The 144179-nt window shown below is 43.4% G+C and overlaps 3 protein-coding genes and 1 long non-coding RNA gene across 6 annotated transcripts; all 4 read right to left on the bottom strand.

The window, feature by feature from the left end:
* Positions 1-10124: 10124 nt before the first annotated feature.
* LOC142790164 (uncharacterized) lies at positions 10125-34389 on the bottom strand. Its single transcript, XM_075885164.1, has 7 exons — positions 34276-34389; positions 30345-30433; positions 26140-26172; positions 24992-25075; positions 23153-23239; positions 19788-19874; positions 10125-10424 (listed from the first exon to the last, which is right to left on the bottom strand). Exons 2-7 carry the CDS (start codon positions 30406-30408, stop codon positions 10327-10329), a joined length of 453 nt encoding a protein of 150 aa, XP_075741279.1. The 5' UTR covers positions 30409-30433; positions 34276-34389; the 3' UTR covers positions 10125-10326.
* A 16133-nt stretch (positions 34390-50522) lies between these two features.
* Positions 50523-79111, bottom strand: LOC142790178 (uncharacterized). Its single transcript, XM_075885177.1, has 7 exons — positions 79015-79111; positions 77715-77798; positions 69068-69115; positions 63509-63544; positions 59714-59800; positions 57403-57492; positions 50523-50811 (listed from the first exon to the last, which is right to left on the bottom strand). The coding sequence occupies exons 1-7, from the start codon at positions 79076-79078 to the stop codon at positions 50570-50572; spliced, it is 651 nt and encodes a 216-aa protein (XP_075741292.1). The 5' UTR covers positions 79079-79111; the 3' UTR covers positions 50523-50569.
* Positions 79112-91067: 11956 nt separating this feature from the next.
* Positions 91068-117129, bottom strand: LOC142790183 (uncharacterized). Of its 3 annotated transcripts, none has more exons than XM_075885183.1 (6): positions 116986-117129; positions 116144-116213; positions 95379-95447; positions 92805-92921; positions 91846-91941; positions 91068-91291 (listed from the first exon to the last, which is right to left on the bottom strand). In XM_075885183.1, the coding sequence occupies exons 1-6, from the start codon at positions 117019-117021 to the stop codon at positions 91242-91244; spliced, it is 438 nt and encodes a 145-aa protein (XP_075741298.1). In that variant the 5' UTR covers positions 117022-117129; the 3' UTR covers positions 91068-91241. The 3 variants fall into 3 exon arrangements, with proteins under 3 accessions (XP_075741298.1, XP_075741297.1, XP_075741299.1); XM_075885182.1 differs by having other exon boundaries at positions 91846-91947; XM_075885184.1 differs by having other exon boundaries at positions 91846-91947; positions 116982-117127.
* A 17191-nt stretch (positions 117130-134320) lies between these two features.
* LOC142790177 (uncharacterized) lies at positions 134321-138619 on the bottom strand. The gene is made up of 3 exons (XR_012889393.1): positions 138497-138619; positions 137762-137883; positions 134321-134406 (listed from the first exon to the last, which is right to left on the bottom strand). It is a non-coding gene; the product is annotated as an uncharacterized LOC142790177 (long non-coding RNA).
* Positions 138620-144179: the final 5560 nt, after the last annotated feature.

Below are 144179 nucleotides of genomic sequence, written 5' to 3' on the forward strand. Positions count from 1 at the left end.
AGGCAGTTGGTTTTATTAAAAAAAAAAAAACCTTATAATCGAGTGGAGGTGCTGGGTATTCTTCGAAGCTGGAACTACGAAGTCGCACCCTACCTGCAGTGCCAGCAATGCCGGAAGAACCCTCCACCCAAGGTACCTCGCACGTTCCCGCCTCTACAATTCCCGGCATGTGGCCACTGCGTCACCCACCGATCTTCAGCGGCACTGACGGCCAAGACGTTGAGGAGTGGCTGGCTACTTACCACAAGGTGAGCGCAGCGAACAAGTGGGACGATGCGGCTAAGCTGACCTATGTAAGCTTTTACTTGTCTGGCGTCGCTAGTCTCTGGTTGCGCAATCACGAAGCCGACGTTGCCAGCTGGGATTCATTCAAGGCCTCCTTTTCGCAAGTCTTCGCCCGCCCTGCTGTGCGAAAACTCCGCGCAGAACAACGACTTCGTGAGCGCGCTAAACAGCCAAGAGAGACCTTTACCAGCTATATTAAAGACGTTGTTGACTTGTGCAAGCGGGTAAACCCAGCGATGCTCGAAACCGACAGAATGAAACAAATCCTCAAAGGCATATGCGATGACGCATTTGAAATGTTGTTAGCCAAGGACCCACAAACCATTGCCGAACTCGTCAGCTTGTGCCAGAGTTTTGACGAATTGCGCAAGCAACGCGCCCAAACACGGCGCTCTTTGGAACAACGTGATTCGATCGCGGCCTTGACTCTCGGAGACTAGAACGACATGTTTGCTCGCATAAAGCAGTTCGTGCGTGAGGAGGTCGCTCGGCAGCTCTCCATTTTAACGAGCGTGCCTGAGCCAGCACAAACGCATCCTTTGGCCCCAGATCGTCTGGCCCCGGCCATAAGGCACGTCATACAAGATGAAGTAGCGGATGCTTTGCCTTTCGCTCGTTCACCACCTCTGGAGGCCGCACCCTTGACGTATGCGCAAGTCATTGCAACCAGAGCACCTCGACATCCCACTTATGCTACCTCACCAATCCCTGTTCGGCCATCACCAGTTCCGTTTGCAGCGGCCGATTGAAGCGTTTCCGAATCCGTGGCGCACCGTAAACAACCACCCGATTTGCTATTCTTGCGGTTACGCAGGACATGACGCTCGCTTGTGCCGCCGCCGCCCTCTCGTTCAGAGCGACAACATGCAAAGATCGTCGCACGACTCTTGACGCTTTAACAGCACGGCACGTCAACAAGGATCCTCTTCACCCGACCACCCTCCCTCAGTCAGTCACCGATCTCCATCTCCCCGACGTCGCTCCCTGTCGCCAATGCGCCGTCGACCCTACCCTTCAGACGCGGAAAACTAGATGCCGCAGTTCCGGAGCCACGAACTGCGTCGTCGTCGAAAGAATCAAGTCCTCGCATTTCTCCAACAAATCTCATCGACGTTTTTGTGGAGGGTTACCGTACCCTTGCGCTTGTGGACACTGGTGCTGCCGTTCCAGTAATTGATTTAGAACTTTGCCGCCTGCTTCGGAAGGTTACCACGACGCCAAAGGGTTTGTCCCTCCGTACTGCCAGTGCTCACCATGTTCGACCATCAGCTGCCTGTACCGCCCACGTTCTCATCCAAGATGTTTTGTATACCATTGAATTTCTTGTGCTACAGGCGTGTTCTCATGATGTGATCCTCGGCTGGGATTGTCTGTCTCGTAATCATGCGGATATCGACTGTGCTCGTGCTGAAGTGGCCTTCTCTGCGTTGTGTACCTCGTCTCCGGAATTTCCGTTGAACAAGCTGTTTGTCGCCGACGACATCGACATTGCACCGACTAGCGCAGCCTTTGTTCCCGTATCTTGTGCCAATGTGTCTAAGCCTGCAGTGTTGTTTACGCCTTCCCAAACATTCCAAAGTCGCAAGAGCCTCGCGTTGCCGTTTGCAATTCTAGATATTTGGGCGGGCACTACCAATTTGTTTGTCACAAACCCCTTGCCGTCTCCCACAACCTTGCGTCGCGGAGAATGTATTGGAACATTCCAAGACTTAGATGTTTCCTCCATCTTCGACCTTGACGGTGAAAGTGATTTGCAGCTTAATGCATTGACGCCATCTGCCCATTAAATTGTCCACGAAAATAATAATTCATTTGGCCCCTCAATTGATGGCAACTTGAAGAACCACACCGCGAAAAGCTTCTAGAACTTCTTCACCAGTTTCGCGGCTCGTTCGATTGCCAGCAGACGTCCTTAGGCCGAACGCACACCGTTGTGCATCAGATTAACACCGGCTCCCAAGCGCCTCTGCGACAGCGTCCCTACCGTGTATCTCCTGTGGAGCGTCGCGCAATCACCGAGCAAGTGGCCGACATGCTTCAACGTGGCGTCATTCGGCCGTCCAGCAGTCCCTGGTCTTGACCTGTGGTACTTGTGAGGATAAAAGGCGGCTCGATTCGCTTTTGCGTCGATTACCGCCGTTTAAACAAAGTCACGATTAAAGACGTATACCCTTTGCCGCGCATAGATGATGCCCTGAACTGCTTGCAAGGCGCTGAATTCTTCTCATCACTAGACTTACTACAGTGCGGTTATTGGCAGATCCCCATGGCACTATCAGGTCGTCCAAAAACTGCTTTTGTGACGTCCGATGGACTATACGAATTTAATGTAATGCCCTTTGGCTTTTGTAATGCGCCAGCCACATTCGAAAGGATCATGGATAGCGTCTTGCATAGGCTAAAATGGAAGACATGCCTATGCTACTTGGATGATGTAGTTGTTTTCTCCCCTGATTTCGACAGCCATCTCCAACGTCTCAGCGAAGTCTTGAGCTGCCTCACGAGCGCAGGCCTTCAACTAAACATCAAGAAGTGCCACTTTGGAGCTCGGAAGCTCATAATAATTGGTCACGTTGTCTCAAAACAGGGCGTCCTCCCAGACCCAGAGACGCTTCGTGCTGTCGCTGAGTTCCCGAAGCCTACAACTGTGAAAGCGCTTCGCAGCTTTGTCGGACTATGCTCTTACTTTCGCCTCTTTGTGAAGAACTCTGCTTCGATAATCGCACCACTGACATAGCTGATCTCTGGCGATGGACACCTCTCTGATTGGTCGCCAGCATGCGATGATGCTTTTGCAACATTACGCCATCTCCTTACTTCACCACCTATTTTACGCCACTTCGACCCTACTGCTCCAACCGAGGTGCACACGGATGCCAGTGGCATAGGACTTGGCGCTGTCCTTGCTCAACGCAAACCTGGCTTCTCGGAGTATGTAGTTGCGTATGTCAGTCACACCCTAACTAAGGCAGAGCACAAATATTCGGTTTCCGAAAAGAATTGTTTGGATATTCTTTGGGCATTACAAAAACGTCCTTACTTATATGGATGCCCATTCGATGTAGTTACAGATCACCATTCCCTGTGTGGGCTCGCTTCATTGCAGGATCCTTCGGGCCGGCTTGGACTTTGGGCGCTACGTTTACAGGAATTTGATATTCACGTCATTTACCGCTTAGGCCGCAAGCACACCGACGCAGATGCTCTTTCTCGTTCGCCCCCTCCTTCAGCCGCTGCACCTGTTTCCTTCGCCGAAGCTACCATCGACAGCATCGATATCGCTGACATGCCTTCGCAACAACGCAAGGACCCTTGGATAGCCTCGCTCATCGACGTTCTCTCCTCGTCTTCGGTGACACCACGCCAGCGTCTACCTCGTGCACTACGTCGCCAAATTCCCCATTATGCAATACGGGATGCCATGTTGTACCGTCGCAACTATCAGCTGGATGGTAGGAAATGGTTTCTTGTTACACCTCGCCATTTGCGCTCCAACAAGTTCGCATACTTCCACGCAGACCCTCAAAACGCACACGCTGGCGTTTTGAAAACATACAACCGGCTTCGTCAGCGATTTTTCTGGCGTGGAATGTACTCGTACGTTCGCAAGTACATACGCTCCTGCACTGAGTGTCAGTGACGGAAAACAACTTGTCTTGCGTCTGGCGAAACACAATCATTGCCGTGTCCAGCTCGGCCGTTTGATAGAATCGGCATAGACCTCTACGGCCCACTACCTTGTACTACTGCGGGAAATCGCTGGATTATTGTGGCCGTTGACCACCTTACCCGTTACGCTGAAACCACCACTTTGCCAGCCGCTGCTGCTCGTGATGTCGCCTTGTTCATCTTGCGTAGCTTTGTCCTTCGCCATGGCGCGCCACGTCAGCTGCTTAGCGACCATGGACGTGCGTTTCTATCGCAAGTCATCCAGGAGCTTCTCAGTGAGTGCAATATTATTCATCGCACCACTACAAGCTATCGCCCTTTCTGCCTTTCTGTAAATAAACTTACCTCCTCCTCCACAAACAAACGGTTTGACAGAGCGCTTTAACCGCACGCTCGGTGATATGCTTTTTATGTACATATCCTCCGACCATTATATTTGGGACTTGGTGCTCCCTTTCGTGACTTTTCCGTATAATACGGCCACGCAAGCAACTACTGGGTTTTCACCTTTTTTTTCTGCTGTACGGACGTGAGCCCTCTTCTACGCTTGACACGATACTTACTTACCGCCCAGATGCTTCAGAATACCGCCCAGCCTCCGAACTTGTTCAGTGAGCCGAAGTGTGCCACCAATTAGCGCGTTCGTTTACGTCCGTCGCACAATGTCTCCAAAAAGAACGACTCAACCAAAACAAGCCTGCTCACAGCTTCCCCGTAGGCTCATTTCTAAGGCTTTCGGTTCCATTCCAGTCCCCCGGCCTCTCCCGAAAGTTTGCACCCAAGCACAATGGTCCGTACCGCATCGTTCAATGCACGTCACCGGTCAACTACTTCGTCGAACCAGTGATGCCGTGGTCGTGAGACAGTCCACATCAGCCGCTTAAAACCTTACTATAATCCCCTTGTGCTTGCTTCGCCGTGAGTCGCCAGGATGGCTCCTCTTCACCACCGGGGCAAATGTAGTGGGGAAGAGGGAGAGAGACAGTATCTAGTTGGAGCACCTGGTTTTATTCAATTAGGCAGTTGGTTTTATTCAATAAACCCCCTTATACTAGTTAAAGCGCATGGGAAGACAGCGGAGAGATCAACGAAGACAAGTGTTGGCTTTGAACTTGAGTTTTCTTGTAAAGAACAAGTGACAATATGATAAAGCACAGCGGGCTTTGGCCCGTCCAAAACATGAAGTCACATTTTCAAACGACTCTAAAATAACAAAGCATGAACAGCCCAGCGAGAAGTGGCCTAGTTTTTATGAATTACATGTTTTTAAAAATATCGGTTTGGTTGGAAAACAATGATCCTCTCCATGGGTCTCTTCGTTCTGTGTCTTCTCTCGTAGTAACCTTGAAATTGGTGACTCGATCAACTGAAGGTTGCAGCCATGAGGAGGCGTAGGCACGAGTAGGCGACAAAAGCGGGGCTAAGAACATCAGTGGGCGTGGTTGTGCTGCTGCATCGTCGTGCGTGAATGGCGCTGTGACTCGTGGTGCTAGCTTGGATGGACAAACCTCGGACATTTGGTTTGGTGTAACGTGTCGTAGTGCAGAAATGAGCGGCTTACTAAGCTTTTGCAGGCTAGGGATCAGCGAGAGCTGATGAGGTGCTTCTTCGCGTACACAAGCTTTCATCTGCGTGAATTGGCTCTTCCCAGGGAGTTAAGCAGGACAACTAATGACTACGAGGACTTACTTTTGCTAACCCTTTTCGGTCCTGGTGTCGTCAATCGATGACACCACACAAAATGTCTCCTAGAACCTTGAAAACAATGAAACCCACTCATTCTTAGAGAAGTATTTCTTGAACTATTCCCGCTGCCATCGACACCACAGCTGTTTCAGTTTAGCGGAGCATAGAGCCGTAAAAAATAATCTGAACCAAGGTCGTTGGGGACGATGAATGGGGAAGAAGAAGCGGGAAGGCGGCACTTTCGGGTTAAAGTTCTGAACTCTTTTTAGGAGCTGCAACACTTAGAAATACTACGTTTGTTCGGATTTTGCGCACATTGGAACATAGCAGCAATAAATTTGCCATTTCATCGTTTTATAACTATAGGGCCAAGATGATCTAATTTAAGGTCATGGCTGTAAATTAACAAATACTTACACTACTGCCAATTTTTTTGGTCTTCTGAGAAACTAACTATTAGTAAAATACGTACCATAAACCTTTCTGACAAAAATAAAAAAAATCCAGGGCTAAAAGGATTAAAGAGAGATCATCTAATCACACAGTTTGCCACCCTGTCACAGGCTCTTTCTTTGTTCATTCTGATTATCCCACATAGTCTTGAATACTGTATTATAGGAAGGGGCCAAAAGAGAAGTGAGGTTAAGATGAAACATAGAGGATAATATGCATATTCATTAGTGTTGTGATGAAGGCATTACCATGTGCAGCATAGCAATATATATCAAAGTATAGAATAAGAATGCATTGTAAATAAAAATGAGGGTGAGAATAAGAAAAAAGAAGGATAGGAAGGTCATAATATAGCAATGCCATGCATAGTATAGCAAACAAGGGGGTGGAATAGAGAAGTGATAAGGGGGTGTGAATTCTTAGTAAGGAAAAAGCCGAAGAGAGCAAGTAGCAGGGCTTGACTTGTGATCACTACATCACAAGTCAAGCTAGCCTTTTTCGTCTTGCCTAACGAGCAGGCTACACCTTTGAAGCACCAATAGTAGTTGCAACCTTTCACGTTGAGTACTCGAACACATAATTTTATTGTCAGTACAGAGCCAGCCAAATATATCTTAAACGCTTGATCCATAGGTGAATAGTTATTCGAATAAAGTTTCTCACTACGCGACAAAGCTCAAAACGTAATGCCCCAAGTGTTTTTTTTTTCTTCCTGCAACTAGCAATATTTTGCACTGCCTCAGTTAACGCAATTCAAAGACCTTTAAAACAGGCACTCGCACAGACAGTGTGGTAAACCGGTCTATAATTGAGCGCCACTTGTTTTAGGGGCGAAGCTCCTTAAGCCGTGTGTCGTGCGTCCGCGATGTATGTAGTAGTATTAGTAGTAGTAGGTAGCCACCTCCACGGCCCAACTAGAGGAGTGGCGCGCGCGCACTTTTTTTAATTGATGAAGAAACCCAAGCACGTTAATCATGAACAAAACGACAGTTTTTTTTCTAAATAAACAACCTAAAAAGGCGAGTATTGATGACTCAATCTGCATTAAAGTTTGCCTTCAATTTGATGCTTACTATAGAAAAACAAAAACTTGCATCAGAAAGACGCACTTTGAGCACTATCTAACCAGAAAAGGTTACCACGTTAAACTCGCAGGGTGTAACCTCCTTGGTTATAGCAAGGTTTGGCGAGGGTTCAGCCGCAGTGCCATGAACTAGCGATGGTGAAAGGTGGGAACTAGACACTAAGCAATGGCTGTAAAAGATTGCGCGCATGCCACTCCTCTAGTCTGGCTATGCCACCTCTCGCTTAGTCCTTGGAATGCCCGCTGAATGGCGTACTTCTGTGAGATGAATATGTGATGAAAAGATCACAGATGGCAGTACCTGGAGTTCACTAGATGGACGGGCCAATGGACAGACGCACGGACGGACAGTAAGACAGATGCACGAACGGGTGAATGTACATATTGATGAATCGACGCATGGATAGACGGATGCATGGACGGGTGCATGAATGAACGCACAGATGAATGCACGGACGGACGCATGAATGGATGTACGAATGGACAGACGGACGGATGCACAGTTGACGCATGCACGGGTGGACGAATGAACGCACGAATGGATGCAAGGGTGGACGGATGGACGCACAGCCAGTCACACCAACGGACACATGGACGCACGTGTGGTCCCACAGACAGACGAGCAGGCAGACGGAAGCAAGAACGAACGGGTGGACGGAAGCGCGGACGGACTGATGAATGCTTCGCCTCACACATCATCGTGGACTGCGTGGATATTCTGTGATTTTTTTTTCATTGACCTAGCATTGTTTTGCACTGCCGCTGGTATCAGCACAACTTTTGGCAAGCGATGGAGTTTAGGGGCGAAGCTGCGTTCGCTAAGTATGCAGTAGTAGTAGCGTAGTAGTCATAATCGTGGTAGTAGTAGGTAGCCATTTCCCCGGATGGACTAGAGGAGCAGCACATACGCACTCTTTTGAATTGAGGAGGAAAACCACGCACGCTAACTATACATAAAGAGATAGTTCTTCTTGATGAAATAGCCTACAGAGACGAGTATCGGTGACTTAATTTCGAATGAAATTTGCCTCGAATTTGATGCTTACTAATAAAACTACTAACACAAGGATGCATTTTGAGCACTATCTGACCAGAAATGGTTTCCATGTTAAACTCGCTGGGCGTAACCTCCTTGGTATTAGCAAACAGCGATGCCAGCTCCAGATGATTTTGAATCAACTTGACTCCAGACCATTTTGTGTGCAGAAGATACTAGGACCTTGGGCATCTGCCTCAGTTGCGCAGCAAGCGACTAAAGCACTGCTACTTCACTCAAAGTCGGCAAACCTGAGCGACCGCCTGTAGACTGTGTGTGCTCCTCGACTAAAGCACTGCTACTTCACTTAAAGTCGGCAAACCTGAGCGACCGCCTGTAGGCTGTGTGTGCTCCCCGAGTGTGCTCTTGTTTGTGTGTACCTTCTCATCTTTCTGCAACCTCATTTCTCCCCTTCATCTCTTCCCCAGTGCAGGGTACTAAACCGGGTGTGCACCTGGTTAACCTCCCTGCCTTTCCTTGCAACTTTATCTCTCTCTCTCTCTCTCTCTAGTGCGGGTTAGGCTGCAGTGCCGAGAACTAGCGGCAGTGAAAGTGGGGAACTAAACACGAAGCGCACGCCGTTAAGAGAGTTTGCGCGTGCCGCTAGCTCCTTTATTGCGGCTGTGCCACCTCTCGCTTTGCCCTTGGAATTTCCGCTGGTTGGTGTTACTTCTATATGATGAATATATGATGAGACGATGCGATATTGCAGTACTTGGAGTTTTCACTTATTGGACGGTCAGGCATACAGATGCACGGACGGAGGGATTGATGAACGCATGGACGGATGGGCGTGTAGGTGGACGAACGCATGGACGGTTGCATGGACGAACTCAGGGACGGACAAACGGACAGACGAACAAATGAAGGGATGGACACACAGATGAACGGACGTATGGATGGATGGATGGACGCACAGGCGGACGTACGTACGGACGGAGGGATGAACAGATGGATGCATGAACGTATATATGCAAGGACAGACAGACGGACGCGTGGATGGACGGGCGCACGGATGAACAAATGTACAGACAGACGCACGGGCAGGCAGAAGCAAGAACGAACGGACGGACGGAACCGAAAACAGACTGATGGATGTTTTGCCCCACTCATCATCATGCACTCCGTGGATATGCTGTGATCTTTTTGTGATGTCGTCATAGTAGGATACGGCACGACGATGCCATATGGTCTGCAACGAATTATTATCGGTGAAGCTATTAGGACGTCATACGATACGTTATTGTACCGCAATATTCAGTGATGTGACTTTATTTATCGCTCGTGTCTAAACCACTGGCGCCGAACAAGACACTTCTCTTTTCAAGCAGCATTAAAGACTTTCAACGTTATGTAAAGGTTAGCTTGAACCACAGCCATTGATTTATGGTCAGTATGCTCAATGGAATATCAGAAACCGCGTAAGAGAGGGGCTTTATTCAGTGCGGCACCGCCACGTGCTATAATTACACCATAGCAGCCTACAGCGCTTCAGTTTACTCACTCTTTCACTTTCATTATTTGTCCGAAAAGTTCATTGGCCCTTATCGTAAACTTTCTCATGCTCCCAACATCATATACATCCAAAGCAATTCATCAGTTGATACACATTCATTGAAAGGCTATTTAGGAATATACCGTAAACTGCAAGTGTACATGCTCGACAGATAAAATTACACGCGAGAATAGTGGGCACTTGTGCCCTCAAGAGAATGGGTAGCACATGGTTAGTAACAAGTAGTAAAAATTGTTCCAGTAACTGATAAGTAGACATGCATTAGTTACCGTGATAGTATTTAGTCCCTTAGTTTTAACACCAGCAGTCATTCAAACACGAAAGAATGATATCCAAGTCACACACCGAGTGAATGCTGCAACAAAAACAAGCAATATGGTAAACGTTGGCAAATATTTGCTGAGGCTTCCTTGGTGGCATACTTTATTTGAAACGTGGCCTTGTGTATATGTTCTTTCCAGGTGAACCAGCCCATAGCTTAACAAGTTGTAAACTCCAGCGTGAAGTTCCAATACTTATATTTAGCACAAGAATAGTTTTCTTTGAAGCTTTCACAAGTGGCTGAGCTCCTTCCTGTATTTCCTTCTTCCGCTTCTCTTAATACCTCTTTATTTGAGGGGGCGGAAGACAGCCAAACTCGCGCTGAAGAGTAGAGTTCCTGTAAGTGTTGCGTTGATGCGGCTGAAATTGGCCGACTGAAATTGAAGAGACCAGAGAGTAATCACAATCACAGCAAATTACTCCAACAATACGATATGAAAAACATAGTTTCACTGCCTTTAGTTGGCCTCCGATTTCTTATAACTTACTTCTCATAAAACATTCGTCATAAAATTTAAATTGCACGTTACAGATGTTACGACAGTGTGTTAAATAATTGGAGTTTATTTTTGTATATACTCGTTGGCTGAAGATTTATTGGTGACCAAAGGGAATTTCCGGTACATATCGGGCAGTAGACGCGCTATCTTGCCTAATAATGTCGAGCATTGGCTTAATAACGGGAAGTTGCTGCACGCGAAATATTGACACGAGCTCGAAACACAAGTTGTAGCAACATAAAACTGGATGATAATAAAGATATGGAGGGTTTTACGTCCCAAAACCACCGTATGAATATGAGACGCCGAACTCGACGACTCCAAAAATTTTTACCCTCTGGTGTTCTTTAACGTGCAATTACATCGTACAGTACACGGGTCTCTAATATCTTGCCTACATCAAAATGCAACTGCCGTAGCCGGGGCCAACCCCCAACCTTCGGATCAGCAGCCGAGCACCCTACCCACTGATGCAACGAGACGGACTCAACATAAAACTAAACTGCCACCTGTCGATACCTAACATTAACATTGGAACGCAACCCATATCACGAAGGTAACAAGCTAGAAATTTACTTTTTGCTTTCTACTCTTCGGTAGAATTTTCGTTTTGTTTTGAGGCGTTTGGTTTGGTGTAACAGTCAGTAAATAAATAGGAAAAGGAACAATTCAGGAGGAAGGAACTAAGCAGCAGACAAGCTCTTATTTGTAAGTGGCCAACAGATAAGAACCTTATAAAATCACTGATGTTTACTTTCACTCGATTAATGCTTGTGTATGTACATGCCACTTATTCAACGGTCACTGCCCATAAGAACTGCAGACAAACTTCTCAAGGCTTCCATGAATCTCGCTTCCAGTTTGCGGCCTTCTTTTGTCAAAACAGTGCATGATTTATAAAAATGTCTTTTTTGCAATGTTTTCTGAGTAAGTTGATGTGAGGCTTTTGATTAGATGAAAGCACATAGCACATTTCTTTAACTCAAATCCGTGTGGCTGCTGATCTTGATCGAGCGTATAATTTGTTCATCAGTTGAACTCACTAAGGAGATTGAATACTCAGGTATGCATGACATGAATACTCAGATAGGCGTGCTTTGAGCCAACAGAGCAATAAGCAATAAGTTTAGTTGTGATGACAAGTATGCTGGTAGAATTTATTGGTAATGATGTGACGGCCTCTAGCATAGGCTTCTATATGAAAGTGCTTTCATGCAAGAGAAGAAAACGGCAGCGAGTTTCACCACACAAGAAGTGAAATTGAGCGCAGACATGCTATTGTATTTGCGCACACAAGTAAAAACAGTCGTAGTCAAGAGTGAGTCAAGCGAACTCAATCAAATTATTAAATTTATCTTTATTTGATTCCCGTAACATATATTCACGGAAAGTATTCTACTGTGAGCATTCTAAGAAAAGAAAGAAAAGATTATGTGGGATCATTGGTCAGGAAAACTTATGGAGCCCTCACAGATTCACTCATCAAATTTATTTTGATCTTTGGACACACTCATACTCAAGAAAATATTCCTGAGCCGTGTCTTTCGTGTCCTTCTTGTCTCTGTGTCGGCGTTTTGTTCTCGCGCTATAACTATCGTCATACTCACACTCGCGAAAATTTTCTTTAATTGAACTGTCTAAGGCTTCGGCTGCTGACCCGCAGGTCGCCGGATTGAATCCCGGCTGCGGCGGCGGCATTTCCGAAGGAGGCGGAAACGCTGTAGGCCCGTGTGCTCATATTTGAGTGCAGGTTAAAGAACTACAGGTTGTCGAAATTGCCGGAGCCCTCCACTACAGCGTCTCTCATAATCATATGGTGGTTTTCGGACGATAAACCTACAATATCAATCAAATCAATAAACTGTCTCAGGCTGAGACTCACAGCTCGATGTGAGTCTCAGTAGGTCCTAGTGAGTCGACGCATGACTCTGTTAGCCTAGCATCAGCTTCTTTGACCAAAGTGTCAATGCTCTTTACACCAATGGCTCAGGTAATAGGTGCTCTTGTTGGCGCAGTTTTACATAACATTTTCGGCAACATAACATTTTTACATAACATTATTTTTGAAAGAGATCACAGCATAAAGTACATTTATCAAGAACTTCCCTAGAAAAGCTTCTGAGTGGTGGAGGTCAAGACACCCTCGTACGTAATTCATGCATTTGATAAATAAACATTGAAATGATGTATAAACGAGACTGCTTTCAAATATCTGTGAATAGGGGTGAGTATAAACGTACATCCAGTTAAGGCTGACAGTAAGGTTGAAGGTGACAAGGCAGGACCTTACGTCAGCAAAAGAAAGTGGAACTCACTTAGACACACTTAAAAATATATCTTGCGTTTTGTACTTACTTGAGCTCCAACTCACTAAACCTTTCCTGGGCTGAACTCCCACGGACTGACACTCAGGAAAACTTCCCTCAGCCGCACTCAGACTCACGAAATTATTACTCACGCGGACTGAGTCAGACTCATATGTGGCTCACTTTGAGTTTGAGTAAATTCAAGTTAGCCGACTCGTGAGTGAGTTTGCTGGGCCACGTGTGTCACTCCTCATTGTGATTGCTGCCTTGTCACGTATATCGCTATTTTTAATAGACTTGATGGCTTCCTTCAGGGTCACATGACTCTGCGATAAGATTATAATGACCTCCAAAGAGTGTTCACGTTTATCTTTAAGGTAGTGATATAGGTGGAAAGACAGAACTTGCAAGGGTGAAACAAATCTTTTTTTTTATTCGAAAAGGAGGAATGTGGCACCTGACTGTAAACCAGTTGGCCCCATTAACGGTGTTTTCTGTGTCTATAACTAACACCCTACAATAAAGCTGTTTTGACAAACCGTAACACCCACGCCATGGCTGTTTTAGTTTGCGAAAACAGCTTTATTAAGTGTGAATACACTTTATAAGCGACCCCAAACCATCCACCGCCGTCGGCGGCGTCCGCAGTCTTCTCTCTATCTTTAAAAGAAAGAGGACTTGGCGGGCCGCAGCGCGACGTTCTACTGAATAAGCCACGGACGCGACGCTGATATAGGTGTCAGTGACGCGCCTTATACCCAAGATGGAGTGGAAGCGCCTGCCCTCTGGTGACGCCGACGGCCGCCATGTTGCTCCAGGCAAAAAACGTGCCGTCGGTCGTTTGGGCCCCCGCCGTTCGCGCCACTGAACAACAGTTGTCGCGTTTGTCCCTCGTTCGTTTGTTCTGTGCGGATTTTGTGCTGTTCTAAAGGAAGTTGACACGATTCCGGACGTTATGATGAGCTCGTGTGTCGCCTTCGGCTGCACTAATCGTGCGAAGCAGAAGCCAGGAATCATTTTTCACGTGTAAGTACGCGGGAAAAAGCGCTTTCAATCGCTTGTCTCCTTCGGCGCGCTACCTCATTCGAGAAGCGCGGTTTCAGCTGAAAACTTACTTTCATTAGCATTTTTGAGCTGGCGAGTAGAAGCTGAATAACCTATTTTGTGCGTGTGGTACCGCAGGTTTCCGAAAGACAAGACGCTGCGTGACGCATGGCAGCGTGCTGTTCGGAGGGATGGCTGGGAGCCTAAGAATGTGGACGTTCTCTGCTCGGAGCACTTTGAAGCCAACTGCTTTGACAGGACGAGCCAAACGACCAGACTGCGACCAGGGAGCATTCCTACCATTTTTCCTGCGTTCCCTGCGCATCTCCAGAAGTCAGTGAGTACCATCACGAATGTACATTTTCGTTACGGTAAATAGGCTATAGATTTCCGAATGTGTAGGCACAGTTTCTCGTTTCCTACGTGCTGTTCAAAATCACACCACTCTCTGACAAAGTGCACGTCACGTACACTTACTTGTCCAACTTTTTTTTTTCACTGTGCGTGCATAAATACGGGCACGCTGGCACGCTAAACTTCCGCACCGAAACTACAAAAAGATCCCCGAGGTAGTAATCCCGTTTCTAGTCAGTCTAAGCAGTGGGTGGGACCATTATACCCGGCTTCTGAACTTTGGAGCATAACTGATTTTTTTTCTTGCAGGCGAAAAGAGAGCGAGAGGCCCCTAAGTGTCGGACTGCGCTGTCACCTGTCGTCAGTGCTGAGGCAGCGGTTGAAATGCCTTCTGAGCCTTCTTCACCGGCGAAGGATTGGTACCGTTCCAAGGCAGAGGAGTCTGCACAAGAGGTTCTCCAACTAAAGAAGAAAGTTAAGACACTGCAGAAATTCAAAACAAGGCTAAGCAAGCGGTGTGATGCGTCAGAAAATTTGATCAAGGAGCTGAAAGAGAGGAAACTTTTGTCAGAAAAAGGCCTTGAGGTCTTTGAAGCAACTTTCTCGCCTGAAATTCAACAGCTTCTTGTCCGAGCCCATGAAAAAACAAACAAGATGTACCCCCCAGAGCTACGTGCATTCGCACTCACTCTGCACTACTACTCTGCGGCAGCGTATGAGTATGTGTGGTCGAAATGTAACAACGCTTTGCCTTCGCAACGTACGTTGCGTGAGTGGTACAAATCTGTAAATGGCGATCCGGGTTTTACCTCTGAGGCTTTCGATTTTATTAAAAATTTAGCCAAAAGCCAGGACAAGCCCCTGATCGCAGCACTCATGATGGATGACATGGCAATCAAAAAACATGTTCAGCTTGTTGGGAAGAAAGTGGTAGGCTACATCGATCTTGGAACAGGTATCTCCGATGATAGCCTGCCCGAAGCGACAAATGTCTGCGTTTTTATGCTGGTCGGCATGAATATGCGACTAAAAATACCTCTGGGGTATTTCTTCATCGAGTCTCTTTCTGGATCTGAAAGAGCTGCACTAACACAAGAATGTCTGTCGAGACTCTCGTCAATAGATGTTGAAGTAGCATCAATAACATTTGATGGTGTCACCTCGAACTTGACTATGGCTCGGTGCCTAGGGGCTGATCTCAAGTACAGCTCCCCTAAATTTCACACAAGCTTTAACAGTTCAACAGAACAAACAGATTCTCCAAACAAGGTGTCTGTAATTCTAGATGCATGTCACATGCTAAAGCTTATCTGAAACTGCCTAGGGTCTGTAGACCACCTTGTTGACCTGAATGGATCAGAAGTCAGGTGGTCCTTTATTGAAGAACTCGAGAAGTTGCAACGGGATGAGGGACTACACTTAGGGAACAGGCTGACAAGAGCTCATATTGAGTGGGAAAAACAAAAGATGAAAGTTCGCCTTGCCGTGCAAACGCTCAGTTTATCTGTGCAGACGCACTCGACTTTTGCGAGTCTACGTTAAAGCTTCCGCAATTCAAAGGCGCACATGCTACGGCTGAATTCATAGGAATGTTTGACCGTCTTTTTGATGTCCTCAACTCAAGAAACCCGTTTGGCAGGTCGTACAAGGCAGCTATGCAAAAGGCAAATGAGGCGTCCATGAGGACCTTTTTTGAGAAGGCTGAATTGTACATAACAAAACTCAAGGACGCAAAAGAAAAACCAGTGATCGAGAGCCTCAAGAAAACCGGATTTGTGGGACTCCTGATCTGTATGCGCAGTGTCACAGCACTCTTCGATAGGCTTGTGGCAACAGGGAAGCTGCAGTACTTGCTCACCCACAAAATGTCTCAAGACCAACTAGAAACATTTTTTGGTTGCGTAAGAGGAAAGGGCGGCTATAACAACAACCCCACTGCCTGCCAGTTTACAGCTGCCTACAAGCGTCTTCTTATTAGAACAGAGGTCGCATCATCAGAGGCTGGAAACTGTTCTCGGGATATTGTGACTGTTCTCTGTCCCTCAAGCGACGTAAGCCTTGTTGAGTCACGAACGTCTCTGGCGTCATTAAGACGATCATCACTGTTGCAGCCACCCGACGATGTAAACGATTGCACCCAGCGAGGGGACTTCCCCACAAGCCTTTCGCCTGTTGTCGGCGCAGTAGTGCCATATATAGCAGGATTTGTGGCACGGAAAGTCTATGGTGGCACATCTTGCGATGAATGCTGCTCTGCACTGCTCTCTAGTGAGCTGCCACCACTAACAGCTGTGAAAACAAACGGTGGTCTGGTGGCGCCATCGAAAGACGTCTTGAAGATCTGCCACACTGTGGAGAAAGGGCTGCGTGCCCTACAGGTTCAATGTAAGGACCTAAAATCGTTGCATGCAAACAGTGATCGCCTCATGGTAGAGGTGTTAACAGAGGTGTTTGAACAAGCATTATTTTCTAAGTTAGAGCCTCATCTGTTGGACTGCGATCCACTCGACAATCACATCTACGTTTTGGCGAAAAAGATTGCCAACCTGTATACAACAATCAGGCTTCACCACATTTCCAAAGAAATCAACCGCAAGAACTCGCGCAGTGGGGTACGAACCCAGCTGACAAGGACTATTATATTTAAAAATCTGTAAGGTACAGATGAGAACCAGCGTTGAACAAAGCGAAGCAGCTGGTATATTCTATATTTTTTGCAATTTTAGTGTGTTGTTATAGAGTTGCCTGATATAACCTGCGTTTTGGGAATCAGGCCGTTTTCGTGTGAATTGTTACTGTTTTATTGTATGTGCTTTTGGAAATTGTATAAAGCCTTGAATGAATAAAAACTCATATACCCCTGTGTTGCTTCCACCGTGAGCCTCATTTCGAGAATTGCAAGCGAATCCGCACTTACAGCAGCTAACCGTTGTAATGCATATTCGCTAATACGTAATCGCGTACGGCACACGTGTAATATCGTAACTGACGGCTTTGCACAGATCTTGTTTTTCTAACATGAAGAAAAAAATGCGAGTGAAATTAATTACACTAAGTGCCCCGTTTCATTCGAAAAAGCCGCCACGGAAGCGCGCTGGATACGTTGTCTGCGCTCTCTCTTGCCTGGAGCAAGATGGCCGCCAACCGGTTTCCCCGGCTTCACCCGCTTGCGTAGGCGTGAATAGGGGACCTCCACTCCAGTTTTTCTTAAACCTCCTTGCTTATACCCCCTCCCCCTTCGCTCGCTCCTCCGCTCTCCTCGCTCGCTGCAGCTGCGCGCGCACCCCTCTCTCCCGCGCGCCCGCCTTCTCTCTCAGCCTCCCGTCGAGAGCGGGTCGTGAGGGGGAGTAAATTTAAAATCCGTTGGCATTCGCCAGTGAGTTAACGTAAACTCCCCCGTGTGATCAAATTGCGATTCCCAGCAACCATTACACCATTAAGGCACCATAGTGTGATTAATAAATATAATAGTGCGAAATAATAAATACCCCTCATAGCATCACCCCGTGTATTCGCACTTAACCAAGTTCACCCTCGGGAAATGCTTGGGATTTTTTGTATGGTGGTAGTTATAGACGCGGAAACCGCCGTTAATGGGGCAAACTGGTTTCAATGGTTCACACTGTTGTCACTACTAATCTATACATATATAGGCAAGATCACGCTATCTCGCACCCACGGCGCCAATACTCCTAGCGAGATGCCCTCGCATCCTAACCCCATTTTCTTCTGTAGATCGAAGGCGTGTATTTATTGCGCCAAGTTAGCAATTCAAGTACGTAAATAATAGGAGATAATACGACTAACGAGTAGATACATACACTATGCACTTTTTAAGACAACAGCATTGGGGTACCATCACGAAGAAAAAAAAAACATAAGCGGCTCACAGCGTGGCTTTCGATTCAGTCGAACTGCAACATGCTATGACTTCCGGTAGGCGAATCTGTGCTGTCACCCAGCGTCAATGTAGCGCTACGGAATCTTACTCTGATTGACATTTTCTCAACGCGTGTGTGGCCAGTTCCAGGCATGACTTGAAATAATAGGCACATACTATGCATGAGCGTTTGGCGAAGTCAGTTTTATTAGAATCAGGATTATACCACTATGGCGGCGCTGTCGGAAAGCACATGAAAAACACAAATATTCCCAGCGGCGGCCGAGCCATGTCACAGTTCAACAAATTCGAAAGTCACGCTTTCCGCTGTTCTCGTTTCTTTGCATGGCGATAGTAATATGCAATGAAGATACTTCTACAGTCTACAATGCACGTGCTGTAGACATTTTGGACTGCCGAGGAAAGCCTTCTCAAATTTTCAAAAAGAAAAACAACTGCACAAGTTTGCAGTAAAGGGTAAGCCCTAAACAGGCTTAGCACACGAATAAGGTCGAGAAGTTTCCCGTTTGATTTGTGGAGCGTCTTTTAATGTGGCAGCCAAGAATGTTGCTTTGCCACGCTTGCGACAGATAGCGCCACGTACAGGCAAAATATGGTGGCTTGCACTTAGTCCACTGTGTTTTGGTGCATACATAGCTAATCTGCTATATAATCATAGTGCACGGGACTATACTGCATATTCTAACCATGCACTTTGCTCTGACATGACCAGAATTTGAGGACATGTGTGCGTAGTGGCCTCTCTCGTGGGCCACAGCAGTGGCCTGCCGTAACTCAATTTAAATAGGAGGAAAAAAATCATATCTGATGAAATGCACTAGTTATGAAATGCGACTCCCTGTCTTATACAGCAGAGACGTACTTGAACAGACTGGCAAATTTACAGTCCTGCACTACAAACCGTATGGTTTTCCACAGCGTTTGATGTTCAGCAATAAAACACACTATGTTTCTAAGGGTGGTGTTCAATTGTACTGGAAAGCCTCACGCATTGTAGTGCGATACTGAAATTTTACAAAAATGTAAAAGGGGATCTGTGCTATATATTACCTGGAGTGATTTTTGATATCAAGTTATTTTCAAGAGAGATGACTTTTTTAGCTATGTCCTAGTCAGTTACGGCAGGATGCCATTCCTGCTGCCGAGATATGGAGCCACGTTGAGGTGTCTTTAATTCCTGGGAACGATCTCAGTCAAGCTGAACTGGTTGTACTAGCTAGCGTGTAAGTTTCCATGGTTAAACTTATACAGTACTCTACAAGATATTTTTAAGATATCAAAGAGAAATCTCTGCATGTTGCCGCTTGTTGGCTGTCGTTGGCTTCGTCTCTTTTCTTCTGTTTGGCAGAATCGTTCGAATTAATCACGCCCAGGCTAGCTTGAGAGAGTTGTGTATTCAACGGGGAACCTTAAAGGTCGTTCGACAAAGCAGAATAATCGTATATTTTAAAGTAAAACACGACGAAGACGAGGTAAAAGTTTATAGTCAATCATCGACCAGAACACCAAAGCTGCCCTACGACGTACATTCACACTTAAGCATTTGCAGTAATTGCTAAATAAAAGAGAACAAAATTACGAATAAAGCCCTAAGATATAATAAAAATATTAGAAACTGAAAAAAAAACATACCACAGTTGCATTTGCAAGGAGAATGCCCCACACAGACGGCGAGACATTCGCTTTCCCATGCTTCCGCACATCTTTTAGTTGCTTGCACTGCAAAAAATTAAGGTTAAATGACGTTATCAATGAGCCTACGTGTTTATATTTGCACATATTTATATTTGAACATTAGATTTTGATTCGCCGGGTGCTCTTTTGAAGCAGTCTGTAGCCATTTCCAAAGCTGCTTGGCATGGCTTCCGGCCTCAATGCCATATCATAAGGAGGATCCGATATTATTACCTTGGACAGTTTGGTAACACTTTTACACAGAATGTACCCACTGAGGACGGCAACTTCATTGCAGTTCAACAAAGTTTATTTAACGTATTTTTTTACAATTGGCAAAATCAGCCATATTTAGTTGATCAATTCAGACCTGTGGCCTTTTGTTTGCTCGCCAAACGTCCGCTTTTGTTTTCTTTCATTTCGCGTTGTCAGAGAAATGAAGAAACTTACGTAACGCAGCAGCATAAAGATAGAATAGGAATTTGTCCGAATGAGAAATAAAAGCCTCGCGCTCACAGTTCAAAACAAGTCATGGGTGCTGGTGTCAGCGATCAAAACAGCACAAATCGATCAGCTTGTTTTCAATCACACGGCATCAACTATGCATTTTGGACTTTCTAAAGCCAGTGGAGCTGTTGTGGTTTTTTGTAGGCATTCACAGAAACTGCTATCATCGCGAATGGCCTTGAGAGAAGGACTGAATACAATAAAGCACATAATAAAAAGAAAGAGACCAAGAACATTAGACAGCAAAAAAGCAGAAACTGAATGACGGCAAGATACATAATCAAAGAAAGCGGGAGAAATCTACGGACAAGAAGATATAGAAATCAAGTGCCCGTGGCAAGTAAATACAGAAAGAGGCTAAATAGAAGTAGAAGAAAGACAGAGAAAGTGACTTAGAAAAATTGAAATAAAATATAAAAAGAAGATGAAAGAAGGAGCGAAACAGAAGAAGATAGAAAGAGAGAATAAATATATAGAGAGGCACCGAACTGCACACTTTATGAGTACATAGCAGCACAAGTGTGAAGTTCTCTCAAGGCTTTATTTTAAAAGCATTTCACAGCGAACCAAACTCACTTCGGGCGTTTTTCTACACATATCTATTTACCTAGTCGCCGACGTCTGGAAATTATCATGGTCGTCTCCGTTAGCTGACACGCACCGAAATTTGTATGGGAAGGTGAGGAACTAGAAGAACATGGCGAATAGGTTACTACACTCTCCTTCATATCGGTATAGCACTTAAGTGAAACTTGTCCCTAAAGATGTAGTTAATGTTCAGTGTACATTTGTATAAGGGGGTCTGCACAAGTCCTGTCGATGGCGCACAGCTCTAGCGCCGTTTAACGAGAATGCACCCACGTTGACGCTTAATAATGCATCTCCATTGCGACAACAAGTTCCATGATCAATAATAAAACAAACTTTTGTGGTCATAGATGTTTGTGGTAGCTGTGGTAGTCAATGAGCGGAATCAGATAAAGGGGTATAACAGCGAGAAGAACCGTCAAATAATGGATGCTAGATTAGGGCTTGTTGCTGAGGTCGCCTACTCGAATCATGTTAAAGTATTGAACGCCACTGCCTTATCGAGAGAACCACAAGGCGCCCTATGTCTGCGCTGTTGCTGCCCGCCATTTTTCGACGGGTGACCGTAAACAGAGGATGCGAAATTACAGCCAGGTGATTCAGAGCTATTGTCGGTATGATGGGTGCCATGAGCCAGGCTTACGCAAGGGTAATTTCGCCAGTTAGTGTTGTGTTAGTGCACCAACACAATTCCTCTTCCGTTGTAAACGCACCGAACGAGGCGAACGCGTAGGCTCGACGCGTTCAAGAAGTAATCGCGAATGTCACGGTCATCTCGCATTATTTCACTGTACCAAGAGCACCGTGAAGGAACAGTCTCAAACGTAAAAGGCACGTTTGTAAAGCTTCCATTTAATGTTGGCCTGGCGGATTACGTAGCATATTTAGTCTCTGTTGTCGTGGGCCGAAAGGTTGTGTGTTCTACTTCCATTGAGGTAGCCTTTTTTCGTTGCTTTCTTTTCCGGCGTTTTCTTTTTTTTTTGTCAGTTCCATGATAGAAATACGTCACTGAAATCATGATCGACCCTGCCGTAAAAGATCTTTGGGTCAGGAAATCGGCCGATCTCACAATCCACCACAATTAATGATATGCGAAGCATGCTCCAAGCAGCATGCTTTGTGGCACTTTCGGAATGAACATAACAGCATGAGGTAGAGAGATGTAGTACTCAGTGAATAAAAGTAGATTTTCTGTACGCGTTGTCGTATCTTGAAAACGTTCTAACGAGAGAACTGATTGTTCATATATAGTTGGACAAGCATGTCACCACTAATTGGCCCACTTCCAGCATCATTGCAGCACTATAGAGGCTAAAGCGTTCTTGTATTTCCGTTTTGTTCATCATGCGAGGTATACTGCAGAAACATACGCTGTCTTTTTTACTTTGAGGCAACTTTTACTAGGTGTATCAACATTAAGCTGAAAAATGTGCACATCATGGCGTTATTAAGAACGTCCTCTTTCCTCGCGACTACTGGTGACCCTGGACATTTAATTTATCGTCTGGCATTACGTCAGCACTCAGGCTAGAAAACAAACGTCCGTATTATCCAACAAAAGTGCGCTTATGTTGTGGCGATGTAAGTGTCACACGTGCCTTCCGTTAGTGTGTTCTCCCGTGGTTAAGAATTGCTTGAATATAACTTTCTGATTATTATGAAAAAAGAAAACAGTAAATTTAAGCGTTCGTCTCCTTTCTGAGACAGCATTGTCTAGAACAATAATGAGAATAACAATTATTCTGAAGTCGCAGGTTTGCATCTGATGGGTGTCAAGTAATCCTTTTGTTCTCTCTACATATTTATATCACAATTACATTATCGCAAGTATTTATGTCACTTTACCCTGTACTTGTCTTGACGGTATTGTTTGTTACTTTTCATTATTGTTGTTGCTGAGTCAAATGATACAAATGTTATGTTTACCAGTCAACTGTAAAAGTTGAGTTAACATTGAAACCACAACTTCCCTGCCCTCAACATACCTATTTATGCTCAAATTAAAAAAAAAAGAATCCAATTCAACTAGCAACGCTTCGTTCAATACAGTAAAAATTGTGGTATAGGCCACTATTCACCTGCTGCTTTGCACGACATCAACTTTCAGATTATGTGGGATCTACGTAACGTTTGTCCAGCCGCATAATAAGACAATTACTGTAATAAAACAAAGACTGTAATAAGACAAACAAAGCTGTTTCATGATGCTGGTGCATCATTGTACTTACTGCATTTGCATTGACAAAATCCAGGCCTCGTAAAGCAGCTGGCTTGGCAGCCACTGCTGCACCGAGGCACATAACAAGGAACGTCCTCTGAGAATGAAAAAAAAAACGCCATCGTTATTATTCGGTTTTTTGTGTAAGTCTAAAAGTATGTCTTTTTTATTGATCTTTTTGAAAAAAATATTTTAAACTTTTTTCGATGAACTTGAATGTTTATGTTGCCAAGTGGCATGCAGTGGCATTGAAAGTTGGGCTATTGGCATTGGAAAAGACACGCGATGACATGTATGTTTTGTCTCGTTGCGCAAGCACCCTTTCTTGTATTAGTATGATGGCCATAAGCGAATAGTTTCAGCGTATACTGTTTGAAAATACGGGCTTGTCAACGTCTTTTGCGTCCTTTTTCGTCTTCGTGCAACCTTTACTTCGCTTTTTGATGTAATGTTATTCATTGCACTCTGTATTTGATGCCCATGACAGCAGTTGTATTTTGACCGCAATCTCTCTCAGCATTAAATATTTTGCTTTGCTTGAAGCTTCTATTATTGCAGTCAAGTGGTCTATCTAGGAAACTGTTTACGTGCAATACAAAGAATATTTCTATTTACTTAGCCTAGTTTTACTTCTTAGCTTCAAGGACAGTAACAAAATTAGATAGGCTAGACAGAAATATCAAACGCAGCCACAGCGTTATTTACACTACTTTTATTACACTAGTGTACGTGAAACAATGCATGCCCATATTTATACAACTATGACCACTATGCCTAGCTGTTACGTAGTACCACGGCACGCGTAAATATGTTCCTATGTTTCCTGACTTTGTTGGTCGTTGTCTTGTTTTTTAGGGTATTGCTAAACTTGAAATACCGTAAAACTAGTCCGGACGTTTCCAAATGAAGTTTCTAATTATGTGCTTTGTTAAAATAGCAACCGTACAGTTTTTGTTATGTGCTTTATTAAAATAGTAAAAACCCTTTCTTTTCTTACAAAAGCTTTTATGGAAATCGCCATTTTGACACATCGTGTAGGGCTAAAAATCAGACGTTTGCTTGTGTAGAAGGCGCAGGGTTTGTAGACAACTGCATTCATATTTATTATGATTTATGCTTCGAAGAAACAATCTTTTATTGAGCGACATTTAAAGATATTGACCCAGCCGTGCTTACGCGATCTTTACTATTTCGAATTGGTGACAAACCAAGTTGTTTCTATATATCGCGCGTCGGGCGTATACTACAGTGCCCCTTCCGTTCTATAAGCGGCGAATTCTTGAAGAATGTTTATTGAGGGTAGCACTTAGGTAGGGATATAAGTGGATAGGGGAAGACTTAAGCTGAAACCTGGTCACTAATTGAACTTGGTGAAGTTATCTGACATTCCACAACCACACACCGGTATACCTTGTTAACTGAGATAGACTAGAAGTCCTTGTGAATAAAAATAATTTCTATTCCATCTCAGTGACAAGAAATCAATGTGCGGTGCCATACCATCAAATCATTTCATCAGACTAGCCCAGTGACATTGTTTCACCTCAACCAATGTCAGACCAGGTGAACTTTTGTCCAACTCCTGACTACTCATAAAGTTTAAGAAGCCCCTAAAATTTTCAATCGAATTCCCGATAAAACATCAATTTGAGTTTACTACACACAAGAGAGCTTCTCTCAATGGCAGAGATCATGCTGTAACGCACGGGCAAATTTCAAGGCGAGTTCCATGTGGTAATTTGCAAGAATTCAGGGCTCTAAAATAACATTACAAGATAACTTGCACCATGGACTGAAAATACAAGGCATAACATTCAAAGCTCGCAAACACTAAATATTAAGCTCTTACGGCAGTAGCAGCTACAGTTATCACTGGTTGGGCAGACTAGTTTCTGTGGCCACGCACAGTTGGGCTGTTTGCAGTCTTCATCAACTGTAATAAAAAAAGAAACAATCACAATCGAGATAAGCTCAAAAAGTACACAACATCTTGGCAAAAACAGCATCGCTCACCATTCTTACGGTAACTTATTTTAAAACAACCCTTTTACGTGGCTAGCTGTAGAATTGAGGACATGTAGTCACACAGGTAGAGCAACTTTATGCTGCTTTATTTGTCAATTCATATTTCAAACTTCTGCATTCTGAGTTAATGGGCAACAATCAACTTACTCTAATACATGCGGTTTGTTTAAAAAAAATCAGACATTTTTGTGATAACCTTTTTCCTGCAAACTTTTTTGAAATGTGGTGCAAAGTTTGCATTGATTTCTGTGCGGTAATATTCAGAACGTAAAATGGTGAAGTGTCATCGAGGTAAAGTGTTTTGTTTTCAACCAAAGTATGATAACGAAGGTTCCATCGACCTGAATGGTAAGAAATGGCACATGTTTAAAGAATGTTTCGAAAAACAAAACACCTGTATCATGAAATGAATGAGTTTCCATAGTAGATTCGTTCATAATTATTTTTGTGAGACACACAATTTCGTTATCTGTAGTGCATTTTATATATGAGATTTATCTTTTTAATTTATTGCTCGAAATTAGGAAGTATACATTTTCTAAGTTCTTGAATTTGGTCTTAAGGAGGGGGATACACCTGCAAAGAAGCAACATGCTAACAATATATCTAAGGAAAAAGTTCATTCTACTCTCAAAAACATCACGCAACCAAACAATTTATTAAATAAATAGTAACAGAAACACAACCTTCTCAGACTTGATAAATGTTCAAAACATCCGGATGTTCTAAGCGTCTTAAACAGATTTACTCCCAGAAGGCATTTTTTTTTATTTGGCTATTCATGAAACACACATGACCCATTCCCTTTTATTTTAATAACTTTGTTTTTATAATTTATTGTGAGTGAAGACAAAAGCTGTATATTTGGAATACTTTACAACGCCAAGTACTCCCCCCTAACTCATTCTTCGAGGGACACATACATTGACACTGACTGTTTGATGCTGACGGTTAAAAATAGCGTTTACTTACACCACAACTCATTCCCTTTCTTGACAAGGCGACCTGAAAATATCAAATCATACACGTCACAAATACGTACAATTTCGTAAAACATATTCTGCATTTATTAGAAGTGTCAAACGCAAGAACCTCTGTATGCAATCACTGTGTTCCCCTTGTAATCTTGGAAATCAGTATTCAATTCAGAACAAGTAAAAATATTTATGGCACTGACGTGTTAGCATTGTGTGTAAGTACGGAGAGTATGAACAGACGACACGAACAGAGGATTGAGCACACGTATACATTCACTCCGTATACACACTCTCAGTTTACATACTGCAGCAACTGAAAAACCTACAGCAGAGCGTTGCTCGCGAAGTTTTTCCCATGTAGCGAGGACACACTCTGAAGATCATGATAAAGTTTCTCGGAAATTTCGTTTGGGTCAATATTACGTGTTATCTCTATAACCTTGATTGAATCGATTTCACTATAATTTTTTTAGGAATACCAGAAGTATTCTGTTAAGCACTGCAACTTACATAAAATACCAGGTGTTTCAAGAAATTCGCTTATGTGCTCGGAAATGAAGGAAATTGGGTGTTTGTTCCATGCCTTTTGAATTATTTGTTATGTAGCCGCAGTCATGTTAAGTAAATACATTGTTCAAGACAGCAATCACGAGAACTAAATTAGTACCTTTCTAGTGAGTGAAATTAGGTGTTATGTCTATTACATTAACGGAACTAAACTGAATGTGAGGAACCGATGGCAGCAATAAGCTCTGGAAAGAAACATGTTGTATTACAGTAAAATTCTTCCGCAACTAACTTCAAGGGACTCAAAAAAAAAGCTGTAAGTGAATGTTCGCTGAAATGAATGAGGTATGTTGCTTCTTGTTGCCAAGAACTAAATAAAATATCAGTTGTCGAACTCGAATGTGAACAATTTATTTGCTATGCTGCACACTCGATTGTGCTTTTCTACTTATTATTATGTTTTAAAGAATGTAGACCTCTTTTGTGGCATTTGTGTATTTAAGTCTGGAGCAGTCATACATTAGGTGACGGTGTTCAAGTTTTCTAAACCATATCTAGCAAGACACTCAGCTGGACAGCAAAGGACTCATTTTTTTCAACTACATCAGTGCATACTTAGCTCGAAATATACGTGCTCTGTTTAGGAGGGTTACCTCTTTCTTTTGCACTTTTCTTCCTGAAATAGAAGTTTGCTAGAATCTCTTTAGACGAGTAGAGCATGTCTAAACACCGGAGTTTGAGATGACGTAGTCCTCAAGAAAACAAAGCGCTTTGTGTATCCAGTCCTTCAAGTAGTTTCTGATAAATATGACTTGAGAGGCATGAATATTGTTGCAAAGCCTTTTCGTCAAACTGGAATGCGTCCAGCACACACCTCGTTAAATTGAAGTGTGTTAGCATTAGGTTCACTTGAACTTCGGTGGGAGATTAAAATGTCAGTCAAACTGAATAGCTCCTTTAACTGATGTCCGCTGAGGTGCTATTTTCATGTGATCACAAAATATTACGATACAAAGTGATTTATCGGCTAAACGAAAATCGAAACAGGCAGAAACTCATCTCGCATTTTGTTCTAAGATGTCCACATAAATGAGCTTCCTTAAATAAATCACCAGCCTACTTCATTGGGTTGGTGAGTGGGTTGCGCTTGCTATTATAGCACACATGGTGCCCATACTTTGAACAAGGCTGAACATTTCCATCTCTGTAATTGTTGTATTGTACAATAATGTCTTTCTGATCGTCTGCTAGCTTCGCTCTTTAGTGCTTCAGTTTTAATTTCGTGGCGGAGTTTCGTTGACTTTCCTTGCTACACACAATAATGACTAGTTGCCTTTATCCACCGCGGTGTTGTAGGGGTTATGCTGCTCGGCTGCTGACACGAATGTTGTAGGTGCGATACCGGCTGGGTCGATTTTGCCTCCGATACACGGAGGCAAAATGGTAGAGATTCGCGTTCTGTGCGATATCAGCGAACGCAAAATACCGGATGGTTAAAATATTCGAAATCCTCCACTACACCGTCCCTTACAATCATATCATAATTTTGGGACGTACAACCTCAAAGTTTGTTATTATTACTGGGTGGGACTTTCTTACAGCTCAAAGCAACAATAGGTTTCCGCTTGAAAGAATTTCAAATATCCCATTTTGTGTAACGTCTTAACATTAATTAAAAAGCGTATTAATATTTCTTTTTATTAGTGTCACTAATAATGTATTTACCAATTTTAAAATGTCTACCACTACAAAAAAATCAGGCAACAGCAATCAAGTATTGCGCTTTGCTTACTTTTAAGAAGTTTGGACACATTTCGAGGACAACTCTGTATTAGTTAGTGGGTCCTAAGTGAAAGCTATTGTGATCCACTGCATGTCAGTTCGACTGAGTAGAAGCGGTGAGTCGGATAAGACTAACCCCATAAAGGCACTGAACCGAGAGTTTACCTTCTCGTATTTTTCGTTGTAAAGAACACCTGCACTAGTAATGAGGACCTGTCGCAGAGATGTTTGTTGAAGTGTCATTAAAAGAAATGATTTCTCTAACAGCCAACAATGTCTTTAAATAGTAACAGTTGCACTGTTTTTGCTTGCTGATATTTTTCGCGGCATACAATCAAGCCAAACAAAAAATAAACTAATGGCACCACCATATCCGAAAAGTGAATGATGAGAGGAACGTGCCCGGAGGTGCGCGTTTTTTGTTCTTTTTTTTTGGGGGGTAGGGGGAGGGGCCTAGTATTTCTGTAGGAAGACTTGTTAACGAGCCAACGCATGATGTGTACGTTGGAGGCAGCGTTGTGAGGCACGTTCCACGGCTGGGACTGCGCAGTGTTTGCCACGTCAATGGGCACGTTAACCACCTGTCTCTTTATGCCATACTGGCCAGTGCCTCGAGTCAAAGGCCTAACGCTCATAAATGGCAGACGTGGAGCTACCAGGCATCTTTCAACAGGGTTTACAGCAGGCAGGTGAGAGAGCTTAGGGGATATCGGTACCCGTGCGTAACACTTATCGTGGGAACTTGCCACGTGCTGCCGTGGTTACGAAGCGACGAGAACGGAGTGGATGTAGTCGCGAGGAGGCGAGTGCACAGGCCACCGAAAAGTGACGCCTGAGTGGTGGCGTGCCATCTAGTGAGCATTATTCAAATCACTGTGGAGGCGACCGAAGAAATGTACACTAGCAACACTGCTGTGCACAATGACGCCGCTATGCAGGGCATGAGCATAAGAAGCTTGCTGAGCAACTTCTAATATATAGAAAACAATAATCTCTGAAAGGAAAGAAAGTATATATACATAGAACGATAACAAAAAGAAGCCGTTCTGTTTCACCTTCTATTTGTACTAGGAAGACATGTCAGCAACGCTGATCTTCTTTCTGCTTTAGAATCACCATTGCTTTCCGGAATTTATTTATTAGAAATTGATACTACGGAGTAAAAGTTTGTTCATTCAAATTCGATAGAGATTTTGAAATGTTCAAATCATGCGCCCCCTAATGAGTAGGTGGGTGTTAGAATGAGTTGATATCACGCCACACTTCTCCCACAGAACCCCTATTAAGACACCTCTTGGCTTTCTATTACGAATCAGGTGTTACTACACGTTTTTGCTCACTGAACTCGTGAATTAGGCTCGTCGAGCTTTAACAGTAAATACAGTTAATTTATCTATGAGTGATGTTCTAGAAACAAGCCACTAGATGCATTCATGAGAGCTACGAGCCATAATGACGAAATATATAGCAAACTATTTATGTTCCAATACGGGTTCCTTTATATGGAAGATTCAACACATCTAGAAATAATGATAATGAGTAGTTTGAGTTCGCTTGCTCTTCTTCTGTCACGACATCCTTACAATCATTTGCAGATTGCCCAAGATATTCAGTGCAGCGTCAAAAGTTTTATTCGAGAAAAAATTTATGAAACTTTTCTTTTGTTTGGTTTTCCAACAAGATTTGTTCACTTTGGGCTGACCTCTGCACGGAGTGATGAAAGCCAGTGGGGTTGCAGTTGAAATAACTGCTGTGAGGTTTACACTTATAAACATACTTAGAAAGTGCTGGAACAGCGGCATCAACTTAGATGAACTGTAAGTTAACATAAAACAGAGCTTTATTAACAATCTTTTACTGCGATAAGCTGTAAACTTTTTACTTATGAAGTTATGCACTGAATACACTTGCCTTTTGTCAAGCAGGGGACCGACATTAGGAGAAAAAAGGCCAAGGCATGATGAAATCCCAACATTTCTCTCTTTTTGCTATTAGACAGCCTATTTGAAAAAAAAAAGAATAAAATTTGTTTTACTTAGTAACATACTTGTTTATTTCATTAGTGATTATTTTCCTGGTGCAAGATACTGAAGGCGATCTTAAGAGTAACTTGACCCCTACTCTAGTGTCATAGTGTATATATTGCACACAGTACATATTCACTGGAAATAAAGTGCAAGTAACAGTGCTGTTAAACGAGTAGAAGAAAACTGATAAAAGATGATAAATATGAGGGAGCACAAGCATTTAGGCTTGTGTGGGCAAAACGTATTCCTAAAACTAAGAAAATAAAACAACCTGCACCAAAGTATTGCAGGCTACTGACATAGAAAAATTATTACGACAACTGTGAAATGTTATTTTGAAGAATAAGAAAGAGTGAAAGAAACGAAAAAGTTTAGTGAGACCGCCAAGACATTGCCAACCACCTCCATATGAATTAGTGAACGCAATAGAGTAGCATAATAATAGGTCCTCTTCCAGCGCATTGCCCGTGAGTTGTCATATTGCCATGTTTATTGAGGGGCTGCTATCGCTCTGACTTGTTATTTTCTTTTGTGCTTTTATTAATGAGATGTGAACTAGGCAAGCTGTTTTACAAACAGCTTTCTTTTTTGTAGCGATTTTTTTTCGAGTGATAGACTTAAAAATAATCTTGATTTGAATTGATATTTTCGTAGTTTTTGTAGCCACACCTACAAACAGAAGCGAATATACGACGAGTGGTGACATATATAAAGCTAACATACCTAAGAGTATAGCCAAGGATAAAAACTAAGTACTTCTGATTGCTTAAAGTTATATGGTTATTTACTGCAGTCGCTCATTTCCAAGAAGAAAAAAAGGTTGGTTTTTAGCAGGTGGGTCATAGAGCAACGCGGCTGTTTCGTGAATGCCAATGAGTACACATTGAAATGAATATACTTGAAAGGGCGGACACCTAGGCAAGTTGGTATGAATTCATTCTACTAAAACGGCGCCACAAGAGAAGATGAATGCACATGTTTTTTGTCCACCTTTTTTGTGTGCATTCGTCTTGCCTTGTGGCGAGGTTTCAGTAGTATGAAATATATTACAAAACGCGAAGTATTTGTTATCGACCTATTGGTAATTCTGCCTTTTAAATCTATCTATCTATCTATCTATCTATCTATCTATCTATCTATCTATCTATCTATCTATCTATCTATCTATCTATTTATCTATCTATCTATCTGTCTATCGATCTATCTATCTATCTATCTAGCGATGATTCGTAAAGTTTTATATAACGAAAGGCATGTGAGAGGACATCGGTGTATGGCATACATGATTGTAAGGTTATGATAAAAAAGAGTCATGCCTGCGCTGAACTCACCACACATAGGCAGCGAAAACGTCAACAGTGACATTTCTGCTCCGCTGCGCTAGTCTAGTGGCTTAAGTACTCGACTGCTGACCCGCAGGTTGCGAGATCGAAACCCGGCTGCGGCGACTGCATTTTCGATGGAGGCGCAAATGCTCTATGCCCGTGTGCTCAGATTTCGGTGAGCGTTATTGAACCCCAAATGGTCGAAATTTCTGAAGCCCTCCACTACGGCGTCTTTCATAATCATATAGTTGTTTTGTAACGTTAAACCCCACATACCAATCAAAGAGCGGGTTTTCTGTAGCACGTCGTAACTTCTGTTACGGCGACAACTAAAAGTACAATAATAATATATCTGCTACATAACAAATCATTATAACATTGCGAGGTGGAGTATACATATCGTGTCCTCATTCGCCGTTCTGCACAGAAGTTACGTAGTCAATAGACGTATGTATTGCATTATAGGAATATTATCCATGTGTTGGCAACGATGAAGTACATATGCGTCTTTTATAATGTATGAAAAACTTGATACCACCAACGTGTTTTGGCAATTCGCCTTCTGTGACGCTTGGGGCTATATTACGTTACTCTTCTACCATGCTTTATTGCATCTCGTAACCTAATGTCATGCCTGACATGATGCAAATAATCGGTCTTTTTTCGAAGCAAATACAAGCACCGGTGAGGTTTCATGGTTAATGCTCTTTTGGCATGCTGAGCACGTGGGTTCAAAACCCGCCCATACATTGGTACCTTCTTTCTTTCTTCTCACGCAGGTGGTTATAGACAGTGGTGGCGGTGGGGGTGGCGGCGGAAAACTACGGCAGCAAAATGGGCAGCTGCTGTGATGTAGTAGCATCTTTCACGTAAAACAAAAGCATGGCATGTCGGTTATTTAGTCATGAAACCATCTTCCTTTGCATCTTCACGTGTGGTGTGAGGTGGCAGGCTACCGGGTGTACGCACGTGATGGCTCGTTTACTTTTCTGGCCTCAAATAATTCGAATAACGCGTTCGATGCTCTAACCACTGAGCTAGCACAGCGGCCTGGCCTCAACTAATTCAGGGGCAACGTTGATTAACGATAATCATTTGATGAGTACTCAACGTGAGTGGTTTAAACAAGAAATATACGCGCTTTTAAGGGCGAAGCTCCTTAGGGCATGGATCCATCCATCCTCCGTCGTTGTCATACGTAGCCACCGGTATGCGAGATGAGAGGTGCGGTTCTGGGAACGTTCACTAGGTGTACGCACGGACTGACGCATGGACGGGTGGACAGACAGACTAGCAGGCGGATGGACGGAATTAAGGACGGATGGACGGAAGTTCGGAGCGGGTACGTGCGACAGGGGATGCGAAATGGCGGTACTTGGAGTGTTCACTTGATGGATGCACGGATGGACGGACAGACAGACTAGAAGACGGACGGACAGATAGATGGAGGCGCGGACGTATGGACGGAATGACGCAGGAACAAACGGACGCATGAATGGAAACACAGATTGTCGCACGGACGGAAGGACGCAAGCACGGGTGGGCTGACGGATGCTTCGCCCCACTCATCATCATTCACTCCGTGGATATGCTGCGATTATTTATTATAGTTACCGATCTTCCATGTAGGTGTCACATAGGCAGACAAACGCAGACCAAAGTGGTGTAACAACTTTTGGTAACCTCTCGCATGGTATAGATAGGAAATTATCTTATTACATTAGCATGTGGTGATGAATATATCACAATGTTTGTGGTGATAAGCTTGTTTCATGTCAGGTTTTGTTGATAGACTCTTTTCCATCTTTGCTAAAGGCGTGATAAATAGTGAATCTTTACTACTATGACTCGGCAAGCTTTACGCGTTCATCACTCGACTGCAAAAAAGTACGTCGACAAACTTTGCATGTAATGATTTCAGCTCGACGAATGATATAGCTGCAGAAATGAAGACGAAAAAATGCTACGATAATTGACACCTTCATCCGATTATCTCATCAGTATTAATATCGAAAAATGCGGGATCCTTAAGCAAGCCTGAGAATTTTACTAGCTTTATTCGCGCAGGTTTTGCTTCATGAAAGTTATCACGAAAAAGGCAGGAAGCAGAAGGAAATTGCCGGGTCTGTAATCAGTTATCAGAGAAGCATTCGCCCGGTGGCACTACATGGGTGAAAGTGAACATTAGGTGATTGGATTATTCAAAAAAATGAAAAAAAAAACTAACTCAAAACTAGGAAATATGCTACATTTACTTATTTTCGTACTAGTCTGTGGGCGCTCGAACATGCTTGTATACTTCGAATAATGACCTTTCAAATAGTAGATTATGTACTTATGTTACTGAGAGGATCTCTACGGATATAATTAGGTGTAGTGGCGCCACGTAAGCTTAAGAATTATAAAAAGTGATACTGGCAGTGACAAAAATTGATCCTCGAATTTTCATATTCAAGATATTGCGACAAAGTAAACACATTGGGTACTCACTAGAAAATTCTTGCCGGCAGTATTCTCTTAGAGCCGTCGTGAGAATCTTGTAGAACTGCTAACTGTTTCACTATCTTCTAATGCAGTGCGATCCCTCTTTCTCATGTATTTGTGATATCAATGGGCGGCAAAGTTGGCCTTTGTTCTTAGCGAACAACCTTGTGGTCAATCACTTCTATTGTCATCTCGGAAGTTTCTAATAGGCTTACAGAATGCGCACGGAAAACCATATTTGTTACACTTGTTTTTCAATTGCATTCATTTTGACAATAAGATAGGGCTTTTTTGGAGAAATGATGTAAAACACATTGTTTTCAACCAACAACCTGCCGAACGCTACGGAAGATAATTGAAGGGTTTTGGGGAATACTATGCTGAAAGACGCAATATGGGGGCTAGAACTTTATAAGCGGCAATGTCGTCTTATTCAAGCTGTTGCGAAATCAATCTTTTTTTTTTAAGTTTCCTGTGACTATTACGCGCTTTTCGCCATTGGACTGGGCACCATGGTAATGCAGTGCCCTTCCTGACAGGCTCCAAACTCTCCTCGACTTGACGCCATACCTGCGTTTGGCAACTGCGAAAAAAACTTTATAAAATTAAGAATTTTAACCTACCTAAGCCAGCCCGTCACGGTAGTTGTGCGATTATGGCGATCGGCTGTTCACCTGAAGGTCAACTGATCTTTTTGCAGCCGCGGCTGTATTATTTTGCTAGAAAGTAAATGTTAAAATCCCGTGTTCGTAGGCGTAGGAGCACGTTAAATGTTTCTTGGTAGCCTAAATTTTCAAAGCCCGCCCCGCCGCGGTGGTCTAGTGGCTAAGGCACTCGGCTGCTGACCCGCTGGTCGCGGGATGGAATCCCAGCTGCGACGGCTGCATTTGCGATGGAGGCGGAAATGTTGTAGGTCCGTGTTCTCAGATTTCGGTGCGTGTTAAAGAACCCTAGGTGGTCGAAATTTCCGGATCCCTCCACTACGGCGTCTCTCACAATCATATGGTGATTTTGGGACGTTAAACCCCCCATATCAATCAATCAATTAAACAAAGTTTCAAAGCTTTTTTTTATTACTTTGAAACAAAGTTTCAAAGTAATAATAACTTCATTGGCTTTATTTTGGAAAGTCACACCAATGGCTACAACGATGGTGGCAGAAAAACTGTCTGGAGCGACCATATAATGCTACCACAATAAAGTTCGTAGTATGATGCTATCTTTTTAATCATTGTAAAAGATTGAAAGTATCATCAGCATATCTCACTTTCATTTGTCAGAAAAAAAAGCAATCCAGCATTATATTTCTTTACAGTTTTAAAGGTATAGTTGTTTCTGATTTCGTTCAGTTAAATCATGGCTTTAAAAGAGTATATTCTTGGTAGTACCACTTTTTCCAATGACATCCCTATGAGCCCATATGCAAACATAACTGTATGATCACAATTTTTTTAATTTTTAAAAAATTCCTAATCGAACAAATCTCTTCATTACTTCTAAATTGCAGGACCAATTACTGCACGATAAGATTTATTGAGACTGCTAATAAGAGAAAATGAATTACAACTAGCGCTTCCTTTATTGTAAGACCATGTTGTTGCCACGTACTCGTGTCTACAATGTGAGAATATTTGCATGATTTCCAAGTAAGCAAATTAAAAACACTCAAAACCAACGGAGGAGGGGCACTAAGAATTGAAACTTACCTAAATGTAGTCGGGACTGCTGCATTAAAGTAATCACAGATGAGAAAAAAACAAGCATTTGGCCTATCCCCAAGTATCCTCAGATTCGATGTTATGCGAAGCATGCGAGGGGAAAGTAACGGCCATACATTTTTCTTGAGCGAAACGTTACGAAATGACTCTCAGGATACGTACAAATGTTGTAGGCAGAGACACATATTAAATGGTCGCATGTTCACTGTTGCGTAGCAATGCCAGCAGCCACATAGGTATTCTGAAGGTATACCTGAAGCGGTAAGCTGACTTGTTGCGTTTCTGCTAACCAGGATGGTGGTCAAGGACACTGCTAGATAAGTAAGCTAAATCGAATTGAGCTTTGCTAGAACTGTCGTTATTCGATGGGACGGCTCTATGAAAGCAGTACGCATGTGCTGCTTATAAGACTGTAGAGCCAGTACTGCCACCGCAATTGATGTTTCACGAACATTACGGTCTACTTGAAAAGTAGTTCCAAGACCTGGCATCACTCTGAGGTGGAATACTTGATTGTCACGCAGAATGCTGGGGTTTGATTCCTGTTGGCGCCATGGTATTCATTTTATGAATTTGTCGTGTCAGTGCTGCCGATGCCAGCTTTTAGGGGCGGAGCTCCTTATGGCCGACCTAGTTGGCATCCATAACTCCCAGATAAGCCTAACTGAAACGGAACTCTTGCACAACAAAAACGAAAACGTATGTGTAAACAACCAACTTCATGTGTAATCAACTAAAAAACAGCACTATGCATGATCACCCGTGCCGTTGGTCTGCACGTCTGTACATGCATATGTTTGTTCGTCCATCCTTCCACGCGTCCATCCATCCATGCGTGCATCCATCTGTCCATGAGCCATCTCTCCGTTCATCCATACATGCGTCTATCCTACCATCCATGCATCCGTCTACCATGCCGTATGTTCGTCCGTACATACTTAAATCTGCCCGTCCATCTGCCGATCTGGCTGTCTTTCATACTAGTTAGTGGCTTCAACGTAGACGTAACGGACCTTACGACCTATAGCTGTTCTCACTCGTAGTCATTAACTACGTGTACTAATTTTCTCATCGCTGTAAAATTAAAATTACCAAAGTGTGTTTGCGCCGTTCCTTGATTGTTATAAACTTTTCATGACATTTATTGCATTACATTTACACTAGAGTTTTTCTTAACCCGACGTAACAGCTGTGCCGTAAATAAATATAAGGTTTGTAACATTTTATATCTATCATGGCATCCAGAATTCACGCGTCACGAGCATTATGGCCTATATGAAATGCAGTTTCGACACCTGGCACAACTATGCATTAGAGTACTCAGATGCCATGCGGAATCCTCGGGTTCGATTCCTGCTGGGACGCTTTTCTTCCTTACATTAGTCGGGTCAACGCAACTGATGTGAGCTTTTTTTTCTTAACGCTGATGCGCTAAATTACACATGTGTGTTCTCACCGTTCCTGGGTAGATATGAAGCGTCAATCACCTGTGGCACATACCCACATGCCGATGACACATATTCGACCGCCGGTTTGTGCCACTGCTAGGTGGAAAGCATTACACGACATACGCAACGGGACCTCGACATTATTCATGTCATCACCAAAAAGAAAGTATTCGTGAAACCATCCGACCATTCCACACGAATTCTAGTTACCCCGAGTGAAGGGGGTGATCATGAGAGCACCTAGATGTGAGCGGCTATACAGATGCATTGATTGATAAATAAATACGTTGATAGAAGCCAAAATTGCTTGTAGTACGCAAGAAAATGATTCGCATTTGAAATCCAGGCACAAAAAGTTTTCAAGAAAGCTTAGTTATTTCACGCGTTAAGCCTGAGAGCGTAGCATCTATTTCAAAAAACCATCTTCTTGCGAGGCACACAGTTTGTCCTTAAGTTGGGAGGGCTAAAAAAAAAACGTACTGAGCAGAAGCTAGTGTGTTTGCAAGCTTTATTTTCCTGTTTTTTTCTATGTCTAATATGTTTTATTATTAAGTGTTTTTTTATTTTGTGTACACTCAAATAGAAGGTTATATTTAACCGTCTGACCACCTTTTGCACTTGATTAGTTTCACATATCTTAGCTGCTTTATTTCTCTTTCATTTCAGCGTACAGCCTTTTGCAATAAGAATTGTCAGCCGCTGAATATTCAAGGGCCCAGAAAAGTCTGAGTTCTGTTTGTTCTCGATTTCATATTACCATAGAATTATGTAGAGCACATCGAACGTTCTCTACATAATGCTAGATTTTCACTTTTGGATTGCTTGCGTAGATCGAACGGCAACAATTTCTTTTTCAAGTATAGTAGATTGTGCGCTCATTGTTTACGTGCGTGTGCGCAGAGGAAAAATTTTAAACCTGAGCCAGAGCAGTGCAATTTCTCGACCATTGTAAATTTAAAAATTTGTTTTCTCAAAAAGAAGAGGTGGTCAACATTATTCATAAAAATTGCTTCACTTTCGGTCGAAAATCAGCTGCAAGGAACATTCTGCGTATTTAGAAGAAAATGAGAAAAAAACACCAACAATTGGGCATTGTGTTAGATTTTACCCCTGATGCCAGTTGCATGAATCTGTCCTGAGCATTACAAAAACATATCTGGGCGTGTCCTGTATTTCGAAGAATCCAAGAAATAAACTAAGAATGTCTTCGGGGTGGAAAAAGGGACCATTGATATGGGTCAAGTCACGCACGTGTTAATGTAAAAAAAAACTCCACCCTAAAATTATTGACAATATCCCATTTTAATTAGAAAAGGCTTTTCCAATAATCAAGAAACAACATGTATCAGGCGACTGCGTAGGCGGCTGGCATCCATGCTGCTTCATCCATGAAAGCAGTATATCGCCGCGGTTCTCTGCCGAGTGTTTTGCACTTAAAATTTTCATCACAGTCTTTCAACAAAAGCTGTCGTGGTCACGGTGCAAAACAATGAATTTACCTGAACAGCAACATTCTACTAACACTCCCTTTCACTGCTTTCCAGTGTTCTAAAAATGAGTCTTTTAGTGCCCAAGTCGATTCGCTTGTCAGCGTTGGGAACAGGCGCGGTATATTCAACAAGAGGGTGGTTCAAATAAGTGGCATTTTATGACAAATACAATGATTCACAAACTCCAGGCTTCAAATAAACCTTGCACAAAAGCCACCTTCCAGAACTTTCCGACTGATCATTGGCTTGTCGGGCTCGAAAAACTACGTTTTAGGCGTAATCCTGGGTGGTTCTTGGTGATTTTGGTTATTTCGGATGGCGGTGTATTAGCGCAAAAAAGAAAGTTCCAAGACAGAAGAGAAGCTGAAGCCAAATAAGTTGCTCCCTCGTGTTGAGGCCCCTGTTCGGTGGTGTATGAAAGCACCAAAAATTTTTTAAAAGGGCTGAAGCCCCTTAGCCCCCCTCCTGCTCTGTTACACCACAGGACTAAGGTGCTCGGCTACTAATCCAAAGGTCACGGGTTCGGTCCTCGCCGAGACGGTAGCATTTCAATAGAGGTGAAATGGTAGATGCCCGTGTACTGTGTGATTCCAGTGAACGTTTCAGAAGAACAGATAGTCGGAATTCCCGAAGCCCTTCACTACGGCGTCTCTTATAACCGTATCCTGGTTTTGAACGTAAAAGCCGGAATACTCTGACTAAACTATGTGAACCCAACACGTTAAAGCACAGAACCACGCAAAAAATCGCGTAAAGCGCACCGTGCATATCATTTGTATGTTTATTTCTTTGCTCTAACGTGTTTCCTTCACCCGGATGAAAAGTGTTGTATTGATGAGCCAACTAGCCCAACAACATTCCATATTTATAACAGAGACTCCCTATACGTGTTTCCTTGTGCAAAAGAAGCATCGTGCTTACGCCACCAAGTCCACATTTTGATTACCTAAAAAAGCATTTCTATTGTTTTGATGTCTTTTAAATCTTTTTGAGCTTCAGTTAGTAACTTCAGTTAGTGTCACCGCGGGGACGCCGTGATGCAGTTGGTCAGGTTTGCTGCTAAGGTGTTTTTTTTTTTCAGAAGCTGTTTTTGTAGACAAACGAGTAAGCACAACAACAAGAAATGTACAAAAGTTAAAGTTCACACTGAGTGAGGCCCTTTGTTGCTTAGTGCGAGAATGGTATTATATTGTCTGTTTGGCTTAACAGCACAAGTCAACGATTTTTTTTGTGCTTAACTTGTGCGGTTTCTGTAGGAGAAAGATGCATTTTCAGTCGCAGTAGAAAAGAGTTTGAAAGAAAAGGAATTAATTGACAAACACACTCGGCTTCTTTGTAGCTGCCACATACCTTGTACATGGTAGTCTTTTAGCCCACCTAGGTTGCCGGCCATCATTATATCGCTTATACTACTGTCCACTGTCCACCTGTCATTCACTTTCAAGTCACTATTCAGTCATTATTCACTTTCCAGCTACCATTTACTATTCATCCTTCGTCCACCCACATTAATCTTCTATATTATAGAGTGGTAGTTTCCAACATGACCATCAATAGTGCTTTTTATTAGGGCTATTCTAATCAGAGCTAATGAAATCTCAACATTTGCGCATTTTCTGCGGCCTTCGTGTTTGCACAGCATGACGCTGATATTACCCTCCTTCATTTGAAAAGACTCTTTATTATTTGCACACTTTTCCTCTTCTCAGGCATTTAAAGCTAGAAGGTCTGTTCTTTATGTACAAGAACGTGTCTTCGTGTTTGAAGGTGTACGAAGTTGTCGTCGAGTTATGGCAGCCAGGCTAAATGAAGTTACCGTTAAAAATGTGTAACTGTGTTTGATGTGTTTTGTATAAATAATCTCTATCAAACTGATTTTGATGTACATGATATGAGTATTATCTACGCATCAGTCACAGAAAGTCAGCACATCTGAAAAAAACTCAGCTTCTTTATTAAAGACTGTAAGTAAACTTTTTAAAAAAGTCATCCCCTATCACACCAGTTGAAGAGAGTTAAGTGAAGCCGCCGCTAATATGAGCCGGTCGAAGCACTTTTCCTATTGAAGTTAAATGATATAGTGAATATGATCACAGCTTGCCTGGGCATTGGTTGCTGCTAAACATCTGAAATATAAAGCAACAATATTATACATATTTGTGTTAATAAAACCTAAATGGGTTCTGACAACCTTAAAACAAGTTCAAATGTGCTAGCTGTTATCCACCTTCATGAAACTATTGCTCTAAATATTTAAATAACGCTAGCGTAATTGAATTTGTAGTCTTGTACTTGCAGTCTGATACCTGTACGCGAGAGGTTTATTGTTTCTTAATCAAAAAGTTGAAACAGCCCTCATGAAGTTCTCCTCTATTTTAACAATTTCAAAATGGTTCCTGTCTCTAAAGTTGCGTAGTGGTGCAGAACATAAGCTTGTTAACAACAACAAAAAAAGCTTAACACGCCCGCTATAACAAGAATACGCCTTTGGAATTATAATGACAGAAAACTAACAAAAAAGCATGAAAAGAAAGAGAGGAAAAACGACACTCTATCGTAAAGGGCACAGAGCTTGTGTGCGAAATTGCATATGTTTTTTTTATAATAAGATGCATTTCATTGAGCTAAGTAACCAAGGCACTAAACCATATTTAGAAATTTAAAGACAGAAAAGACCTTTTTTTTTTCAAGGCTAGTTGCGCAGTCGTCATCACCCCCTCACGAGACAAGGCGCAATAGTATCCACGCTGCTGTCCATCTTTTCATCCGTCTATTCATCCCGAGCGTGAGATACACTCTCTAGAGCTATTTTAAAAAGAGGTATTGTTCAGAACTCCTTCTTGGAAAATGACAATTCGTCACTGCCATAAAATATTGTTGACATAAAATACTGCTTCCTTCAAACTCATTTATTTTCTGTATGACAAACACACGAGAAAACAATGCTTAATTGCAAAGAAGACTGGGTTAGCGAGAAATGTGTATGTTGCGCCGGCGAACTCCTTCGGTTGGGCTGCTTCCTTTCGGGCATTCTGCATTATTCTGTGAACACATGTACATATTCCGGAATTGTTTGAATCCTCTAATAAGAACAATATCTGCAGCAGGACCTGTTTTTTGCAGTTAATAGGTGCAATTTTCCATAGAATCTCTTTTGTTTTTGTACGCATGCCCTATTGTTCTGCTTTTCCGTCCCATCTTTCTTCATGTATCTGCGTGCAGTGCTTCATTGCCCCGATCATATTCGCATGCCGCTATAAATACCCATCGTTGATACCGCCCAAGTTTATTATTATAAGTTGCCACAGGAAAACCATTTGTTTATCCAGTGCTGCCTTTTGTCTGCTTTTGCGTGATTTATTTTTCATTTCTTGGGCTGAGGATACCAATTGACTCGCGTCCAGAATCCACCCTGTTCGATCATTCCAATCATGTTCGTTGCGCGCTTATGTTGCAATATAAATGTTTTGCATTACTGGAAAAGTACCATGATTTTGACAGAAAATGTTGACTTTCGAGCTAAGGGCATTGAGTTTGCTGGAAGAGCGCTAATTTCAGCCACGTGAACGGTGTGGTCATTGACATTTAGGGAGCTCTGCAGAATACGCTATAGTGCCTCGGCCACTGCTCCGGACACTACTTTAGGCGAACTCGCACTAGCGTTCAAACTTTAATGCTTCCTAAAAGAAACGGCTGTCTGCTTTTTTAATAAGGGTTGGACAGAACTTTTTTTTACATTTCTGGGGTAACCCGAATGGCCCGAAAGTTAGTCTATCACAGACACACCGAGCTTATGTGCGATACATCATGCAACTTCACCAGTCTACTTGCACCTAATATTATCTCACTCATCTCTTGCGTACGGGCCCTTAGCTTAAGAATTCAGTTCTCTTTATTAATCACTTGTGTTTGTTGTTAGATGTTAGGTGTTCTTGTAATTGTCTTATATTCTCAACAAAAGCAGTGCAAAAAGTGACACTTTTCTAAACTGGACATGTATCAAGTAGTGCAAGCACAGCTGGCGAAATAATTATGAATTTTGTGGCTAAACTTGTAGCAGCACATGGCTCACTATGAAATTATTATCAGTCACATGCAGGGAAACTTACCACATCGGCAACTACATCCGTTGATGTCACTGCGGCATCTACGGAAATAGCCTTCTGGACATTCGTTGGCTCGGAGGTCATCGCAGGGGTTGGAAGTTTCCGCTGTGAGAAATTGAGTGAATACGAAATCAATAAGTGGTATTTTATCAAAGGCTAAAGCTGTAAATGTGACTAATTAGAGAAACGACAACTCGAAGTAAAGCTATCTGCTATACCTTTGTCATGCCACCTATAGACGTACAGTGTCGATTTTAGCTTCTAGCGCATTCAAGTGGGAACGACAGCAACCACAGACTCTATTCCCGTCATCTAGTGGAGAGAGAAGCAACTGGTCATTGGCGATATGGAACCGGCGGCAAGATTGCAACCTCCTCCCCCTTCCAAGTGATTACGCCCGACCTCTTGCCTATTCACCTTGAAGGCGAGGTGGTTGCTATCTGGCCACTGGTTCCGTATCACCAATGACCAGTTGCTTTGCTTGCCACTGGATGACGGGTATAAAGGATGTGGTTGTTATCGCTCCCACTTGAACGCGCTACCAGCAGCCGCTGGAGTGCGTGGGCCACGGGTTCACGTGTTCTCGTTCATAAAATTTGACATTGTACATGGCAATGCAGTACTGATCATTATTATTTTGTGGTCTTTTGGCAGAAAACAAGAACATGACAATCTACTTACGTAACTTAGCTATATCGATCATCGGAAAATCGGCTTTGAGAACTTACAAGTTCCTCGGAATGCATAAAGAACAGCTCCATAAATAATTCCACACGCTATGAATGTGCTCTCGAATTCAAGCAAGCGATAACGACTTTAACCACCTGTTACGGTCATTTATGTTAGATATTTTCCATGTTACGTTGGAACACCTAAATAAATACGCCATTCCCGCTGCACCTCATGTATATTAGGTGAACTATTTTTTCTTGTATTGCGAAAATTTTATTATCAGTATTTCATCTATACTGCGTTATAACTAACCACATACATAAATGTTACTTCGGTTTTCATGGGTTTTGAGCACCAGAAGTTCACCTGGAAAGTGTTTACGAAAAAAGGTATAGTGCTCTTTCTCATCTTGCCACTCTTTCAGCCTAAACCATGATTGCTTAAATAAGCTGTGCCCAATATCAATTAGTGAGTGCAACATTGTTTGTGCCCTTAATCTGTAGTGCTTCACACTCTTTTAACCCGGCGATCTTTATTAGACGCTGAAGTGCTGTGTGGGTCTTCTCGACATCATTCATCACGAGAAAGTTATGTTTAGCCGATCAAGAAGAATAACCTATGTGCATACAAACCTCAAACTAAGAATACAAATACAGACATGCATTGTATATTTGTTTAGTATTGAAACTTGACAGGCGTACTTTCTTCTGAATGACATGTTTTTCCAACGTTACTTAAATACGCGTCCATGAATAAGACGAAAAGCACCTGCGTACACAGTGAGGGATTCCTGCGCAAATAAACTGTATATTGTATAATGTCAAGGAGAACAATACCATATACAAGTTTCTTTGGAAGGCATTTAGCTAAAGGTCTCTGCTTACCACATGTACAGGAGCAAGTTCCTTCTAATTCAAAGCAGGAAAATTTCTGTCCGTCAGGGCAGTTTGTAGAGCAGTCATGTGTACCTGTAATTACAAAGGACAAGGCTACGTCACCAACGTCACTGCTTCAGATTTAAAAGCAACCGCATCTTCATGATTTACCCGGATAAAGGGTGTCATGTACAGGCAATGGGTCTAGTTGGATTTTACACAAAAAAAATAGATGATGGTTTGTCTCTAAGCCTTCCCACTAACGTTGCTTACCTTCTGCAAAGTTTCTCATGATTGCGTTGGGAATGGGCGAATGCATATAGATGTACTCTACCTAAGGCGTGGGTCACAGTTAAATCGGTCCAACGTTTCAAAAAACGAACAAAAAGGTTAAGTACCTCTAAAAAAATTTACACAGTGCATGTTAGCGACAAAATAGTTATTTACGTGCACTGTTTTTTTCTATGAGCAAATAGTAATTTACTGAGCATTTTAATTAGCTCAATTTTAGTAAGAAAAGGACACGCTTACATGTTGGCTGAAATGAATGTTCGCTTGCGCACCGCTTCTCAAGTACTAGGAAGCCAACTTTGCAGGATATGAGGCTTCATTCACTTACAGCGGCTTTGTGCAGCAGGATATTCTACCACAGGATGGCTTCGACGGACTTCGTTATCTGATTGGCTGTCATACCAGCGTCGGCATCTGCTGACGCAACAATGCTGCCTTATTCAGAACTTATCAAAGCTCGAACCTTCGACCCACTCCTATCTACAAAGTGAGCCCCCCCCCCCCCCCGCTTCCCTCCCCGCCTTCTTTCCGGTTGTCTCGGACACCGGAGTGCACAGCCCTTATCGGTACGTTCTCCTGCTGCGACTATAATTTTGTGTTATGATCAGGGGAGGCATTCTTGGTGTGTATATCCAATAACCATATCAATTTTGGTGAACCAGAATCAGCTATTCGAAGGGCAGGCTAGTCATGACGTCGTTATGCCCTTGACCACGTCGACGCCCCAAACTTTGACATCGAATTCACGGCTACATAGTGTACGAAAGCAGCGAAAGTGCTCGGAACTGTATAGTTTCCTACAATCCTTAGCAGAAATATTTCTGGCGTTGCGATCCTTCAGTCAGCATGGGAATATTGAGAAGCGTACTGCCATGCCTAGCCTTAGTGCTCGCTATCTTCTAACATGCTTGTGGCTTTATGTATTAATGCGTTTTTGTTTAGTTTCAAATAAAAGAATGAATCGGAACCATTATGAACTTCCTGAGACCATTTGAATTGGTGAGTCTAAAAAGGCTAAATTCGTGAAGGAAAACTGCTGAACATATGAAAAACTTTGTTTTCGGAAAAAGCGACTCCAGGCAACACAAGCCTTATCCTAGCCGAAAAAACAAAGCGTAGACAAATCCGGGTAAAGCCCATTAATTCGCATGCTGGCTGAAGCGCCATTCATTGAAGCTTGCATAGACACTGTGGCTGGTGTTCAATCTAGTGTACTTATTCTATGCGACAAATGCCCGCACCACCAGCGCATCAAAGGGGAAGCGAAGACAGGGTAGACATTTGGGGCGCTGCGATTGGTGGCCTGCATTGCGTCATCAATAGGAAAAGAAAGAGGGAAAGAAAGAGAGAATTAGTTGACGGAAAGAGCTTTGTGTATATTGGCTCAGCTTGGCCCACAAGCCCTATCTAGCATTGATGGCAGTTCTCAGTAAAAACCACCAAAGAAATTTGCCACTATGTTAATCAAGCTGATCTGATTGCCGATATGCCGAAAGATATGCCGAAAGACAGTCGTTTGTTTTCAGTGGATAGCTGAGACTCGCTGTGTGCAGCAGTACGCGCCCTAAGGCCTAGACCTTGACCACGAGATTTTGCACGCCACACTAAATAGAATGGAAAGCATGGGTCAACAGGCCCAGCCTGCTTTTGACGTGGAGTTGGGGTCTAAATTATCCGTTGTTATTGTTTTAGACACATAAGAACGCATTTAAAACAAGTAAGATGTTTTCGTGTCTCATCCACAGAGCTACTTCATTTGTTCACTTGTTTCTGCATAGGTAGGATATTGTATGGTATATTCAATCATTATTGGGCGCATCACGACTTAAAGCTATTTGCCTGTCACGGTGAAACAATCACTGAGACAAAGCGCCAAAAAATGTGCAGCCGTTGCACGATGGCGAAAACGGAAATACATGTTAAGCCGATATTGTTTGTAACTACACGTGCCTATAGGCGCATATTGTCAAAAAGACCTTTACGTATTTTGTGAATTAAGAATGTTCATTCTTTAGCCAGGAATAGAACAAGCATGACCGCGCACTACCATGCAAGATAACCAGCGTGAAAAGAAAAAAGAATAATTTATGGCGCTGAAATTCACAAGTTTTAGTTATTAAAGGAAGAAAAAATACTTCGTCCTATTTTAGAGCAACTGAGTGTTCAATTATCATTAGGAGAGTATCCTTGTTTAAAGCACACACGTTTGTTCGAATGAGAATCTATTCTGAGCTATGTATTAGGCTATATACACAAAGACAACACACATATGTGAGTAAATTATACAAGTGTAATTTGTTGTTTTTGTGGTAGCAAAAACTATAGTGCTTCTCGGCGAACAATGCTGAGTTCTCCATGAAGGTTTCGCACTCCTCCGTTTTAAATAGTTAACCATAGAGATTTTTCCGCTTTGCAATGTTTGTACTTCTGGTTCCTTCAAAGTTTAATTTTATGGCGTAACATACGGCCATTCACAGACGACTTATGTTGATATATAGTCTTCGTTTAGTCTGCATAGGTCTGTGTTCGGTTGCTATTTTGATGTGTCCTTGACATTCAAGCACTTGCCTGAAGTTGTGGGGATAAGGAGTCCGAGAAGAAGAACGCTGCAAGCAAGCATAGACGCCTTCATGGTTATCTGCAAATGTAGTACTAAGATTAGAGGAATCCGAAATTGTGTAGTCACTTTTGTGCATCGTAAATACTTCATAATATCGAAACGCCTCGCACAGCAATTGTTCAGCCAGCAAGCGTTCACGCAAATTGGTGTTTCTTGTATGTTGATTGTCTTTTTAGCTAACTTTGAGCGTTTGTTTTAGGTGACATAAGAAATATACCGATAACTTGTATGTTAAGGTATCACTCGCGAATGCAACTGCGACTTATCAAGGCACCCAAACCATACGAAAAGCGATATGTACAAGACACGTAATGAAATATTAAGTAAAGTAAGTACGCTTGCTGGTATTGAGTATTACGTCAATGACGTACAGAACACCCTCACAAGTTGTTTACAGGACACAGCGATACTCTGGAATGGCTTTAAAACGCCGTCCTCACCTCTTTTCGGCTGCCGATGAGCATTATGTTGACGATATATGATCTTCTGCCAGTACTGACACACTTCTGCACCTCTTCTTATATATTTATTCACTTTTCATGGCACCTGTATCGTCATATCATTTTGATTTTCAAAAGTGGCTAGCGTCCAAGTCATCAGAACGGAACGTTTGATTGCTTCTTATCTACTTGCAATACTTGGCTGGGCAAGAGATTGGCTGCCGGTGCGTCTGAATGTGTCTGATATGATTCAGCTTACCATTGGCTGACAAAGCCCATTTTGCTATTGCTTCATTGCTAACTTGCAAACACTCGTCATGCGCTGTAGAATTTACGCGACCCTATCATCCTCTCTTTTACAGTGGGGAAGCCTATGGATTTACAGGCATTAGTGTTGTTACTCTATCTCGCAGATTTGTACCCGGATTATAAACGCGATGCAAGAGGGGTCATATCCAACCACACAAATTCAATCGAGTTGTCTATCCAACAGCGCTATAATGAGTCATATGCATTTTACAAGTGAAAAAGAAGTGAATTCTTCCGAGTGTTCTATTTATCACAAAAAATAACTAAATGGGTTACTTTTAACGCAACAACAAAAAATGAAGCTATTAATAACAACGATATATAAAGTTTGACATCCGAAAACCACGCTATGATTATTTTAGCCGCCATAGTTGAGGGCTCCAGAAAAATACACCACCTGGGTTGTTTAACGTGCACCTAAATCTGAGTACACGGGAAGGAAGGCATTACCGTCCTGGGTTACCTACAAAAAGGTAACGCGTTACTTTAACTATTACCGAACAAAGCCAACACACGTAACTTCTGCTGTTACTCCAGGGTCAGTGATTTGGATGCTCAGAGCACCCTTGCTGCAGGAACCATAATAAATAAATGAACTTTATATTCAGATTTGAGATAAAGTATCCAACCCAAACAACAATTTTAGCTTCATTACTAAAGTAACAATTTGAGTGGCTAACTACAGACTTCTTTTACGGTATGCTTTCATGAACTGAAGCTGTTCTTCGGTTCATGTTACATGTATTCCTGGCGTTCAGCGTTTCACTAAATTTATAAAGTCTTGCTTGTTCAACATTCCGTTTATGTTTTTAGGTGTCCAGTCATTGGCTGCTGCACTTGTTAGTGTCGCGCTGTCTGTTATTGCAAATGCAGTTGGTCTTCTTTTGCACGCTCATGCCTTCAGCTCACAAGTGGCAGCAAGTGTTTTTTTTTTTGTATTAGAAATGGGTGCTTTTGTTCCGATGTGCACGAAAATACTCATTTTATTAGTTTATCGAGTGAAACGATGCAATATGTAGTATTAGGTCAACCACAGCGATGGTTTTCTAGTTCTCAAGGCAGCGGACGGTGGGTTTCATCGACAAGCTAATTCCCAACATCCACAATGTGTACGTTAAAGTCACCGACTACTGCAAATGATTTGTGTCAATAATATTATCTGAAGTTTCACATACCAAAACAACGATTAGGTATGAGAGACGCTGGCCGTAGTAGACGCTGGCTGATTCTAACATCGTGGGATCGAACCCACGATGTTAGGGTAAGCAGCAGAGCACTGCAGCCACTTACAACCCGTGGCGAACTAAGACGTTTGAGTTTATAGGTGTTTTATATTTTTGTATCCCAACTATGACTGGCATTAATATATTCTTAAACATTTTTGAGTCCCACATGCCCGAATTTTCCCGCAATGAATGCGGATCACTACAACGCTATATTCACTAAGGAGCTTCGCCCCTAAAAGAGCACTCAGTAAGAGGACAATTGAATTTCACAAGTTTCTCTTAGCGTATAAGCATGTCCCAGGTGCTTGGGGACAATGCAGGGAATGCGTACATGCTTTAGTCAGGTAGCCGCGTGAAACAGATCTAGAGGGTGGACATGACCACAGAATCAGTGTTTATGCACATCCTTCGAGATTAGTGCGGGCAATAGCGGGTCACTGGTTGCTGGGTTAATAGCGTTGACGCACATCCACGCTCCACTACAATGTGTAAAAAGTTGTGGAAGCTCTATCGCACTAGATCGACAGTGCGGTATAAAAACTGAAAATATTAAGCGTGCGCGTTCATCGCACTCGCAGGTCGAGTGTAGTGAGCTCGTGAGTGTCGTGCGACTTTGACTAACGTTTTTTTTTTCTATCTACTCAGTTTAGAGTAACCCACTCAGTATCTCTAAAAATAAGGCTGCATTCAGGGGAGCGATCTCGGTTGCCGGAAGAGCAGTGTCTTGTTCTGGTTCTAAGGGTACACAGAAAACAGCGCCTGGTGCTCAACGACGAAAAGTATGGGCATAGTCACTCCGGCATTCACTACAATTACTCGTAGTTAGACAGCATCAGACAAATAGCCGCATAGATCAGATTGCTTTTTTGTATACCTTGTCCTTGCTACTACAGCAATAATAATTATATTTCGTGCAGTTTAACGCCCCAACGCACTCGCTGAGTGGTTGAAACGATTTGTTGTGTGCATGACCAATTCGCATTTTGCTCAAATGCGCGAAAACTATTCCTGTATTTATATATAAATCATAAAAAAATGAAGATAAGAGGAATGAATCGTTTCATGCCACCCACACACAAATGTTTATTGCCTTCTTCTCAATATTTTAACGTTTTCCGTAATTTTTCTGGCAGCAGGGTAGGTCTGAAGATGAAGGGGAGACGGCTTGTGTGGTGTTGCAGCATGGGAGAGAAGACTGGTGGCTGGTGATTTGAACCCTTATGGAACAGCAGGGGGGACGCGGAGCTGACAGAGTATTGCAGCAGGGAAAAGAAGACCATTGGTTTGATGTTTGACCATTTCCAGGACAGCACGGTGGTTTTGGTTGCAATTCGGGCAGTGGAGCAACTGTATTTGTGGAGACATTGAAGATACAGAATAAATTTTCACACAAAGCACCAAGTTGTGAATTCGTGATACCGTTATGTATAATTCAGACAGTGAAAACACAGATAAGTATGCAGCCACCAATGAACACACACACACACACACACACACACACACACACACACGCGCACACACACACACACACACACACACACACACACACACACACACACACACACACACACACACACACACACACACACGGGACTCCGCCAAAAATACGTTGCCAATATATTCTGGCCAGATCCTTCGGAATCGAGAACCTATTCACCCTATAGGAAGGAATAACAGAACACACTCACAAATCAGTTTTCTTGTATGTAATATATGCGGCGTATATGTTCTTTTATTTACGGGGATGTTGTCCCCTGGTTAAAAGTATTACAAAGACAGGAACTTTAGGCAAAATGCTTATTTTTTCCTGGAGTCCATTTTGAGCCTATTTCACATATAAACACGAACTAATGAATGGGAAATGTTTTAGTCAGATATTTATTGTGCTTGTCAGTGCCTATTTTGAGGTTCGTGTCTATATGAGATTTTCCGTGCCTAAAAATGCGTCTAATATACGTTTTGCTTAAATGAGTTTTTCATATGGAGGAAAACAAAAAGCACTTTGTGTGGCCATATTAACTACAACACGTGCATAGCACGCTAGTTTATTTTGTGGATGTTTGTAGTTACTGGTAAGGTGCGATTATGGTTCGACGTAGGGTCTACGTGCACACACACTGTGTTTTAATGGCGAAAACAAATTATAAGTCGACTCACCGCTACAGCCAACTCATATCTAGACTCGGCCAATGTGCTCCAACGCATGTGACGTGTTTGCCAACGCTCCGATAACATAACACTTTAAACGCGCTTTTACCTGAGCGGGGCTTGTACCTTAGCGAGGAAAAGCGAGGCTAGCTGCTATAGCGCTCCAGCCTACCCCCCCCCCCCCCTAAAAAATTTCCGTCGCTTGCTTCGAAAGTAGTGCAGCATGGTTGCGTGATCCTGGCTAGATTGCACTGTAGCGAAGCGAGGAGAGGCTAACACTAGTGTATCCACTGCCCCTTGAAAATCCGTGTCGCGAGGTTCTGGAGTAGTGCAGCTCGGTGGTGGCGTTTGGGAGGCTATAGTACAGTGTATCTATAGGGTACCCTAATTAGCCGACACTAAGCTAGCTTATAGCACTGCCGACTGCAGCCTACACTTAAGTTTTGTTGGCATTTATGTTTTTCCTAACGGCAGCAGTTGGAAGTCTGCCGAGCAATGCAGAATAAAGAGAAGCCGTAAAATGACCTTCTCAGACAATGGACTAGTGGATCACGGCGCTACTCCACCGATCAAGAAACGGTCCGTGTGAGAAACCAGGGAAAAAATTGGAAAGGTCAACAATACTTTAAGTTTGATGTCCACTCTGAAGCACGCATAGACATAAAGCTTCCTAAGTTCGTTACGCAACTGCCAATTTATTTGAATAACCCTGAATTTACGTGAATAATATCTATTTTGTGGTCATTCCAAGGGCACACAGATTTCTTTTGTTATTTTTATATCCACATCTGTGAACTCGCATGCACCTATTACACACAATGCAGCCATATGTGAAAGCTTCACTGACACAACCCACTTTCAACTTTATCGATTATACTGTATAGTTATTCACAACTTAAACTTGTCGAGTAGCATCACGCAATAAAGGTATGTACTAAGTGGTGAAAGTATGCATTAGGAACAGGATCACTATCGCGTTTCACGCTTAAAGAGAAATCCAAATGATACCCATTTTTGTTTTCGAGCTTGCAAGAAAGGTTCGCCTCTTCGCCTATGGACCCGTCACTCACATGGTTGCCTCAAAAATTGAGTCTGCCTTATAAAAAATCTCAGATTATAGTTGCTAAAGAAAGTGTCTAATGTTTTGAGTGGTGCTGCTTTAAATATTCTGGATGCAATTGATAGCACTGAAAGTGCTAGGCCACAAGTATGCTTCACTAACTTCAGTGGACGCCGATCGCTCTTTCTCGCATAAAGCAAATACTGACTGAAATCAAGCGCAATTCAAGGCCAAAAACTTTGAGATGATACTTGTTTGTCAGTGTTTTCATACCTTTTCTCACGATGTCAAATTACCTCAGCTTTCACCTAAATGTGTTCAAATGATTGTGCTTCTTGCTATTCCTTTCCATACAGAATATAAATTTAGCTTCCCTAAACTACAGACTTTTCCTGCTCTGTTTGTTAGAAGTTGAATACATGCCCAGAACACGATACAAAAGCTATTATAAATTGTGCCTATATATGCCGAAACGATATTTTAATGCCTATTTATGCCTAAATAGCAGTTTTCTGTGCCTAAACTCCAGGCTCTAATTGTTACATCGACCTCAGTCCGTAAAACCTAATCGAGCTTTACTGGCTTGGCTGAAAATCGCATAATTCGAAGACATCAAGGCTAGGCGAGCTCTGACATTCTGCCAAGGCACGGTTATAATTAGTCGTGAAAATTGTTGGGTTCAGGATATCAGCAAATAAAAATAAAAGGCAAAGCATTGGGCTGTACATTCTAATAACAGATGTGCAGTTCACCACAGTGTCGTCTAGTACTTTGCATATACCCTATAACAAGAAGAAAACGCTCGTCGCTTACATCAACTAAGAAATATATATCCTCTTTATGAATGTGCGTTACAACAAATTCGCAAAAAATGTCTGTTCAAGGTTGACATATGCATGCACTATACAAAACGAAGAGTTATGTTCTGACTGACACTCCTGGACCTCAAACCTACAATTATGATTTTTACAATGAACACCAATTTTGTGATAGTCTGCGTCGTTGAACGTGGACAAAAGTAATATGCAGTATGTATACAAGAGAGTGACGATGTTGCGATTCTTCATGATGCGTGTTGACCGAATGCGTTTTTCTCTTTGTCCGGCCAACGTACACTCGAAATAATGCGATTGCATGCGTTCGGTACCCTCGCATTTAGCCCAAAACTGAATACTACAACCTTGATAGAGCCTCATGACTGATATCTTTAGGAGTTCAATTCAATTTATTCAGTGCACTCGCCGAAATCGCGTTTCAACAAGGCACGACCTCCACCTTGAAGAAGTACTGAGGCTGCAGGAGCGTCTGTTCAGGAGAAAACAAACTGATTGAGGCCTTTCCGCAGCGTGCAATGATGATGACTCATCAGATGATGCACCACGCTATATAGCGAAATGTTTCACTCACAGCTCACGTGAATAAAATATTTCATATGGTAAAAAGTAATGGTGGACGATTCATCGGAAAGTTGTATCAGACGATCTAAGAGCGTTTATTCGATTCGGGTAACAAATAGATAGTCGTTTAGTTTCGTTTAGTACGAAGTGCTTTCGGAAACGATCACAATATCCGACGGAAAACTTTATTGGAGGCTCCAAAACAGGCTTCCACGCCACTCGAAACTAAGCTTGGGCTTAGAAATTCAGCCTCAGTATTAAGACTTGGTTGTGTTCTGCGAAAACTTCCTAATAGCTTCATGCAATGTCAACTGAGATAAATTACTAGAACCAACTAATCATAATGAACGTCCTCAGCTTGACTATGCCTTCTGCAGGGCAAAGGCCTCTCCCATGATCCAACAATCAACCCGGTCTTGTGCTTTCTGTTGTCACGTTACACCTGCGAACTTTTGAATCTCATCGGTCCACCCAACTCTCTGTCCCCTCTTCGTGATTTTGCCTTCTCTGGGAATCCAGTCAGTTATCCTTAATGATCAGTGATTGTAATGATCAGTAATGATCAGGAGAAAACAAACTGATTGAGGCCTTTCCGCAGCGTGCAATGATGATGACTCATCAGATGATGCACCACGCTATATAGCGAAATGTTTCACTCACAGCTCACGTGAATAAAATATTTCATATGGTAAAAAGTAATGGTGGACGATTCATCGGAAAGTTGTATCAGACGATCTAAGAGCGTTTATTCGATTCGGGTAACAAATAGATAGTCGTTTAGTTTCGTTTAGTACGAAGTGCTTTCGGAAACGATCACAATATCCGACGGAAAACTTTATTGGAGGCTCCAAAACAGGCTTCCACGCCACTCGAAACTAAGCTTGGGCTTAGAAATTCAGCCTCAGTATTAAGACTTGGTTGTGTTCTGCGAAAACTTCCTAATAGCTTCATGCAATGTCAACTGAGATAAATTACTAGAACCAACTAATCATAATGAACGTCCTCAGCTTGACTATGCCTTCTGCAGGGCAAAGGCCTCTCCCATGATCCAACAATCAACCCGGTCTTGTGCTTTCTGTTGTCACGTTACACCTGCGAACTTTTGAATCTCATCGGTCCACCCAACTCTCTGTCCCCTCTTCGTGATTTTGCCTTCTCTGGGAATCCAGTCAGTTATCCTTAATGATCAGTGATTACCTGCCTACGTGTTACGTGCCCAGCCCATATACATTTATTTTTCTTGATTTAAATTATGATGTCCTTAACCCTGATTTGTTCCCTGACCCACTCTGCTATCTTCTTGTTTCTCAAGGTTACAGCTACCATTTTCCATCACACGCTGCGTCATCCTCCATTTAGGCTGAACCCTCTTTGTAAGCCTCCAGGTTTCCGATCCATAGGTAAAACTGGCAGAATGCAGCTGTTATACACCTTCGTCTTCAGGGTTGGCGGCAGATTACCATTCATGATTTGAGAATGCTTGCGTAATGTAATCGACCCCCTTCCTATACTTCTAGTTATATTGCTCTCATGGTTCGGCTCCACGGTTACTACCTGTCCTAAATAGATATGTTCCTTTACAACTTCCAGCGCGTCTCCACCTATCGCAACGTGTTGTTTTCTGCCCAGACTCTCACACATTACTCTACTTTTGTGCATACTATTTTTCAGACACACTCTTCTGCTTTCCAGCACCAGTTCAGTAATCATGAGCTGTATTTCGTCCCCTGTGTTACTCATCAAGGCAATGCTATCAGCGATTCGCAGGTTACTGATATACTCTCCATTAACTCTTACTCCAAACTCAACCCAATCTAAGGTCCTGAAAATTTCCTGTAAACACGCAGTCACTAGCATTGGAGAGATCGTGTCTCCCTGCCTTACACACATCTTTATTAGTAATATTTCGATTTTTCTATGGAAAACTATGGTGGCTGTGGATCCACTGTAAATTTCTTCCAGTATGTATATGTTGAGTTCTTCGATGCCCTGATTTTGTAGTGCCCGCATTACTGATGAAGTCTCGCATAAATCAAACATCTTGTAATATATGAAGGCTATGTATAGGCGTTGGTTGTATTTTGCGCATTTCTCTATTGCCTGATTGATAGTGAAACTATGGTCCATTTGGAGTAGCCTGTACAAAAATACGCCTTGGTCTTTAGGTTCAGCTCTAATGTCGCCTTAATTGTATTAGCTGTCAGTTTTATAAATAGTTTGTAGATAACGGACAACAAGCTGATATGCCGATACTTTTTCAAGTCCTTGACGTCTTCTTTTTCAAGGAATAAAATGTTGTTAGCGTTCTTCAATATTTTGGAACCCTTCCTGTCAAGAAACACTTCGTATACAAGGTGGTCAGTTTTTGTAACGCCATTTTTCTGCCCTATTTCAGGTTTGTTGTTACCTTATCCTCAAAAGCAGCATTGCCTCTTTGCTTTCTTTCTAGAACTTTGTTTTGTAGTGCCCCAGCAAGTCGTTACTGGTAGGATGTCGAATTTCTAGAGCTTTTGTTTTACTGCCCCAGCATGTCGTTACTGGTAGGATGTCGAATTCCACGGAACTATTATATTTCTCACGATACCATTCTGCTTGTTTTGGCTTCGGTACAGCTCTCTGTAGAACTCCTCCGTCACCTCGACTATCCTATCCATATTGCTTATTATATTGCCTTTATGGTCCCTTAATGAACACATCTGATTTTGGCTATGCACAAGCTTGCATTCGCAGCTTCTAGCCTTCTGCCAACTTTTACAGCCTCCTCGAATCTATCCATGTTATACCTTCTGATATAGGTGACCTTACGCCTATTCATTAACTTCGAATGTTCTCCTAGCTTTTTCTTGTCGAGTGCATTCGATCCTTTCGTAGTTTGTCATCTCCTATTGAGATGTTTCGTATACTGAGATAGTTTGAAAGCGCCCTGTCTTGTGACTGTACCTCCGACTTCCATTGTGCACTCTTTGTTGATACCAGTAAGATTATCGTTCATTGTGTCAACGCTAACGTTGGTTACCTTGTTTGTAATTTGTAAAATCAACTGAAAGTGCTGTTCAATATGCACACACATGACAAACCTTTCAACTAAGAGCACCACCTGAGGTTTCAGCTTCAAAATAACAGACAACTATTGTTGTGACGCATCCAACGCAACTCATATGCTTGAATACTCTGTTTGTAACAAGCGATACAGATGTCAAATGTAATAAATGAAGATCTAGAAAAGTGTTACGTTTTGCTATATATATGTATACCACTTTTTAGATATGTGATCAAAATATTCCGTGTTTACAATTTATTTAAAACTGAGTGACAATAAATTACCACACTTACCGCATACACACAGGCACCTAGGACCACTTCTTAGGCAAGATGATATGCAACTGATTCGCCAAGGATGCTGGCAACCTTGATGACGTTTCACTTTATCGGAAAGCAGTGGCATAATTATTATAATAATAGCAGTACTTCAACACAAACAATAAATATTAAGTGCATAGTTTTGGTGGTAATTCACCATGTTTAGTCTATATTAAAAATTAAAAGCACGAAATTTATTTCGGGACACTGCAAAACTGAGATAAAATTTATGTTTTATTTACTTAGTCCCACCTGTTAAACCGTGCCTGTAAACACTCCAGATGTGGCCGAAACCGCAATGAAACCAACACATGGCCGGCAAGATGAAATAGGCATGAATTTAATGTCGCACGATGTTGAAATCAGTGCTATGAAGAGTAGAAAAACAAACATGGAGAACACGTGAGTTTCGCTACTTATATAGAACGTCAGAGCATAATCGGGTCCCGGGTGCATTCCATTCTGAATTACTAGCTTGTCTTCGTTTCTCGGTGCATGCCTCAAGTAAAACTCAAGTTCTTTCATGTTACGAAACCAACTCTCCCCACTCGGCCCCGCAAAGCTCACCACCCAAGATGGTATAGCAAAATGGGAGTAAGGCAAGTACTGTCGCTATACAAATAACAGCGATTGACTTGCTGGTCTCTTGAAAACGCTGGGTAAGTTCTAGTAAGGCAGACAAAAGCATACATTTGCAGACTGCACAGAATATACACAGTTACGGACATAAAAGTTACCAAAGAAAACACTTAGGAAATGAACTGCCTATTGTATGGCAACCCTACATAATTCGGCGGAGTCGAAGGTGCCTAGCACCTTAAGGCCAATTCAGAACGCCTGGCGGAACTCCGGAGCTTCCTATTATTCCCTCGGTGCTCAGCCCTTACACAATTCTCCAGTGATGCCCTCTTCAATTCCTTGGGTGGAGCCGTGCTGCACTTTGACAGAAGGTTCCCGCGACCCACTGACCCAGAATGTGTAAGAGCTGTTGATTTCATGAAGACTCAAGTAAGTATATCAAAACTGAAAGTTCTGCAGAACTTGACTAGGTCATCTAAAAAAACGACAAACTAATTAGAGTAACTTCAACGCCCGTCTGCCGTATCTTTACCCGTGCCCTCCGTGATGAACTCCTCAAGTATCATTGACCGAACGAATCGAGGAGGCCACGTTTGAGCATTGATGCAGTTGAAAATGAAGTAGCACACTGGGAATGATGCCACCACGTTCTCTGAGCATACTAAGAAATCTTGCGCCAATAGCATGTACTTATTGCAGAAAGCTCGCACTTTTTTGGGAAGTCTGTCATTGCTTGAAAGCTAAGTATTGACGAAATTGTTTTACACGCTCAAAATTGTTTTTTAAGTGTTCCAGCTTCTCTTGAACACTTCTCCTAAATGAAGCATTAAATAAACTCTGCCACACTTTTCAGTGTAACCATAAAATAAATGCACTGATGCGCTTAGTAAGCTTAATGCCTCAAAAATTCACCGCCGCAGAAATTTTTAGTATCCATCTAGTACACGCGGATTTAGTAAGGTTGCTTGCGCGCTGCCATTTTAATATCTCTTCTCTTATCCAGAAGAAAGCGCTGTAAGTTAAGTAGGGAGGGATGACACTGGGGCAGAAAATACGTCATGCACTCCTTGTGACCTTGAGCGTTTTTCTGTTTTTTTTTTCTGTTCATGGTGTAACCTTTCAGTGTGATGGCGTGCCCGCGTGTGGACAAGTCGCGGCCTTCCGTGGTGGCCCCAGTTACGATCGAGCGCGCCATGCTCAAATCAGCCAGTGGCTGATACCTGGCCCGCGACCAACAGAATATTGAGCCTGTAGCGTCATTTCTTTAATGAAGTAAAACTGGTTTTTACCGAACTTTAAGTATTTCTTGCTAATTACAGGCCGCGTGCTGAGCTAGAGTATTTATCTTCCGCGTTCTCGAAACCCTTGACTACCGATCAGCCACGTTTTCTGACCGTGTTCAATGAGTGTTGCAGGGCCACTTTATTATTGAGACTGAAGCACCTAACGTACCATTTTGTTTGTCTGTGTTCTCCCAATCACACCGTACGGAATCACAAAAGACCGCGAAGGCTTATGTGCGAAGGCCTTTTCGGGGCCTCGGCAAAAAAAAAAACTTTCAACAGACAAGTGACAATGAGATAATGATTTAACAAAAAAGCAATAAAATTTGGGTAGAATGCGCATCAATATTTAAGCCTTTAATTTACTGGATCGTATCAATAAATGTATATAAAGCTTATGTGAAATTCACTGTTACACTTACCACAAGCACATGCGCAAGATGTTTGTTTCTTTAAACATGTTACTCTCTCTCCACAAGCACAAGTGAGTTCAGGGCAACGTGCCATTCCTGAGTGGGTAAAAAAAAAGGGCCACAATTCATGCTCTAGTAAAAACACCAAGTTACTTTGAATATCTTTTCGCAATACGTGTGTAAATTATACAAGTCTTTAGGAGTAGATTTACATTTCCTCTTACTGACTCTGTACATCTCCTTCTTCCTGACTTATCCAACATTAATATCATTACTGTTTCAATGGACATTTCAAAGGGCGAAGTTCCTTAAGGCGGGCGTCGGTCGTCACCTGTATGTATTCATGTATGTAGCAACCACCTCACCGCATATCCACAGAGTGAATGATGATGAGTGGGGCGAAGCTTCGGAGGGTTTCAGGCAAACCGTGAATCATCCGCTGGCCACGTTCGTTCATTGTATGCCTGTATATCTGTTTGACGCACGAACGAACACACTGATGGATGGGTGGACGGATGCACAGACGGATGGATGGACGCATGGACGAACGGATGGACGAGCGCATGAATGGACGGAAGCAAGAACGAACAGATGGACGGCAGCGCGGACAGACTGACGGACGCATCACTTACTCCACGCATATGCTGTGATTTTTTCATAATTATTTATACTCACTGCTGCATAGATCTGAAAATCTAATCTATTAACGCGTGGTACACAGTGAGGAAGGCTTATGTTACTTCCATGGTTCACTTTTATCGGTCGCATTTCGGTCATAAAACGACATCAGTTCACGTCTATGTCTCGTGTTCTCCGTATGTTCATTTCTTGCGTTAGCCTTCATCAACATTTTTGAAGACGATAGTCTTTTTTGGGGACCTTCGACGCGAAAATTTTGGTCTGGTGGTCTGTCCATTTATCTGTTTGTCCCCCCCGAACGGTATCGGGAACTCTGAACGGCACCAGCCGATACCCCTAATGGCCAACCCCGTCCGCAGCGCTCACCAATGTTGCTCAAGGTTCAGTGTTCATACCTGTGCGATCGTTAACTAAAAAGCGATTACCGCGCATGTCTGAGCACCATATATTACATCCATATACATCCATATGTATACATCCATATATATATATACATCCATATATATTCTGGATGTGCGTCTTTTACTAGAAAAGGCATACATAAGTTATTCTAAGGACCGTAGCGTTTATCGCGCAGCGCTGACAATGGAACGCTTGCATAAAAGGGGATGTATTTCCAACGCTTCGCTAAGACGACACGGAGGTGGCACCTATTCGTCACCTTGCGTTCTATACCTTAGCACCACTGAGACGGGCTCGCACGCCCGTCCCTGAGCCGCAGGTTTTGGTTGCAAAGATAACTGCCAGATGGCGCTCATGTCTCACGTGGGACGTGACTTAGTGTGCTCGTTCACCTCCAGGCACTTTAACGCAGCCCCTCCAGAATACCATTCACCAATTTTCTTTCGCAGAACATCAAATAAACGTTTTGTTCAATCTCTCCAGACGCAAGAATATCGTGTTGTTACGACATTTGCAGAGTAACATGCAGATACGGGGCCAATTTTTTTCGGTGCCACGTTATACGTGAGAGAGAGAGAGAGATAAATAAAGAGGAAATGCAGGGAGGTTAACCAAGCTTGGCTCGGTTGGCTACCCTACACTTGGGGTGGGGGAAAAGGGGAATAATCGAACGAATTTACGTACTTCAAAATAAAGCAATACACTTAGTGTACAGTGGCCAAAGCGTGTTTATCCATAGCAATTTTAGGTGAATGAAAAAAATGAGGTTAGTCGCCAATGAGGTTAGTCGCTATTTTACATGGCGTTTGAACTTTACGAAAAGCCAGAAGTGTGGACTCTCAGCGCAGTAACATGACAATATTTGTATACAATTCCCACAGAAACATCTTCAAACATGCGGCAAAATGATAGATGACCATGCACATTGCAATGTTAGAGCACGGTAATGGACCTCAAGAGATGGAAATGATCAGTCTTCCACTACCGCCTCTATCATAGACCGACTCACCGTGCGATGAGAAAAAACTGAAATCCGAACGATATAATATTTATATCCATAATTTATTTTTTTACTCTACGCAGTTTCGAATTCAGTTGAAAAAGAAGACTCACAGTTCTTCTTTGTCCTCCTACTTTCTAGGCGTATGCATATCTTGCCCGGTAGAAACATGAATTTTCCCACCTAACAAAGTTTTTGATATCATCAGACGCCATTTCAGATAAATACCTGTTTCCTACATTGCTATATGCATTGACAATTCAGTGAAACATGGGATCTGGCGTATGGTCAGTACTCACATTAGAGAAATGATGTGAGTTTCGTCGAAGCAACGTGCTGTCTACAGTCATACTACACGCTGCACTTACCCTACAGCTTGATGACTGACAGCAGCGAAAATGCAATGTTTGTAGACTGTTAAAAAAGCGGAGTCTACACTGAAACCACTATTGACGTTCGTGGAACATGAATGATCTATTACAGTAGTAAATATGTACAATTTATTTCCTTGCCCTAAAATTATTTAGCCAGCACTGCAACTACAACTGATGTTGCACTGACAGGATGCCTCAGATGATTACAATAAAGTACGTTGAAGACCTCGAGTGACTTTCTGGCCAAATAGGATTGCCACGCAGAATGCCTGTCTTCGGTTTTTAGCGGAATGATTAGTTTTATTCTTTCGATAGATTTGTGAACGCTGTCACTACTGTATTTCCTCACTGATCTCGCGTTTTTGTTGCTGATGTCTGTCATCGTCTTTCCTAGTTGGATAAAAACTATGCATAATTTGTGACGCATACCGGCGTACCGTTGCGTGAGGAAATGAAGTATATACCTTTTGTTACTCGGGGAAGGGGGTTTTGTGATATCGAAGAAGACATTTTCACGTTCCTTTTGTAAAAATCACAGGGCAATACTAATAATACTCTCGTTAAGGTTTTACTCCAACTTTGGTCCATCCATCCATCTATATGTATGGATGGATGGATGGACCAAAGTTGGAGTAAAACCATCCATTCTTCTATCCATCCATCCATATGGATGGATGGATGGATGGTTGGATGGATGGATGGATGGATGGATGGATGGATGGATGGATGGATGGATGGATGGATGGATGGATGGATGGATGGATGGATGGTTGGATGGATGGATGGATGGATGAATGGATGGATGGATGGATGGATGGATGGATGGATGGATGGATGGATGGATGGATGGATGGATGGATGGATGGATGGATGGATGGATGGATGGATGGACGGACGGATGGACGGACGGACGGACGGACGAATGGATCTGAAAGTGCATTTGCATCATTAGGGAATACTTCGCCTTTAAAGAGAATGTTGGTGGGTAACTACTAATTTCAGTGTACAAGAGAGAAACAAATGAAAGAAGTGCTCGCGTGGAGGCTTTCCTTGCGTTTATTTAGTGAGTCATTAGCACGCTGAACCAGCAATTATGCCAAACCATTTACACGTAAACTCAGTTCGTCTCCAGTGCTTGTTCCATTGCGCATGACAGCTGGCTTTCAGAGAGCATCCAATGAATTATTTGAACTTTTTAATTGAAGAGCTTTTGTTTGTTGCTCTTGTATACCGAGTTTATTGCTCACTGGTACCATATTTGCGAACGTGCTTGAAACACAGTTTCACATTGCTCGATTCCCACGTCTATTCAACAGGTTTGTACCATGTGTTTTTGTGTTTTGCGTGCAGCTGCTGAAAATTTCAAACCAGACCTTTTGCATGACTCACCCGGGAATTGTCTTTGCTCTTCTTCCAGTTGAGTGCCTGAACAAGAAGAAAAGAAAATAACACTATGACAGCATTTGATTAATACCTATTACAGCATTTTTAGCGCATTGTTATCTATGTTTTAGCCATCAGTGAATGCCGCGCCATAAAATATCCTATAATGCTACATTCACTCCTAAAATTTTCTTAACGCCCTGCTTCACTGTCAGTAATTCTCAGCGCAAACCGTGCCTACAGTGTTGAGGAAGCGTCATGACTGCAGTATATCATTTTGTTAAGATAAAGCCCACTTAATGAGCATTTCAGAATAGTCTGGTCGCCACTAGCGATAACGCTAGAATGTATAATGGCAAGTGAATAAATGCCGACACGCTTCGCCACTGTCAGTAAATCGTCGGCCAACGCATTGCTCGCTGCTATCAGTGCCAGTGGTCAGCTGTAACCTGGCTTTCCTTTTACGTGGCCACAAGTTCGGCCCATATGAACAGTTTATTATACGACCCGCCGTCTGATTCATTCATCCACGTCACGACTCCATGACATCTGGCGGAGGTGCTGCTTTGTTCATGTACCGGAAGCCCCGTCAAAACGTGAACCAAACTTAAATCACGGAGAAGACACCGACGCCAGCCAGGAGCAATGAAAAATCTACCGGCAGCAAGGTCTACCACCGGAGCACGGGCCTCTACAAGACAAGGTCTGGATGACCATGACCATGATCTCGCCTGTGGCGACAATGAAAACCGCTGCGTCACAGCCCGTTATTGCCATTAATAGCCAAAGGAGCCACCAACTTTCCATGGGTCATCGTTTGAAGACCCGCAGTCCTTGCTAGAGACACACGACCACGTGGCCGCCCTCAACCACTGTGACACGGAAGAGAAGCTCTATCGCGTGTACTTCTGCGTGGAAGACACCGCAAGGATCTGCCTCAAAAATCGGGAGTCTGCGCTTAAAACATGGGATCTTTTCTGCGGTGCATTCCCACAAATTTTCGCGAGCGTCACTCGCAAAGAGAAAAACACTGCTTTGATGGAGACCCGAGTGCCGCTACCAAATGAAAATGTTCCCATTTTCACAGAAGAAATGACCCGCCTCTTCCGTCGCACTGACCCGGACATGCCTGAGAAGAAAGTTCGTTTCCTCGAGCGAGGGTTAAACAGGAGCTCTTCACGGGATTAAAGAGAAAACCATGGGAGACCGTTCAAGAATTCCTCTCAGAAGCATCAACTATTAAAAAGACCCCGGAAATGCGCTCATTAAAGTTTAGCCACCGCTCCGCTACAGGCTATGCAGAGATACAACCACTATGCTTCGATAATCTGCGCGAGACCATAAGGACTGTAGTGTGCGAAAAACTTTGCCAAATGCTCCCCTCATGCCAGCCTCAAGTTTCGTCGATCGCAGGTTCATCAGTTAGAAAATCAAGCAATTATTCGGTTTTCCTGAGACATTGCAAACACCACCCCAAGCAGCGAACTAAACTGCCGCTGCCATGAATTTCAGCAACGAGTACAAACACGTCAACAAAGGTACAACGGTCAGCTTCATTGACAAAAGTGTTGAAGCGACACATGCTTTCGCTCTCACCGATTCTGCAGAACCTACTCCGTGGAACAAAGCTCCTCACGCTGCTTTCGACGTCAATTCGAGCATTCCGCAACATAAGTAAGAACAGCTCAAGGTCGTGCTCCTGCAATACAAGGGCTGCTTTCGAGTCGGCGAAAATTCGGCAGACCCCAGTCGTGATACATCGCCTAATACCAGAGGAAATCGCCAGACCACTACGGCAAAGCCCCTACAGAGTTTCGACGCGGGAAGTCGAGGCCGTAAAAACACAAGTCGACGAAACATTACCCGACGACATCATTCAACCATCTACTAGAGTTGGGCGTCACCCGTGGTGTTAGTGAAGAAGATGGATGGAACACTACGTTTCTGTGTCGATTATTGCAGCCCCGGAAAAATTCCCCCAAAAGATGTTTATCCTCTGTCACGGATAGACGACACCTTGAATCGACTGCACAACACGAATTACTTTTCGTCGATGGACCTCAACACTGTCTATTGGCAAATCGAAGTCGATGAGCGAGACCGAGAAAAGACGGCGTTTATAACACCAGACGGCCTTTTCGAGTTCAAGGCCCTTCGGCCTTCGCGCGGCACCTTCGACTTTTTAGCGCATTAATGACAGAGTGTTAAACAGATTGAAGTGGCCGACTTGTCTCGTTTAATTGGGTGGCGTCGTGGTGCTTTTCTAGAGCTTCGACGAGCGCCTTCGGTGCCTTGAAGAAGTACTTAAAGCCATGAAGAATTTCAGGCTCTCACTGAGGCCAAAAAAGTGCCGCTTTGCGTACGAAGAACTTTTGTTCCTGGACTACGTGATAAGCAAGTACAAAGTAAGACCTGATCCGCAGACTTCAGCCGCCATCACTGCATTTCTGCCGTCCGTCGAGAAGAAGGTACTGCGTCAATTTCTCTGCCTGTGCGCCTATTGCAGGCGCTTCGTGAAAAACTTTGCCCGCATCGCCGAGCCACTCACTAACCTTACGAGGGCAGAGTTTGAGTTCATGGGAAACTTCACAGGAAGAAGCATCTAAGAAACTAAAACAATGCCTGAAGATACCTCCTATACTCGCGCATTTCGACGAAAATGCCGAAACAGAAGTGCACACTGAAGCAAACAGCGTAGGGACTCGGCACCGTCCTTGTGAAGAGGACTGACGGACTGGAAAGGGTTATTAGTTACGCTAGCCGGTGGCTATCTAAGGCAGAAAGCAATTATACCAGAAAATAAAGGAGTGCCTTGCCAACATCTGAGGGACATCCAAGTTTCGTCCTTATCTCTACAGCAAACCATTCAAAGTTGTGAGTGGCTACCACGCGTTGTTTAGGCTAGCTAACTTGAAGGACCCTTCAGGTCGCCTTGCGCGATGGAGCCTGAGGCTTCAATAATATGACACTAGCATCATTTATCGGACTGGCAAAAAAAACCTCCAACGCCAACTGCCTGTCGTGAGCCCCCGTCGACCCACCGCCGCCCGAAGACCTGAATGACGACTGCTCCTTGAGAATTATAACTACCGACGACTTCACTGAACAGCATTGGGCTGACCCGAAACTTATGGGCCTAATCAAATACCTTGAGCACAGGACCTCCCTTGTTCCGATGGTATTCAAACGGGCACTTATGTCGTTTTCGCTCTGAAACGGCATTCTCCAAAAGAACTTCTCACCGCTTCGAGCCAAGTACCATCTTATGGTGCCTTCAGCTCTGCGACCATAAGAATGACCCAAAGGCAGGACACCTTGGTGTTTCCCTCACGCTCGCGAAAATACAAGAGAGATACTACTGGCCTCGCTCGTTACGTGAAGGCATGCCGATACTTTCAACAATGAAAGAGCATCCACAAGCCCTGCAGGCTTCCTCCAGTGAATCAACCCTCCTCGGCGACCGTACCAGCAGATTGGGATGAACCTCTTGGGACCGTTCCCAGCGTCGACTTGCGAGAATAAGTGAATCGTCGTTGCTACTGACTACCTCACCCGCTACACCTAAACAACCGCCCTGTTTAAAGACAGGGCTGCTGAGGTAGCCAAGTTTTTCATTGAGAACATCGTCCTTCGATATGGTACCCCAAAGGTTCTCGTCACCGACATAGGTACCGCGTTTACCGCTGATCTCACTCAGGCAATCCTGAGATACAGCTAGACAAGCCACCACCATACAGCCACGTACCAACCACAAACCAATGGCTGACTGGTCGTCTAAATAATACCATCGCCAACCTGCCGGCTATGCATGGCCGCGTCGAACACGACATGCGATGCCATCCTACCGTACGGGACCTTCGCATACTACAGGGCCGTGCAGGAGACAATTAAGATGACGCCATACAAGTTGGTCTACGGAAGGAACCCAGCAACGACGCTCGATGCTGTGCTACCAAATGTCCTGACAAAAAAAAAAGCTCGACGTCACCATTTACCTTCAACGCACTGAAGAACTTCGTCAACTTGCCCAACTGCGCATAAAGAATCATCAGATGATGGACAGCCGCCATTACACTCTACGACGAACCCTTGTGGAGTAACAGCCCGGTGACCAGGTTTGGGTATGAACGCCGATACGCCGACGTGGACTCAGTGAAAAACTTCTGGGACGGTACTTCGGAGCGTACAGAATAGTTCGACTTCCCGGCGCCCACTCTAATAGGAGGGTGTTCCCGACGGCAATATGCACTTTACCGGTGCCGTTCTTTACCTGAAGTCGTTCATGTCATGAGGTTCAAGCCCTTTCATGCGCGACCCTATGTACTGTATTTTGTTGTTGTTGCTGTGGTTTATTGCTTGTACTTGTTTTTTATTTTTCATTTTACTTTTGTCTTTTAAGTCATCCGAATGGTGCATTTTTTCAGAGGATGGCAACGCCACGTTCCCTCCTCAGGTTTTGCTATCGCCCCGTTTCACTGTCAGAAATTCTCAGAGCAAACCGCGCCTACAGTTTTAGGGAAGCTTTAGGACTGCAGTATATCAATTTGTTAAGATTACGTCCACTTCGTGAATATTTCAGATGATTCTGGAACCTATTCCGCCGCTAGTGACAACGTTAGAATGTTAGAAGGCAAGTGTATAAGTGACGACACGCTTCACCACTTGCCAGTTGATCGACGGCCGACGTTTTGCTCTCCGCTATCGGTACTGGTGTTTCGCTTTAACCTGAATTTTTTTTACGGGACCACAAGTTCGGTCCTCTTAAGTTCTCCTGATACACGTCCACTCCTTAGAAAGCGCATTAAAAGGAAATAGAACTTCTCACGCACACTCAAGTCAACCTTTTCCAATGTCCTCTGACATATCAGTGCACTTTTTTTTACGGGACCACAAGTTCGGTCCAAATAAGCAGCTTATTGTTTGACCCGCAGTCTGCTCTATTCGTCCACGTCCCAACACCTTGACAATATTGCCAACGTCCCGATCATCTTTTGATGATTGATATGTGGGGTTTAACGTCCCAAAACCACTATATGATTATGAGAGACGCCGTAGTGGAGGGCTCCGGAAATTTAGACCACCTGGGGTTATTTAACGTGCACCCAAATCTGAGCACACGGGCCTACAACATTTCCGCCTCCATCGGAAATGCAGCCGCCGCAGCCGGGATTCGAACCCGCGCCCTGCGGGTCAGCAGCCGAGTACCTTAGCCACTAGACCACCGTGGCGGGGCGATCATCTTTTCTACACTATGCCGCTTGAAAGACGTTATATCATGCTGTTCATGATGTCTTGTACGGCCCAGTAATCAGCCTATACTGACGTGCCACTACTGCAAAAATAATGCTGCCACCTTGCATTTATAGGTTACGTCTCAAATATGAGCTCTTAATTATTCGCATTTGGTAACTTTCTTAATTATTTAAAGGAGGCTGCTGAGAGCTAAGGTATCTTAGACTGGCTTTTCTTGTTCCAGCCGCCGCGATAGATTTAAGCATCATAATACTAAGGGTTGAGATGTGTGAAATAACACTTGCGTAATATGACATTCACTTCCAGACTTACTCGTGAGAGGTCCATTGTTGCAATTGGAAGGCGGTTGCGCGGACTGACCTGTAATTTAATGATGTACGTTTCATATTGTACATGACGTCAGCAAAATAATAAACTGAGACACTGACAACTATTCTGCCACGAAGATATCAAACATTTCTTCTCAGACTAGCACCTCCCAGCAAAATGTATGTACAGAGTGTGTCCCAAACATTTCCGAATATTTTATTTAAAATGATTGATTTGATGTCAAGTAATAACCTTTCCTGAACTTTCCAAAGTGCTCTTCTTCTAGTTTAATGCACTGTTGCCTACGCTTCACCCAATCATTGAAGGTGTCATGTCAACCACCTACGAGAACCTCCTTCAGAGAGGTTGTCAAAGATACTTTTACCGAATTCAGCGTCCTATGCAGTTTTTACCCTGTTCCCTTAATCAGTGGGTACAACAAATTCTAATGATGCCATATTGGGACAGTAAAGCGGCTGGAACAGTGCTACCACACCCATTTCGGCCTGCAGCGAGCACACAATCAGCTCGGTGCCACTGCTGCTTCATCTGACTCATGAGAACTTTAGGCACCAGTTTTGAGCAGACTTTCCTCATTAAAAGATGGTTCGCCATAACAAGGTGTTCGATTGTTTTGAGTATTCGACACTCCTTCGTGATCATGCGAACGCCTATTAGCTGGTCCTTATTCAATAGAAAAGAAGTAGGACAAAGGAGAACGGTCGGCTTCCCTCCTACTTCTTTTTCTGTGTTCTGTGTTTGCCAGCTTTGCACTATTGTGCATCCCATTCTTGTTAACGAAATTGTCCAACAACAAGTCTTACTGGTTTTCTAGAACGTCACTGTAGGCTTTTTGAAGCCTACAGTGACGTCGCTAAAAAACAAAGCCGCATATGCTCAAGTATTCCACCAAGGCAGTGATAGGTTCTTATATGCATATCTGCGTATACAGAACTTTACTAACCGACTTTTGCAGTTTAGTAAACAAACACATCTAGCCAGATTGATTTACTCTTCTACCCATAAAGAAAAACAGATCTGTTTGCAGTTGGCGCAGGAAATCGAATTCAGTACCTACCGATGTGTATGCGGACATATAACCATGTAGCCATCACTGCAGTATTTTGTTTTACTACTGTTTTACTGGTATAAATAGTGCAATTTACTGAAGGACAGGGGCTCCGGAAGTATATCTGTAGTGTGGGGGTGGCAGTTGTGGTCAGATATATATATATATATATATATATATATTTATATATATATATATATATATATATATATATATATATATATATATATATATATATTGTCGCGAGCAAACACAAGACCTGCAGCCACCAGGAGTTCACCCGAACCAGAGCAACGAAAACGATCTCTTCTTCTTCGTAACCCAAACGGGTATGAGCCACAGCGGCTCGTTCATCAATGGTGGCATTGCCCCTTCTCCCAAGAAGCATCGTCTCGATGCTGTACATGAAGGCGAAAAAGAAAAGAAAATGAGATGAAAATTACCATGCAAGCAAAATGAATGGCGTAAGGCGGAATAACATAGTTGGTTGTGGAGCTAAGAGTTAAATGAGAAATAAGAAAAATAGGAAAGAATGTAAGGAAGACACGAATAAAGTCAGTCACTCACTGGCGATTCACAGCGCGAAAAGTATGGTTTCAGCCGTGAAACGTGAACGACTTCAGTTCGCGGGGTGAAACGGGAACGTCTCGAAGTGCCTTCTGGGAGAACCTCGTATGTGACGTCGCTGAGACGTCGTACGACCTTGTAAGGGCCGAAGTAGCGGCGAAGAAGCTTTTCTGAACGGCCACGTTGTCGGATAGGGGTCCACACTATGACTTCATCACCAGGCTTGAAAATAACTTCACGGTGATGAAGATTGTAGCGGCGTGCGTCTGCGGTTTAGTGATGTTGAATACGGTTACGAGCAATTTGACGGGCCTCTTTTCCACACTGCGCGAATTTGGCGGCATCGGTGCGGCATATTCCTAAGTTGTCGGGCAGGAGCATGGCGTCGAGCATCGTCGTGACCTCGCGACCGTGGACTAAGCGAAAAGCTGCGAAACCGGTACTTTCTTGAACAGCAGTATTATGCGCAAAAGTTACGTATGGAAGTATGGCGTCCCAGTTCTTATGATTGATGTCCACATACATTGACAGCATGTCTGCAATTGTCTTATTGAGTCGTTCAGTCAGCCCGTTTGCTTGCGGGTGGTAAGCCGTTGTTTTACGATGTTCCGTGCCACTTAATCGCAAGACTTCCTGCAGCATCTCTGCGGTGAAAGCTGTCCCACGATCAGTTATGAGAACAGCTGGAGCACCGTGACGTAAGACGATGCTGTTCACGAAAAATTGGGCGACATCTGCTGCAGTTGCTTTTGGAAGCGCCTTCGTTTCACAGTAGCGTGTTAAGTAGTCGGTAGCGACCACAATTCACCGGTTTCCAGACGAAGACGTGGGGAATGACCCCAGCAAGTCCATGCCATTCTGATGAAAGGGCGCCTTTGGTGGGCCTATTGGTTGCAGTAGTCCCGCTGGTCGTAAAGGTGGAACCTTACGTCGCTGACAGTCGCGACATGTGCGAACGTAATGCTTCACAGTCTTTGCGAGACGTGGCCAGTAGTAGGAGCGTTGAATCCGTTGCAGCGTGTGCGTGTAGCTGAGGTGTCCGGACGATGGCTCATCATGACACGCACGTAAAATGTCACCACGAAGCGAAGTTGGCGCAACAAGCAGATACATAGCTTGTGTAGGATGAAAGTTCTTTTTGTAAAGCACTCCATCGCGGAAACAAAAGGAGGATAGCGAGCGTGCAAAGCTTCGAGGAGGGTGGGAATTGCGTCCTTCCAGGTAGTCAATGAGCGGAATGAGCTCCGAGTCGTGACGCTGTTGCTCAGCTAAGCGGGTTTCTGATACTGCAGAAAGAAAAGTGTCGTCGTCTTCAAGGTCAGTGTTGGCATTTTCGACCGGTGCACGTGAAAGACAGTCGGCGTCGGTGTGTTTCCGCCCAGATTTGTGGACGATGGTGACATCGAAATCTTGTAGCCGAAGGCTCCATCGTGCTAGATGACCTGAGGGACCTTTGAGATTTGCGAGCCAACAAAGGGAATGGTGGTCACTAACTATCCTGAATGGGCGGCCATAGAAGTATGGGCGGAACTTTGTTATGGCCCAGACAACAGCGAGGCATTCCTTCTCGGTTGCAGAATAAATTTTCTCCACTGGGGATAACGTTCTGCTCGCATAAGCGATCACGCGCTCTACGCCATTTTGCCACTGAACTAATACCGCTCCTAGTCCAACGTTGCTGGCGTCAGTGTGTAATTCCGTGTCAACGCTTTCGTCAAAATGACCCAGTACAGGCGGAGCCTGGAGGAGGTTTCGGAGGGTGTCGAACGCATGACACTGATCGGCCCCCCAAACAAACGAGACCCCGTCTTTTGTAAGCTTGTTGAGGGGATCAGCAATCTTCGAAAAGTTTATGACAAAGCGCCTGTAATACGCACAGAGCCCCAGAAATCGGCGTAGGTCGCGCTTATTTGTGGGCACGTGAAAGGCGGCAACAGCGCGGGTTTTCTCCGGATCTGGGCGGATGCTGGCATGGCTCACAACGTGACCAAGGAACTTCAGTTCATCATATCGAAAATGACATTTCTCGTGCTTGAGAGAAAGCCCCGCTGTTCTGATTGCCTGAAGTACTGCATGAAGGCGTTGGACGTGTTGTTCAAACGTGTCTGCAAAGACCACGACGTGATCAAGGTAAACAAGAAATGATTGCCATTTGAGCCCTGTGAGAACGGTATCCATCATTCTTTGGAAAGTAGCTGGCGCTGAGCATAGACCGAAAGGCAACACTTTAAACTCGTACAGGCCATCGAGAGTAATAAACGCCGTCTCTTCGCGGTCGCGCTCATCCACTGCGATTTGCCAGTAGCCGCTACGTAAATCCATGGAAGAAAAATATTTAGCGTTGCGTATACGGTCCAACGAGTCAACTATCCGGGGTAGAGGATAAACGTCCTTTTTGGTGACCTTGTTCAGTTTACGGTAATCAACGCAAAAAACGCAACGTACCGTCCTTCTTCTTTACTAGCACAACTGGCGAAGCCCAGGGACTGGTTGATGGCTGGATGACGTCGTCCTGAAGCATCTGCTGGACTTGGTCACGTATAGCGTCTTCCTCTTTTTGCGACACCCTATAGGCGTGTTGTCGGATGGGTCTCTCGGTGGGTTGCGTGATGATACGGTGCTGAGCAAGTGGTGTCTGTTTAACCTTTGACGTAGTGACAAAGCAGTCCTGAAATGAGCCGAGTAAACGCAAAAGGCTTTCTCGTTGAGACGAAGGTAGTCTCTCGTTTACGTCGAGAGTGCTCGCGAACGCCTCGTCAGGGTGGCCATTTCATGAAAATAAAGCTAACGTGGGCGAACCATCGGAATCGGCAAGTTCTTCACAATATGCAATGTCAGTGTGTCTCGTTAGGTGGAGATATTCGTCGCTGAAGTTCGTGACCAGCAGGTGAACATGCCTATTGCTAGGCTGTATGATTCCTTGGGCAACACAGATTTGTCGTGACATAAGGAGAGACAAATTGGCCTCTGCAATTACCACGTCAGACATGTCCTGTCCCAATTCTACTTCGACGAAGAGGCTGCTTCGAGGTGGGAGAGTCAGAGAATCGTCGGTAACACGAAGTGCTCTTTTGCGGAATTTTGTACTGTCAGTTGCAGCGCAAAAAGGATCCTCGAACGACACAAGTAATTCACGGAGGTCGATGACGGCGCCGTATTCACGAAGGAAGTCCATTCCTAGAATGACTGGCCGAGAGCACACGCGCAATACGAGGAAAGAGCCTGCAAACGTCGACGTACGTATACGAATGCGTGCCGTGCACATACCGGTAGGCATCACCAGATGGCCCCCTGCCGTGCGCAACTGGGGTCCTTGCCATGGTGTGGTAACCTTCCTCAGTTCAGATGCCAGTGCGGCGCTCATTACGGAACAGTGGGCGCCGGTGTCGACGAGGGCGTTGACAGCATGATTGTCGACGAAGACGACGATTTCGGCAGAAACGATCTTTCTGCTGTCAGAGAACACTGCAAAACCGGAATGGTCCTCGTCTGGTCGTTGCGTCGAATGAGGGTCTTTTACAGTTCGCCGGGCCGTGACTTCACCCCCAGAAGTCGCCGTTCCTAGTTTCCCCTGCGGGGACTTGGTGACCGGCTCCTGAAAGGAGCGGAAGACGATGAGGGCAAACTGGGTGACGTAGACCGGCGAGGCGACGGTGATCTCGACTGGTGGTGCTGAACAGTCGAAGGTATTTAATGGCCCGTGAGATAGGCTTCGATTTCGCGGGGGCGCTCACCGTAGCGCGGGCATCGAGCATCAGGATGGAAGCCGCGGAGACCTAGTTTCCGGTATTGACAGTTCCTGTATACGTGACCCGCTTTGCCGCAGTGATAGCAGAGCGGACGGTTATCCGAGGTGCGCCACGTGCTTGCCTTGCTACCACTTTGTTTTGAGGTAGACTGCAGATAGGTGGGTGTGCTCGGGAACCTTGAGCCGTGAGGCGGGCTCGAATCATTGGCGTGGAATGACTGCATAGCCTGGTACCTGGGCCGCATAGCAGGATCTGTAGCCGGTGGCGCAGGGGATCGCAATGCCGCTGCGTATGTCAGGACTGGCGCCTCGAGAATCGGTGGTGAGATTGGGGTCAGGGGTGTGACGGCCTGCCGGACTTCTTGTCTGATTACATCCACGAGAGCAGACACAGGTTGATGGGATCCCACCGCCTGAAGCTGTCGCAGTTCGTCCTGAACAATACTTCGAATGAAGTCTGCGAGGGCCTGTCTCTCGCTGTCAGAGCCGATAGAGCATGTGGTGGCCGGGATCTGGCGTTCGTATTGTGATGACCGCTGCTGCAGCGTACGTTCTATAGTGGTCGCCTCACTGATGAACTGGGCGACTGTCATTGGTGGATTGCGCACGAGCCCAGCGAAAAGCTGTTCTTTTACTCCGCGCATCGAATGCCTCACCTTTTTTTCCTCGGGCATGGCAGGGTCCGCGCGCTTGAGGGGCCGAAGCATGTCCTCGACAAACAAGGATACTCGTTCGTTCGGCCACTGGTTTCTGCAGGATGTGGCTTGTTCGGCCCTCTCCTTCCTCTCGGTGTTCCGAAAGGCGTCACGGAGCTCACGGCTAAACTCTTGCCAGGTTGCAAAGGAGCCCTCGTGGTTCTCGTACCGCGTCTTCGCAGAATCCTCCAAGTAAAAGTAAACTCGGCGCAGCTTGCGAACATCATCCCATTCGTTGAGACAGGCAACCCGATCAAAGTGGTCGATCCAGTCATCAACATCCTCGAAGACATCTCCATGGAACGGCTTTGGTGTCTGTGGCGCATGAAAAACATGGGCGAGAAGAGAACCATGGGCATCGCTGGTTTGGACCGCCTGGCTTGTCATCGGAGTTGCCATCTTTCTGGGTGTTGATGTCAAGGAACCAAATTCAGGGGGTAACCCACGCAGGCGGCGGCTGCTTCTTCCTCTGGGAGATGTAGCTGTCTCCACGATGGCCGACACAGCCGAAGTACACGTACCCAGCACCTCCCCAGTAATGTCGCGAGCAAAAACAAGACCTGCAGTCAGGAGTTCACCCGAACCAGAGCAACGAAAACGTTCTCTTCTTCTTCGTAGCCCAAAACGGCTATGAGCCACAGCGGCTCGTTCATCAATGGTGGCAATATATATGTATATATATGTATATATATGTATATATATATATTGAATTAACTTGCAGATAGCACATAAGAAAAGGATCGTATTTACTAACGTTTCGGCCGTGGCACGGCCTTCGTCAGAGTCTGACGAAGGCCGTGCCACGGCCGAAACGTTAGTAAATACGATCCTTTTCTTATGTGCTATCTGCAAGTTAATTCAATATAGAAAATACCCGGACCTGTCGTGCCTTCCCTTCAAGTTCTATGTATATATATATATATATATATATATATATATATATATATATATATATATATGAGTGTGTGTGTGTGTGTGAGTGAGTGTGTGTGTTTTAAACATAAAGTGTTGATTTATTGTGTTCTGCTCAGTGGCAGGCGTTGTTTGGAAATCTGCGGTTAGTGTTTCTTGGTTCATATATATAGATATCACAATTACAAGGAAATCGTGCGATATTCATAAGACAGCGTGCCGCCACCTCATTCAGATTTTGAAAAGGCCAGAATTCAAGAAACACGTTCGATTTTTGCAAGGTCTCTTAAGTTCTCCTGATACACGTCCACTCCTTAGAAAGCGCAATAAAAGGAAATAGAACTTCTCACGCACACCCAAATCAACATTTTCCAATGTCCTCTGACAGATCAGTAAACTTTGTGGAAATAAATGAAGGCTGCAGTACGACAGAATACTTGGAGATTTATCAATTTTATTCATTTATTTACAATACTACCAGTCTCTACTGAGACCATAGCAGGTGGTCACTATGTATAGATAATATGAATACTCACCATATTAATTAATCAGCAGTCAGTTCTTGTCAGTCAGCATGTGTTAGCCTGACGACCACCCTCGCAACAACACTAGTAGAAAACCCTCTCTCCCGCAATGTAGAGAAACCAAATATGCAGAGGCTCCAAATTCGAGGAGGAAACGGGCAAGCTGTCCGGTGATGCGTGAATTATGAGCAACAAGAAATTCCAGATCTCAGAGAAAACGCGCAGTCTCTAACGCGTAGTGTTTCGTGTTTCGAACGCTGTGCAGGAAAACCTCTGGCCACCCCATGCACAGCCCCTGTTTCCGGTGCCCGAAAACTTGTTTCCGGTGCAGGTCTGGTTGCAACGCCTACAACCCGCTGGCACTCACGGCTTCTTCTTCCTTGAAAGCCGCGGGTGGTCAGCCGTGGAGAATAAAGAAGCAGAGGCGACGTGCTGTAAGGAGAGGCACACCGGACAGTAAGAGCAGGACCATGCAGGGCAACTCAATCCACCCATGCGGCATGCACCCGGAGAGCATGCAGGTAAGACGGTGCCAGTGAGGTAAAAGGCGCGTGAAAGGAGATCCGGCGCAGAATCGCTCGAAGCTCGCTTGTATCAACCGACGTCCACATCGCCGAGTTCAAACTACACCGGCTGCCGCTATGACCACCACGCTCTTCGGAAGAAGCAAAATAAAAGCGAATGAGAAAGATATCAAGTGAAAGCCAATGAGAAAGATATCACTGCAGGACTGCAATTACGAGAAACTCGAAGGTGAGTTATTACATATCTCTGTTTTTGCTAACGCGAGAAAATGCCGGGGAAAGGGTCGTAGCAGCAGTTAGGAGGGGCATGCCCCCCTTGGTTTCTAACATGTGGGGGCGAAGGCCTCCACTTCCCCCTCGGTTCCGGAGCCCCTGTTGAAGGATTGACATCACCTAAACACTTCTTCGTTATTCACTCATTACGCGACTCGCCACACATTCACTGTACTAACAGCAATATTCCTTTAGTCACTTCATGTAGTTATGCAACCTCGTTCGTATTTTTTTTCCTTTCATGGTTATCACAGTAATGTAAGCTCTAATTAGGCCATCAGAAAGAAACAAAGTTCAGCTCCATAACAGAAAAAATCAATGTTCACTGCGTTCCTCACCACAAGGACAGTTGCAAGGATTTGGTCGCCAGGGACACCATTGTAGTTGGTTGTACGTGCACGTTGATTGTGGACAGCGGTTTGCTGGAAGGCAATGACAAGTTAAAGTAAGGTCTACTTCATCTCACACCAGCCAATTGAGTAGCAGCTTCAGCTTTTTTGTGAAGTATTTTCTACCCTACCGACATCATTAGCTTGTGATGTGTTGAATGGATGGGAGCCCACGTACGGTATTGATGTTTATTATTGTGATTATTATTATTATTATTATTATTATTATTATTATTATTATTATTATTATTATTATTATTATTATTATTATTATTATTATTATTATTATTATTATTATTATTATTATTGGTTGAATACGTGCATTGTAATAGGAATCACAAGTTGCTTATGTTCCCGTGACAGTACCTTCAGAGAATATCGTAGCAGAACCTCGCACGTTAAAATTAGTAAGCCGTTTGATACTTCTCTTATGATCTCCGAAGTGTAAAAAGAAAAAAGTTGGTGACAGGGCAAAAATGAAAGGTTTCGCGGAAGCAGCTTCAGCACATAGCTATCGCGAAGATCAGATACAACATTTTTGCTGTTCCAGAGGGGACATTGAAAGGCTGACTTGAAGAGCCAGTGTATATGAACGAAAAGTTAAAGGACTCATTACAGGCATCGAGTAGACAGCATAAAGTTGTACTTAGCAATTGTGATTTATGTTCGTCTATAAATGAAAGTGACAAAAAGTGAGCTCTTATGACCGGTTACCATAGATAGAGTAATACTTATTTGTAGCGGCTATCTCAAAATAATTAGGATATAACTATTCACAAAATGTTGTTTATATGCATATGTACTCAAGATTTTCAAAATGCTCATTTCCCACAGCAATCAAAATTTATGGATAACGTAATCTTGTAAACTATTCATTGCAGCCAGTCATACCCTAGTAATATTGAAGAAAACTAGACTAGTCTGACATGAAGTGATATAAAATTACATACACCTGGGGCAAAAGGTCTCACTGATTTATAAGAGACTGTTTAGAGTAATGAATGAAACAAAACTAGCAGCCAGTTTTTGTTTTCAATCAGAACACAGAAAAACAGTTTCACCAGGGCTGAAACGTACGTAATAGAATATTTGCCGCACTGTGCACGACTACATATCGAAGTGAACAACAAATATTCTGTTTTACATTCGTGCATTTTCTTCAGGTTGCGATTATAGTTGCGTATATAAAGCGAAATTGACACATCTTTCTTCAGACATATGTGTAAAGGTTCCGGGATAAGATACTTGCATTTCGCGGGAACGGTGAAGAAAATAATTGGAAGTATACTCAACACAACAAGGTTCATTTTCATGGTCTCCTGCAAAGCAACGCCACACTAAATGAGTGAGTCTATTGTGAAAATTTCTTTAGTATGTACAATCGAGGAATGTTACAAAAGCACAATACTCAAAGCCAACTGTTGAACCACTAGACACGTCGTCTTGTTCCCCATTGTGCTTGTAATTGTTAAAAGTCGTGTACAGAATATAGGGGCAAAAATAGCCCTCCGGGCAGACACAAATAATCATAAAGCTTACTTATTTTATCAGCATTTGGAAATACCGAAATAACATTCTTCCTATGTTCCATTTGACCGAGCTATGTTGGTACAGATAATTAGATCCGCTTGGTAGACGCTGCTATCATTTTCACATTACGAAGTTTGCGTGCCTAAAAATACACTGAAAGTACTTGGGCTTGCTGTTTGGTTGCTGGTAATGTCTCCACGTATCAGTTTTTGCGCTATCTTTTTTTTAACACTACAATGTTGTCTGTTATACAGTTAGGTTGTGGCAAGCCGGATTTGACAGTATAGTAGATGCGCGTTATTGTGCCCATAATAACATCTCCAGCAGTTACTCGCTATAACGACTCGTTGCGAAAGCAAATGCAAAATTAAATAGACATTCATATTTGCCCAGCGCAGCATCTTATAACAAGTAACGTAGAAAACTAGCCGAGTAGGTAAGGATCCATCTTCCAGCAAACTGCGCAGCAGCCAGGACACAAAAAAACAACGAAACGGGCCAGACGTGCGCAGCGAGTTAGCAAGGTGCTCCAGGTTCATTTGATTTGTACGTGTACGAAATACGACAACACCCATGCCTCTATACGTCGTCACAAGAAAAAACTGCATTGTTGTGTATATGGTAATGCTATGGCAGCATCGTGGCACACTTGATTATTAAATGAAGTTTTCGCACCTAAAACAAATCACGCGTGTTGTATAAGACAGAACTTTGACCTCTTGATATGATTGATTTATTTTTACCCTGTGGCACCGTTCCTTGAGTGTAGAAGTACAAGAAAACAAGATAAAAGAAAAGCAAACTTTTTTATATCCGCACAATAGCTTAAACATTCCTTCTAAAAGGCCACAGCTGATATTCGCAAGAGGCAAGGACAATTTGCCGTGAAATTGTTGTAGTGTCATGTACTAACAACTTGAAATAAACATCTTGGCGTACTTTGAAGAACATACTTTTTCGTAATTCAGGGCATACTTACCATTCATCGGTTGGTCGGTGCATGTTACAAGCAGCGAGATATAAAAACGTGTACATTAAGGTATTATCAGAACAAAAAGATATTTTACATATTGACTGCGCCTATGAACCAACTTTAAATAAACTTATGCCTCTAGAACAGATGATGAACAATTTTTTCTCTGAGTCATTGAACCTTCCTGAATGCATGTTTTTTTTATTTTTTCTGACACTGTGAAAGACGCTTCTGCATTTCGGTGTTTTTTGCAAAGATAATGTATGTTCAGCAAATCTGAACATAGGTTTAGCCTTTCTATAACTGTTCGCTTTTACAGGCTTTCATACTGCACATGGAACGTCACTTCTTTCTAACGCAGCATAAAATAACTTCTACCTGTCGCAGTAATGCTGTGTACGGCACGGAAACGATCACAATTACGTTCGTACAATGGTCATATTATATTATAAGTCAATGGTAGACAGCAAGCCCGCTTTGCAGCGGCTAAAACGTAGATTGCTTTCGGATCGATGCACTCAAAGATCATTGCGAATCCTTAAAGACCAGCATGACATTGGTATAAACATTAAATTTCAATGGATTCCATCACATGTGAGTATAGCGGGTAATGAGGCAGCTGACAGACTTGCCCGGAGTGTTCTGGAGCTTACACCAACGAAGAATACTCCCAAAGATAATCAGCGTATCTTACGAGAGGCAATAAATAAGCATTCTCAATCGTTATGGCTGACACCTCATCAGCCATGTGAGACACAAGGGCTATCAAGGGAAGAGGCCTCCTTGCTTTATCGCATCCGAAAGGGATCAGTGCACACAGCAGCACGGCTCCACAAGATCAGACTCTCCGCGACGCCCTTGTGCTCGAAGTGCAAGGAAAACGGTGATATAGAACACTATTTGCTTAAATCTCGTGAGCTTAAGAAGAAACGCCAGGGTTTATTTGAGGAACTGCAACAGTTAGGCTCACCATGTGACAGCGTGACTGATATTGTGTTTCAGCGTGGTTCCTCGATCTTCAGAAAACAGGTGTCGCGACTTCTCTTGAAATTTTTTATTGCTACAGACCTCGCATGTGACTGGTGATAAGTTACAATTATGTTTGGGGTATAGTGCAGTGAGATAGAGTACCGGCACAATACTGCACGTGGAATAGCACAAAGACCGCCGTCTTATGCAGGCTTATGTCGCGCTATGAACGATTTTTATTTTAAAAGCCTGCTCGCGCTCAGTTAAAAACAAACAAAAGTGACATTAGCTACAATTAGCAAAGAGGAAACCGGGCGGGGCAATTGCCTGCAAATTATGCAAGGCTAGATCGGCCGGCTACCTACAACATGCTTAACCTAAACCTTATCAAAACGAACGGCGCACCAACGACGAAGCAGAATATTAGGGTGAAAGTCTGATATTTGCCCAGAACATATGAGCTTCAGTGCAAAGTAGGGCGTTCTACGTAAAATATTTTAATCACTGACGCAGTTTGTGTATCGAGACGTGCACAATGTGCGGTCACTACGCTTTTGTGACGTTCGCCGAATACTAAAGCTCTGGCAACATCTGTGAAATAATACTTAACACATAATAATCACTGGCTAGCGCGAGCTCAACATCCCGTCCATCACTTGCCACAAAAGAGCTAAATGCCTTTACCGCATTGCAAATATTGCGTTAGGTAAACTTTGTCATGTGCGTACTTGACGTACTTCTTTTCTTCTTTCTTTATTCAATAATTTATTTATTTATTTATTACCCTCTCCCTTAGTTTCCTTCTTTCTTTTTTCAGTTCTTTTATTTCTTCTTCCTTTTTCTTTCTCCGTATCCCTTTCCATCTTTCCTACTTTTTCCTTCTTTTTTATTTCTTTCTTTTTATTTCGTACAATGACTTTCCAACTTTCTTTCTTTATTTATTTTGTGCAATGACTTTCTCTTTTTTCTCTATTTTCTTCTATCTCCTTCATTTTCTATTTCTTTCTCTTCCGATATATCTCTTTTCTTCTTTCTTTCCATTTTTATTTCTTCCTTTTCTTTCCTTCTTTATTGTCTTCGCGCATTAACCTGCTGCGTTGTGCCGAATAATAAAGTGCCATCTTGACAACCAATTCTATTACCAACACCGCGTGATGAGTGCGCGTGAAACTTCCACATATATCACTTTTTTAACTTCTGCAGCGAAGCTTTTTTTGTAGAGTGAAATCTTTTTTTGTCAACATATGTATAAAGATGAACTTACATGACAGCTAAAGCAAAGGCGCTGACTTCGTCAACGTTGTGACCACGTGATGTCTGGTGGAGGTGCTGCACTCTACACTCTAAAGGAAAAGGGTGTTAAAAGTGTGTGTGGTTCGTTCTTTTGGGGACTAATGAGGCTGCCACAACCACTAATCCTTTTTAGGACTAACGGCAATGGGTCTAACAGTTGGTCCACACAGACGAGCTCAATGAACTAACATTTAGTCCTCACATTTACACCTTAGTGAGTAACTGTTAGTCCCACAATTCACCTCAAAGGACTAACATTTAGTACTCACATTTGCACCTTATAGAACAACTGTTAATCCCCACATTTACACCTTAGCGGGCAACCATTAGTCCTCACAGTTGCACCCTGTCAGACGAACGGTTGATCCACAGAAATACTCCAATCAAATGAACTTTTTGTCCCCAGTTCAAACATTGTTTCTTGTTTATTTTCCGCCAGGCTTAACACCTTTTTCGCCTGTTTTTCTGCGCAGTGAGCAACAAACTGCGCAGAAAAGAACATGCTAAAAGGTAGTTAGCCACCTATGTGTAGCTGCTTTCGCAGTCATGGCAATAGCGAAAGACAAAAGTGAGACATCGAAATCTTTTATTTTTAAACACACACATGAAGTTTTTCCATTCTGCTAAGTGACTTCATGCTGAAGTGTACAAGTCCAGTCTCGTTATAACATCTTGTTCACTCCTTGTGGAGCTCGTCCGACGGAAGCGATAGATGACAGGCACTGCACATGCCAGCACACGCAGCCTTCATCCGGTTGTGTTCTCACGGCTGCATGTACAATAATATAGTAAAAATAGTTAGACACATGTGACAGAAGATGAAGATGCACGCTTATTTCAAGTACGTGCACGTTAATATAAAAACAAGCGTTAAAATATGACACACAAACAACTTTAGCTTCACATCTCGCACAGTCATTCTGAAGCTGCTCTGACAAAAGAGATGGATGACAGGCATCGCAGACGCCAGCGCCCACAGTCTTCAGCACGGTGTGCGCCCATGGCTGCACAATAAGTATGTAAAATAGTGAGTCACACGTGACAGAGGATGAATGCAAATGCAAATGGGAAATATGTGCGAGGTTAAATGAAAACAGACGTGAGATATGACATGATAATAATTTCACCGTGATGTCACACATCATCAATGACTCATTTCAATCCCCGTAGCACTACAATTTAGGAGCGGCGGCCGCAGCCACGACTGCGCGAACCACCGTGCCGCTAAGTCGGCGAGTCCTAAGCGAGCGACGTCGTTCAGCTCGAGCAAGTGAACGCGAGACCAAACGCGGCGCTGCACGTGGAGTGTCTGCCGCCAGCGCACTTGGAACAGGAGAGCGAGCGTACGCTAGGCCGCCACCACGAACAGCACCGAGCTGGTTTGGAGCTAGCGCCGAAGAAATTGACAGTAATGCGGCCCTTTTCCACAAACTCGAGCGAGTGCAGCGCGCAAACGCGAGTCTGCTGCCGCGACCAACGAACGTCGCCGAGCTGCTTGCGACCGACTGACGGGAAAGCCAACTATGATGGCGACCAATTTTCAGTGAGTTCCGACGCTAGCGAAAGCCCCGCCAGCCCGTGCTGATGCACTTACAGCGCGCTACATACTACAACCAAGCTCAGGCCGACGGCAATGGCGGCCAGTTTACAGGTGGTCGCAAAGCACAGGCGAACAGCAGACGCCGAAGCTGACCTTCGCGATGCATTTTCTGTGTGCGATATACAACACGACCGAGCCAGTTGCCGGCAAGCGCGATCCGTATCGCAAACGTGACAAGTAGAGTAGAATAAAGAATGATAACCTACTTGCCTTAGAATCCAGCGCTGTTTTCTGCCCTGAGTCCGCCTGAAGTATATATCCGATAGTCCTGTTATCATCTCGTCCACCATATTGGCCTTACCAACTGTTGCTGTCGTGTGTTGGTCGTGACTATCTTGAAGCCAGAGATATACAGCGCGGCGTGGTGACGTGTCGAGACTTGCTCCAGACTTCATGGGTGCAGTACAACGCAAAGCAGGAGCCCACGCTCATCCAAGCGTACACACAAGCACCACGTCGTAATTCTTAGATCGTCGAATCCAGGCGGCCGTGGTCGAGCACTCTGAAAGCGACGCAACACCAACCATCGCCGGCAAAATGCGGGGAAAGACTGAGCCAGCAGGGGAGGAGAAGGGAGGAGAAGGAGGGTTGGTCACCTTGGCAACACTTTTCGCTCTGCCTGCAACACTGGGCGGTTCATTCCTTTGGAGCGTGTTTGCAGACTAAGTGGTTTCGCGCGGCACGCTTCCCTCAGTGGTTGGTCCTCAACGGTCTATCCGTTCATCCTGTGTGCCTATTGGGCTTCTTTACTCCTTTTTCGGGTAATTTCGCCTTAGAGTGTGAATCTGTCTTGCTTCTTACGCCTACGAGAAACTGGTAACAAAGTCCGCAAAGCCCCCTCCCCCCCCCCCCCCCCCCGACAGGAAGGTCGTACGTGCGCCAAATTATAGGTGCACGCACCTGTTATGGATGCTTCGTCAAGGACTTCTAATGAATCGTCGAGCCGCTAACACGGTTCACGAAGACTGACATCGAAATCAAATAGCAAATGGTGGAATTTGTAGCATTTTAAGAACTCAAATGACGACTGCGGACACCTGTGATACTTGCGCACTCTGACAAATATACCGATGCGGAAATACACATGAACGCAAGCATCGTAGATAGCACTCGGCGCCGTTCTTGTGGGAAAGGCTAAGGGAGAACAAGGCGTTACCAGTTATGCCAGCTGATCGCTACTCAAGAATCAAAGGCAACTACTCCAGAAGCAAAAAAGAGTGCGCTGCCATCATGAGGGCTACGCTCGAATTTCGCCACCATCTTTATACAAGGCCCTTCAATGTTGCGAGTGACCACCATGCCTTGTGCTGGCTGGCTAACTTAAAGCACCCTTCAGGTGGTTTCGCTCGATGGAGTTTAAGACTTCGAAAACTTGACATTGGCGTCGTAGACAATCTCATACGAAAATAAAATGACGCGGACTGCCTCCCTGTTCCCTCCCGTTGAAACACAGCCGCAGGACGACGAGGACAGTGGGTACTTTTTGGAAACCTTAAGCACCAAAGAACTCGCTGAACGACAGCGAGCCGATCCGGAACTCAAGTGTCCTGTGGAATACATCAAAAGCAAGGCTATCGCTGTTGCAAAGGTACTGAAACTAGGAGTTGAGTAGCTTTTCTTTAGGGACAGCGCTCTCCTAATGAAAAACTTCTCGCCGCTTTGGGTGAACTACATCTTTGTAATACATTCAGCATTAGTTGCAGAGGTTCTGGATGATCTGCATCAGAAAAGACACAACAAAGTACTGCTGGCCTCACCTCAATACCGACATGAATTACTACTTGAAGAGTTGCCGAGATTGCTAGCGACAAAAGACACCACCGACAAGGCCAACTGACCTTTTGCAGCCCGTGGAGCCACCTTGAAGGCCATTTCAGCAAATCGACATGGGCTTACCGGGTTACCGATGTTGAATTCAAGAAATAAACGAATCATTGAAGATGCTGACCACTTCACCTGCTTTGGACAAGGACCCTGTCCAAAGGCAGTGCCGCTGGGGTAGCAAAGTTTTTCGTCAAAAACATCGTCCAATGTCATGGAGCTCCAGAGGTCCTCGTTGCCGACAGAGTTATGGCATTTTCATGCCATAACTCATGATAGCCGGGCCTACCAGGCTATCATGAGTTACAGCCACAGAATTCAGTGCCTACCACCCACCGACCAATGGCCGCACAAAGCGTCTGAATGAGACCGCCCCGATATGCTGGCCATGCACGTTGACGTTGAGCACTAGACGCGAGATGCAATTTTTCCGTATGGCATTTTGCATACAGTACGGCCGAACAAGCAATGACGCATATAACGCTGTTTAGGAAACTCCATGGAAGGACCCTGACAATGACGGTCGGTGCCATGTCACCAACGCCAACGTGAGTGTCTACCGTCAGCGCACCAAAGAAGCCCAACAACTCGCCCGCCTCCACCACAAGTGCCAACAGACAGTCGACTGCCGCGGTTACAGTCTTCGATGACGCTTCGCGGAACACCGACCCAGTAAATGTATTTGTGTGTGGACGCCGATATGCTGAGGTGAGCTGAGTAAAAAACTTCTGCGCTGGTACTTCGGACCATACAGCGTATCGGCTCAATAGACTATGAGGCTGTCCCCGTTGGCATCACGAACTTTCAACGGCACCATGCCCGAGTTAAGTTGTCTATGTCGTGCGCCTCAAGCTGTTTCATGCGCGTTAAAGAACCTAAGGTCTGTATTTTTGTGTGTACTAATATATATATATATATATATTTCTTATTCATATACTTTCTTTCTTTGGAATTGTACTATGATCTCTTGTTAAAGGATCAGGACAACGCCTTCTTAAGAGGGAGGCAACGCCACAGTCTTTTCTTAGGTTTCGTTATCGCCCCAATGCAAGTGTGATTGCTGTCTTGTGGAAGCCGCGCCGATGACTAGAAACCCCCGAGATTATCCTAAAACCTTCTGATGCGATTACGCGCACAACGCGAACATTACAGATTACTCTGTAACCATACCCGGCCGCTTGCATTTACGCTAGAGTCTCTAGAAAAATGTAGTAGAAGTAAAAGGGAGGGTGGGTCAGAAAGTTCACTGCAGTGCCCTCTGCCCCCCCCCCCCCCCACCTAATGAGGTCGAAAGAAAATAGGTTTCATATTGGATGCGAAATTGAAATGAAGCAATAACGCACTGCTCACCACGGTCTTTCTTTGATCCAGACCTTTCACGAGGTAGAAGTGCTGACTAAAAACAGGCCGTTTTTAGAATGCAAAATCAGAGATCTACAGAAGCATTATTGGAGAAAATGGGGACGTCCGTTACCCAACACGCGGGATAACATCGGGGCAGGTCTCATTGAGTAAAGATGTGGGGTAGACTTGGCGTTCCCATTGAATTCTAAAGGTGGGTGGCGAACCAGTGGACTATCCATTGTGTGCGCAGAAAAGACTTGGTACTGCAATTACGCCAATCAAATCTCCTCTATTCTATCACTGCATGGAGCTGCATCTTAATTTATTTATAATTTACAAATTGACTTTGATGACCAACTTCCCGTTTGTATGGTTTGTTGAGATCGTTGAGCTTTATGGTGCCTGCCGGTAAATGTAAATCTACTTCTTATAACCAGATTTACTTAAATCGACGGTTGTTAGGGAACTACGTTGTATCTGTTTACGATAAATGATATACTGAGCGTGATTACCCTACAGAATATTTCAAAATGAAACACAGTTCCTAAAGAATGACGTACTTTTAAAATGGTCGTCTTATTCAGGGCAGTCAAAAGTGCCTTCCAGCGTACATACAATTTTTGGAACAATATCAGGCAGTATACCACTAGTGGTGCTTTTGAAAACATCCAGCCAGGCTCAAAAATCATTTGGCAAATCTCTGGTGGGCATCACGTTCCCGCAATGTCACCACCAATCAGGTCCATACGCCGCACTACGAGTGTAGATTTGCAAGATGTATTAACGTATTATTTAAGGTGGGCAGTAGTGCGGACATGGTGAATATACCAGGCACACCGAGCATTACTCATATCCAGTGACACTCGTGCATATTGTGTAGACGTGCACGAACTACAACACAGACAACACAAACACCCCAGAGTCGTGGGAGTCCGTCTTGCGTGCCTCAGAGCCAGAAGACCAACGTCCGCTCATGCAGCGCGCGGCGGAGTCTGCGCTATTCCAAGGGATCTGCGCCAACCTCCTCTGAAATAGCGCGACCAATCTCTGTACTGGTCCCTTCAAATTCTTTTTCTGGGAGAGATAAATATGTAACCACCACGACCACCAGTGATCACGCTGACCTCTAAAGGTTAGCTCACGCTCCAATTCATTTTAAAGCACAGACATTAGGTTTCCTGTACGAAGTGGGAGCAGCTTTCATTGAATTACACTTGTGAACATGAAAAATGCTTGACAACATGCTCTTCACTAGCAGGAAAGCGTATATCAGTGATTGTACGCCATTCCTACTGATTAGTACTTTGTTTTTCGTGCTAATTATTCTACTAATCTGGCTTCGTTGTTTTTTACAGAACTTCTAAGAAAAGCTGTTGATGAAGGCTCTTTAGCTGGATCAGATTTTGTTGACCTAACCAATGCCTTTGATACTAATAATCATCAGATGATCTTCCTAAAGCTAGAAGCAGTTGGAATTGCTAGTCCTGCTTTGTCACTGATTTGTAGTTACCTCTTTATTAGAAACCAAATAATCAGTATTTCCAGCACTTACGCAAAACAAAAAAGACGATTAACACAGGGGTACCATAAGGGTCAATTTTGGGCCCTCTTTTTAATTTATAATAACGACTTACTTAATTATATTGAGCACTGTATATCTTTGCTCTACGTTGATGATACAAAAGTGTTCAGCTGTGACACAAGCATTGGTGGCCTTGGAGATAAATTAGGTACTAATCTTCACAACATATTATATTGGTGTAAATTAAACAAATTAATGTTCGATGTTAAAAACCGAATTTATTGTCTTTTCAGCCCGTAAACGCTCGCTAGTACCCACTCCTACAATTTCTATTCTACATCATTTGATCCATGCTAGCAATGACTGTTTACCTAGGTGTCAGACTAGATAAAAACCCAAAATTTCATAGCCACGTTTTAGATGTAAAAAGAAGCTGTCTTATGGTGAACGCTCAGTCAATTTCGTCTTTTTTTTCACCCTCCATTCTCCTTTCATTATGTTATGCATTTATTCTCTCAAATATTATCTATTGCATTACACTATAGGTAATACTTATAATACTCACCTTGCACCAATACAGACAATTCAGAACAAAGCAATCAGGGTAGTAACTTCTACCTGATTTAACAGTAGTTCCCGACAGTTGTTCTTCGCGTATAATATTCTTACAGCACACGACACAGTAAAATACAATCTAGGCATCTGGTTATTGAAGCACAATAATAATAAATGCCCCATCTCTATCAACCCTTCTCCTTCATTTTTTAACCCTAACAACACAAGATTTGCTTCATACAAAAAATTTATTTTGCTGAGAATTCGAACAAACTACGGTAAACAAAGCGCTTGTTTCAGAGCATTTTTTAGAAGAACTAATTGCCATCTGTCTCAAAATCAATGACTCTAAGCTTGTTTCTCAAAGAATTAAAAAAGGTTCCTTCTCAATCAGTACAACACTAAATAACTTTTTGTTTACACAGCCTCCAAAATATTTTGGTGTCATTTTTTTATTTTTTATATATTAAGAACCCTTCTTTTCTGTTTCAAATGTATGACATGTTTTCTTCTTGTTATATTAGGTGTTGAAACTATTTTTACCTATTGTTCTAAAATGCACATTGGAGTTTTTGTTCCTTTTTGTTGATGCAACTGTCACATTTTTCTCATGTTTAGCCTGCATAGGAGGTCCCAATTCAGTCCCTGACTACGGGACCTCCTCCTGTATACTCAATCGCAATAAGCAGATTTTGTGGAAATAATGAACACATTTTCTACTTTTCTGATTCTGATAAAAATTATGAACTCTGAAAAGCGGCATGTGTTCATCTTGTGCGTGTAATAAAGAGTGATACCTTAGAGAGTGTTCAATGACTTTATTTCGCTGTTCTGCATTGATATAGGGGGAGGATATCAAACGTGAGGACCGTGTGCAGCATGCGATCCTCGTATCCATCGTGAGTGACCGGGACCACACATGACTGCTTTCATTCTGCCTTTTTGTTTTCTTCATAGTTAGTTCATATGTTTTTGAGTAGAACAGGCGGGACGGGTGGAAACATAATTTGTAACCCACAAAATGTTCTCACGATACCTCCTCAAACAGCCATCACCTAAAATGTTTACATTTGAGTTTCCGTGCCCAAAATTGAGTCATTATTTTATTTGAAATCGGGATTTTTTTTGTGCCTCGGTGTCAAACCACTTTAATAATCAACCCCTACTTAAGACATTCAAACAGATTTCTTTCAAACTGTTTGCTGAAAAATTTTGCTGAACCAACACGGTGAGAAGCGCGCATCAAAGCTGGAAAAAAATCTAGGCTGACTCAATGAGCAGTCCGTTCGTCTGTCACATCAAAAAATCTGCGCTATACGAAAAAACTAGACATATTTAACATCGATGTTCTTTCAAGCCATTTTAAGCTCCGAAGGCAAGTAAAAAATTACTACGCGCTAACGATTGTTTTCGTTTCACTGCTGTTTTCACACACGATCTACAGGAGCAAGCTTATGAAAGTAACGCCAACATATTGTTTCTGGATACTGAACAAACACAGTTTAAAAATCTTTGAGCGCTGTCAAGAGTTCAGCTCTCGACAACTACTTCACTAAACAATGCTGCGCTTCCAGAAATTACCAAGTTTTAGATGCAATCTAGAAAGTACACTCTAGAAAGCCCATCACGCGGTTTCATTGATATCGCATGTGATCCCGCCCATCACATGACAAATTTTAACGCATTTTACTGAAATTTGACAAAGGTAAAGTTTTTTTTATTTAACGTGGTAAATTTTTTGACGTCTGCTGTTGCGATTACACAGGTTCACAATGTTGCCTTGTGACACAATGTTTCAATGTTTATATTCATTGTTGATTGAATAGGAACAAAGCACATATAGATTATGCTTACGAACTCTTGGAAATTTCATTTCAGCCGAAGGAAACCACCTGACAGCCTCTTCAGTGGTGCAATACCTGCAGAAATATACTTTAGTTATTATTTTGTAGTCGAGCAGCTCGTGTGCCGGCCTGGTTGATTGAATGTTCATGAACGGCTTGCCGCTTTCAGAAATGTGAGTTCATTGAGGTCAAAATGATACCAGCTTGTTCGATACAATTTCAAACAACGCTGAGCCGCTGGTTGTGCTTGTGGTAGCACGTTGATCTACAGGATATCAACGAACTCGTGTATATTATAGTGTTAATCAACATTACTGCTGACAGTTTGTAGCGCAATCGCATGAGTATTTATGAAAATGAATAGGATGTGAAGTTCAATGAACTGAAATGGCAATGTGAAGGCTTGCAATAGAATAACTTCAACAAAATTGAGAACCATGCGTAGTACCGAGGTTCGATACGCCATTATCAGTGCCAATACGGCATCTTTTTCAGAGAGAAAATGGCATTTTCGTTTATTCAGCTTGTTTTTCTCTCATTTGTGTGTATACACATAACAAATACAAGTCCCAAGTAGTGGTCTCTTGATAAGTCATTTACATGAAAGATATGGAGGAAACAATACTTGCCACAATAGCAGTAACAGCCGTTTTCATAGCGCTTACACTTCGGTGTGAGTACACTGGAACAGGTAAGTCCGTTGGGTGGAGAGCAAAAATGTTTCTCTGCAACTTAAAGGAGGACGTGTAAGGAACAATTACTACCTGAGAATAAAAATATTCGAAATATTCGAAGCAAGCATTTATATACTTTACGCTAAGCTCTTGAGAGTAGCGAAAGTTGAAGTGACGGAGATATAAGGAACAACTTGTATAGACAATAGAAATTTCACCCTATAAATACTATATAATAGAAGCAAACACGAATTGTTTTTAATGAGCGTTAAGCCTGTATCGCCCCACCGTTCCTGTTTTTTATAATTATGTAACAGTGTGGTCATTATCCGGTGATAATGTTGCCTTTATTCTGTTTGCAGAAAATCAGCCATTTTAATCCCTGCTTACACCAGTCAAGTACGGCGCAAGTGGTGGGCTTACAAACGTATTGAAGCAAATAGCCGATAGTGCGTAAGCTTGGTGCGTAAAACCTTCGTAAAGCGGCAAGCATGCTGCTCCTGGAGATCAGGGCTGCCGAACGTATTACTCATGAGTACACTTCTGGTCAGCAAGAAATGAGTGACGGCTCATATTTTTAATGTGGTGAACATTCCTTTAGACTTCAGGAATGCCAGCTTTTTTATTATTTACGCGACCACGGACCTCGGTTGCACTGGACAGCTTGCAAAAATGCGACATACACTTTGCAATGGTGTTAGCGACCCACTTTCTCTACGGTCAAGAAATATGCCCATTACTTCGGGATCTAAATGCATGGGCTGATGAAAGAAAACAACAGCACCGATTCCATGTGCGCTTTACAAACACTTCAAATAAAATGGTATAGTTGCCAGGCTATGGAAAGCATCACAGTTTTTTTTTTTAATCTAGTAACCCATCTAGCTGCTTTCAAACAAATAACGTTCACTTACCACATTTACAACTGCAATTGTTGCAATAGCTGCAAACGGGGCAGCTAGTGCAATTGGCTGTACAAGAGAAATTTCTTCCTCTGCCACATTTCTTCCAACATGGAGCTTGATCTCGGCCTAATATTGAAAGAGGTTAACCTCAAATGCAAAACCATGGCTAACTGACCAAGTTGTTACAAAATAATTTTGCGAACCACCGAAAAAATAACAAAGAACGAACGAATTAAGAGGAGAATAACAAACGCAGAGAAGCAAAGGCTTTTCCATGGAACATTATTTTTAGATCAAGCCATCACAAGCAATCGACAAGATTGTTCAGAGTTGCACGACAGAGGGAAGGATACTCTCATGGAAAGGTAGCATTATACAGGGCGCTCAGCTATCTTTATGCAGGAAAAAAAAAGTGTGTGAACATACTCGAAGATGACACGTCCAAATGCATGTTGTTAAAGTTGCCTGGAGTATGTCACACTTTTTTGTGTGACATACTCCAGGCAATCTAACATTTGAAGGAACATAGCTGGGTGAAACTTTCGATAAGAAAGTCGCAGATTTTGTCGCAAAACGCCTGTTCAGACAGTTTCTAACTTTTTAATTTTTAGGTAGGTAACAAGGCTTTTCTATTTACTGCAGACACGAGCGAAACACAAAGGCCACAATGAAATACAATTGTCACAGAAGCCAGAGGGAATCAAAGTACCTTGGACAGACAGGGTCCAATCACAGACTATTTAAGTAGTATTAGGCTTACCCTTATTAAACACCTATTAGCCCAATAAGACCTAATCGGGCTTGAAATAGGAGTCAACATTTTCTTTTGTTTTGTTCATTACACCTCTAAAGTGATTTACACTTCGATTCGTTGGATTAATCGAGCTTTCCTGTGCTTGTCCAAATGGAACCTAATTATCCTGAAATTTAGTAGGTCATTCACTAATGAAATGTGTTTCTTATCACTTTGCTATATTTACCTGAGGCATTTGACCAAATATCTAGAATAAGACAACATGAAACTGAGGTATTTCTAATGAACTTCGTTAAATTAAACACAATTGAGTCGAAATTTCGCTCAGTATTTTTGCTCTGGTGCGGTTTATTTAAGTGTAGTCTCGACTAATTCAGTAGTACTTAGCGTTTTCCTGTGTTTGGTTTGGCTTCGATCACCCAATTTCGTATTACTAACATTGTGTATTGTAACACTATTCTATTAAACCTCTTTGCTTTGCTTCTATACGTAAAAATAGTTATTTTCTTGGCTGTTATGTACATCCGTAGCATTGACAATCATTCAGCTATATCGGGCGATTTAAAGCAGGTATAAGTTTTATTTACCTATATAGCGGTATATTTTCTGGGCTATAACGGCATTTCGGTAAGACAAAAAGACCACAGGATGACTCAGATGCGTGTTGAAAAGCGTTCGGCCCGAGCTTATACAGAGGGTCACAGTACATTTCTTTCTTCAAGAATGTTTAGTGCATTCATCAAGTGTTTGGAAATGAAATGACACAGTCCCCGCCTCTAAAATGTCAGTAGTGAATTTTTGTAAATTATCTAGTATGCGTGCTGATTAGCCCTCTGTGGACCGACAATAAGAAATGAAAGAAGATGCTACAGTTTGACAACACCACTTTAAATTTGTTGGTCACCCTTTACGCGATACCGCACTATACAGTTAACAATGAATTGCAGCACTCTCGGAGAAGTGGATTCGACCTTTCATACTGTTAGCTCGTTAAAAATGGGGTGTCGCCAGAGCTCGCAGATATTTGGAACGTCACCAAGTTCCTGTCATGCTCCATAGCAGCCCCTGACGGTAAATCTTTGTATGGCGTTTGAAGTTTCAGCTACCGCATTAATTGCTTCAACTTTCTTTTGATAACAGTGTCATGTGTTCTCCGCTACTCTGCGTTCACTTTCTTTTGTTCTGTTTCATAAAAATGTTCGCTTGGTTAATTCGACGACCGAGTAATTTGCTGTTAAGTAATTGACCTATATGACCACTGTATTTACAAGTATGTACAATACCGTATAAAATAAAAAACAAATGTTGCTTACAGCACAAAAATAACACAAAATATGTAATATTGGATAAAATACGAAAAGTTCAAGGATTTGTGCAGCATCTGTTAGCTTCCGCACGCTCTCGTCAAACGCAAAGGATGATCGAATAGTTCAAATGCTGAAAAAATATAATGCGCTAGAACAAAGTGAGGCATGTTTGAACATTTCGTTTATTCACATCCCTACACTAGGGCACACTCTAAGCAAGCACGGACGCACACATTGTCACTGTGGTATCACATCAGTCGCAGGGCTCAGCTGCTAAGCTGGTATACAGTTACCCTAATTTCCAGCTATCGTGAACGAGCAGCAGCGCTTTCTGTGTATCTTCACCGTATCAATAATTCAAATTACAAAAATGGTGGGAACTGCATGCCCACAAAGGAAATACCTGAAACACGATTCTTTGTAACTGTTTTATCACACGGCGCTGACACACAACACAGAAAAGCCACCGCGGTGCAAGACAGGTAGAAGTTTGTGCTGCTATACATTATATAGGCAACTCACCATACTTCAGCTTCGTGCTGGCACGTCCTTTATCTGCGTAGTCATTTTCTTTAGACTTTGACAGTGGACCTGTGAAATATAGGCAATTAAAACCAAGCATATAGAAAGTATATTCGATCACATAAAATGGATACCCATCATCCCTACAACGAAAACGCGCATTGTTTTAAATTGATTACAGCGTCGAAACTCGAGAAATGTGGAATTTTAAGTTAATCAAGCAAATTTTCTCCATAGCTGATTTTCCAAGCGATCAGGCTCCACTTGCTCCATACTTCGTCAAATTTAACAGGTACTAGTTTTATAATTCAGTCTAGAGATAGATAAATTTGTAAATATCGGTGCAGTCCAAGCAAATGGCTTACGTACGAGCAGGGTTCGGCAGAACTACCCAGAAAAGCATTCCGGAATACAGATGACGAATTACAGGCCTTGAAAGCCCTAAATAAATATACTGAGATATTTTGAAGCACATCTGCAGAAACATGAAAAAAAGTTGCTCCGGAATACCAGAATGCAGACAAAAGCGGAAAAATGCTCGGAAAACTTTTTTTCATCTCGGTAACGATGAATCTCTGTGAAGACATTCATTGGGCAGAGGATACAATTCTGGTTAACGTTTAATGGCAATGAAAGTTGGTATCAGAGCATATCAGTCGAATCACTAATGAACACTAGCGAGTTGATAAAAAGGGTACATACTTTCGGGGTACAGCATTTTTGTAGCTCCTCAAATAGTCCACTTTCAGTTACCATCTACTTGGACTCAACAAAAAACTCGCCAAATGAGCTGCGTGAAATGGCGAAACAATCTTAGGTGCGGCAGATGCCTTGAGAGGCGTTGGCATTCGTCTACAGAGAACGACAGTGCTGCCTTCGTCATTCTGCTGTCACACAAAGGCCTCTTCTATGTTTCGCCATTCAGCATGGTCCTCTGCTTATTTAAGTTTGAGGCCTGAAGTTTATTTTTAGCACACAATTACACAAAAACATGGATTTTTAAAGACGATAGTTTTTCTTGGGGACCTTCGACGGAATAGTTTTGGTCTGTCTGTCTGTCTGTCTGCACATTTGTCTATTGGTCCGCCCTAACAATACCTCAAATGGCACTAAACGGCCAACCCCATTCGCAGCGCCCGCCAATGTTGCTCAAGCTTTAGCGTTCATAGTTGTGCGATTGTCAAATAAAAAGTAATTGTTGCGCATACCTGAGATGCCATAACAACACTCCAAAGTTTTGTATGTCTGCCTTTATACTAGAAAAGGCACATACAAGTAACTCTAATGAATGTAGCGTTTATCGCGCTGCGCAGACAGTGCAACGCGACGCTCAAAAAGCTGTTTTCAACACTTTGCTACGAGGTCACGGTGGTGGCACCTGCCCGTCACTTTGCGTTCTACACCTTATCACCTCCGAGACTGGCGCGCATCTTTCTCCGCGGGCTGCACGCCTTCGTTTTCGAAGATAACTGCCAGATGTCGCTTGTGTCTAACTTGCCTCGATGCGCTCGTTTGCCTCCGCTGCACGCTCGAGGCACTCAAACGCAGCGCCTTCAGAATACCTCTCACCAATTTTCATGCGCAGAACATCAAATAAACGTTTTGTTCACTCTCTCCAGACGCAAGACTATCGTCTTTCGACTACATTTGCGGTGTAACATGCAGATTTGGAAACAATCTTTTTTTTTGTAGTCACAACTATTTGCTGCAACTTTACCTGCAAACTTCCTAATCCCGTCTGCCCACCTAACCTTTTGCCTGCTCTTCACCTGCTTGCCTTCTCTTCGAATCAAGCCCGCGATCATTAATGACCAGTGGTTATTTTGCAGCTTCGCTAAGTGGCCAGCCCATAGCCATTTTTTTCTTAATTTTGGTTATCATGTCCTTAACATCCGTTTGTTCTCTGATACACTCTGCGCTTCTCCTATACCTGGGGTTACACATATCATTTTACTTTCCATTGTTTGCTGCGTCTTTTTCAACTATAGTGGAAGCCTCCTTGTAATCGTCCAGGTTTCTACTTCGTAGGCAACTACCGGTAAGATGCAGCTGTTATATATCTTACTCTGGGGGGATAGTGTCAATCTACCATTCATGATTTGACAATCCTTCATGAATGTTCGCTACTACATCCTTATTCTTTCAATTACTTCACTCTCGTGGTTTGGCTCCACGGTTACTACCTGTCTTAAGTAGACGTACTCTTTTACAACTTCAAGTGCACTGCTATACCAATCTCGAAGTGCTGTTCCCTTGCGAGTGTTTTGTACATTATTTTTGCTTCTGCAGATTATGTTAAGGCCTAACTTTCTGCTCTCCTTGTCTAACACTGTAATATTGTATTGCAATTCGTTCCCTGATTTACTCAGAAATGTAATGTCATCCGCAAAGCGCAGGTTACCAAGGTACTCTTTATTAACTCGTATCCCTAACTTTCCCCATTCTAAGCCTCTGAAAAGCTCCAGTAAGTACGGGGCGAATGGCATAGAGGAGATTATATCTCTTTGTCTTACACATTTCTTGATTAGTATTTTGTAACTTTCTTTATGTAGCAGTTGATACGCTGTAGATTTCTTCCAGGATGTTTATATATGCTTCATCGACACCCAGTTTCCGCAGTGTCTGTGTGACTGCTGATATCTCTACTGAGTCAAATACCTTCTGGTAATCTATGAAGGATGTGTAAATCCCGCTTGATCTATCGGTTGAATTAGTTATAGCGTTGTCTTTATCCAGTTAACAATTACCTTTGTAAATAGCTTGTATACGACGGAGAACAAGCAGATTGGCCTGTATTCTTTATGTCCTTGTCGTCCCCCTTCTTATGGATTAAGATGATAGCATTATTACAAGGTATTGGTAACCACCCCGTCAGGAGACACTTCATAAACAAGGCGACCAGTTATTCCTTCATAGTCTGCCCTCCTTGTTTCAGCAGATATGATGTTACATGATCATTGTCAGCAGCTTTGTCTTTTTGCATTCCCTTCAAGGCTTTTCGACTTCTGTCATTACTGGTGGTATGTCATCTGTTGGTATCTGCTACTTCTTACATTATGGTCGCGGTTGTCCCGGCTACTCTACAAACCTCTGTAAGACTCTTCGGCTGTTTCAACTACCCTATTATTAATGATAGAAATTTCGCCCTTCTTGTTCCTTGGAGCATACATCTGGTTCTTGCCTATCCACAAGTTTTCTGTTCTACGCTCTCACGCTTTCACTGCATTTTAAAACATGTCCAGCTCTGCCAACTCTATTTTGTCTGATGTGTTTCAGGCTTTTATAATTATGTTTTCTTAATAAGTGCTTTGTGTCCTGGGACAGCTTGCTAGTTTCCTGTCTACCCTACCTCCAACTTCCACTGCACACTCCGTAATGATACTCGTCAGACCATTATACATTGCTGTAAGGCCAGTTTGCTCGATAAGAGCTGAGTATCTATTCTGAAGTGAGACTCTGAATTTCTGTACTTTCCCTCTCAGTGCTAGCTCATTGATAGGCTTCTTGCGTATCAGTTTCTGTTGTTCTATTTTAATCCAGGCGAATTCAAGACCTTACCATTCCACGGTCACTGCATCGTACCTTGCTGAGCTCTTGCACATTCTGCACGATGCTTGGGTGTACATTCATTAAAAAATGTGTACCGCTGTTACTATAGCCCTCGGGCCTCCTCCATGTCCGCTTACCGTTCACCTGTTTTTATTATAATGTTCTCAATGTTCTTAAGTTACTGCGTTCTCAATTCTTCTCATTACTCTCTCTGGCATAGCTTGCACCAATGGCATAATTTTTCTGCCTGGTTTCAAGCCTGCTTCTTTCCTACCTTGGCTGGGTAACTGTCCATAAGTACAATGTACGGCGTTTTTACTTTCTCATTGCCAGTTCCATATTGTCATAGAATATTTTAACCAGGATTCTGGTTGAAAAATTTAATGACGATGTCCTCGAGCCATGATGACCTCGAGGTCTTCATAGCTGGATGTGGGCACGTAATCCTGCATCCCCTTCATTTTGTATCGCTTATTAGGTTAATTACGATACCTGCCAACCTTTCACAAAATGGTAATGATAATGATATTGTTGCCCTGCTCTTTGTAACGGGCAGTGGAATGGAATGGGATGAAAAAACTTTATTTCAGTCCTGCAGGACGCGCTTAGCGCGTGGCCGGCGTCTCCCACGTAGGGACCGACAGGGAGTATCTGGCGGCCGCTTCGTGGGCCTGCTAGACGGCCCATTGCTGGTTGGAGAGAAGTGAGCTCCTGAGGGACCTCTCCCACTTGCTTGAGGTAGAGTCGGGAGGAGTTGTTCTGCACTCCCAGAGCACGTGTGCGAGTGTCGCTGTGTGTCCACATGATGGGCATGTGTTGCTGGGGTATGCATGAGGATAATAAACGTGAAGCTTGACAAGGTTTGGGTACGTGGGTGTCTGTAATAAGCGTAGGGTTAATGATAACAGAATATAAAGTTGGGCGAGTTGGTGTATATTCATATTAAAAAAAAGCGGCGCACAAAAAGACGGAGACAAAGAAGAGAACCCCACACAGCGCTGCAAGCAGCGCTGTGTGTGGTTCTCTTCTTTGTCTCCGTCTTTTTGTGCACCGCTTTTCTTTTAGTAGGGTTAATGCCTGCGGTCTGTGAAATTTCGAATGTGGGGCTGGAAAAATGCGGCGTTCCAGGTAAAATTGCTTTGTTATGTCATTGTACGTAATGGGTGCACCCCGATTGGTATCTAACTCAGCAAGATGGAGTTGCCCTCTGGGGGTGCGGTCGGTAAGTGCGCGCGCTGCATCATGGGCGATCTAGTTGAGGTTGGCTAGGGCACCCGGCACTTGGCCGAGACGGGTGGGGAACCAGATGACAGTGTGGAGCTTCAAGGCACTCGGGTCCGCTTTGCGCAGGATACCTAACGCCTGGTCAGAGATGACTCCGTGTTCGAAGGCGTTGATGGCCGGCCTGGAGTCGCTATAGATGATTTCTGGTTTGCTGTCGAGCATAGCTATAGCTATGGCTATGCTCGTCAGCAAACGGCAGTTCATCTACAGCGACTTCTGAACGGGCAATCAAACGGGAAATTCGGATCTGGCACTATTAGAGCTATAGCTATGCTCGACAGCAAACGGGAATTCATCTACAGCGACTTTTGAACGGGCAATCAAACGGGAAATTCGGATCTGGCACAATAAGTCTATAATTATTGGTTTGGTGTATTTGCTGTCGGAACTGTTCTTTCCTGCAGATACTTCGCACACCACCATTGTTCTAATCGACGCTTCGTTGTTTTCAACGCTTCCCATTGCGGTTGCTCTTGTGACTCCCGGAAGCCAAGCGGCATTGCCAGCAATTTCTGCCGTTGTTCCGGTGGCGTAGCGGCAGCAGATGAAGTGGCGGAGACCTGTGGTTTCAATGCTGTGCAGCAAAAGACGATGTGATCTATGCTTTCCTCCTATGGGTGCAAAGGGTCATGTCGTGTCGAGGTTGGGTGTGTACGTCGCTCGCAGCAGTCGGGTTCGCATAGAAGACCGCTTCCCTTTGAGTTTTCGTACAGCGGTTCTCTCTCGATCGCTTGTTTTTCTTTACTGCAGGAACTCACAGCGAAATTTTCTGCTGCCATCATCCGCCAGTTGGCACTTTGGGCCTCCTGAACGGTTTCCCGTACCTTGGTCCTCCTGTCCCACTGAGGTTTCTCCGTAAGTCGGCATGGTGCGACCTCGTACCGCTTCGCAGGGTGTTATGTGCACAGCACCCCCTTTGTGTTGAAGAAATTGCGTGAATGTACTTATACATTCACGCGCCCAACGTCCGTCTTGTAGTTGGCTCAGCCGGCGCTCATAGACGCGTTTGGACACTGCTTACCGAGCCTCAAAGGAATACCAGCCCACCTCGCCCTGCACCGCCTCATTCGGTACGCCCCTATGGACTCCCAGTGTTGTTCTGCCTGCCTCCCTCTGATGAACTTCGAGAGACTGACGTGTCCTGGAGGACAAATAGAACACACTGTTTGCAAAAGTCAAGGCCGGGACTGCTACTGACTTCCAGAGTCCTCTGGTGGCTTCAAATTTGTTGAAAGCCTAAAGCACCCTTGAGAAAAGAAGGGCACGCTTCCTTATTGCTCTTAGTTAAAGTTCACTCTCGTAGTGATGTGTATTCTGAGGTGCAGCTGACAATGTCACTCCCAAGTTTTCGTAGGTGTTTGTCCACTCTATAGAGTTTCCCTGGGGCATGAGCCTGCTTTCAGTGTATTGCATGGGGTCCTCTTGGCTCGCCATAACCGTGGATGTAGATTTTGCGGGGTTGAAGTGCAGACCGATGGTCTGTGCTTCCTCTGAAGATATGTCTAGTAGACGCTGCAGGTTCTTTGTTCTGTCTGCCGGCAGCACAATGTCATCGGCATAAAATAGGGTTGGCAGGCGACGTGGGCAAATCACTGCCTGATCCCAGTAGGTAAGGTTGTAGCCTGTGTCGCTCTCTGTCAGTTTCCTCTGCATGTTAAGTACCAGGAGCATGAACTGCACAGGGAACAAGGGGACTCCCTGTCGCAGTCCTTTAGAGACTTTTATCAGATGTGTCACATTGCCCTCCTAGTGCATCACAGCCTGATTGTCTGTGTATAATGCTTGTAGAATTTGTTGTAGGTTGCTGGGCAGGCCTTGCTGCTTCAACACCTCCCACAAAATTCTGCGCTCCACTGAGTCGTATGCGCCCGATATATCGAGAAAAGCCATCATTAGGGTCCTTTCCTCTCTTGCCACAATCTGAATGGCTTGTGTCACAGCAAACTAAATGTCGTCCAGGCGTCGTGCTGGCCTGAAGCTGTTTTGCAGTTCTCCTAAGTTTTACTCTGTCTGGAACATCGTGTGTTGTCGCAGGAAGCAGCAGAAGAGCTTGTATAATACAGAGGTGATCGCAATTGGCCGATAGCTTTCTAGGTGGCACTCATCCCTGCTTTTTTTTCAGGATGAGCCGGATGCGTGAGCAGCTCCAGATTTCGAGATCTCGACACTCAAATGCACCCGGTTGAGGACAGCGAGGAGTAGTTGCAGTACTGTTGAGCCCATAGAGTTTCCTAAAATTAACTAGAGGGGACACTGTCGCTGTGATCGCTCAGCTACCATGGAAATGATGAGTAGTACACACATTTGCCTAGTCTTCGTACTTGCGGGCAGCGAATCATACTTGCGGCTTCGTTTATTGCTGTGTTTCGGTTTTGTTTTGAAAGAAAGATTCAACCCTTTCAAACTTCGTGACCCGATTCGGAAAGGTACATCTAAGAGAATAAGGTAGTGAAGCGCAACCGCTGGACATTTGCTGATTTTCGTTTTGTGAGAAAAGAGCTCCAAGCCACATGAACACACACGGAGCCAAAGCAGGCCAGAAGTACGAAGGCTAGACAAATGTGTGTACTACCCATCATTCCCATGCTCGCTGAAGCGCCGTGCGTTGCAGCTCCCACAGACACTGGCGCCAGAGTTACCTCTACACTCTAAAAAAATATCGAGTAAAAAGGGTGTCTTTTTGTCCAACAACAATAATCGTCATCAGGCATGCGTGCGCTTCCTTTCTTGAAAACTCGGCGCTGGCCACTTTCCTATCGAGAATGCAATGTAACCCTGATAATGGGCATGTCGATCGTGACCGGAATGTACCGGGCGCGAGCAATAGCACAAGGATGGAGTGCAATATAGGTGACGATTATTGTTGTGGGACAAAAAGACACCCTTTTTACTTGCTCTTTTTTTAGAGTATAGCGTATATTGGGAAATTCTATGGTTGAACCCATCGTCTTGAGAAGCAGTGCAGGGATTCTCTCCAGCCCTGCAGCTGTGCTTCCAGGCATTGATAGCTCATTCAAGCTCTCCAGCCGTTGTTATGTGACATGGGCCGAGTTACGTCCTCATCTCTGGGTGTGTGTCTTCCGCCGCGCTTGCCATAGAATAGAACTTTGCACTGAAGTGTTTTTGGACAAGCTATAGTAGTCCTCTATGTTTCTAGCTATATTTTTGCGGATAAAGATTTCCGCCCCAGTTCTCTTCTGCCACCCAAGCCACGAGAGCAAAGGGTGCCCTTCTGTAGCACAGTAGAGGCCTAATATAGCTCTCCTTATAACCTCACTGAGTCCTATTTTATCCAATTTCACACCCCCTAAATCCTCGAATAGGACAACTTGACTTGCCCCACTAAATAAGCTTCCAGCGTTCAATGTGGTAAAACTCAGGTTCTATGAAGGTCTGTTCGTACCTAGAGATTCTTTGTACATTCTGCTGTGTTGCAGATCTTACCAATGCCGTGGTCAGTTGCTGCGCAGCCGCTGGAGGCTGAGGGCCCAGGGTCAATTGGCGTATCGATATGAGAGGTTCATTCGGTTGCATGAAGTGACACAAAGAGTCGAAGACGCAGATGCGTCTTAGGTGCCATTTTATCTACGTTGAACTCATTCATGAATCTCAATCATTTATATTTGCAGGTCTTTTATATTTTTCTGTCGCAACTATAATTGATACTAGTGTATTATCAAACCTTTTTTTTATTTAGCGGGTATTTACAACAAGTATGTGGGTATGTGTCACTGGTGATTGATAGTTTATACCTACCTAGGAAAGGCGAGAACAGAAATGGGCAATTTAAGTGTGAGTGTACTTTAAAGTTTTTGACTGCTAATAATACTATGTGCTTCCAGGTGTTCTCAATATGTTCTGTCACAGTCATGATATATTGTTAAACCTTTTTTTGTGTCTAACTTCCATGAATTGCCCTGTGAGAGATGTTGAGATTCAACAAGGCTAACAGCTAAGGTGTTTCAACACCTGAATTTACGATACCATAACCGCTCCTGCGCTGTCCTAACACGAGTACAAGTTATAACAGCGAAAAGCTCACATATGATTCTAGATGGTAGCAGCTGCAATACTACATGAACTTCTTCATAAGTAAAATACGTTTTTACTGATGCGCTAGTGCTGAGCAAAAAATAAATAAATAAATATTCAATCATACAAGTTTGAAAAACGCAAAGACCTCTCACAATTGCACAAACAATTTCAAGTGGTGTTTGTAAAATGCATAAAGTGTCTATAATAAACTGTGAAGCTTACGAACTTGTTATTCAATTGCTCATCACACGTCAAAGAAACAACGGCGCAGATGATACAACTTCTCTAGACTTCACAACAAAAATAGAGCATACTGCATAGAAGGAAATATGGCATCAGCTTTCTGTTTCGTTTTAGAATGGCATGAAATATTAAAACTTTAACGTGGGAGCCATATATATATTGCCGCGCGCTTGATCTGCCAGCGCAAAAGAGGCAGACGAAGTGGCAGTTCCCCTCGTGCCATTGTTCTGTTTTTGGCTGTGCTGAGCCGACCGCTCTTCGGACTTTTGTGAGGACGCCTTAAAAACGTCTCCTGTCTCTTTAACGTGACATTTTAATGGTGGAGGTGCTGGGTAACCTCACCTATGCAACAGACTCCTTCTAGCAGCCGGAACGTGACCCAAAACCCAGAGCTTACGCCGGTACACCGTTTCAGTCGGAGGATTCGAGGACTGTCCCCCGAGTTTGTGCCTCACAGTACAAGTACGTCGACTGGTATGGAGAATACTGTTGCTGTCACCGCTTCCCCTACCGCTGGAGCCGCCGCTGCTCCAACCGCTGCACCCGCAGCTGCACCCACTCATTACACGCTACAAAAACCACGTGTTCCGAGTCCCTTTCGTGGTGGCCTCTATGAAGATGTGGAAGATTGGCTGGCTGAGTACGAGTACGTAGCGGATTTCAACGGGTGGGACGAAGTAGCGAAGCTCAAGAATGTGTACTTTAGTCTTCTGGATGGTGCTCGCACATGGTTCCAGAACCGCAAGGGCCTCCTAACGTCGTGGCATGAGTTCTGTCACAGGCTCCGCGAAACGTACTCGAGTCTCGATCGTCGAGAGCGCGCTGAAAGGGCCCTCCAGTCCCGCATGCAGATGCCTAATGAAGGTGTGGCTACATACGTGGAGGATATGGTTCATCTGTTCACTCGCGCCGATCCAACCATGCCGGAAGACAAGAAGCTGCGACACTTGATGCGAGGTGTGAAAGAGCAGCTCTTCGCTGGACTCATTCGTAGTCCGCCTAGAACGGTCGCGGAGTTCCTCACTGAAGCCGTCGCCATGGAAAAGGCGCTGCAGCAGCGGAACCAGTACGATCGGCAAGTGAATGCTACCTATACCACCGGGCTAGGCTCGTTCCCGACCGACGTGGGAGCGCTTCGCGAGCTGATACGTTCGGTTGTTCGCGACGAGCTACAACAGCTGCAACAGCTGAACCAGGCGCAGCAGCAGCCTTCCACGAATTGCATCGCCACCATCATACGTGACGAAGTTCAGCATGCGCTCGGCACACCTCGCCGCGAGACACCAACGCAGGTTGCTGCACCACTTCAGGCGTTCGCAACTTCAAGTGAACCTCTAGGGGTGACCTACGCAGACGTATTGAGACGCACCGTTCCGTCGTCCACGACACCATCCCCAGTGAGTGGTTTCCAGCGCACCACTTATACCGACACGTTCGAACACAACGCACCTGCACCAGTCCCACTACCAGCCGCAACCCCGTACGCCACACTGCAGTCCGCACAGGTGGTCCCTTATTTTGCAGACACTCGACCCATCATGCGTAAATCCGACATATGGCGCATGCCCGACCGACGACCGCTTTGCTACCACTGCGGTGAAGCGGGTCACCTCTACCGAGACTGCCAGTACCGCCGACTTGGGCTGCAGGGTTTTCCTGCCAATTCACCCCGCCCCCGGTTTGGACAGAGACCACCAGAAATTGAAGATTTTATCGCTCGGCAGAACGTCCCACTCAGGCGTCAGTCGCGCTCACCGTCACCGCGGTCGTCATCTTATTCAGGCAACGGAAATCGAAGGCCGCAAGGACGGTCTCCGAGCCCTCGCCTGGAAAACTAACGCCAGCGACCTTTCGAGGCGAGGCCGCTGATTCTCGACGTGATGAAGACCTCGCCCTCCAATCGACGCGACATCGGACCAACGGAAATTCGACTACGCCGGCGCCTGTATCCCAGCTGAGCGACTTTTCAATGGACATACCTGTGCTGCTCGACGGTCGCAATTTAACTGCCTTAATAGACACTGGTGCTGACTACTCGATTATTAGCGGACAATTGGCACGTACCTTGAAGAAAGTGATAATGCCTTGGACAGGATCGCATGTACGTACAGCTGGCGGACATGTTGTAACGCCGGTTGGTTTGTGCACGTCCAGGCTACAAATACGAGGCTGCACGTTTTTGGTCAGCTCCATCGTGCTACGTGACTGCTCCCGCGAATTAATTCTCGGCCTCGATTTTCTTCGGGAATATGGCGCCGTAATCGACCTACGGCGACGCTGCATTTCCTTTTCGACAGTCAACGCTACGTCAAGGGACTCCAACCGCCGTACAACCGCCCTCCGTGTTTCCGACGACAGTGTCACAATACCACCTCGTGCAAGTATCCTAATTCAGGTGACTTCCGAAGGAACCAGTGACGGTGAAACAGTGGCAGAGTGCAACGTCTCCCTGCTGCTGGCGCTTGGAATTTCTGTGGCACGAGGCATCATTGACATTCGGAACGGTACAGCCGAGGTCATGATTACAAATTTCACCAATGAGCATCGTCACCTTTTCCGGGGCACTGCGGTCGCCTACGCTGAAGCCTTGGAGGACGTCATTGAGTGTTTTGCCTGTGAAGACAGTAGCCGCAATGGACAAACCGTAATAGATGTTGACATGAACAGTGCACTGCCAGAAGAGAACCAGAGGGCCTTGCGAGAGCTATTGTTTGAATTCAGGGCGTGCTTTGCTCAGTCGTCTAAAGTGAGTCAGACGCCAATTACACAGCACAGGATAATCACTTACGACGACGCAAGACCTATTCACCAACAGCCATACCGCGTCTCGCCGACAGAACGCGCAGCTATCAAGCAGCAAGTGAAAGAAATGATCGACGACGGCGTTATCCAGCCTTCGAACAGTCCCTGGTCCTCACCGGTCGTTCTGGTTAAGAAGAAGGACGGTACGCTTCGCTTCTGTGTAGATTACAGAAAGCTCAACAACGTCACAAAAAAAGATGTTTATCCGCTGCCGCGTATTGATGACTCGCTTGACCGACTACGACGAGCGAAGTATTTTTCTTCCCTGGATTTAAAGAGTGGCTACTGGCAAATTGAGGTTGATGAGCGCGACCGCGAAAAAACCGCCTTTGTCACGCCGGATGGCCTCTACGAATTTCGGGTGCTACCGTTCGGACTCTGCTCTGCGCCAGCTACCTTCCAACGCATGATGGACACTGTGTTGACTGACTTAAAATGGCAAAGCTGCCTTGTGTACTTGGATGATGTGGTCGTGTTTTCAACCAGCTTCTCCGAACATCTGAAGCGACTACGACAAGTACTTGAGGCGATTCGGACGGCTAACCTTACGTTAAAGCCGCAAAAATGCCATTTCGGTTACGAAGAACTAAAGTTCCTTGGACATGTCGTAAGCGCAGAAGGCGTCCGTCCTGACCCTGAGAAAACCGCCGCTGTCGCAGCCTTCCCGACTCCTGCCGATAAGAAAAGTGTGCGGCGGTTTCTTGGTCTATGCGCGTACTACCGGCGCTTTATAGGCAATTTTTCGAAAATTGCCGAACCATTAACTAGACTCACTAGAGACGATACGCCGTTCGTTTGGAGTGCTGAACAAGAATCAGCATTCACAGAGCTTCGGCTTCGCCTGGCATCACCACCTGTTCTTGGACATTTCGACGAGGAAGCCGAAACAGAAATTCATACCGACGCCAGTAACGTCGGTCTGGGCGCGGTACTCGTCCAACGGCAGGAGGGAATTGAAAAGGTTATCGCCTACGCAAGCCGAACCCTAACACGCCCGGAGTCAAACTACAGTACCACGGAGAAGGAGTGCCTTGCTGTCGTGTGGGCAATTGCTAAGTTTCGACCTTACCTTTACGGCCGTCCATTCAGAGTAGTGACGGATCATCACTCGCTGTGCTGGCTTGCGAACCTCAGAGACCCCTCCGGACGACTGGCAAGGTGGAGCCTACGTCTGCAGGAGTACGACGTCACTATCGTGTACAAGTCCGGTCGTGCACACGAAGATGCGGACACGTTGTCACGCGCGCCAGTTGAGCCTGCCGCTCAGAGCTTCGAAGAGGACTGCCCTTTCCTTGGCTCCGTAAGCGTAACAGACTTGGCTTTACGGCAGCGAGCAGATGCTCAATTGCGACCTATCATTGAACATCTAGAGGGCCGCAACGTATCACTGCCCCAGCATATAACTCGCGGATTGTCATCCTTCTGCTTACGACAGGGCGTGTTGTACAAGAAGAACGCAGCCGCCAGCAACAAAACTTACCTGTTGGTCGTCCCCGCAGAGCTGCGTGAGGAAATTCTATTTGCCTGCCACAACGAGCCTCCATCGGGCCATCTGGGCATCACCCGAACCATCGCTAGGGTACGAAAGTCTTACTACTGGCCGAAACTTGCCGCTTGCGTTAAACAGTACGTTCAAGCCTGCCGCGAATGCCAGCGCCGAAAATCCCCATCTGTTAAGCCTGCGGGATTACTTCACCCTATCGAGCCACCCAGAACACCCTTCGATCAAGTCGGCATGGACCTCCTGGGTCCGTTTCCCTTGTCATCTTCCGGCAACAAGTGGATAATCGTCGCTACAGATTATCTAACCCGCTATGCTGAAACTAAGGCGCTTCCTAAAAGCACGGCTTGTGAAGTTGCTCAGTTTTTCATCGAGAGAATTGTATTACGCCACGGTGCTCCATCCTGTGTCATCACAGACCGAGGAACAGCGTTTACAGCAAGGCTCCTTGAACAAGTTTTTCAGTTAAGTTACTCCACGCATCGCAAGACAACAGCGTATCACCCTCAGACAAATGGACTGACCGAGCGGCTTAACAAAACGATGACTGATATGCTGTCTATGTACATAGACGTACAGCACAAGACGTGGGATGAAATACTGCCTTACGTAACATTCGCGTATAATACCGCTACGCAAGAGACCACACGATTCACTCCGTTTCGTCTTCTATACGGTCGGGACGTTCAGACGATGTTGGACGCAATGCTCCCATGCGACATTGACAACATCGAGAATCTCGACGAAGATGCTGAGTGTTTCGTGCAACGAGCCGAGGAAGCACGTCAACTAGCCCGCGTAAACATCAAGAAACAACAAGGCGTCGATGCACAGCGCTACAACCGCTGCCACAGACAAGTCGATTATAAACCAGGTGACCAGGTGTTGGTTTGGACCCCTGTGCGCTGCAAAGGTCTCTCTGAGAAGCTTCTCAGTCGGTATTTTGGCCCGTACAAAGTGCTACGACAAGTGAGCGACGTCAATTACGAAGTCCTTCCGGACGGAAGCCAACCACCCCGACGCCGACAGCTACGACCCGAGATTGTGCACGTGGTGCGGTTAAAACCGTACCACACACTGTGACAATGTTTTTTTTTTTTACGATACACGCTTCGTTTAGCATCGAGGCGATGCTCTTCAGGGAGGAGGGGCAGTGCCGCGCGCTTGATCTGCCAGCGCAAAAGAGGCAGACGAAGTGGCAGTTCCCCTCGTGCCATTGTTCTGTTTTTGGCTGTGCTGAGCCGACCGCTCTTCGGACTTTTGTGAGGACGCCTTAAAAACGTCTCCTGTCTCTTTAACGTGACAATATATATATATATATATATATATATATATATATATATATATATATATATATATGGGATATGGCGCAACGGGAGCGTTGTCAACAAGGATAAATATCCCCTGATGAAGGGAGGTCCCCTCCCGAAACTGTTGGGAAATAAATATATATATCCTTGTTGACAACGCTCCCGTTGTGCCATATCCCATACCTTCACGAAGACTAACTGGCCCATTGAATTATTACTTCCACTATATATATATATATATATATGTATATATATATATATATATATATATATATATATATATATATATATATATATATATATATATATATATATATATATATATATATATATATATATATATATATACGTAGATAATAAAGAGTCAGGCTTCGGTTGCCGTAGAATTAGGTAAAAATAAGTATACGCCTCTAAAAAACTGTTTGTTGGTGACGTTTCGATCGGAGACTGTGACGCTTCACAGGTGAATGTGGGAAAGGAAGATGAGGAAGACGAAGGGTCAGAATAAACTGGTGTTCTTACTGACGCCATGTCTCATCCGTTGCACTAGGTCGACAGGATCTACCGCAGCAATATCACGAGCCCACCAAAGAAGATGATCAGCCTCCCGAAATACACCGGAGCTGAAGACGACGTCCCTGTTGAAGGGTGGTTGCACCTCTTCGAAACGAAGGCGAGCAACGTCAGCTGGTCCGAACGAGATCGCATCGACTGCATCAGCGAGTACCTGGAAGGTGTGGCATTCCGCTGGTACCTCACTGAGGTTTTCGACGCAGAAGATACGTGGGAAGGCATCAAAACAAGCATGATATCACGATTTTCTGCACCTGTTAGTGACCCTTTCCGCCAATTCATACACTGCAGGCTCAAAAGAAAACAGCGCATCAGGCACTACTACGAAGAGAAGACACACCTTGGTCGCCTCGCAGACTTAAAAGACGTTCACATACTATCAGGATTGACTGATGGTGTACCTGAAGAGATCGAAAGGCGCCTCGCTGGATCGACGCTCACCACCCCAGCCAAGTGGCTTGCTGCTGCGCTTCAAGCGGAAGACTCTGTCCACAGAGATGCTTCCCAACACTCGTCCAAACGGCAGCTCATCCGTCGAGAGCCTCATTCTACGCGACCATGGCTCCCTGCAGGATTGATGCGCACCCCTCACAGTGAATGCCGACATTGTGCATCTACTGGTTTGCCGAATCAGTTTCACTGGCACAATGAGTGCTCTCGTCGTGAAATGGTGTCTGCTCTAACTGACAACCAGGGAAACGAAGAGGGCGGCCCAAAGGCTCAATAATACGTTTTGGTGCACTTGTTAACGGACACATGGTGAACGCAACTCTGGATACAGGAGCGACTATTACCTGTATCAATGAAGTTGTGTTCAAAACACTCAAGCTGCAGTTGCTCAAGGATTCGTGCATTAGTGTCCAACAAGTCACCTCAACCACAAAAACTTTGGGCCGAGTACAAATACAGTTGGAAATAGGGAAGTTAAAGCGGGCAGTCCAAGCACACGTTCTACCAGACATGAAGACTGAATTCTTGCTAGGCCTGGACAACGCCTCCTTTTTCAGCCTGTCATTGGATTTAAACACGATTACTTTGTTTCAAGACAACAAAGCTTTGCAGAATTCTTTTCAAACACAAAAGTGTGTCTTCAGTGCCGATACAACCCCTCTCCAAGCCGTTGATGTCACCCACCTTTCACCATCGCAACAAGCTGCTTTGAGAGAGGTGCTTCACAATTACGAAGACATTTTCTCAGTCTCAAATGGACTTCGGATGTATCGTGAAGGAACGACACTGCATTGCCCTCAGCAACAAAGTGCCTATCCACAGACCACCGTATCGATGCTTCCTGGCAGACAAAGAGGAAATTGTCAAGCAAGTGCACTTACTTCTCAAGCAAGGTGTAGTGCGTACATCTTTTTCCCCATACGCGGCTCCAGTCATTCTTGCAGAGAAAAAAGGTGAAGGACGCACATGTTTATGCATTGATTATCGAAAGCTTAACTCTGTCGCTGTGCCTGACTACCAACCTATTCCGCGTATAGACGATGTTCTAGACTTCCTGGGAAAATTGAAATATTTTTCGACATTGGATATCACATCAGGCTATTGGCTTGTCAAAATGAACCCAGAGGACATCCCAAAAACAGCTTTTTCACGCTGAATGGCCATTATGAGTGGCTTGTTATGCCTTTCGGTTTGAGAAATGCTCCTGCTACATTCGAAAGAGCTGTGAAATCAGTTATCAGAAAACATAACTTAAAGAATGTCGGTAATTATTTTGATGATATTGAAGTCTTATCCGACACATTTACTGAACACCTACAGCACCTCCAAGCTCTATTGCATGCCCTAAAAATGAAGAATATAAAACTTAAATTGAAGAAATGCCATTTTGCCAAAGATTCTATTGAATATCGGGGTCACCGAGTGTTGCACGGTACAGTGTCGCCTATACGAAGAAACATAGAAGCTGTATTGCGATTCCCAAGACCGAAATCCCCGAAAGAGCTTCAGCGTTTTTTAGGCACCACCAACGTTTACCGCCAGTTTATACCGCACTTCTGTGACATAGTTTTCCCACTTACGAAGCTGTTGAAGAAGGACACACCATGGGAATGGGATTCCTCATGTGAACAAGCCTTTGAGAACATGAAATACTGTCTCACCAAAGAACCCATTTTACGAATTTTTTCTTGCGAGAAACCATGCATTCTTTATTGCGACGCATCTAACGTAGGCGTAGGTGCAGTTCTGAAGCAAAGAGATCATGATGGTAAAGAACACCCCGTTGCCTATCACCCGCGTAAGCTACTCACGCACGAATTAAATTATGCCATTTCAGAGCTCGAATGCCTCGCTATAATTGACGCTGTTGACAAGTGGCACTGCTACCTACATGGACGACCATTCACTGTTGTCACCGATCATGCTGCTTTACAATGGCTCAGAAACATAAAAAACCCACATGGCCGGCTCTTTCGATGGTCTTTGAAGCTGTCGATGTATGACGTTAACATTCTACATCAAAAAGGCAGCGAAAACATCGAGGCGGACGCATTTTCGCGAAGCCCTATGGTTCAACTCTTTTCATTACCAGAACTTCAAACTTACCAGGGTGACCGCCCTCGCTGCAAGTACACAACGGAAAACGGGGTCAATCGTGACACGTAAAGGAATTCGCAAAGTGTACGTTCCACTCAAGCTTTGACTGGGCCTTCTGCAGAAAGCACACTGTCAGTTCGGACACGTCGGAGTAAAGAAAACTCTGGGCTTGTTGTCATCATCCTACTATTGGCCGGAAATCATCACAGACGTTTCATCCTACGTCCGCCACTGTGACATATGTCAGCGTTGCAAGAAGCCGAAAACCAAGAGATTCGGATCTCTCGAGTCACTACCACCTGCAGAACAACCCTTTGATCTGTTAGCAATGGACACTATAGGTGACTTTTCAGGATATTGCTTGACAAAGAAGTTTATTCACTTGGCGATCGACCACGCTACGCGGTATGTCTGGGCGTTTCCCCACAAGAACGAAACTTGTGACGCATACATTTCGTGCATCACCGCCATTTTTGCAGCAGGAAAACCCAAGAAGTTCCTATCTGATCGTGGACCAGCTTTCACAGCTGGAAAATTCAAGCAGTTTCAAAAACGCAATGGTGTCCACCAATTGTTCACATCTTCCCAACAACCTCAATGTAATGGCATGGACGAACGTACAAATCAGACTATTGTAACCCGGCTAAAGTGTAAAATGAATGAGCAGCCACAGAAGTCTTGAATCAAACATCTTTCGGATGTTATCGATGAATACAACAGAACCCCACATGAAGTAACACGATATCCACCATCGTACCTCATGTATGGAATTCTTTCTACGACACAATTTTAGACGCACCAATGGAGAGTGTGCAAGAAGCAAGGAAAAGTGCAATCAAGAGCACGCTTGGCTATCATGAGAAGAACAAGATAATCTACGACAAAAAATTTCTACCACAAGATCTCCAACCTGGTGAATTGGTCCTCTACGAAACACCTTGACACCCGAACAAAGGAAAGCTCAGTTCAGTCATGGAAGGACCTTACACAATTCTTCGCAGAGTCTCTCCTGTGAACTATGAGATCGACCGATGCGTAGCTCCGTTAAGCAGAACTACTGACATTGTTCACGTCAACAAACTGCGTCGCTACTATTGTCCCAATAAGTCGACGCTCTCTCGGGGGAGGGGGAAACGTGTGACGCTTCACAGGTGAATGTGGGAAAGGAAGATGAGGAAGACGAAAGGTCAGTAAACTGGTGTTCTGACTGACGCCATGTCTCATCCGTTACATTATAATATATATATATATATATATATACGTAGATTATAAAGAGTCTGGCTTCGGTTGCCGTAGAATTAAGTAAAAATAAGTATACGCCTCTAAAAAACTGTTTGTTGGTGACGTCTCGATCGGAGACCGAACTTCATCAGACCAGGTCTCCGATCGAAACGTCACCAATAAACAGTTTTTTAGAGGCGGATACTTATATTTTCCATATATATATATATATATATATATAATCTGATGTATATCAGGTGATATATATATATATATGTATATATATAATCTGATGAATATCAGATTATATATATATATATTTATATATATATATATATATATATATATATATATATATATATATATATATATATATATATATATATATATATAGATCAGGGGATGAGTATAACTCAACCCCTGATGAAAGGAGGGCCCCTCCCGAAACGGTTGGGAAGTAAATATATTTATCCTTGTTGACAACGCTCCCGTTGTGCCATATCCCACACATTCACGAAGACTAACTGGCCCAGTGAATTATTACTCCCACTATATATACATATATATATAAGGGAAAGAAGTGTATACCTAAGGGCTCGTTATTTTTTCATCCACTTTTCTTTCTTCTTATTTACATTCCATTGGTTCTAATAACTTCCCCTGTACATTCCTTGGCATTACTGTCTGTTAGATCTCATATATATATATGTATATATATATATATATATATATTAAAATATTAAAACTTTAACAAAGGAGCCATATATATATATATATATATATATATATATATATATATATATATATATATATATATATATATATATATATATATATATATATATTTATATATATGGCTCCTTTGTTAAAGTTTTAATATTTTAATATATATATATATATATATATATATATATATATATATATATATATATATATATATATGAGATTATATATAATATATATATATAACGTATATACTGTAATACGTAGGCATAACCCTCTAACGGACAACCAAGCGGTGCACACATTACGTAAATGTCTACGTGACTAAACGAAGACACAATGAGTTTACTGGATGCTGTTTCAATATACAAAGAGCGTACGCATTCATACGATGCAAATTACAACATAATGAACGAAGTACACATTATTTTACATATAAAATGAAACTTTGTAGCATACAAAATTGTTACTAGTCCAAATACCACGAATTTGGCTGAATATTTTTTCTCTTTATCTGAATCTGCATGTGGCCACGTCCTAATACTGTCAGGTCGAAGGAACTAGAATGCAGTTGCTGAATCCCTTATATATATATATATATATATAAGGGATTCAGCAACTGCATTCTAGTTCCTTCGACCTGACAGTATTAGGACGTGGCCACATGCAGATTCAGATAAAGAGAAAAAATATTCAGCCAAATTCGTGGTATTTGGACTAGTAACAATTTTGTATGCTACAAAGTTTCATTTTATATGTAAAATAATGTGTACTTCGTTCATTATGTTGTAATTTGCATCGTATGAATGCGTACGCTCTTTGTATATTGAAACAGCATCCAGTAAACTCATTGTGTCTTCGTTTAGTCACGTAGACATTTACGTAATGTGTGCACCGCTTGGTTGTCCGTTAGAGGGTTATGCCTACGTATTACAGTATATACGTACCATTTATTTTGCGCATGTGCCTGTACTTACTAGAATTTACTTGAAGCAGCAATGTCACCAGGAGGCAATACAACACTAGGAACATCGTCACCATATGCCCCTGGTAAGAAGCAAAGAGAGGCAATCATGTAGTAATGACTTTATTAGCATTTTACTAATCGCTTCTACTGCTAGAGTGTTTTCACTAAGCTTATGAAATGACCATAGCGATGTATTCAAAGTTCTTAGAAGCACCGACCGGTTCCGGTGGTCATGTGATTATGTTGCTGCACTCCTGACCCGGAGGTCACGGGATCGAGTACCGGTGGCTGTAGGCGCATTTCAAATGAAGGTGGAATCGCTCAGTGCCCTTGTATTGATATTTCGTTGCACGTGATTGAACCTCAGGCGGCAATATGTTCCGAAGCCCTCTACTATGGCATCTCCCCTAATCCAGCGTGCTGTTGGGATGTTAAGTCTATGAATTACTGGCACGGCCCTTAGAATGCAACGACGAAAGATACCGTCTCATCTCGTAGCTTTGTATCGTAAACTAGCTCCTTCAAAATACTTATTTACTAAGGACGGGGTATCACACGCAGTACTTTTTCTGGTCTTGCACACCTTTCAACTATGTTATGGTACAAACGGATGCTATGATTAAGATATTGAACATTTATCATAATCTTTCAGCGAATACGTAGAGAGTGGAATCAACAGAACAGCTTTACACACAAAATTTTCTGTATAGAATGATATAAAGTAAGTTATACGTCCTCGTTCCCATGGTATCTCTTTGACGAGCACGTGGAATAGCAAAAACCTATGCCTTAGGTTCAGAAAGATACGGTGACTAATAACTAATTGTGTGAACTATAAAAGTACTTACTTACTTTCACCATTGAGACAGAATGCGTAGGATTTATCATGATGTAGCTAGTGTGCAGACTATATTCTTGGCACTCGCAAAACTCTAAGGGCAAGCACGTGCACAACAATACATAATGGTATTACAAAGTGTGACAATACCAAAAACAGGTTCGGGGGGTTTGTCCATTCTGCCCGTTTATGCTTGTGGAAAAAGGAGACATTGCTTTACGTGCATTTAGACATCATTCACGTAACAAAGCGTTATGAACTTCTAGGCAGCGTGAAGACAATGCAACGGAAATATCGCTGTTTCAATTTTGTTCGTGCATTCGCTATGCTTTACTTCGACAGGCACCTGCGTCAACGCGCAGCACACAGCCCGGGTATGTGCGCATGCAGTGAACTAGGCCACAAAATCTCTAGTTGAAAACAGTAGCCATATCACGAGACATATTGACATCAAAATATGCATAAATCTTACAACAAAACGCGCTGAGGGGCAGGATATTTTTGCACAAGCGGATGCCATACGTGAAAAGTCTTAAACAAAGCTTTCAAAACCATAATGAGGAGCAACGTATGACAAAGTAGTCAAGTAAACGCATGTCTGGTTTGCTACAATATTGCAACGCATGGTCGATGTGGTCGTTTAAACCCACGATGACTGAAGCAATACTTGACGCAGATTACGCCTCGGTGTTCGAGGAGCTTCCCGTCTTTAGCAGACCGCGTAGAGGACGAGAACAGTCAAGACATTCTAGAGCCTTCGAGAATACCAGTGATTTAGAAAGAATATTCAACGGCACATCTATAAATGCTGGTGCTTGTAACCACTTGTAAGCTCATCGGTGGATGGCGCTCTTTTGGCCGTTATCAGTGTCAGTCTGTTGCTGCAATCTGACTTTCCACTTACCGGCCACAAGTTCAGCCAAATACACAGTTTCATCAGATCATCCAGTTTTCTCCCTTTCGTTATCCTCACTACCACGCTCAATGCTTTAATTGAAGCGGATTGGCGGTAAAAAAGGAAGGGAGATAAAATGAGAAAAGCACACAAGAAATTCGTGTGAGCTTAACCATCACTGAGAAATTCTATAGCACTGAATGCAGTCCCTAAGCATGTATTCCTTGCTACGCGATAGTGGCACAAATGCGTATTAAGGAAGACTGCCAACACAAATATGTCCATGTTCTTTCTTTGTTTTTGTCTCTGTGTCGGCAATTTTTTACAGTTTACTTTTTTTTGCTTCACGTACTTTACAACAAGGGCTGATTTTTATGCGCAATTCATTTTGCAAGTTGAATTTTAGGTAACTTATCTGTTGCCCCATACATATCTCATACGCTGGGAGCACCCGAATCGTAAATATATGCCCAGAAATTACTGGTCAATTTAACGCATGTTCCTTTTGAAATATTCATTTGAGTGGCAGGCGTCTTTGTGGTGTGACATCCTGCACACACTCCGAGCTATGTGCACGCTACTGAATAGACGTTTTCGTAAGATCCCTCTTTTTTCCCGGAATCTCCATTTCATGGCATCTGTCATCTTGTTTAGCTCGGCACACCATGGAGGTCTCGAAGTTTTAGTGGGTGACTACACACGTGAATTGCGGTAACAGCGGCTGCATTTAATTGAGAATGAAAAGCTTTCTGCCCGCATGCTTATATTTTGGTTCCCATTCAAGAATAGCTGACAGTCAATCTTTTCGCAGCCCTTCACTACGGTGTCCTTCATTAATATATTGTGATTTTGATATGCAAATTCTCAACACTGATTGTAAGGAACAATCTGTTTTGGCTTGCCGGATATATTTCGCATTTCGTGCCCGATTTTCTTGGTTGTGGCCAGCCATGCATTCCTTTTTTTCATTTTCACAGGGCCAGTGAGAGGTTTCAGGGTTTGTTCAATTTTTACAGAAAATACGTGCGTTAGGTGTTTCGCAAACGAAACAGAAAATGCTCTAGCTATAGCCACATAGAACTACCTTGAAAGAAACTACATGCCCCCCAAAAAAAAAGAATGGCTTCTAACGGTTTGTCCCAGTTGCCGAGTTTCATCAGAAGGCTGATCATGGAGGAGTACTGCCTAAGCAAATGCATTTTTAGCAGAGACTTCACGTCACATAACTACTTGAGAGATAAGGGGACTAATAAATCGATCGCTAGAATTGTGGCTCATTGGTAAAAGGGAGATATCATTAGTCACTGGCTCATATAAATGGTATTTCAGCGAACATATCACGCAACTGGCATAATCATCATCATCATCATCGATGCTTCACAGGTCTAGAGAGGTCACTCTTGCACCTTTTGCTGTGACTGTGGCACGTGTTTCGCGCAGACTTGATGTTTTTTTTTTTGTATAGCGAGAGCAGTTATTAGATCAAAGCAATGGTCGCGTGCGCCGTAGTTGTCTATTGTAATCTTTATCGCGCAAAATGAGAGAAAAAAACCTACATGACAACACTAAGGACACAAGAGTATTCGAAGCCGGGTCTCCTGCGTGCTAGCCCGGTATTCATAAATCTACGCCATTGCTTTAGCCCTGTAATGCCAGCGAACAGTTAAGCCTTCGGCGAAATTGCGAGAAAACGCTGGCGATTTTTACTCTCCTTGTACAGCTCCTTTCATAAAAAATATGAATGAAATTTTGTTTAAGGGAATTCATAATAATAATATTTTGCAAATAATTACTACCGTACAATATGCAAGTTGCTGTATCTTCTTCCTAACATGTCAAACCTGCAATAGGTGCTCATCTTGAAACATATAGTAACTTTTAGCAGCTTTATTGAGGTATTATATTCAATGAATCAAGTACGATACCGTGGGCATTGCAGGGTTTGGCTCCGTAGAAAACTGGCCTTAGGGAGGCTTGATATCGGGAAAGTTATCACGTCAGTATGAGTAATGAGTCATTTTAGACAGCCAAAGAAACAACCAGGATCATCACACAACGCAATTTGTGCAATTAATAGGCAATCGATTGCTCTGATCCATTACAGAAACTTCAGAAATAATTCTTCATTTTCGTGATCCAGAACATAAAGAATGCACAAAATCTCTTGCAAGTATGTAGCGCGTACCACGCATCTCCAAAAATTGATGAAGTATGACATGGTAAATGCCTCCTTACTACACAAAATTATGATTTACGACGTAGTGGGTACCCTTCAAGCACGCTTGTTATATTACCCAAATAATATTACCCAAAGAGTATCTAAACTTCTACAAACACAGGTTTTTTCAGGCACCTTCACCACTGTGTGCATTCTGTGGTGAGCTGTAAACAATAAATCATTTCTTTTTGACTTGCAGGTGGTTTAACACAACACACAAAATTCTTTTATGAATACCTTTTCGTGGTATTGGTATGGATTTATCTGTGCCTGTGATTTTCTACTTTCGAGCTTCGATTTTTTGCTTTTCCAGTGCGACACTATGCGCGGCCGTCCGGTACTTTAATATTAGAACTAATAGGCTGACTTAATCTGTATTATTACCATAACCTGTGTACAACAATATATATATATATATATATATATATATATATATATATATATATATATATATATATATATATATATATATATATATATTTGTATGTATTGGATCAAGCATTAGAAATTTCTAGGTCATCGATAATCTTTTTATTATATAATCTTCATTATTCTAAAACTGTACAAAATTTTATGAAACCACTCAGTTCTATGCCAATCTCCAGTCCACAGTGGGTATGTGCCACGGACAATAGGTGAATAAGAACAAGAATTTAGAGGAGCAGTGACACAAAGTTTCAAACCCGAAATGTGGCGTTCACTAGAATGCTTAGTTTGTATAAGTTTTTTTTTTTTTTTTCAAAGTATGAATAGGGTCGGTTAAGTATCAGTTATTCTCTTTCGAGCTCAAAGAGCATCCAGATGCTCAACGGCTCATCGCCAGCCATTTAGCCGTCAAAATACTCAAAATCGACAGTGTTTTGAAGTGTTAAGCTAGCTCTTATAGGCCTAGCCTCAGGAGCTGAGTGTGCAATGAGCGAGCAACGACGACGTCGACAATTTCAGTGTTGTCATCATGGTGTCTACATGTGGTACCGTCTGGCGGTGACCCATGGCTTCACTTGCTTTGTTTTGCTTGGTTCGTGCAACGCGTTAGTGTCAATCTCTTCAAGCCTGCGTTTTTGTTGTGCCACGTCGATTGACTCGTCATGGAGTCGTGAGCGAAAATGTGAATATTTGAAGCTACGGCCATCGCGAATAACGCTCGCGCGGCGTCGGCATATCTCGGCAGTCCGCGTGGCCTAAGCGCGCGTCTCCTACTGCCTGGTCGCTGCTCGGTCAGACTTATAATTAAGGATCGCTGCTCAAAAGAGGATCGAACCGGAAATGATTCGCCCCGCCCCAAATCACCGCGATTTCGGCATCATTGCTTGTAGACACTAATGACGGCGGTGACCACAATGGGGTGGCGAAAACATGCCTATTGTGTGAACGCTCAGCAGACGAATTGTCCACTGAAATGCCCGTCACAATTTCGTGCGGCCTCGTGTTCAGACGGGGTGGGGCCGCAAGAGGTGACTGCTTAGCATCGGGCTGTGGTGGCTGGATATGCACCGCTTTTGGATTGGGTTTGATACTGGTTTTACTAGTCAATATAATATATATTATTTCGTCACTCTCTCGTAATATTTGTAACAAGTTGTTACTATGGCGTCGGTAACAACGCGTTTATGCAAAAAAAAAAAAAAAAGCGTCGTGCGTAAAGTTGATTTCACTGCTTCTTTAACAAACGCTCTTAAAAGTCGCTCTTCCAGCTTTCGTCGTGACTATGCTTCGCGTTCGGCGAAGGTGTAGCATTCTTTACTATTTATTTTTTCTTTCTATCTCTGAATTTGTTAATTAAGAGTAGACTTGTTGGAAGTTTATTTAAATTATATACAATTCTTATAAACACAATTTTTCGCATGGCACATTCATGATCGGAGGTCCTAAGGTAAAAACTGTTAGCATTCCCAAATTATATTGAGTTACAACTTTAATTTTGTTATCGTAAAATCGTAGGCTTCTAATGCATGTTCACGTGCTTTTACTTGTAAAGAGCTAGGGTTGTCAGAAACAAGTGTATTTTTTTTTCAGCATTTCGTACGAGTCTTTGGAAATTGATTTCGAATGACACAAAATGTTACAGGCTCCACTTCTACATAATACCGCGATTTTATCCCCAGTAAGTATTCTGTTTGAGCTTGAATGAATAGGTGTTTTATTGGTATGAATTTTAGCAGAGACTGTCAGCCAGGTGATCCATGTGAAGAGAACATATACGGTGAACTAGCGAAAAAAGCGCAAAAATTTGTATTGCGAAGTTTGTTGTAGTGCAGAGTGGTAGCATAAGCAACCATGCATTGCTTGAACTGTTTTGTTTAAACTGCTTTCTCCGTTGCCAACACCAAATACAGTAGTTTTGAGAGTAACACGCCCTCCCTGAAAAAGAAACTGGATTGGGCCGCACTCATCCTGTGTCATTGTTTTCTTTCGTCGCGTCGTTTTCACGTTGGTTTTAAATGTATGGTTGAACTGATATCATGAATAAAAAACAGAGAAATAATCACGTTATCTTTTTCATTGCTTGAAAATCTGAAGTGAACGATTGTTAATTAAATGCCAAAAAATGTGGATTTTGAAAGCGATAATACAAGTGTCGAAAGAAAAAGTAATTGCCGGTTTGCATGTGGTACTGCAGTTTTGGAAAAAGAAAAGTTTGCATATGAGCTTTTTATTGAACATTGGAAGAAAAACAACGAAAAGAGCTGGTCAATACATTTCGCCGTTGCAAGCACCCGATGCGAAAGGTCACGCTTCGTGACTTTCAACAAGAAATATTTCACAGGCGGAGAACTTTAGGTGAAAATTGCATTTATCAGTTGTATCTGTGAAATGAAAGATAGTTTCTTTTTGAGAGTTTCCTCGTAGATAGCCATCGAAGTTAGAAACATCCACGGCCACCTCAAGTTTTTTGTTCGGAAGCATTGAGGCTTCATAGGAATTTCTCGCGTCGCCTGTTTCTTTGCGTGAAAGCTGCTTTCGCGACATCAAACGGACGCGTATCATTCATTTGCCAAACTACTCTCATGACTTACAGTCGAGCACGTACTCTGAAATAATTTTTGTCAGTAGAAAAAAATGCTATCTTCATTCTGGACACAGATAGTGAAAAAACTTTGCGACAGAAGCATGCTTGCAACAATCAAATATATTTTATGAAAGCATGGCTTTTATTGTTCTATACCATGTCACAGTGTCTGTTTGAAAATTGCACTCTATTTCAACGAAACGGGAACAAATATAGGTGCAGCGTTCATGACAGTCTCCTAACCTCGAGAAGTGAATACTGAAAGCAGAAATCAAACAGCATTTATTATCGTGCGCTCAAAAGAGAAGCAAGAAATTGAAACAGTCGAGAGACTTAAACTCACAAAGTACAGAAAGGCGTCGTATTTCGCACACACCACCTAATATATGAAGGGGATATCTACAGACTAGTGGTGTTGCAGAAACTACTTATAAATAATTTAAGTCATTGCACATAATACTACTACTATTTTAACCTATAGCATGAAATTACTCGAACAAAGCAAGCACTTTGTTAATAATATGTTTCCAATTACATATCTTCAAACTTCTGCCTTTTGTTTATTGACATGCTTTTGTTTTGGTTTGAATTGTTTGTGAAACTTGTATTAGTACGTATATTTCTGTCACTTTCACACTGCCTCTCATGAGCGTCCTTCAATTTCAGGGTTTTGTCGGCGCTGACAGTTTTCTCTATACTTTCCAAACAACTTGAAATGGTCGTTACACGCTCTACAGATGAATCTGTTATGAGATCACAACTCGGCTCACGTGCAGTTGTCCGCTGCCGCCGCCGCTTCCTCCGCCACCACCGGTGTCAGTAAACACATCGCAAGAAATTGGAGGAAAAAATATCCTAGAAACAACGACACAGCTGGGCTCGACCCCGGTTCCACTGAGTGTCAACCGAGTATTCTACCACTGAGCCACGCCAGGGCTTGGGACCTGTTGGCAAACTTGCCTTGTAGGCAGGCCTAATGTCGGGAAAGAAATCGCAGTATTACGATCTACAAAGCGTTTAAAAAAAGCCAAAGAACAACCAGTCGTCGCACAATGCGGATAGCGCAACGAGTGGGTCATTTAATGCACCAACCCATTACAAAAACTTGTTTTTGTTCAGCTGCTAACTGTGGCGTATACCCACTTCAGGCACGATTTCCTTAAAAAACATTGTGACCGCCCCTTCCACAGCGTTTCCTTCCCATTTAAAGGAGTATGTGGTCAGACAATAATATTGTATGCTGTGATTTAGGTATCTTTGATTTGTTCTTATTTTATGAGTGCCGGGCAATTCAACTTGTTCCCACTGATTTAAACGTACTTTGGATTTCTAAACCCCCTACAACAATGCCCCTAGAGGGCGCTGTAGGTATAAGTATATAAACCCAAAAGTTGGTGGGATGAGGAAGTTAAGAGAGCCATAGCAAAACGTCAGGAAGCCTCTAGGGAACACAGACATGCTAAGCAGCGGGGTGAACCGACAGATGATGTTGAAAGAAAATGGGAAACCTTTCTAAGCTGTAGAAGGGATGCATCCCTTCTGATCAAAGAAAATATTAGAAGAAACGGAGCTCAGTGGCTGGCAGAAGTACATAAACAAGATAGAGAGGCAGCTGCGAAATTTTGGAACCATCTAAACTCCCTAACAAATGAGACGAGCCTAGAGCAGAGTTTTATAACTACAGCCCAAGGTGCTAGGCTAGAAGGGGACGAAGCTATTGAATATATGAGAACAAGGGTGACAGAAAAATTTCAACAAAGAAGTACGTTATGCACCACAATAGACAAGGACAAATCAAGTGGTGCAAAGGCTCCATTTTCACAACGAGAGTGGGAAAGGGCTGAGAAAAGGGTCCCTAGTAGTACATCAACAGGCCCAGATGGCATTCCAATAAGGCTGATAAAGACATTAGATCCGAAGACTAAGCAGGCTTTGAGAGAGGCAGTGAGCAAAATAATATTCGATGGTGAAGTTCCCGATGGATGGAAACTTAGCAGGATTAGCATGATCTATAAAGGAAAGGGGGACAACGCTGACATAAACAACTACCGTTCTATAACAGTGATATCAGTGGTGCTGGCGATGCAGATTATTGAAGAAGGACTGCAGGCATGATTAGAGGATGAGGGGGTGCTGGGGGAACTGCAGAATGGGTTTCGGAAACAGAGGAGGTTGGAAGACAATCTCTTCTCACTGACGCAGTGCATCGAAATAGCAAAAAAGGAACACAGGCCCCTGTGGCTAGCATTTTTGGATATCAAGAGAGCGTACGATAGCGTGGGTCAAGAGGAATTGTGTGGAATACTGGACACACTAGGCGTGGAACATGTAGTCACTTATCTTTTAAAGGGTATCTATAAAGGTAACAAGGTAGTTATAAAGTGGGAAAAACAGGTATCCAAGCCTGCACAGGTAAAACTGGGGCTTAGGCAGGGGTGCCCCCTGTCACCCTTATTATTCATGATGTACTTACAAGGATTAGAGGCAAAATTAGAGGGAAGTAGACTGGGCTTCAACCTCTCTTTAGTCAAACAAGGAAAACTTATTGATCAGGCACCACCAGCATTAATGTACGCAGATGATATAGTGCTAATGGCCAACAACAAGGAAGGTTTGCAGAGATTGATCGACATCTGCGGTAATGATATAGATAGGTTAGATTTTAGATTCAGTAAGGAAAAATCAGCAGTCATGATTTTCAATGACAACGAAGGTAGTGAGCTTAGAATACAGGAGGTCACGTTAGAGGTAACAGATAAATACAAATATCTGGGCGTGTGGATAATCAATGGGACCGAGTACCTGAGGGAACACGAAATATACGTGACGACTAAAGGTAACAGGAATGCAGCAGTGATGAAAAATAGAGCACTGTGGAATTACAATACGGATGACGTTGTGAGAGGAATATGGAGAGGGGTCATGGTTCCTGGGCTGACGTTCGGCAATGCGGTCTTGTGCATGAGACCAGAAGTTCAAGCAAGATTATAAATTAAGCAACGTGGAATAGGTAGGCTTGCTTTAGGAACTCACGGGAACACACCAAATCAGGGAGTACAAGGTGATATCGTATGGACATCATTTGAGGGCAGGGAAGCAAGCAGCAAGATAAAATTTGAGAAGCGATTGAGAGAAATGGGGGAGGAGCGTTGGGCTAGGAAGGTTTTCAGCTACTTGTACATGAAGAATGTCGATACAAAATGGAGGAAGCAAACCAGGAAGTTGGCTGGTAAATACTTAGAAAACAGCAGGTGGCCAAACCAAAAAGAACTATCGGTTAAGAAGAAAGTGAAGGAAACGGAGACTGATATGTGAAGAATGGGCATGATTAAGAAGTCCGCACTAGAGATCTATCGAACTTTTAAGCAGTAAATTGCCAAGGAAAGGTTCTATGATAATACTCGGGGTAGTTCTCTACTGTTTGAGGCCAGGACGGGAGTACTGCGAACCAAGACATATCGGGCCAAATACGAAGGGGTAGACACAGTATGCAGTGCGTGTGGAGAGGAAGAAGAAACTGCCGAACACTTGATAATGTTCTGTAAAGGGCTTCACCCTATAGTTCAGGTTGATGGCGCAGATTTTTTCAAAGCAATGGGGTTTAAGGACCGGGAGGGCAAAATAGACTTTAAACGGGTAGACTTAACTAGAAGGAGGTTGTTTGATTGGTGGCTAAAGTCAAAGCACGAGTGAAAATTAAACCCTTCACTGCAAAGTACGAATCCTCAAACTCACTTTTTAAAGAAAAAAAATAAATCTAATTTTTGGTTCATTGAGTATTACGGCTTGGTGGCGCTAGCCACCGCCTGATCTAAAGGGTACAGCCATATTTATCCATCCATCCATCCATCCCATATAAATAAAATAATTCCTCATCGTCGTCAGCCACAGCATGAACAAATAGCACAATATTGCTTGCAAGTGTTTAGCGAATACCACGCTTCCCAGAAAAATGACTAAAAATAGAATAGAGAGTGCTGGCTTACACTACCGTAAAAGTTTTGTTTTTAAAGCCGTAGTGGGTATCAAGCAAGTGTGCTTGCAACATTTAGCACTGTGGTAGTTGGGGCTAGTAGGTACGACATGACGATAGTTATAGCTCGAAAACAGAACGACGAAGTGTCTCTTTGTCGTCGTTCTGTTCTCGTGCTATAACTATCGTCAACAGGGAGTTTTAGAATAGCGCACCGCAAGCCCTTGCGGTGCAGTCGCTGCCACTGCGCATGTGTCGTAATACGAGTTGGTGTACCACACGCAAAACATCCGAAATTGCGTGTGGTGATGGCGTCCGCATGTGGCCCTTAAGCGCTGGTTTCGAGGCTATGGTGTCGCTGCCATCGTTCGTTGCGGATCGCAGTAGGGCAAACGCTATTCCAAAACTGATATGGCGCCCGCTACGCCCGCAACGCACGCAGCGCTTGCAAACGGTATTCTAAAGCTTCCTATTGCTTGCAGCAGTTACGCAATGAGCGTTTAGAAAAGGCTCTGAAAGGCCGCTATCTAGCTTTCACTGTGACTGTGCTGTGCCTTTCGCGCAGGCCTGGCGTTTTTTTTATTATTTGTTCTCCTTTCTTTCTGTTTCTTCAAGCGCTTTATAAACGTTCTTTGGTTAGAAAGAAGCAAAACAAACTTAAATCAGCGATCTGTCCAGGAACCTTTCTGTGTGTCCTCTCGAATATGGTATGAATCAGCTCGCCCAATTGTCTGTTTTTGCAAAGTTTGTATATATGCCTTGCTCTGAAAAAAAATCTCACCTAATTGTAGCTGACTTCTTGTCTGTGCGTGTACTCTCTTCGTCCGAAACGTTAACGCTGATAAAAAATTTATCAGTCCACTATCTCTTAAAAATTATGTTTAATTACATAGCATCTCAAACCCAAAGGTTGTTAGCATATATTATGTACAACAGATGTGGATTGACTGTGATGACAGGCAAACAAAAGATCAAAGCAAGCCATACTTTTGCGAAGTACAACGATTTTGTGAGTTTTTATGACAGCCGTTTAATTGTGCATCTGTGGACTGCACTGGTTATATTTAATACTTTATTTTTATGCCTCAAAATGGATGTTTTCCTTGTGCGAACGGCTAGTATACATACCTGCACCCGTCGACAGGAAATAAGATGAGACTATACAACAATCTTTTATTAACGCGATAGTGTGAAGGGTCATTTCTGTTCTCTGTGTTAGTGTCGGCATCGTAGCGGTCAGCGAACTATCATGTTGTTCTAGACTGAAAATTGAGAAAGATGCAAATGAAATGAATGTTAAAAGTTTTGAGCTCCAAGATAGAATTCAACTGTGCATATCCGCATGACAATCGGTGTTTCTACCATGGAGCCAGGGCATTGCTTAAAAAAAACACTATATAATTGTGATGTAGTGGAAGTAGTTTCCTCTAGGAATGTGTGCAAGAATATACAATACGTGAGGCGTGTAAAACATGTGAACTGCGCAAGGAGTGGATGGTCTAGAGCTGCCCGCCCATTGCTAAGTTTGAAGTGACCTAAGTGGACGTGGCACTTTACGAACAATTAGAGCATATTCCACCAATTAGCAAAAAATAATTATCACGTTAGTGCCACTTAGCAACTGCGCGTCCAGCAGACTTTCTGTAACATCTTGTCATGGTAAATGCCACTCGCAGAAGCATTTTTTTTTTGTTTCCGTCCTCTTAAAAGACAGTGCACACGGAGCTCAGGTACGCTAATACATCATGCTCTTGAATTGCGAACCTGCAGCGCCCTCCAAGTTTTACAGTTTTTGCTATGGTAATTCATGCACTACTGTGTTTATCTCACTCAGGTGTTCTTGCACTTTTCGCACCTCGACCCAATATAGTCATTTATTTAGTGGTGGTAGCAACAAAGGCACGCATTTCAAGAATTGTTTTCTTGTAGGAGTACACGAGTACATGGCACCATTTCGACTATAGTCATTGTGGAAATGGACACTTTTGACAAACTTAAGGGAACAATTACAATCAGTGCTTTTCAGCAATGATTGCATGGTCCGTAGGTAGTAATAATTGGCTGATCACGTATATTTGTTGTTTTGTGGCAACAATGCACGTGCATAGGCTGTCTAGGCTAGTGAGAGAGAGAGAAGTAAACGTTTATTTATTTATTTACTTTTACTTACATAATACTGCAGGCCCAGTGAAGGACCCAAGCAGGAGGGACGTATTTACAAAGCTCGTAATAAGGACAACATAAGATCAAGAACATGAGAAGCGCGAAGAATAAGGACATAACTCAAACAATGAATAAGAAAGAGCATTTAACACTTTAACAATACAGGTCAAGATACAATATGTTCAATTGAGTCTATACTATTCATGAATAATGCTGGTAATTGATTCCATTCGGTTACAGTGCGCGGGAAAAAGGAGAATTTGAAAATGTTAGTTCTAGCATTGAAGGGTGTAAGAGAGTCGGCATGCCGGTATCGTGTTCTGCGAGCGGTGAGTGGTTGGATGTATTGTTCTGGTCTCATTGACAATTTGTTATTTTTGAGAAGATAAAGAAATTTTAATCTTTGGATTTGAAGTCTTAGTTCTAAGGTTCGTATGTTATGGTCTCTCATGAGTTGGGTTGGGGAATCGCTTGAACGGTTGGGGAATCGCTTATTTTGAAACAGTGCCCCGAGCAATGCCTGGTGTCACCCTGAGGTGGGAGGGCTCCTCAGTCCAGGAACCCTGCCCCGCCGCGGTGGTCTAGTGGCTAAGGTACTCGGCTGCTGACCCGCAGGGCGCGGGTTCGAATCCCGGCTGCGGCGGCTGCATTTCCGATGGAGGCGGAAATGTTGTAGGCCCGTGTGCTCAGATTTGGGTGCACGTTAAAGAACCCCAGGTGGTCTAAATTTCCCGAGCCCTCCACTACGGCATCTCTCATAATCATATAGTGGTTTTAGGACGTTAAACCCCACATATCAATCAAGTCCAGGAACCCTCTGGCTTCTACTGCCCTCTTGGCCCTGGCGACGAGTTGTTGTTGCTCTTCCAGGTCGTCGAGGACGAGCTTCGCCTCCGACGTTTCGGTTAGGACTTCGTTCGTTCATCCTGCTTCGTTATCACTCGTGTGTTGTTGCAGATTACGTCTGGCACTAGGCTAGTGATAACAGGCTTTTGCTGTTGAGGTGGATTGCTGCATCTTACTTGCATGTCGCTGCAGCTCTTCAAATACCAAGTTTCTGTTAAACGTCGATTCTGGTATGACCTGGATGGGTGCGCATTTTAAGAGGTTCGCCTAATACTTTAGCTATTTTCACATCCTTTTAAAAAAACCTTTTAGAACAGCACACTGTATCAAAGCAGGGAGAATGAGTTATTGCTAATTGAGTTTTTGCGCCCAAAAGAACTCACCGCAATAGCACAAATAATAGCGGTATTCCTTATAGCAGACGAGCATCTTTCGATACGTGCATTTTCCTTCAAAGAACTTTAGACATGTCTCTGTTTTTGAACCTGTTGAAAAAAAAAATGTCTTGAAATTCGGACTGATGCTTTAAACGAAGGGTATTTAGGCAATTAGCCACTGCGTGCAATAGTAAAAGTTAGTGTCACGAGCACAATAATTTTCAAAATTCCGAAGATAACAGCAACAGTAAAGTTCGCTGTTGGTCTAAGTGGCGTTGGCTGAAACTGGTACCGACATTGCATATTTTAAGACAGCATTAGTTGGCCTGGGTAAACCATGCGAAGTTAAAGTGAAACTTGTTAAAATCACGATTTTACCTTTGCGAGGGGCTGGGAACGGCAAGTGAGGGGGAGGATGCCACATGTGATAATAAGGACGAAAGAAAGAAAGAGGGCAGAGCAAGGCGCAGCACAGTGAAAATTTGAGAAAGAAATAAAGATAAAGACAGGTACAAAAAGTTACACAGAGATATCATCAGTGAAAAAGAAACAATGGAGTAGAAAGGAAAAAAAGAATAAAACTGAAGAAGAATTAAGCATCACGTCGTCTAGCAACCAGATACGCCCCTACCGGGTGAAGTCGTGCTTATGCTACAGTGTCTAGAAATATACCAGTATAGTTCCAGAAACTGTACTTAGGCAGTAGCCAAGAGAGAGCTACTGCATAAAACGTTGCGCATAATCACCACTTCATAGCGCCCAGCCTTGCTGCGCACACGCTTGGGGCAAGCCGTGCGTATTGAATTAGGAGGTGTTCACCGACGGTGGAGTACAAGTGCCGATGGGCTCATGCTTTGCTGTGCCAAGCTTTGGGCAACTTAGTGCAAGCTTTCCGCCTTTCTTAAACACGAAATTGTTTTATACCAGGGTCCACCAGAGATTTCAGTCACACAATTACGTCACGGAAATGTGGTTTGCGGTGAAAAAAACTACAATCGATCAGGACACAATGAAAAAAAATTGCGTCAATAGGAGTCAAACGCGTGACTTTTCGGTCCGCGACAACAGAAGCTGGGCATGCTACGCACTGCGCCATGGCTGCCTTTTTTCACCGTAACAATTCTGTTGTAGTTACCAGGCGCACAATTGTCACCATAATTGTTGCATTGTCTGAATTTGTGAAAAGGGTACGCTTTTCCTTCGCTCGATCCGAGAGCTAGACAGTCATTTATGTACTTAGCAGAGCAACACTTCCCATGTTATGGGAAACAATGACCATCGTGCCTTCAGAACCAGTCATCATAAAATGCCACCTTTGTAACCTCGGTGAAAGATAAGACTACCATACCAGCCTGCCAACAAAATAGTACAAGCTATTGCAAACTGTCACCCAGAAATACGCATTCAAGCGACGCATTTAGGTGAGTTCCGCATCTTGTCGTCTCTTCTTCCGTCTTTGCCTGTACATTTGCGCTGTTTCTACATCCAAGCATGAACCCCCATCTAGCCAAACTTTAGGTTCTTGTACACTATAATGTTCCGCCACACAACCTTGTTAACAAGAACGCTCTTCATGCCGGGAGCACGAGGATTTTACTGACCAATTTTTTGCCCCGCCGCTGTGGTCTAGTGGGTAAGCTACTCGGCTGCTGACCTGCAGGTCGCGGGAGCGAATCCCAACTTCGGCGGCTGCATTTCTGGTAAAGGTGGAAATGTTGCAGGGCAGTGTGCTCAAATTTGGGGAGACCTCCACTACGGCCTCTCTCATAATCATATAATCGTTGTGGGACGATACATCTCACTTATCAACTATCAATGACCAATTTTCTTCCTAGATGAACGTCGATGAAAGACCAAAGAACAGCTGATAGAGAAAACCCACCATAAAAAAGTTTTACTTATTTCATTAACCAGAAAGTTAGGCGCATGACTTTGTGGTCAGCGCCAATAGGTTTTGCGCATCACCCACTGCATTACAGACCCTCACTCACGATCCTTTACAAACGCTTCCTGCCATATTAACATGTATTTTCATTCGCACCGGGTGGTGCCACTGTTCTCCAGAGGTGAAATACTGCATCATGACATCAACTAGCGCCGACAAAACGTTCTTCGGAGGCTTTCTAATATTTCCATTTCATTATATCACAATTACGTATATGTGAGTGTTTTGTTGCAGTGAGAGGTACGCCAGCGGGCTCTGGGGTGCATTTTCACAGTCATTGCTCAAGCTGAAAGTTCTGACATGGTTCTTCACGTGATGTGTGGTAGCTACAGCACCCCCACCTTGCCATTTCTCTCAACAAATAACACTCTATGCGAGCCCACGTTGAGTACTAAATGTCATTTGTTGCTGGGGTAATCAATGCGCGAAATTCGCCGCATGCACTGTCGGGGTTTGCGTTCATTACATAAGCTGCCATAATTGTTGAATATAGATCACTGACAGAAGTAGCACGGATGAAGATGTGCTGCAACTATCTGCACCAAACGCTGCTATCGACGCGGAATTCCAAAAAAAGCTGTAAGCAAGGTGTTATATTTCAGTATACAATGAGCATTGAAATACTTTGTGAAGATACGTGTACTTTCTATGACACACTGATTCCTATGACGGAGTGATCAATTTCACTGCAATAAAATGACACTTCAAGTGGGTTGGTACTTAATCAAGTGTAAAGTGCTGTGCACATAGGAAGGATGGACGAAAAGGGACCTATTATGTTTTTGCTAGTAGCTGTGCGGAGTATCATTACCTCCCCTTACCTTTTGATTGTAATTCGCAGCTCAATCATTTTGACTTCTTAGATTATGCTAGAACACACTAAAGACTGCTCGACAGTTTCGGGTAATATTAGTAAGTATTCGAAAACCACGTCTTAGCATAACGTCATTGGCCTCTCACAAGAATCACGTAGCGCTGTTGTTCAGATGCCGGCTTTCGTGAACACCACTTGTCTTCAAGCATTGCAATGTTTGCGCCCGCACGCTTTTTATACGACTTCATCGCTGCCGTATTTCAGCTGAAATAGAAATTCATACTTTAGCGTCACGTCCCCTATGTGTTATTTTATACTAGTATGTGTCAATTATAGGCTTCTTGCTCCGCGAGGCTACATCCGCCAATTATTGCTGTGCTTCGAATTCATAATAAGCCATATTCGGAAGGCTTTCCTATTTGGTTTCAAATTGATAGCGAAAAGTGCTTGTGCCAGCTTGCACTAGCATCACATTGCATGCCATATTGAAAGTGTGGTTTTCTTGTTCTTTGTTTGCTTTTTCCACGTCAGTGCGTCTTGCTTCTTTCTGCGTGCTTGTGTGTGTGCACGCGCCCGCGTGTGTGAGAGCAAGGGAGTGTGTGTGTTTGGGCGTGTGTGTGCGCGCGTATGTGCCTAAGCCTATGCGTGCTTGCATGCGCGCGGGTGTGGTTGTTGTGAAAACAACAACAATATTACTGCTGCAGTTATTCTCGCCGCAACCCCTTTGCACTGGTCGCGGCGAAGGAGGATAGTTTTTGCAATCGATGAAAAGGATCTCGTGCCATAACAAGCCTTGAACGAGGATTTACTGATGCTTTAAGGTAGACAAACACATCTTACGTAATCAAGAAGGGTCAACACATTATATTTCCAGCCACATATTGCAACTGTTTTTTAAACAGAGCTACGAATGGCACGTAATATTAAGGTTGTGCGTGAAGCCTAGAAAAGAGCCGAGAATTTGATTCATGATTTCAGTGTTTAGTGGTACAAAAGATTTGCCTAAAATTACAATGAGGAAAACAATATTCAAAATTATATGCTATTTCTGGTGACAAACTTGAAATTGTGGGAAAGATAGAACTTATAACAGTAAAGAGGTGCACTTACCAGTGCAGTAGCATGCAGTGATATTCTGAAAGCAGCAGAGCCTGTCTTTTTCTTGAGCATAAGAAATGTTGCACTGATGGCCACCTAGAATAAATACAAATTGTTGAATAAATTTAAGCACACCCTGGTGCATTAACTATTAATTTTCATGAACAATGTCGTTTTTTAAGGAAACTAATAGAACCAGCACAGTTTTTATTACCTAAATAAGCTAAAAAGACCTTAAAATAATGGCTTCAAGAAAATGGCTGACTTTGTGTTGGACTATTACGTTACGGCCAATGAAAAAACGTTCCGCCAATAAAAACTTTTTTTTTTGTGAAAGTCAGGTGTTTCAACGAGCCATACAATTCATATCTGGTAGTCCTAAACTGCAGCGAAAACTGTTATGAGAGCACGAAAACCGCGTGCGGCATCGTAGTTGTCCGCTGCCGCGACCAGTGGCCGTAACCACTATCACAAAAAATAAGATAAAAAATTGGCAGATTCCACGTATCTGGGAATCGACGTTATGCGAAGCATGCAGAGGGAAGGTGACCGTGTTGCAATTTGTTGTTGAGTTACACGTCATGAAATGACGCCAAATATATGTACAAATGTTGCACACAGAGACATATGTTGAAGAGTTGCACATGTTTCTATAACCAGTTGTTTGCACTTTCACAACGATGCCAACTTGAACATGCGTATTAGAAACACCAGTAGCTGACATGAAGCTGTGTGACTCGCTAGGATGCTGGCCCTGGACACTGCTACATAAATCAACTTCAGCGCATGGCAACTAACCGCAATTGTCGCTAACCCGTCGTGACGGCTACATCAAAGGAGTACATGTGTAATATTTATAAAATTGGGTAGGCAGCACCACAACCACTATTGACGTTTCACGAAGATTCGCGTCGATTTGAAAAGTAGTTCTGAGACCTAGCGTAGCTCTGTGGTAAAATGCTTCATTGCCCCGCAGGATGTTTGGGTTCATTTCCAGCAGAGACCCTGACATTTATTCTTTGCATTCGTCGGGTTGACGCCACCGATGTCAGTATTTCTTGACGTTCGCGCGTTAAAATTGATCATGTGTGTTCTCCTGGTACCTCAGCAGATATTAGGTGTCAATCACGTGTGGCACAGACCCGCATAACAGCGGCACATACCCTCCCGTGGGTATTTGCCACTCATTAACGGGAAGTGTTTGAAGACGTACGCGACGGTATTGTGACATTATTCATGTATTGACCACCGCGTTATATTCGTCAAACCTTTTACCCTCCCATGCTATTTTTCGTTCGCGCCACATTAAGGGAGTGAACGTGACAGCACCCAAACGTAAGTGGCTAGACAGATATATAAATAGATAGATACGCTCAAGGGCCCCGAAATTCGTTAAGAAATGCTTCGCATTTAAAACATGTTGAATACACGCACAAAGACACACTGGAACTCGATTGATTCATATGTGGGGTTTAACGTCCCAAAACCCTCATTTGATTATGAGAGACACCGTAGTGGAGGGCTCCGGAAATTTTGACCACCTGGGGTTCTTTAACGTGCACCCAAGTTTGAGCACACTGGCCTACAACATTTCCGCCTCCAACGGAAGTGCAGCTGCTGCAGCCGGGATTCGATCACCTGAACTGCGGATCAGCCGGACAGTACCTTAGCCACTAGACCACCACGGCAGGGTGACACACTGAAATTCAAATCTGGTTTTTCTGCGTGCCCTCTTAGTTTTCTACCACTGAGCCGCACCGATGCTCGGAACACCACTGCAAACTGGTCTTAGGCGAGCTTGATGTCGAGAAATTAATCGCGCTAATATGAGTAATGAAGCGCTTTACAACCACGAAGGAACAACAAGGCGCCACACTATCTGATCTGCGCAACGAGTGGGTCGTCGAATGTTCCTACCCATGATAATAGCTTCATGTAGTTCACCTACTAACTGTGGCGTATACTGTTGGGAATTCAGGGAGATTACAAAAGCTTCTGGCATATTTCCTCGTTGTCGCAAGCCACAGCATAAAAAAATTTCACCAAACATATTCCATGTGTGCAGCTGGTTTCACACTTCTCTGAAGAAGGACGAAGGATGGCATAGTTACTCCCTGCCTACTATACAGTGATGTACGGCGTAGAGGGTACCCTGCAACGTGATTGCAGCAGCCCTAAAGTTTTCTAAGTATACATTAGAGGGAACTCTGGCGGTAGCGTCTACGAAATCTTCAACGCATAGTGCTTCAGAAAGCATGGGACTTTATGGGTATGAGAGCGATTTGCCTAGTCTTCGTATTTTACGTTGGCTCTACGTTCGCGTGGCTTGAAGCTGCTTTGTCACGAAACAACAATGCGAAAATGTCCGGCACACACGCTTCACTACCTACACCTTTAGGGATCTTCATTTGGAACCAGTCTATGAGGTTCGAAACGGTTTGTTTTTCATTGGTAACAAAACCAAAATACAACAATAAACGAAGCCACAAGTGCGTTCACGGCCCGTAAGCATGAAGACTAGGCAATTTTATGTCATACCCATGATTCCCAGGGCCGCTTAACGATCACAGTGGCAGAGCCCCCTCTAGGTAATTTTAGGATTGTATAGAGCCGCAGCTATACCCAAAGATTGAAAAAAAAATGGCTCTGAGAAGTCGCTCTTCCAGCATTCGCTGTGACAGCTCTGCACGTTCCGTGAAGGTCTGGCTGTTTTTTCTTGAACTATTTGCTACCACCAAAAAATACATTTGATCGTCTGCATACATGATGAGAACTTCTGAAAATGCAAATGTTTTAAGCAAAAATTAAAAAGAATAAAAAATGAAAAAGATTGGTCACCGTAATATTTAAAGTAATGTAAGTTGCTTGATCAATGTTTGATTTAAAAATTTGCAACAAAATATGGTTTCTACACGTGTAAACTTCGAAAAGAATGGTGAAGTGGTTTATTCGACCTCGAGTAGGAACATTCCAATGCCTTTATGCCTGGCCGAAAATTGCCATCACTGACACCTTCGTGCTTCCTCCAATGTATAAATAAATTTTAGAATTTGGAACACGTTATCAAGTAGTGTAGTTGGGTATGTTCAGAACGAAGTTGGAGTGTACATAATCACTTGCATTGACACGCTTTTACAATATTGTGACTAGATAGTTTACCCGTATAGATATATGAAACAGATTTGATCAACTCTTTATTCCATAATAAGGAGATATATTAATTGTTGAGGTTTAACATCGCGAAACCACGATATCATTATGAAGACATCGCAGTGGAGAGCTGCAGAGATGTCAACCACCAGGAGTTAACATTCACCTAAATCTAAGTACATTTGCGTCGAGCAAATTCACTTTGTTAAAAATGTGAGCTTCACAGCCGGACTGTCAAGAAAGGCAATAAATATAATAAATGCATACAGATTAATACCTACCGATGGCATCATATACTCACCATGTGTGTAGTGTCTCCCGTATATGCAAACAAGCGACACCACAAGAATGCCGAGAATGTATATGGCAGTTGCTCTCATAGTGGCCTCTGATAAGCTTTCGAACATCAAAGTTGTTATGCCACTGCACATGAGGTCAGCATCAACAATATCATAGAGTTGCAATCTCTTCGTGAAAGTGAAAATTTCAGTGAGCACTCAGTGATCCAAATCTATATTCTGACATCTGCCTTTAACCTAGGATTCTATAATTTTAACTCTTTCAATAAAACACCATACAAGCGAAATCTTCGATGAACTTTCTAATATAATGGAAACATATATAACATTGTTACGAGGTCTGTATGAAGCAGTAGTTGGGTACACCCATTTTGACATTTGTCATAACAGCAACACACTGGTAAGGGTCCTCTGTTTTAAAATTTGAGAGTTTGGGTGGTTAAGAGCCTACCAAAGGTAAATGCTTTCAAAAATTCTGTGTGGTTTTATATTCATACAACTAGTATTACTCATGTATTATTTATTTATCACGTTGCAAGACAATTTGCTTGTTCATAGGTTATCTGTAATTTTTAATAAATGAGGAATTTAATCAACCCTTTGTCACTAGAATTGTCAGTGGTCTACCTAATCATGCTAATGCGCAGTGAGTCTACAAAAAAGCGGGCAAACAATTGCTGTATTAAAGAAAAGATATATATTTTAGGTTTGCAGAATATGCTGCATATATAACTTACTTTTCAGTGATTTCTCTGTCGCCACCCACTCAGTTCGTTCCCGAGAAAGAAATGGTTCCTTGCACAGCTGTTTTACTTATTGTTCGTAAGTGTCTACAGGTGCCTGTTGATAAGCTGAAAATCTGAAAGTGAAAAGAAACGACAATTCCTCACCGAAATGGGTCAGCAATAGCATAATGAATACCTCGATTACGTGAAGAACTCTGTTACACGTGTGGTACATTTACCTGATATGTTAAATATGACTGTTCAATCAATATGTGCATGCCGGCTAAAAACATATTTGTTTTCTTCCCGCAAGTTTTTGCGAGAAAAAAAGGATCCTATCCCAATTTAGCGGCTTTTTGCCAGGAAAGATGTTGTATAACAATAAAAACAGTCAAAAGCTCCGACGTCTCGGCTTAATGACTTTTTGCTTGCATTTAAATGTGAATAGAGGTTGCAGCATTGAAATCGTTTTTTAATGGGGGAAACAGAAAACTCAATTGGGATGACGCTTTTGTTCAACAATATACATTTGAAAAGAGAATTTAGGCCCGTGTGCTCAGATTTGGGTGCACGGTAAAGAACCCCAGGTGGTCAAAATTTCCGGAGCCCTCTACTACGGCGTCTCTCATAATCATATAGTGGTTTTGGGACGTTAAACCCCAAATATCAATCAATCAAAAGAGAATTTAAAAGCCATCTTCTATACATGGTTATGAAAATCGCAAATTACATTACTCAGATCACTGCAATTGCATATTCGTGGTGTTACTGATACACATATCCACTTCCTATCCACGTGTACTACTCATAGCTGGAAAAAGAGCAAGTAATATGTATTTCTTATCGAGTAGCACGTGCTAAACATTTTCGATTCACAGTTATGTAGTTTATTTATATTTGCAGATAATTTTACATTGCTGGTAATGCATACGCAAAAAGTACTTTTTAAGGAGAGAACGAAAGGTAAACACTCAACAAACTCGAAAATTGTCTTATGGTTGCCGGACCAGTGACGCAAAAAGTAATCATCGTGTGATAGCAACCGAAATTGTAAAAATGATGACGTCACTATGACGGCACATAACCTCATAAATCAAAAATAACAGACAATGAATGCGAAGGAAAGTGTATAGGGCATGTTATTTAAAATAATTATATTGAAAATGAGAAGCAAAAGGTCGACGAAAATTGGTCAGGTCCCAGCTTGTATTAAGATCACGTACAACGTGGTGCCCACAGGCAAAAACTAGGGTTCCACATTCGTCGTATTGCAATTGATTGTGCGGACTGAGGCTCTCACATTTAAATGCTCACATACATGGTGTTTTGAAACAAAATGTATGCAATATTATCTATAAATTATAGTATAGAGGCATCTAGGTGCCACCTGCGGCATTCCCAGTACTGTGAAAGAAGGCATTTTCCAATGGACATTGACTATATTTATACAAGTACCTCTAGAAAGGAAAACAATCAGCTTTTTAGTCGGCACAATCTAGTTAAATGGGTGAATTAGTGTCCTTCGTTAAGTCTAGACGCCGTTAGAAATTTTCGAAAATCCGCCACTGGTTATCATCGTGAGACAATGAAATCTGAATAGGTGAAACCAAAAGCGACGCACCAAAGAGCGCTCTTATCAGTCACTTCAAAGACGCCCTTAGCGAAGACACTGTTCTATCGCATTGGGGTAGATGATAGAAAACAAAGACAATAGACAGAAAAAGAGGATCGACAGAAAAAGAGGATTGACAAAAAGGATTTGTGCGAACCTTCATCGTGTGAATATTTTGAGCAGCGAACGGTACATTGTCATCTCGCGAGTGATGAGCGACCCGGCGGTCGCTATTGCTGCGCAGAACTGGGGAGCGTGCTTTTCTTGAATCAAATGTGGGCTAAGGTTAGGTAGAGATGTGTTGTTAACCAAAGTGAGTTTCATAGGATGTAAGTGAAAATGGCATCGAACAATCCGGTATGGCATTGTTTTGGTCACGTGTTTTTTTTTCTTTCCAAAACTTCAGTAATTTTACTCACACCAGTCTAATGGTTGTAGCACTGCTTAGGTATGAGAAATTGAAAAAATATATTATAATTTTTGTTCACTCCGTAAAATTTTAATAATTCTTGGAAGTGAACTTAACTGGTTGAAAATATTTCGTCTTGCCAATACATATAAATAGTAATATTTGTCTGCTTTCGATAATATTAAAAGACGCGTCAATGTGTGAAACTGCGTCTAAATTATTTTAATCTATCTTGTAACCTGAACTAGTAAAGTATGGCTAAGTAAAATGAACGGTAATTTTTTTATAAATGTAGCGAATCGAGCTAAGGCGATGTGTTTACTACAGTTCGAAAGAATTCAAGCACTTATTTTGCTGAAAAGCTTTAATTTATTGTGTAGGTGGCATTTGAAATACTTTTGGAGGTCTTCGTGCTTTCAATACAAAAAAGAGAAGGAGAAAAATAACTGACCAGCCCAACAACGCGGAATGCCAAATAGAACAGAGGGTGTCGCTTAGTACAATGGGCTGTAGGGCGCTCGACGTTCCTCTGGCAAAGATGTTTGAAAAAAAATCACTTCATTCTGGAAACTATTTGACAGCACGGTTCAACGCCATAATATGGAGGGGACATGGTATTGAAAAAGAAAAAAAGAGAGGCCACTTTGTCAGAAAACTAGCAGTTTTTGTTGCTTTGACGATGGAAGACTGTTTTCCGTCCTGCTGCTATGGCCGTAATTGCAGTTATCCTTTTTTCTTTTTTTTTCTTTTTTGTTGGAGGCGGTGGCAGAAGATGGAAGTTACTTTCCCGAGCAAACAGATAAAACTGTGATAATATTAGCTTTCATGTGCCCTTCCTTACTGAGAATAAAATGTTTCTATTTTTCTCTGACTAACAGTGCTCGATTACAGGGCAAAATGGGTTGCGCAAATACAGACACACAAAAAAAGATAAGACTAGGACAAGTGGTTCTCCTTGTCTTATCTTTTCTGTGTCGTTGTCTGTACTTGCACACACTGGTTTACCCTGAATTATGAACCAACTCTCCCATGCATGATTTGATTGATATGTGGGGTTCAACGTCCAAAAACCACCATATGATTACGAGAGACGCCGTAGTGGAGGGCTCCGGAAATTTAGACAACCTGGGGGTTCTTTAACGTGCACCGAAATCTGAGCACACGGGCCTACAACATTTCCGCCTCCATCGGAAATGCAGCCGCCGCAGCCGGGATTTGAACCCGCGACCTGCGGGTCAGCAGCTGAGTACCTTAGCCACTAGACCACCACAGCGGGGCAACTCTCCCTTGCAGCTACAAATTTTAGTGCTCGAATGCCAGACATAATTTTCATCCGGACAAGGCAGCAACGCTGACCTATGAACAGAACAGGAGAAAAGAAAATTTCTGAAATCCTGGTGGACAATTCGGGACGACTCCACGTATATCACTTTCCGTAACCTTTGAATTTTGGCACACCCCCGTATGTTTAGTGGAATAAAATGCAGATATTTCTGACAGCATATCAAGGAACTTCCTTAAGCGCAAGTTGTGCGATGTTCGTACCTGTTATTGTTTATTTATTTTGCTACATACTAGTGAAGATTTCTTTATAATGTGCTTCAAGCTGTTCGTTTTGAAGCAATCTATGCTCATGCAATACCTACTTTGAAAAGTGTCCACTACAACTTGTATCAAAACAGATTGGTCAGTGAAAATTAAAATAACAAAAACATAAACAAACGCAAGTCCAACTTGCCTCACCACAGTGTTCTAGTGGCTAAGGTACTCAGCTGCTGATCCGCAGGTCACGGGATTGTATCCCGGCTGCGGCGGCTGCATTTTCAATGGAAGCGAATTGGTTGTAGGTCCGTGAGCTCAGATTTGGTTGCACGTTGAAGAACCGCAGGTGGTCGAAATTTCCGGAGACCTTCACTATGGCGTCTCTCCTAATAATATTGTCGTTTTTGGACGTTATACCCCACATATAAATCAACTCCAACTTCTCTCGAAGACCATTTTGCAAAGGAGAATGAAGGTATATGTTTCTTCAAGAGACGCCATAACTACAGTAGCTGTAAGGTCCTGATTTGCTAGACGTGTGGCAACGGCGCACATACTAAAATGAAAATGTGATTTTCAACAATATCTCATAAAGTTACGAAATGATCGTGAGAGGCATTCCTAATGCTGTCTTCAAGAGTACCGAAGTTCTCTCATTTTGGTGAAGAAATGCTCTCGAATATATAAGAAAAGGTACAGCTATCGATTTAGAAATGTAGGGGAAACTTTCACCCGTTTCGAGCTTTGGTCGCGTAACGCAGGTGTGCTTTTATCACGTAGCGGCTGTCTGACACCTCAGTACATTGGATCGATTTCTTAAAACTTAACGTTTGTACTGTCTTATGTGTGATTGTTGTTGATTTAAAAAGCTAGTTAATCTCGTGTACTCGTAGACTGTATATAAATTAGCGAGTACCCCTGGTTTCAGTTCCCTCAGTTTTCGTGCTTCTGGTATGATTTGCAGTTTTTAAGTATAATATTTTTTTATAAATTATGCAAGGATAAATCAGCTAAACCATTGCCTCGTCAATGAAGCTTATGGATGGTTTTTCGGGACTGGGGAACAGTTGTTCTCGGTGGCCACACTTTCACCGTTTTCGGTGCATCGCTTTGTAACCTTCTGGGATTCATTTCAAAGCACTGCGCTGAAAATAGGAGTGCTGTTGCTTTCATGTGATCTGTCTTCTTGAATGATTGTTTTCCTTGTAATATTTTTCAAAATTCTGGGTACCACCAGTAACGGCAGCCTATTCAATGAAATCATACATTATTAACTCACGTCTTTTCTTGAATACGTCTGCTGGAGGGAGCTCTGTGGAAAAAATACACAGTAACTCTGCAGTGCTTGCATGAGAATTGAAAATTCGATTGATTGATGAGTGCGATTTATTGTCGTGAGACCACCATATGAATATGAAAGACGCCGCTGTGGAGGACTCCAGAAATTTCTACAACCTCGTGCACCCAAAGCTGAGCACACGGGCCTACAGCACTTTCGCCTCCATCAAAAATACAGCCGCCGCAGCCGGTATTCGCACCCATGGAGCATTCGGAGTTATTTCACTTAACTGTCACGTGACATGAAGAGCATAGAACAAGTAAACAGCGGAGGAAATAATTTAAAATTATGATCCATCTCAATAAAAATTCCTCCGGTCGAAGTTCAACATTTGTAAATTACTCCGAAGCAGCCACGCAAAACCTTGAGATAGCTGGAGTGCAAAACGTCCGATAAATTCTCCGAAGGGGCTACGCAGTCTTTCCGCCCAGCCGGAGCAAAATACGCCTAAGAATACTCCGACGGTTCTACGCAATTTCTCCAGTCTCCCTGAGTGAAATATCAGTTAAAAGTATTCCGGCTGCGTTGCGAAATTTCTCCGGCCAGCCGGAGTAAAAACATTGCTCCAGATGTATAAAGTGAAATTCCTTCGAATAATGTGGGACGCTAGAGGACAGCCATTGTGCTCTCACCTCGAAGTAATTTTTCGTGCAGTGATACATTACCATATAAAAGACTGTAGAGTGCATACTCAGAACCGTTGGGCTCAGGTTCACGCAGAACTTCGACCACATAACTACCTCACTCATGTGGTTTTACCTATAAATCAAAATTACGGTGAAAGAAACACCCT

The sequence above is a fragment of the Rhipicephalus microplus genome, unplaced genomic scaffold (assembly GCF_043290135.1).
Source record: "Rhipicephalus microplus isolate Deutch F79 unplaced genomic scaffold, USDA_Rmic scaffold_75, whole genome shotgun sequence".
Lineage (NCBI taxonomy): Eukaryota > Metazoa > Arthropoda > Arachnida > Ixodida > Ixodidae > Rhipicephalus > Rhipicephalus microplus.

What these genes read in the sequence shown, in the direction of transcription:
- LOC142790164 (XM_075885164.1), bottom strand. Translation starts at nt 30,408, where the DNA reads ATGTTGGGATTTCATCATGCCTTGGCCTTTTTTCTCCTAATGTCGGTC. An exon ending in GGTCCCCTGCTTGACAAAAG is followed by an intron (nt 26,173 to 30,344) that starts GCAAGTGTATTC and finishes TGATATTTTCAG; the next exon opens with GTCGCCTTGTCAAGAAAGGG. An exon ending in TAACTGTAGCTGCTACTGCC is followed by an intron (nt 23,240 to 24,991) that starts GTAAGAGCTTAA and finishes TTTCATTCTCAG; the next exon opens with AGGACGTTCCTTGTTATGTG.
- LOC142790178 (XM_075885177.1), bottom strand. Translation starts at nt 79,078, where the DNA reads ATGAAAATGAACCTTGTTGTGTTGAGTATACTTCCAATTATTTTCTTC. An exon ending in TCCTTGCAACTGTCCTTGTG is followed by an intron (nt 69,116 to 77,714) that starts GTGAGGAACGCA and finishes ATTAAATTACAG; the next exon opens with GTCAGTCCGCGCAACCGCCT. An exon ending in TAGGTGCCTGTGTGTATGCG is followed by an intron (nt 50,812 to 57,402) that starts GTAAGTGTGGTA and finishes CCACAAATACAG; the next exon opens with TTGCTCCACTGCCCGAATTG.
- LOC142790183 (XM_075885182.1), bottom strand. Translation starts at nt 117,021, where the DNA reads ATGATAAATCCTACGCATTCTGTCTCAATGGTGAAA. An exon ending in ATTCTGTCTCAATGGTGAAA is followed by an intron (nt 116,214 to 116,985) that starts GTAAGTAAGTAC and finishes GCTTCTTACCAG; the next exon opens with GGGCATATGGTGACGATGTT. An exon ending in GCTGCTTCAAGTAAATTCTA is followed by an intron (nt 95,448 to 116,143) that starts GTAAGTACAGGC and finishes TATATTTCACAG; the next exon opens with GTCCACTGTCAAAGTCTAAA.